General features: G+C 40.8%; 1 protein-coding gene and 1 long non-coding RNA gene across 7 annotated transcripts; one reads left to right on the top strand and one right to left on the bottom strand.

Annotated features, from left to right (window-relative positions):
- Nucleotides 1-65,834: 65,834 nt before the first annotated feature.
- On the bottom strand, nt 65,835-126,313 carry LOC148019902 (uncharacterized). Of its 5 annotated transcripts, none has more exons than XM_087700093.1 (14): nt 125,876-126,313; nt 124,523-124,668; nt 122,338-122,506; nt 116,151-116,214; nt 115,944-116,024; nt 86,684-86,800; nt 85,979-86,368; nt 73,207-73,302; nt 72,719-73,113; nt 72,181-72,280; nt 72,036-72,099; nt 71,449-71,531; nt 71,117-71,242; nt 65,836-66,301 (listed from the first exon to the last, which is right to left on the bottom strand). In XM_087700093.1, exons 4-14 carry the CDS (start codon nt 116,190-116,192, stop codon nt 65,969-65,971), a joined length of 1,827 nt encoding a protein of 608 aa, XP_087556219.1. In that variant the 5' UTR covers nt 116,193-116,214; nt 122,338-122,506; nt 124,523-124,668; nt 125,876-126,313; the 3' UTR covers nt 65,836-65,968. The 5 variants fall into 5 exon arrangements, with proteins under 5 accessions (XP_087556216.1, XP_087556219.1, XP_087556217.1 ...); XM_087700092.1 differs by having other exon boundaries at nt 65,837-66,301; nt 122,334-122,506; XM_087700090.1 differs by lacking the exons at nt 124,523-124,668; nt 125,876-126,313 and adding an exon at nt 123,412-123,546 and having other exon boundaries at nt 65,835-66,301; nt 122,334-122,506.
- Nucleotides 71,922-129,092, top strand: LOC148019901 (uncharacterized). 2 transcript variants are annotated; one of them, XR_015694886.1, is made up of 4 exons: nt 71,922-72,308; nt 72,658-73,425; nt 86,038-86,294; nt 127,067-129,092. It is a non-coding gene; the product is annotated as an uncharacterized LOC148019901 (long non-coding RNA). The 2 variants fall into 2 exon arrangements; XR_015694887.1 differs by lacking the exon at nt 72,658-73,425.
- The last annotated feature ends 15,087 nt before the right edge of the window (nt 129,093-144,179 follow it).

Below are 144,179 nucleotides of genomic sequence, written 5' to 3'. Positions count from 1 at the left end.
ACATAAAATCGATCTACATTAGAATCATAGTTATGAGAGGAAAAAATAGAGTCAAGTCCTTTCTATTTCTTTCTACAAATCAAGGGGAGAGATCTTAAGAGATTGCTAAGAATAGGATAACAAGAGTAGTATCATCCCATGATATCAAGCCACCATTTAAGTATTGAAATCTGACTAGTGCTATTAAGAATCACAATTGAGGATATTAAAACCCGATAGTACTATTAAGAATCACAGTTGAGGGTATGATGAGAAAAGGACTTCCAAGAGCTAATATCAAGTAAAAAGTTGTATCCTTCATATTCTCTGAAGCATCTTGCACACATGAAATCCTCTTAGTCCTAAAGTGCAATGATGCACAATATCACTAATACTTTTATCTATTACTTGATTAATCATTTTTATATTTTAATAGACTAAACTTTGAATAGTAAACAATAAAAAAGGGAGGAGGTTTACTAATACTTACAAGATTGTTTGAATTAATGTTTATGTCTCCCAAAAATCAAAGTACTTACTTTCTTCTAATTTTAATATGTTACCCTTGTCTTTTCCATAAGTGCTTGCTAAAAAGTTGATATTATAACATTGTATAATGAAGATATTATATTTTCAAGCGCCAAGATCAAGGTGAATCTTTTCACTTTCTATTCTATTAGCTTGAGGTTTACCTGTAGTATATCTCTCCCTACCAATTTGTATCAATATCATGAGTCTCTTTTAACCATTTTCTTATAAATCAAATTAAAGAGATAGAAGGAAAAGCTTAGATTTGTTTGAAACAAAATCTTACCAAATGGATGACTTAGGGAACAAAGTGAAGATGCGGCTTGGATGTCCCAACCCAATTGGGTTTGTTGAAAACTAACGAGCTGATCTCATTTCAGATCCATGGAGGCCCATATCTATGTAGCTAAGTTGGCAAATAAGTAGCGCTAGTTCTCTATGCAAAGACTTTTTTGATTGTTGATCACCTTCTCAAGAGTTTGTAAAAGGAGACAAAGAGAGACCAATGCAAACTAGTGGTAAGGACCGGATATGATTTTGGTGAGAAAATGACAGAGTATAATCTACTTTAAGAACTAAGAAACAAAGAGAAAATGAGAGAACAATGGTTCAAATGAATGTAGATGAAAAAATAAGTGTCATTTTGGTAGGAAATGTGATAATAGAATATTTAACCATTCAAAAAGAAAGAATAATGGCCGAAAGGTGACCCCTAACATGAGTTAACATCCTTAGGGCACATAATGATGGACCTCTTAAATGAATAATATATTCTCTCATTGATCATGTATGAATGGCCAAATTTGGAGGGTTCATTATTTTAAAACCTCAACTAATTAGCAACTTAATCATTTTTCCATTTTTGAAACATTTTTTACCCTAAGGAGACTTGCTAGAGGTGGGATTTATTCAGCCTAGCACCCTATGTATCTTCAATCTTGTTGGTCAAGAAGAAGGATGGTTCCTTCAAAATATGTTCTAATTTATAAGGACTTTAACAAGATCATTGTTAAGAACAAGTATTCAATCCTTAAAGTTGATGACTTACTTGGTAAGCTTAAGGAGGCAAAGTATTGTACTAGGATAGATTTGAGAGTAGATTGTTATCAAATTTGCATGAGAGATAGTGATAAAATAAAGATAGCATTTAGGATTGATTAAGGGCTCTATCATTTCCTTGTTCTACCATTAGGGTTAGCAAATGCTCCATCCACCTTTCAAAGCCTTGTTAACAAAATATTGTAGCCAGAAATCTTGTCCTTCTTCATTCCTTTGAGCTTCCATGGAACTTGTAGCAAGAGATCTTTACTTTTCCCTTTGATCTTCATATATTATCAATATTGGACTATTGAGGAGCCTTCTAGTTATCATAAGGATCACATTGACTTATGAATCGTGCATGGGATGAGAGCACTCCTTTAGAGAAATGGATTATCACATTGACTTGTGGATCATGCATGGAATGAGAGCACTCCTTCAATGCATTTTGTGCTGATTTTTAGCCTCTTGAATTGCAACAAATAGCAAACCACATGGAAAGTATTAAGCTCTTAAGTGCTTTCTAATCCCTATTCTACTCTTGGACAAGTTCACAAGGCAAGAATAGACCATTCTTTCTCTTGTCCAGCAACTTTCTTCTCAAAAAACCTTAATATACAATAGGGACAACTCCAAAACATATATTAATAGGGATTGGAATAAGGGACTTCAATGAGTTCTAAAATTTGAGGAAGAGGCTCGATGGTAGCTTAATAAGGGTTGATAGTTGAGGAAGGCAAGGGACTAATTTTGATGGTGTAGCAAGAGAAAAATAAATGAAGGGTATCTATGAGTAGAGTGGGAATATGGGAGGAATAGGTTGGGAGAAGAGGTTGAGGTAGGGTTTTGATCAAGTGTGCTTCCACAAATTTCTATCCTCCAACTCTCTCTCTCTCTCTCTCTCTCTCTCTCTCTCTCTCTCTCTCTCTCTCTCTCTCTCTCTCTCTCTCTCTCTCTCTCTCTCTCTCTCTCTCTCTCTCTCTCTCTCTCTCTCTCTCTCATATGGTGGCATCTCATTGTTGCTCTTCTAGCATGGTCGCATTTTCTTTCATATTAAGGATGACGGCGAGTAAGGGCACAAGATGAAGGTGACACTAACAAAACAAATGGAGAAAAATAACAATTAGTAAAATCTAGTAAGCATATAAAAATTATAAAGCTTTTGGTTATTTTAACTTTAGCATTGTTATTCCTCTAAGGTTGCTTTAAGGCCCCTCTTGACATAGACCCCCCTACACTCTCATACATACTTGCTCTAGGACTTGTTTTGACCACAAGGGAGTGCATTCGTATGTTGAAGGGTACTAAGTTATGATTGAGCATTAGATAAATATATTAGTGCTATGTAAGGTGTTGGTTTCAACCATTAGTGTCTATTTTTCAACCTTGATATATTACATCCTCTCCCCCTTAGAGGAATTGAGATTTCCTCATCTTGAGAAAAACTGGCAATGTTGTTTTACATAAGGTTTCCTCATAAAACCAAATGACATCCTCTTTGGGATAATCCTTCCATTGGTGGACAAGGTACTTTCTAAGGGTTATATTCCTAAGGATCATCTCTTTTACATTGATGGAGATTAAGAATTCTTTGGCTCGAAATTCCAATTTGTTGATCGTTAATCTTCTTCTGAATAGGATGACCAAGATTTCCCATGGAGAATTGCTTGGTTAGATGTAGCCTTCATCCAATAACCACTTAAGTTTCTCTTTCAACTCAATGGCATCAAGGATTGACATTTGACAAGACCTCTTTACTACTAGGCTTGCTCTTTGCACAATTTTGATTTCATGGTCAACTTCTCTCTTGGGTGGAAGTTGGCAACTAGTTCTTCTAAAAAAAATATCTACGAACGGCATGCAAAAGCACTCCTCTTTCAATTTTTTGTCTTAATCAACTTTTTTGAGTTTGATCAAGAAAGCATGCAATTCTTTTCTCAATCTTTGTGCAATGCACAAAGCCTTGGCTAACTACATCTTAGGTTTCCAACTTTACCTTGAGTTATCACATAATTCCATTTTTGCTTGTAGAATGAGACTTGGCCTTTCCCATAGTGCATGCGGGCATAATTTGGGCATCAACCAGTCCATTTCTAATAGTCTCTCATAGATGGACAAGTTCATGACTTGGAGCCTTATGCTAGTGGGTTCATCATCTAAGTTAAATTCCACATTCCTAATTTGATGCAAAGGTACCACTCCCTTTTCATTTGCTAATTCAACTAGAAATTTAGATGTTGGTGCAACTTGTAAGTTGAATATTTTTGCACATAATGGGGAAATGAAAGAATGTGTGCCTCTGTAATTAGTCAAGACCTTAAAAGAGTTACCTTGGTGATTTGCAAGCATTTGAATCATAAAGAGTTGGTGATTTGGTTCCTTGTTAAGGGTGACATAGATTGTTCCTCTTTCTATCTTAGCTTCCATTGTAGGCTCTTCTTCTTCTTCCTTTGTTGGAAATTGCATTATCTTTTCCCTTTCCTCTTCTAGTTGCACCTATGTTTTTCCCATAGAGTAGCAGTCCTTGTTGAGGGGGTTGGTTTAGCTCTTAGCATTATCCCTTAAAGTGTCCTATCTTGTTGTAGTGATAGTATCTATGTCCATTGTTAATTTGGTTTGTTGGGATGGAGATTCCTATTGCATTAAACTTAGCTTTCTTTTAGAGTTGTATGTGATACCATAGTCAAGAGTTCCCTTCAAGCACCTACATCCTAGCATTCCAATGAGATTCCCGTGGTTTTTCTCAAAACACCAACAACAAAAATGATATCTGGCTTGGTGTTACACAAGTAGATGAGGTTGCCAACCAACCTTCTATATCTCCCAATGTTTGCTAGTGTTGATGTATCCCTAATGGATAACTTCACATTGACCTCCATAGTGTAGCTATCTCCTTACACTCGGTCATGCCAAATGCTTTTAAGATCTCCCATGCATACTTCTTTTGAGAGATGAAGATTTTGCCAAAGAGACTTCAATCCCCAAACAATAGTGCAACAAGCCCAAGTCTATCATTTTAAACTCAAAGCTCAAAGCCTTTTAAGTCTGATGGATCATATCTTCATAGTCACTTGTAATAATAAGAAGGTCATCCACATAGAGAACAATCACTATAGTCTTTTCATCATCCATGTAAACATACAAGTTAGCATCTGAGGAACATCTTTTGAAATTCAAATCTAGAAAGAGTTTATCTATCAGTTGTTGATACCATGCTTTAGGGGCTTTTTTTAGCCCATACAATGCCTTCTTCAGCTTATAAACTTTGTTCTCATAATGGGGAGTCTCAAACCCTAGTGGCTGAGCCACATACACCTCCTCCTTAAGTTCACCATTCAAGAATGCTTATTTGACATCCATTTGGTAAACAACCCTTCTAATAGTTTGAGCAAATGATTCTTGATAATCAAATCCTTCAGCCTATGAAAATCCTTGTGCAACTAATCTAGTTGTGTACTTTTCTGAGTTACTATCAACTTTCTATTTTACCTTTCAAACCCAATTGGTGCCAATAATCTTCCTCTTTTCTGGTTGATCCACTAGCTCTCAAGTTTCATTCTTCATTATGTTGTCATACTCAACTTGCATAACTGCTCTCCATGCTGGATTGTGGCAAGAGTTCCTCTATTCTTAGTGACCTCATTGGTCCATCTATCTTTTCCTCAGTTGTGGTAGGCATAGGATTACTATGATTATAGAGTTGCTTCACCCATCACTGCAATGGATTTTTTAGTGGCATGATTGTAGGTTGATGAACTTTTTCTTCATTATCTGAAGATGATGCTTCCTCTTCCTTGAGGGTAGGGATAGCTCTTGGGATAGGTTCATTGTGGACTACTTCACTAGATGATAAAGTGGAAGAACTTATATTCTCCTCCTCCACTATATGTGGCTGCTCCTTGATCATCACATTAGGGCTCGCTATGATCTTTTTTGTCTCTTGGTCATACAATTTGTAAGCCTTTTTCTCATCACTATAACCCAATAATATACATTTTGTGCTTTTTAGATTTAACTTGTTTCTCTTATCCTTTGGAACATGTGCATAACATTCACATCCAAATGTTCTAAAATGTGAGACTGATGGTTTCTTACCAGAATAGGCCTCATGAGGAGTTTTGCCCTTAAGACCCTTTGTGTAACTCCAATTGAGAATGCAGACTCAAGTATTAACAACTTTTGCCCAAACTGGTTAGGCAATCCCTTGCCCTTAAGCATGCACCTTGCCATTTCCACAATGGTGCAATTTTGGCATTCAACAACGCCATTCTTCTGAGATGTATGCGGCATCATTAATTGACACTTAATCCCTTTGCTCTTGCAAAAGTCTTCAAGCTCCTTTGAGTTGAACTCACCACCACCATCTATTCTAAACTTCTTCACACTTTGCAATGTTTGATTTTCAATTAGTTTTAGCCATTCTTTAAACTTACTGAAATCTCGAGCCTTATCACAAAGGAAGTACACCCATATCTTCCTACTATAGTCATTGACAATCAACATAAAATAAGAAGATCCTCCCAAGGCTTTTGTAGACATTTTACTACACAAGTCAACATGGACCAACTCTAGAGGAGCTTTCGCTCTATTCTTGCTTTCTTATGGAAATGCCTTCTTTGTTGCTTGCCCATTATACAAGCTTCACATGGTTGTATTATTTCAATTACTGCAAATAGGTGAGCAACCATATCTTGCTTGTGTATCTCCTTTAACACTGCAAAACCAATGTGACCAAATCTTTCATGCCAAAGTTTACTTGTGCCCACACCAGTGGTGGCTATAAGAGTACTTAGCTCACACACGTTGTTCCTCCTTTCTCCTTTTGCTGACCACTTTACCAACATTGTCACTAACTTTTGCGCTTGTCGTAATGAATCTCACCTCACGACCAAGATCAATTATAGAGGAAATTGATAGTAGATTTCTCCAAATCTTTGGAACATACAATAAATTTGAAAGATTCTTTAGTTCACTATTTTTAGTAACAAAGAAAATAGTATATGTGCCCTCAACAAGGCATTTGTATCATTCCCAACCATCACATTGATGGATTCTTGCAGAGGCTTAATAGAACTATGTAGACCTTTTTTGTTGGTCATGTGACGGGAGGCATCACTATCCAATACCCATGAGTCAGTGTTAGATATTTCTTGTGCCGAGCAACACACTTCCTCAATGGTCACTGTGAATAACTCCAACTCTGCTTCAACCGTATTGGCTATCTCCTTCCCTTTGGTCTTCACATGATGCCATTTTTTCATCTGCCTTTCTTACACAAAAATCTGCAATTGCATGTCCTTTGTTCTTGTTTGCAGTAGAAGCACTCTCCTTGAAACTTTTTCTTACCACCCACTTTCTTTTTGTCACCATTGGTAGAGGAACCACCTTTGCCTTTTGCATTGGTGGAGAATGCAATATCTCCACTACTGCTACCTACTCGAGCTTTAAGCCTCAACTCCTCCTCCATTAGTAGTGCACAAAATTCCTCAAACATCAAAGCTCAGGGTCTCACCTGAGTGTTTAGGACAGTTACCAATCCATAAAACTTTGATCGACAAATCCGAAGAAATCTTCGAGCTAGCTCCTCTCACTAATCTTTTGTATCCCAATGCCAGCCATTTGGTTACATAGATTCTTGATTCAAGTGATGAATACTTCATCTATCTCTCCTTCAGTAAACTTATCTTGATCTGAGTGATCAATGCTTTAGCTATCTCTCCTTCAATAAACTTCTCTACTACTAGTTGATTCTTCAAGTTTTGAATCCTTGTTTGATATCATGTTTCTACTCGCTCCTCAATATGTTCCAAGTCTCTGATGCATGCTGAATCAAGGTCAAAACACTATCAAAAAAAAATTATAACTAAGGCACACAATGCATTTGGGTTCCTTTATTTCCAATCTCATAGAAGATTTGCATTTGGAGGAATCATAACATTTGAATTTGATGGGTTGGAGGCTCGAGGGGTTCACTATATATATCCTCTCTATATCACATGCATTCATGGCCTATTTATAAATATGAAGATTGGTGGATGAATCCTCCGTGTTTGAATTGCTAGTACAATAGAACCACCACCTGATATGCCAGCACTACTACTTGATGCAGCAAACGATATTTCTCCTCTTCCTTGTTGAAGCCCTTGCCTCTCACATATTCTTCACTCCTCAGAGCCCCCTAGACTCTGATACCATGTAGAAATTACATAGCGCAATGGACAGAATCTGAGCAAGGAATAGAGAACACACAACAAATATGAGAAGAATAGAGACTGCTTTAATTTCAAATGAGCTGATAGAAAGATGGCTCTATCCACCCGTGCACTTCCATATGAAGCTTAGATGGCGATCCAAACAAATGATAGGTGAAAAGCTTAAGGGTACTAGGAAGAACTTTGACCGACTGGGAGATAGATTAACAATGGCTATAGAGAGGTCTTCCTTTTATGGCCTCGAAAAGAATTCTAGTCAACATGTCTAACCATAATATGAACCTTTCCTAGTCAGCCAAGGAATATTTTCTTTACCATCAAGTCAAGGGTGCTACCCTGGAACCCCTATCGGGGGGCCGTTGGCCTGAGAAAATAGTCTGGTATGCATGTCTGACCATAATATGAACCTTTCCTAGTCGACCAGGGAATACTCCCTTTACTGTCAAGTCGAGGGTACTACCCTCGAACCCCCTTTAGGGGGGCCATTGGCCCCCCTAAGACTCCCCAACCCCACAAGCCACTTTTGTAGCCCCCAGGCCCCAAAATAGGGACCCTTGATAACTCCCATGCTCCACAACTCGATGCATTGTGCCTTGAGTTGCTACCAACATAACTACTCTATCTAACCCAAAGGCTAGATCCACAAAGGTCACCTTTTTGCCATCCAATCACATATACTTCATCTGATATATAAGTCAGAACCCACCCAATGTCCATGCTCACACATGGCTTCTCCTCATAATGGGGGCCTTACAACTTAGAGCACCATGGATCATTGGTGGCACCTTATGAGGGTGGGGCATTGAGCATATCTAGCAACTTGTTGAGCAATGTCCATTGGTGGTGCATACTTCTTGAGGCTCACAAACTGAGAAGTCTCCAAACTCATCCCTAGTGGGAAAAGATCAAAGAATTCATTTATCTTTAGTGTACAGTAGAAAGGTGGAAGGTATCTTCATCGCACAAAGAACTTCTTTCATTTGATACTATGTGGTGGCCAATTCTAAGATTCCATTATCTTCGCACCACTATTTCCACCATAGCTGTGCTTCTCCTATCAATTTGGCTATCATGGCTTGGTTGGGGATGCTAGTCCTGGTGGTGAGGAAATAGTCATCCATCTACCTAAATGTGTCTACCCTTGCCTTCAAACTTGGATGGACTTTACTTATTTGAGAACGAATTTATTTTCCTAATTTTTGGTATTAGGGATAGGTGTGGCAACCTAATTATATTTCAAGAAACTAGTTCAATATGAGTTATTAAGATTTTATCGCAAGACTTAAAGACACATTAGTATTTGTAAGTTTGAAAGAAAGAGAATGCATTTTTTATTTAATTTATATAATCAAACTTATTACATCAAGATAGAGATCTTTCCAAGGCCTAGCCATGGTATTTTTTTATTTCAACCATTTTATATTTTGGGGGGTTGAGCAAATATGGAAAATCCTATATTAGGAAGGAAGGTTTGGATAACCTTCTTTACAATAGTTATGGCAATGAGAGCAGCCTAAAATAGCAACTCTTGTGGATAGGATTACTTGGATCACTTTTTCATAAATATAGCAGCTTTGGTGAATCAATTGTCCTCCTATGTGAAGAGTAAGGTTTAATCTAGATTCTTCAAGGATAAATATTTGCTTTAAGTTTGTCTTCATGTAGGCAAGAGTACGATCAATGTTGATAAAATATTACATGCTATTTTACGACCAATGTCTTTCATAGTACAATGGAGATGGGTTGTACATTCATTTTAGGATCCTATCCAATCAAAATTTGAGGAATGCATTGTTGAGGTAAAAATAGCCTAAAATACCAAGTAGCATTGCCAAGCTTTATCAATTTGATAAAATTTCATGATTCATTAGTAGAAAAGGCATTGCACATGAAAATTTCAAATTAATGATAACTCCTACCAATGCTTTTTCAAATAATTTGCTAAGTTTCTAACTACAATTTTCACTCTAATACCATGTGTAATGTTGGTAGGTGAATTCTTGGCTAGCCTCTATTAGCCTCAAACCCAATAGCATAGAACAAAATCGAGGATCCCTTATTAACAAACTGCCCAAGTAGACACCACAGCAAGCAAATCAAGTTTCTTCATTTTCACCTACTTTTCATCCCAAACTCTACCAAATTTTTTATCAATTTAGATTTCTCAAAATTATAGTATCTATAGAATTACAAGATTATAAAGACTGCATATTTTGTAGGATTGTGGGAACTATGGAATTGTGAAAATTGCAAGATTGTAGGAACTACACAGTAGCAAGTTTTGCAGAACTATAGGTAGCAAACTATCTATATTTACATAAGGAACTATATTGTAAGAAGCTGGGAATAGCAAATAAGTGTTAATAATGTTGATATTATGCCATGTCACACTGACATTGGTATAAAAGGAGAGAAGATGTAATTTTTCACATCTTTTTTGACACATTAATACAATTACAGACTTTCTCTCCCTTCTTGCTCACAGCTTCTATGGCTTCCCCTTCTTTCCTGTCTTTCTCTCTCTAAATCTAGTATTTCTCTCTCCTCGTCACTCTTATTCTCTCTCTTCTTGGAGTCTTTCTCTCTCTTCTGCAGTCTTCTCTCTCCTCTTTCTCTCTCCCTGGTTCTCTCTCTGACAAGTGGTATCAGAGCTTGAGTCTTTGATCCATTATTTTCTTCCATTTTCAGTCCCATTTTTCTATTTCAAAATCAATTTTAGACAAAAATGGTACAAGACAGTGACTAGTGGAGTGCTGCAGGACATCTACAGTTAGTAAGAGACTACATCTGGAGATATCCAAGGTCAAATATGGTGGATAAAGGCTTAAATGGCTGGACGTCATCAAATTTCATGCAAAAATGGAGGTAACTAGGGTAAAGGATGGTTAACCGGGCTTAGTTAGAGACTAAACTACAGTTAGTTTTCAAAAGAGGTCTTCCTTTCCTCTTTCTTCAAGCTCTGCCCAAGCTTCCATGGAGTTTGCTAGCTGAGATCTCTTCTTTTCTCACACTGATCCTTGCTCTCCATCAACCATGGCCTGCATAATGGCACTCTAGACATCAAATGCAACAGGTGGAGCACTATTTTATGGCCTGTAGGAACTGCCACGTGGATTGGACAGCAGCCCGAAATTTGCGTTGATTTTTCCAGCCCTGTTCTTCATCTCTCCTCAGTCAATCTTCAGCTATGGTGCTTCTAAATGATCCTTGGCAGTGATTTCTTCAACTTCCTGGTGTGTTTACTCCAAAATAGGGCTATATTCCTCATCCTTTCACTCTCTTGAAACCCTACATGAACAGTCCATGGGCAGCCATGAAAGCTTCAGCCCAAGCTTTCATTTCTTAACAATTTCTTGAAGATTCTTCATCCTTTTAGCCCATGGAATCATCTCACCAAGGATTCTTCAACAAATTGCAAGGATAAAGCACGGAATGGTTAAAGATTGAAGACCAAGAGCTTCTATGGAGCAAAAATTTGGGAGAAACGGGTTTAATGCTTCAATTTCAAGCATTTGAGGCTCCAAGATTGTTCTTAAGCACTGGATAAGCAAGGCTTATGGATTATTTTACCAACATTGGACAACCGGGGGCTCTATCAAGCATATGAGATTGATCAAGTCATCTTCAGCCATGTCAAAGGTACTCTTCTTCAATTCTTAATCTCTCTCATTAATCCAATTGCTGAGCTTAATCCATTTGATTGAGTGATTAAAGAATTGAACATTATTCATCAAATTCTCAGCCAACCTTTGCTTGAATCCATCTATTCATGAATGCAATGCTTGCTTTATGCATATTAGTTCCAACCAGTGAATTAGAGGCTTCAATCTGAAATTTCAGCATAATACTTGAATCCTATTGACTGAATCCATTGATTGATGAATTTGTTTACTCTAATCCGATTGATTGGCTGAATTTCTTTTGCCCAAGTTGAAATATTGTAAAAGGGTAAGTACTAGCAATCAGTGAGTCACTGAATTGCATCGGTAAGACCCTTCTCATATCCCAATTTTTCTAATCTCATTCAATTGCATCTCATGAAAGGCTGAATCAATATTTCAGAAATGCATATCATGCTGATTGCTTAGAACACTAGCCTCTGCTATGTTGATATCCCCACCGAGGAAAAAGGTGGATGCCGGGGGAGATAGTGGGACAAAAGAGAGGTGACCCTCCCCCACTATCGAAGATCCCGAAGGGGTGCAACCAACCGACCCGGGGGGAACTTTGCCCACCTCTCGGTGATTCAGAGCCCGTGTAGGGAGCCTATCATGCCGGTTTATCCCTCACACAGGTACAGCGAGTGGAGGATTGAAGATTGAAGACTTTTCAAGAACTCAAGTACCTACAGGACCAAAACAGGGTAAAAGAGGGAATTTACAGGTCACTTAAAGGGTATTTACAGGTGGTTACAGGTATATCATTCATTGCTGAAGCACAGGTGCAGGTACTACAGGGTACCCACAGGTCCTATATACCCTTTTGCAAGGTTTGGTAGCCATCAGGTCTAGACAGGGTGCAGGACTGGACAGTTCAGACTCTGAAATCTAGCTACAGAATTTTCTGTCCTATACCTGTTATAGCGTGCTATAGCTCATCTTGAAGAGGGCATTCTTAGCTTCGATTCGCACAAAAAAAATTTGAAATCGGAGTTTCCTAGCCAAAGTTATAGCCGTTTTTCTGACAGGGGATACTGCAAGACTGCACTAATATGGCAGGGCATAAAGGCAAAAATAAGGTCCAGGAGGATTATGCTCAGCAAATCAGGGATTCCATGATGGATAGCACACTTCAAGAGAACCCTGAAGAGCTTCAACAACAAGGAGAAGTCAGTTTACTCAATGATACTTTGTGTGCCCATGAACAAAGACATAGGGAACGACATGAGGCCATTTTGTTAAGAATGGAGCAGATGGTTTTATCTATTGATCAAACGAAGTCTTCCATTGATAAGTTGGTGGATTCAACTACTCAAACCCAGGCTTCCATTGATAAGTTGGTGGAATCTAATGCTCAACTTATGGCACAATTTTCTCAGTTAATGCAGTTGCAAATGGGATCAAGAGAAGCTAATGAGAGGGCTTGTTCAAACAGTGGCCTTCGAGTCCCACTTCAGCCATCTAACCAAAATGGTCATGGAAATGGGATTATTGGAAGAAGAGGCATTCCAAATAGTCAGTATGAAGTAGGAGAAGCTTCACAAATGCATGATGACTATTTGGGCAGTTTGAATGGGGCCAATACTCAAGCTTTTGGACCTCATACTCAAAATTCCAGGGGTACTTTACCAATAGGAAGATTACATAGTAATTCTCAACCACCTGTTGGAAGATTTCAGTCTCAATTTGGAGGTTCTGTACTTGGTAATCCTGATCAGCCAATTTTGGGACAACAACCCTTTCATGAAAGAGAGTTCAAGGACAAAATTGTTTTAGCCAAATTTAATGGCCAGTCATCTTCACCATCAGACTTAGAGGAATGGACCTCTAAGATGGAGTCCTACTTTGATATATACCCTAAAATTGATGATATGAAGATTCACTTTGCTTCCTTGTATCTAGAAGGATTTGCCCATACTTGGTGGAGGTATATCAAGAAAGAGAATATATTTGTAGAGAATTGGGAAGCTTTCAAGGCACTTATGGTTGAAGTTTTTGTTTCGCCTCTTGAGAAAGAGAAGTTAGCACGGAGATGGTATGGTTTGGAACAAAGGGGCCTAAGTGTAAGAGAGTATACAAACCAATTCCTCAACTTGACCATGTATATTGAAAGCATCAGTGATGAGGCTAAGCTTCACAAGTTTATCTATGGTTTGGAGCCATCTTTGTCAGCTGATGTTATGGCGCAAAATCCTACTTCACTTTTCAAGGCTATTGAGCTTGCGGAGCACTATGGAAGAAAGTATAGGAAAGAGTCTTCATTTTAGCCCAGCTATGGATAGCCAAGGACTGTTTTAAAGCAGGGACAAGTTGGTAACATTTATGGCAGCAATCATGTGCCTAATGGGAGCTTACGGGTACCAACTTATCCTCCATTTAATGCTTCTAGGCCTCAAAGTAATTTCAGGACAGCAAACAGTCCAAAGGTTGAATTCAAACAGGGGGATAACAAGCCTAAGTCTATTTTTTGCTAATACAAATCCCAAATCTATTCTCATGGATCTTTACAAGGAAAGGAAGGACAAGGGCTTATGCTTCAAGTGTGGAGAAAAGTATACACCTGATCATGCTTCAAAGTGTGTATACAAAAATGCCAAGCCAAAGCTTCAGAGTATGCTAGTTTTTGAGGACTTTGACGATGACATAAATGAAGCTAATACAGTGGCAATCAATGTTGAAAATGAAGATCTTGAGGAGGACGTTGGACAGGAGTACTTTTATGATCCAGCCGACTCTTTTCCTTTTGATCCAGGTGGAAATGTTCAGTTTGACCCTGGTGGATTTTGTGATGAGTCGCTTGCTGCCACTAATTGTTCTATCTCTATGGATGCTTGGACGGGATCTAAGAGCCCTAATACACTTCGTATGAAGGGAAGCATATGTGGAAAGCCAGTGTTCATCCTAATAGACAGTGGTAGTACTCACAGTTTTATCAATAAGTCCATCATGGACAAGTTAAATTGTGTTCCCACAGACTTACAGCAGCCCATTAAAGTACAAGTGGTTAATGGTGAAGAGGAAATCAGCACACAGATTTGCCCACAGGTTTATTTGCAGTTGGCTGAAAATTTTGAAGCCAAAGTAAACCTGATCACTTTGGAAATGGGGCCCATAGATATTGTACTTGGTTGTGATTGGTTGATGACATTAGGCAGGATCACTATGGATTTCTCATAGTTATATATGGAGTTTATTTCCAATGGATAGCTTATCCATTTACAGGGAATTCCTAGTAGATCTGATTTTCAGCTTATCACCATTCAACAACTCAAAAGAGAGTACAAGAAGCGCTCACAAATATTTGTTTTGCATTTGAACAAAGAAACACAGGATCAGCCCAATAATTCAGCAAACCATCCAACCTTGACAGCTCGTCTTGAGGAGTACAGAGATTTGTTTGAAGTACCTACTTCATTGCCTCCTAAGAGAGCTTTGGATCACCCCATTGATTTGGAGCCCAACTCAAAGACAATCAATAAGCCACCTTACAGATTATCAAAATGTGAACGAGAGGAAGTAGCCAAGCAAATCAAAGAGCTTCTTGAAATGGGATTCATCGAACCAAGTTCTTCATCTTATGCATCTCCAGTCCTGTTAGTCAAAAAGAAAGATGGATCTTTCAGAATGTGCATTGATTATAGGGATCTCAATAAGATAACAGTGAAGAACAGGTATCCTATACCCAGGATTGATGATTTGCTTGATGAGCTTAAGGGGGCTCGATTCTTCACGAAGATTGATTTGAGATCAGGGTATCATCAGATTCGCATGCGAGAGGGTGATGAAGTCAAGACTGCTTTTAGGACTGATCGTGGGCTCTATCATTTCTTGGTGATGCCATTTGGGCTTACAAACACTCCAGCTACCTTTCAAAGCCTGATGAATAAGATCTTGCAACCTTTCCTCTTTCAGTTTGTCTTGGTGTTCTTTGATGACATTTTGATCTATAGCAAGACTTTACAGGATCACTTGGCACATATGAGGAGGGTTTTTGATGTGTTGAGATATCATAGGCTTTTTGCTAAGGAGAAGAAGTGCTCTTTCATGCAGACTGAAGTGGAATACTTGGGACATATAGTCAGTGAAAAAGGAATACAGGCTGATCCCAATAAGGTGCAATGCATAAGAGATTGGCCAACGCCTACTACTACTACCTCTCTTAGAGGATTCCTTGGTCTATCTTCATTCTATCATCGATTTATAAAGCATTATGCGGCAATTGCAACTCCTTTGACTGATAGGTTGAAGAAGGAGGCTTTCTTTTGGGATGCTCTTGCAGATAGCAGCTTCAACCAGTTAAAGGAACTACTTACTTCTGCTCCTATCCTAGTATGCCCGGATTTCTCCAAAGAGTTTACTATTCAGTGTGATGCTGGTGGCCGTGGCATTGGGGCTATTTTGCTTCAGGAGCATGGAGTAATTGCATTTGAGAGCCGTAAGCTTACAGATAAGGAGATGGCCATGAATGTTTATGACCAGGAGATGTTGGCTATCCTGCATGCAATCAAGAAGTGGCACCATTACTTATATGGCAGCCGATTCAGAGTACATAGTGATCACCGGGTACTCAAGTATTTCCTTACTCAGTCAAATCTCACTTCAAAGCAACGTCGTTGGGTAGCTACATTACAGAATTATGACTTTGACATCACTCATACAAGGGGCAAAGATAACATAGTGCTGATTCTATTTCTCGTATCTGGGCCTGCAAAGTGTCAGCCATGGCAGAATTACATAATGATTGGATTGAAGAACTACAGGAGGCCTATCTTTTAGATGAGAAATTCAGCCAAATCTTTCAGAAATTACAGCAAGGTCTTATGGAAGAAAACTCGCATTACCAGCTTAAAAATGGTCTTATTTGGTGGAAAGGCAAGATCATTATTCCCTCTACTTCTTCTTTTAAGCGGAAAATTATGGAGGAGTTACACTCTTCGCCTTTAGTTGGACATTTGGGAGTTTTCAAGACTTATGACTGGATCAGCAAAAGCTTTTATTGGAAAGGACTGTGGAAAGATGTCAAGGACTTCGTTATGAAGTGTATGCCTTGTCAGCAAAATAAGGATAGCACCCATAAGCCAGGAGGTTTGTTACAGCCATTGCCTATTCCTACGGGTAAATGGACTCATATTACTATGGACTTTATCACTGGCTTACCTACTACTAAGAAGGGGAGGAATAGTATTTATGTGGTGGTTGACAGACTCACCAAAGCAGCTCATTTTATCCCAACAAAAATTCAGTTTACTGCTTCTCAAGTGGCCAACCACTTTATGGAGCATATTTTTAGACTACATGGATTATCGCAGGTGATTGTCCATGATAGGGACTCAAAGTTTATGAGTAACTTCTAGCAAGCGGTATTTACATCTATGGGCACTAAGTTGGCTCCATCAACGGCTTATCATCCCCAAACTAATGGACAGACAGAGAGAGTTAATAAATGGTTGGAGACTTATCTTCGCCATTTTTGCTATGATGTCCAAACCTCATGGGATTCTTGGTTACACCTTGTTGAATTTGCTTACAACAGTCATCTTTAATGAAAAGATCAATCCTCATGGGAAGGAGGAGTTGGAAAGAATGCAGACCCTTCTTCAGCAATGCAAGGTGAATCTAAGAAAGGCTCAAGATCAAATGAAGATGTATGCTGATGAGAAGAGGAGGCCTTTAGAGTTCCAAGAAGGAGAGCTGGTTTTGTTGAAGGTGCCCAAATCCAAGTACTCTACGTTAAAAGATGGATCCAGTAATAAGCTTGCCCACAGGTTTTATGGCCCTTACAGGATCCTTAAGCGAATTGGAGATTTGGCATACAAACTAGAGCTTCCATCTTCTACAAAGATTCATAACGTCTTCCATGTTAATCAGCTCAAGCCCTATTATGGTGATCCAGTGGATATAGTTGATGAGCTGCCAGCTATTGATGAAGATGGTCTTGTTCAGTACATCCCAGAGGCTGTTATAGGTCAGCGCGAAAAGAAGCTTCGATCACGTTCTATTGTGGAATATTTTATCAAATGGAGAGGTTTACCATCTGAAGAGGCTTCTTGGAGACCTGATTCTATATTGGATGAGTATCCATACTTGAGGGAGACATTGGTGGGCTGAAGCCTATTGCTTATGGAGCTAGTAATGATGCAGACTTGTTCAGGACAGCACGCTGTTTTAGAACAGTTTTTATCGTACCTAATTTTCAGAATTAAGCTATCTATATGGGCTTAAAGTACTTTCAAGAGCTTCGTTTTGATATATGGTACATCTCATTTGGACACTTCTATCAAAAGTTATGGCAGATTTGGTCCAGCAGGGACTGTTTATTCAGCAAGCTGTCTACTTTGTTCTGGGACTATTTGTTGAAGACTTATGGCTCCATTTGCTTCTGAAGTATTTCAAATCATATATATAGTTAGGCCTTACTTCCGTTCTTCAAATTCAGCTCTTGTAATGGTCATTTTTCATTCATTTCCCATTTGTAAAGCTGTAAAACAGAGTAGTACTCTGTTCTATCCATCTCCTTTCTAGTTGTTTCTAGGTTTGTTTTTTAGGACAAAAACTTTTGGGAAGGGATGGATTGTAAGAAGCTAGGAATAACAAATAAGTGTTAATAATGTTGATATTATGCCATGTCACACTGACATTGGTATAAAAGGAGAGAAGATGTAATTTTTCACATCTTTTTTGACACATTAATATAATTACAGACTTTCTCTCCCTTCTTGCTCATAGCTTCTATGGCTTCCCCTTCTTTCCTATCTTTCTCTCTCTAAATCTAGTCTTTCTCTCTCCTCATCACTCTTCTTCTCTCTCTTCCTGCAGTATTTCTCTCTCTTCTGCAGTCTTCTCTCTCCTCTTTCTCTCTCCCTGGTTCTCTCTTTGACATATATGTTTTCTAGCAAGTTATTCTCTGATAAAGATGCTACAAATCAATAGACAAAAAAGCATTGGAGCTAGCCACAAGAGAAAACCTTCCAACTTTCAAAGAAACCTAGTGTTTTCAACTGTCACTACTGCAAACTCCTCATATTTTCCATAAGCTTGAGATCTATATTTAAGATATGATAGTAACATGCAATCTTTGGGGGGGTAACAGACCTACAACCCCCCGGATGGTCTGCAAGGCTTTTCCATTTTTATGGGAGGCTTGCAATTTGACTCGAAAGGTATGCCTGTCTTGTAGAAGCCCTTAACAATGATGTGGAGAAGCATGGAGATGGTGTTGGCACTGATAAGCTTGATGGAGACATAGACATGGACTTGAGGATGTTAGTGTTGCCAATGAAGATGTCAAGCAGGTCATTTATAGCTACAAGGGCTACAATGCATCCTAAAAGGGCTTGATTGGCACAAAATCCTACATGGGGTGGGTTTCATGCAAGCATTGCCTTCTTCATTCATGTATCCTTCCTCCTTCACTTTACTAAAACCTTCCACGATCACAAGCTATGCTACACCATTACAACCCTGGCCAATGTGATCTTGGCATATTACCAAATTGAAAAGAGCTACTTTGCAATTTAGACAATGTTATTTCCATGAACCTCTAAGCTCCTTCCTTTAGTCTTGTACATCATGCAAAGGGAGTTCTCATCCCAAACTCCAATTTTGATTGCTCTCTCTACCTGCATACATGATCCCTAGGTCATGAAGATCCTTTTGGGCTTGTAATAGCAAAAAAAGAATACATTAGTGAACTGAATGTGGACAATATGTTAGTGAATAGAATGCGTGTATGGATGTTGGATGCCATCATCCATGGCGAGTAGTCATGGTCATTCTCTTGTATTACTAGCCTCACCTTCCTAGTTTTTTTCTTTGGTTCCTTTTCCATTGTCTTTATCTACTTCTTTAGTGGTGAGTGAGATGGGCTGAAGTTTGGGATCATCATAGTAGTGCACTTCCTTCACCTATAAGTGGTTTGTTAGGGTCCTTGAATTAGAGTTTGAGACAATGTGGAGATTTCGCATTGCCTCACCTCAATCTTTCATAGGTCCAATGATAGTCTAAGTCTAGTATATATTTTAGGAGCAAATGTAGCCATATATATGGATTTGTGTATGTTAATATGGAGTTTTTGAATGTGGAGCATCAAGTCACAAGCTTCAATTTTTTGATTGAGGCTCCATCTCATCTCCTTAGGCTCAATTTCAAAATTGAACAAGGGTCTTGAGCTCAATTTTGATTTTGAGCATCTAGCTCAATTTTGAAATTGAGCCTCTAGAATGGAGCAAGAGATATGATTTCCACCTCAAGCTCAATTTTGAGATTGAGCCTCTAGAATTGAGCCAAAGGTACAAGTTTCCCACCTCAAGCTCAATTTTGAGATTGAGCCTCTGGAATTGCGCTAGAGATATGATTCCAAAAAACTTGAGCCTCTAGAATTGAGATAAAGACACAAGTTTTTTGGAATCATATCTCTAGCTCAATTCTAGAGGCTCGATTTGAAAATTGAGCCTAAGGCTCCTTCGAGGTTCAAGTTCAATATTGAGCATGATGATGAGCCACAAACTCAATTCAAAATTGAGCTCAAGGCCAATTATAAGCTCAATTTTTAAAGTTGAGTGTGAGGAGAGAACAAAATTTCTCTTTAGGTTTAATTATAAGAGTAAGCCTCTAAGATCCCTTTATCCCTTCTTTTCTCATGATCAATTTCAAAATTAGGCCTTTAAGTCACCTCAGGCTCAATTTTGAAACTGAGCCTTCTACTCTTTCATCTAGCTAACTCAAAATGGACTCTATAAGATGCCTTTAAATCCTTTGTTATTAAACTTGATTTTGACATCTAGCCTTTATGAGGACTCTATATCCTCTCTCCTTAGGCTCAATTTTAAAGTTGAATCTCTAAGAGAACTTGCACTAAACTTTGATATTGATCCTTCCATACCTTCATCCTTAGGGTCTAATTTTGAATCAAGTTCTTCAACTTTTAATTAAATCTTGAGTTTGGTAGTTCAATGAGTGAGTGTTATACTACTATAAGACATGCATTATACATATGAAATTTAGGCTACATTGAAAGGGTGCTTATGAAAATGGCACTTGAATAAGTGCCAAATTTTCTAAATGGGTCTTAAGTAGCAAAACCATGTGGTAAACATGCAAGCTATTATGTAAACTCCATCCACTAATATGACTTTTGTGACAAGCAAGCATTGAAAAGCCAAATAAATAGATTTGACATTTCTTGTTGAGTCAGTCCACACTCTAACATGTCCAAGATTGAGCATTTTCACATGGTAATGTGCCTACCTAACCCAAAATTGATGACATGTTTTAATATTCCATCAAGAGACGTGTCTAGATTCTACCATCTGGAACTCCCATGCACGTAGAATAAGCTTTGCCTAATTCCTATGAGGATTGATATGCAAGTTTCTAATTAAATTCTAGGTCTCCTATCAATTTTGTAGCACATTTGAAAGGTAGTTTCTTATGCCAACATCTAAGTGAAAATAGACTAGTGTTGCAATTAGTTCATTGAGAGTGAGAAATGAGGGGGAGGTAGATGTGTCACCCCTTTACCCCAATAGGATAAAGTCTCACTCGGCCCCCTAAAGCAATACTAAGTTGGGTTTCTTTTATGACACTCTAGGACAATCAATTTTTTAACCCTTCCTAATATCCTAAACTAATGTTCTTTTGGGAAAGTGCTTGTTTAATTGAGACCATCTTACTATAGGATGTCCACCTACTTCTCTTGAAGGCATAGTCTGAGTTTTCTAATTAATTCCTACTACAATTATGTTAACTATATTTAAAAAATGAGTTAGCCCATTAGAACACATTCCTTCATATTATGTTAACACATATACAAAAACAAGTAAAAACAATATTTTGAGAGAACATGATATTTATTCTAGAATTTTCTATAATCATAGAATTTTTTTTCAATTTTAGTTCAAAAATTGAACTCTTGATATATGCAAACATTAATCTACCCACAGTTAGAGTTGGGCCTTTTGGGAGGCTTACCCTAGGCTTATAGGTGGTTAACATAATCCTTATAGTAGCTGGCTCCCTTAGCTCCTTTGCCTACTAGTTAACTATATCCATATAAAAGGACCTTTCATGTCCAGTGCCAGTGCTAGCATCTGAAGCAAACATTGGCTCTTGGTGAGGGAGCCTGATGTGACTGACTTGGGGAGGTCAAGTACATCCCTCAAATCCTCATGTGTAGACATAGTATCTTCTATAAGAATAGATAATTAAATCAAACGGATTTTTCAATGCATCAAGTAATCTTTCCAATGAAAATCCATGGTTGAATTCACTTAGATAACTAACCCTCTAGCATAGCATTATTGTCCCCCCGCCCCTCCTCCTCCTCCTCTACTTAATCTACTAGGTTCTCTTTGTGCTAATAGTGGGCTATTGATGGCCATTGGGAAGAAGAATATTTATGCCTAGCATAATTTTTTGCATCACATATTCTTGCTTATATAACAAGCCTAAAGAAAGGCTTGAATGTTAAGAGCAGTTTCAATATTCTCTTTCACTATGAACTCCAAATAGATATCAAGTGAGTGCTGCTATTATCTATTAAGGGGCCCGTGCACAAGTAGATGTTACTCTACACATGGCACTTTGGGATGGGAAAACTTGCTAGATGGACTATTTGAAGGAGCCAAAACCTTTGAAAATATCTAGATAGAATTGTTTTAAATGCACGTTTATTATCATCATTTGGTAGCTTGGTAGATTGGGTAGTGGTTGCATGTTTAGTAGGTCAAGCACTCGATTTCTTATAGCTCATTTTACTCATTTTCCTTTTACTTACTAAAATCTCACATATTTCAACTTGGTTATTTAAACATTTTAAAGTTTTCATTTTATAAAATATGGAAAATGATGGTTTCATTTTCAATTTTCCTAGATCATTTTCATTTTGTTAAAGTTTATATGTGTTAGCAAAACAAAGTAAGCATATTTATGGCTCAAACATAGTAAATAGAATGTAGTTAAGATGATTTGTTATTAATAAACATATTAAATATTATAATGAAAGTAATACATTTAATATTACATTTATGAAACATGTATTATATATAGATAGTATAATGTAACTTACATCACATATTTGGTCTTGAAATCTACTCATTACATCTTATTGTTTTCAATAACACATTGGTGTGATAATTTTGGAACAAAAACATCTCCACTCACTTGATCTTTTGTTGAGCACATACATGTTCAAAAAAATAAATTCCCAAGGATGTTAAACAAGTGTGTGTATAAAAAGACTTTGGTAAGGATGAAAAAAGGTAAGGAATAGACATCTTGATAAGGAAAAAAGGTCACGAACAATAAATTGATCTTGATACTCTGCTTTGGAAAGCTCCAACACCAAACATTGAGCTACCACATCTAGTCGTCTCATTACCAGTACACATAACATTAATATAGTAGAAAACTTAGAGCCATGAGGCATGATCCATACAAAACCAATTCCTTCAATACCTCTCCACCATCAAAAAGGTTGGTATAAAGAATGATCATATTCATACATACCTCCCTACACTAAACAACAACAACACATATTGGATATATATTTAGATCCCTCTATGTTGCTTCTTTGCTTGTAAATTTGTTGCTATAGTGACTTTTGATGCTAATTCATCATCTTGATCATCTTCTTCTTCTTGGATTCTCCTTCTACTTGTGCTTCTTCTGATTGCCCCTTCTCATTGGCATATTGAAGAAAGACATTCTTGTTGACCTAATAGAAGGGATGGTTACTCAACCATAAATCTACCACATATTTGACTATGTCTATTTGCCATTATTACTAGCGTCCCATTGCAATAAGCCTCAACTTTGTTTATAGAACATGGGGTAAAAACTGTCATTCCTATTATGTCACCTTATTAAGCCTATCTCAATCCCGATCAAAGCAAGCTTAAGAAAAAACATTAAAATCATCATCTTCTTATTGATAGAGCTATTCAAGCCCTAACCTCAAAACCGAATACCATTTTTGAGGTTGCTTTTTGGTTTCAAAATCCAGAAATGGTCACATCAACAAGTTTCAATCCATATTTTTCAAATAATAATGTTCTTGTTTCTTAATATAGCATTCCTTTAATAAGAAAATATTTTCTTCTTCTAAACTTTTTCAAATTTAGGTGTATTTGACATGAATGCACCTTTTTCCATTGTGGTTTATTTGAAAACACCGTTGAGCTCATATTTCAAATTCAAAGCCATTTCCCTGCTAAAAACTCAAAAAAGGTTCATGTGACTTGGGCTAATTTCTAGGATTTTATGAAAAAAAAGAACCCCCTAATGTGAACATCTTGTATCTTTTCTTGAAGGCTACTAGATCTCTCATTTTTTTTAAATAGAACCATATGTTCTCCCTATAATGACCTCTCTTTTTCTCATCATCTATTGGATTTTTCACCTTATCATGGAAGATTGAATACTGCCACCATAAAACCAAGGGTTATTATTCTCTTGTTTCTCTTTTCCTCTCACTTTTTCACTCTCTTATTCCCATGGTTTCCTAGACACGTGATACTCGAAAAACATCTACCTTGCAACTTGGTGGTTTGTGTTGTGCTTCATGCTCAACATGTTGGGATCGTTGGACACACTCATCTTTCTTCAAGAACTTCAATGCATGAAAATCAATTACTACCTCTCACATAGCCTCTCACAAAAGAATGCAAGCATTCATTTGTAGTGAGTGGTATGGCCTTCCTTCAATCCCATTAAGGATGCACTTTGCACACTTCATGATCCAAATGAGTGCTCCTTCGTCTCTCAAACCTCTATGACCTTCACATGCAAAAAAGAAGCATGGGAACGGCAAGAGAGAGTGCTTAGAGAGAAAATGATAAGAGCTTCACCCTCTTGGTCCCTTACCCTCACTCCCTTACTTTCAATCTCTCATTCTCACCCTCACTTGCTCATCTCACAATGAAATTAAGAAGGCAAGGGCAAAAAGTTTGCACAGACATGAATAGCTTGTTCTATTCATTCTCATTGTTTTAATATGCATTTTTAGGGTTAGGGTTTCCCCATCCCTCTTGGGCATCCAATCCACTTTTGGGCCTCACAATCAGTCATCTCTCATTGCGTACTTTTCCTATGGTAAGAATGAATTAGAATCTTTGAGGTTTTTCCTTAGGAGTCTATGCTATTATAAATTGCAAGGAATCACACTTGGCTTGCAAATTTACATGATAAATTAATAGAATTGTTGCAACCTTTTGGAAATTTGAATATGCAAGTGCTCTCCATGCACATCATGTTGTGGCTAATAATCTGAAATTAGGCTTCTTCTTTGTGCTTGCTCACACACTGCATACTTCTTATCTCTTGCAATTAACATTATCCCCTCTTAGACAAGTACTAGTCCCATGGCACTTTATGTTGTAAATGGCATGCTTTAGCTTGCACCAAAGACATCGATGTTAGGGACACCATGTGTTGTCCTTGGAGGAGTCCTTTAGACTATTGATGGCATAGAAGCTTCTTATTGTAAGGTAAGTTATGGTTAGAGTGGTGGTAGGTGTCCAGGTTGCTGAACTTGTTGTATTATTTGGGATTCTATGGTGATTAGTCTCCTGGCAAGTTTCTATGGTGAATTGAAGGTCCAAAGTATTGGGTCAAGGATGGAAGAACTTGAAGAGAAGCTGATGGCACATTACTCCTGGGGATCTTCAGTACCAGTAATTATAGAACCTCTCATGCAGGTGCTCCTTAGGGGAAAATTCTACCCTTCTTATCTTCCACAAGATATATTTTGTTGGTTTAGGAGACATGTCAAACCCCAAGAAATCTTGAAGTGTTTTCCCACACTTGAGGACCCAAATCGTGTATAGGTTGTGGTGCAAATATTATGTGAGTGAACCTAAATACTTAGGTATTACTTGGTTAGAATATAGCCATTCTAGTTCCTCGAAGCAGTGTTGCTAATGAAGAGAAGGGAAAAGAGTTGTGGAGCTGACTAAAATTACACTTGAAGAAGACTCTATAAACATCATTAGCTTGATAGATAAGATGTATCATAGGTGAATGGCCTAATATTAAGAGCCTTTAGTAGTTTTTGTTGCTTCCAGTGAGATTGAAGAGAATGATGTCTTCTTTCGATGCTCTTCCACTTTGCTTTGTTGGGGGTATTGATGTGATATAAAGAAGGAAATGTGCAAGTGACCCAAGGTAACATGTCTAACCATAGGCAAGGGATGCTACCTAGGTATGTCCTACCCTTGATGTGCCCTAAGTAAGTGTAGGGAAAATGAACAAATGGGCTAGGGAATTAGGGATGGAAAACTGCGACTGTCGACCACTAAGGCCACTGAGTGTACCTAATTTGAGAACCCCTAGGTACAGTATAGTAACCATGTATGCATTTTTTATTTTGATTTTCTTTTCATTTTTTTCTCTTTTTTTGGTGAATAATACAATAATGATGTACAATAAGGCCTTCATCCTTTGCATAAAAGATAGCAAATTTTTTAGGACTTGGAATGCTGAGAATGATTACTCTTTGGGCAAGTAGATTTGTTCAATTTTTAAGCCTCGCTTTAAAGTTGTGAAGAACATGTAGGCAATGAAGATTCCAAAGTTGAGAGATGGTTGAAATTCTTGAGTAACCATCGCTTTTTATGTTGGGATAGTAGAGAACTTGAGGTAGCAAGTGAGATTTGCATGAAATCAACTCATTGGTGTCATATTTCTTCTTGCATTTCCTTGGAGTTTGTTGAGGATCCTACATATCCATGGCTTGAGTATTTTTTGTGTCCATGAGCTCTTCCATAGCTTGCTAACTTGCTACTCCTTTGCTGTAGCTTTAAGCATATTATTCACCACCTATTTGTCTACATTCACTTGATAAAAATTGAGAACATATGTGGCTAAGTTCAATGAGGACTTAATTTTTTTTTAGAATTGTTGTTTAACATCACCTACCAATTTGTGTTGTTAGCAGTTAGTTGGTTCCAGTTGCTCCCTCATTGCACAAAAAATATTGTAATGCTTATGAGTGTTGTAGGGATACTAAAGTGTGGTGAACATGGATTTTTTCCATATGGCTTGTATTTGCTCTAAAATGGTCATGAGATGACTTTTGAGTTCAACCACATTAAGGCTTTCACAGTGTACCAAACTTGCTTGAATGAGCTACCATCCTTTGCTTTCTCCTCTACTACTACTAATTACTCAATGGTTTGGGGTCACAATGCATTACAAAATGTGGGGACCAAACAACGTTCCTCAGCCTCCTTATCTAGGATGAGTCTTAAAAGGTCATCCAAGTGATCACCATAGGGCTCACTCAGGTGTCCATGCTATTCCCAAGATAGTGGACATGCTAAGAATTCCTCAAATTTTTTCGAGAGGATTCTGACATCAGACTTGGCATAAATGCAAGCAAGGAACATGATTTTATCACTCAATTCCTTAAGGTAGGCAATCATTGTTTGATTTTAATTTTGGGAAATTTTTCCTATAATGTCCTTTAATTTTCTCAACTACAAGTTAGGTTTCAACTGAGTTGGAGGCTTTGGTCAAGTTGAGCTTGACTTGATTTGCACCTGAACAGAGCCGTTAGGATTGACGGCCAGTACCTTGTATGGGCCCATCCACCGTTGTTGGAGCTTGCCAGGAAACTTGCCAAATCTTGAATCATAGGCCAGGACAAGATCACCTTCTTTTAACTCCTTGTGCTTGATGAAGCTGTCATGATAGGCCTTGCGTCGCACTTGAGTAGTTTCCATGCACTGTAGGGCCCTCCGCCGTATCTCATCCAAGCATTCCAAGTGCAGGAGACGGCGTTGAAGTGACTCACTATCTCCCAAGCATTCTTTAACTGCCACTCGCAAAGAGGGCAATTCCAGCTCAACAGGGAAGATAGCTTCTGTACCATACACTAGCTAGAAAGGGGTTTTGTAACTACCTTATGAGAGGTTCTGTATGCCCAGAGGGCCTCTGTAAGTCGATCATCCCAGTCGCGGTGATGTGAAGCAATCGTTCTTGTCAGAATCGAGCAAAGGATGCGATTGGTGATGTCAACTTGGCCGTTGGATCTAGGGTAATAGGGAATGGACTTGCAATGGCAAAGTTTCGTCAGCTCCTCCATGATTTTGTTAAGGAAATGAGTACCTCTGTCACTTACCAGCTCGAGGGGACTGCCAAAACGGGTGATAATATTCTTGTACATGAACAAGGCGACGCTGTTACCATCATCCCGCTTCAGGGCTTTAGCTTCACACCACTTCGTGACATAATTTGTACATACTAAGATGTATCTGTTCTGCTTCTGTCTGGTGGGTGGATCAATGGGACCCACGAAATCAATCCCCCACTTCTGCTGTGCTAGCACTCTTTCCCGTAGTATTATGAGTATTTCCTTGGTAGAGTTGGTGGATTTAAGAAGTGAGACTATTGTCTTTCCACTGATAGGAAGTAGTACCTACCGAATCAATGGGTTGGAATTACTAGCAATTGAGGGCACTTATGGTTGTAGATCCTAGGTGTGTTTGGAAGGGCTTGTGGGGTTAAGGGCTTCATGTGTGTCTGTGGTCCCTTGTGGACATGATTTTAAGGACAGTGATTTGTTCCCTTTAAAACCACTGTTAAGGATTACTTTAGGAGGCATAGATTCTTAGCCTAGATTTGTAGGATTATTGCTTTTTTTTGCTCTAGATATGTGAGGGAGTGTTGTGGGCAAGTCACTTTTCCTTTCATCCTTAGATGAAGGAGTGGGTTGCACTAGGGCAAAATTGGGAGATAGATTAGATTTTGTATCACACAACCATAGATTAAACCACCTGAAAAAGTCAAGATTGTATTGAAGCAAAGCATAGTTGTCTAGAAGTGTGGAGTCTTGGGTAAGGCAAAATACATATGCATAGATATCAGATATACCATTCCACCTACTCCTAGCTTGCTAGTAGCCACATGTAAATATTCTTCTACAAGAATGTTATTGTACAAGGGATGTTTTTGTATGGTGACTAAAAGCTTGACATCATGGATAGTTGATAGCACTCATAGGGATGTAAGAGTGACATATGTGAGGTCATGCAAGGAGGTCCAAAGAGCTTTACTTTGCTCAGATATTTCTATTTTTTGGTAGCCAATTTTAGCTACTAGATTGTGGTTAGAATGCCATTTATGCTCAAAAGGCATCTTGTCCTTTCTCTTTCTGGTGCCTCTAGATTTTCCTTGTTTGTCTCATAAAGGGCAATGTAGAAAGAGTGAATTAAATGCAACTCTCTAGCTATGGCTTTTGGCATACTTTTCATGAGTTCTTTGGCAATGGTCTTGTAGTGAGAGAAAATATATTGCTACTCATCGCATGTCAATAGCTTTTCTAAGAGCTGTTTGTGCTCATCTGTTAGTTTTCCAATGTTGATATAAATATATGCTTATGTGAGTGATGCCAACTTCATATCTAGTTGGACTAAACACTTCATTGTCGGCTCATTGGTTTATTGCACTATCTTGTCAATCATCTCCTCAAGAGTTTTCTTCATGTGCCTAGGCATGAGGTGTGTTGGGAGTTCTTGATGTGATGAACACATTTTTTAAAACATCACTTCTGAGAGTGGACTTGTTCCTTTGTGGATATGGCCTTTGTCTCATAGCTAAAGGTTGTGATTGTTGAGATCCTCATTCGGAAGTACTAGCAAAAGAGTCAGAAAATTGGCTACTTTTATCAGTCAAGATTGACTGCTTGGTCAAATCATTATCATGGTTAGATGTGGCAATATCCTTGGCTCTTTGTGGGTTTATTTACATAGATTGAGCAACTACACGAGGCTGTTGCTATTGGGCTTTTTGTTTATGCTTAGGTGAAGAGTTCTTATGAAACTTGGGACTCCTAAGTGGGTTTACTGGTGCCTCTAGTGGTTTGTCATTGCTTCTTGATGGTGCAATTTTTTCCTCATTTGAGCATTTATGTACAGTTAGATCAGTACCATGAGGTGGTCACTTTAATCCCTCTTTTGTAGTTGATGTCCCATGAGTTATTACCATCTTCTCCTTGGATTTGACAATTTCATCAAACGATTGTACTTCAATCAAGTTAGTCTGATATTTCTCTTTTTGATAGGTGAAGTTCAGCTTCTTGGTTTCTATCTTAGTTGGTTCAAACTCTCGAGTGATTTTTACTCTAAACTATGATCCATGTTTAGGTTATTTCCTTTGTTTCCTTGCTTTGGGTGAATTTTAGGCTCTAATTGATTGAGGTGGTGATATAATAATAAGTATATTTTCTCTCATGACTGCATCTACCCCATTTGCTACCATCATGGTATCATCAAAAGTCATAAGTGTGTATGCCAATACACCAATCATGTCAACCATTTGAGCATCTAGCTTGTTGAATAGAATTTATTCTCTAATTTTGATTATTACAGTAGACATACCCTCAAAGAATGTTTGCTAAAATAGCAATTGCATTTGCTTGTAATACATCAACAAATTTTCCTTGCATATTTTCTCATGAAGATGCTACTATGGCACTTATCAAGAGAGATATTGTGCCAACATTATACAAGGATTACCTTGCTGCCTTTAATGTCAATGGGAGTGCTCTCAATGCACTAGCTACCTTAGCTCTAACATATATGTCATTAGCATGGCATATGAGTTCAAGTAAGAACTCAACATTGCTCTACTGCACTTGGACTTGAGTAGTTGGATGCTACCCAATTCTTGAACCTTGATACAAAGATGAATTATAAGCAGTTTGTTCTACTGAAACATCACAAAACCTCCTCCCATCATATGCAAATTGTGCATGCTATTATTGTTCCTCTACTATTGTATTCACTACTATTGAATTGAGATGCTACTACCACCTCTAATATCAAACACCAATTTTACCAATAGCAACTATTACTATTGTTGCTTCCAACCCTGCTCCTATTGTTACAATTGAAGATAGTGTTGCATATACAACTATAGACTATTGATGAAATCCTAGCCCCCACATTTGTAGAATGCAACTTTATGCATTAGAGTGGGTATTGTAGCTATTGATGGTATGTAGAGTATATCACTATGCTAAGCCAAACAAAACTGGTAAAGCTGGTCTTAAGGCATAACATATTTGTCTACCGTGTCACTACAAATTCTTGGAAGTCTCTCTACAAGTTCTCTTTCCAATAACCCAATTCCACAAGATTCACTTGCTAATAAAACAATGACTCCAACTATCATAGCCATAGTTGGTGCCATAAATGTAAACACTACTAGTCATTGTTGTCCTATCAATGCTGCAAATGTTTTTTTACCATCTGTTGCTCTGCTGAGCCTAGTTGCAATGGAGCAAGACATGAGATTAGATATCTTTTTTTGCTCTTGATTTAGAACTAGCATATAAGGTACCAGCTTAAAATCTTTCAAAGAGGAGAGATTAGATCTACATAGAGTTCTTACAAAGGTCTTCAATAGACATTGATTTTGGAGCCTAAATGAATCCATTCAATGGTAGAGTCCTAAATTCCAATTGTTGTTGCATCCACCATATATAGTCTTTATGTGGGACATTTAAAAATAACTTCCTTAATTAAGCCTTTTAGAAAACAGGGTTCGTTTGCGTAACTTATGGCACTGACACAAAAACAATCTAGGCAAGTTCTTTGGAAGTAAACTTTATAATACCATCTTGACTGAAATACAAGTCTCGTCCAAAAAGGACAGATTTCACAATCCGTGGGGATGCGTCTTATTTTCTCCAAGTTTATGCCCTCGCACTAGTAATAGGGCCTCAAGAATCCATCTCAAGTCACATAGATTGTTTGAGTAGGACCCGGAGGCAGGGAATTTATACCCAAAGCCCCCCTGGCAACCAAGTGTCCTCCTACATTCAAACTAACCCATGGAGAGACCTCTCATGGCGGGTTCGGTCCACATTCCCATCACGGTTATTCGAAACCCCCTTGGCTAGGGTTGGCGGCTAGCTGGGGGTAGCTTGGCGTGCCCTCCTTGAATTCAACCTGAGTCATTAATCAAATTTTCTTTTGTGAGCTTGAGTCATACATTCCTTTTGCAGACATTGAGTCTAGATTTACAGGCACAAACAATTAATGAAGGCGAATGCTCAGGATATCTGCTAAGGTGGAGTCCTCATCTTTGACACTAGCATCACCCTTCTTGTCTTTCCTGCCTAGGCATCATTTTCCATTATTTTCCAAGGGATAGAGAATGCCCTCTTTCTAACCTCACTACTAAGTATTAGGGTAGAGCAGTTACACTATAGTTTTAGGTGACGGCTCCCCTAGGTTACTATCCTTTGGTCCCTATCTTAAGATCTTGGTCTAGGGTTTTGTTTGGTCAATTGGTAATCATCTTTTCCATCTTAGAACTCTATCAGGTTGTTCTAAGTTCACCCTAGGGTCTCCTCCTTTCAAGATAACAGGAACTAACACAATATTAGTGAGTTTGAGAATCTCCCAATTTTCTTTTTTTAATACTAAAAAGGTGGCACCCAGATAACATGCCCATAAGTTTCTCAAAATGATATGATATGACCTATCATTGGAAAGTTCTTGAAAAATGGAATCTATTAAGCTATAGAGTGCTCGATTTGGAGTTATAGTGTTCAAGTTATGACAAATCCAAAGATTTGACCACGTGTCCCAAACTTATGGGAAATTCCCATATTCCCCAATATGGTGTTAACTTGTATTTACTCCTCTTGCAAGTCAAGCGTATTTATTCCTCTTGCAATTCAAGCGTAAACCAAGTCTATTTACCATTCCGCAATAGTTACAAGCATCGAATGTAGCTTGGTGAATAGTCATTCTCCTTGTGGGTACTACATTCGAGCTTCCTTGTGTTAGCTTTGGGATGTTTCATATTCTGGAAATTATATACCTAAGCATGTTTTGGGTTCATCACGATTGGCTATTGGGGTAGAGACCAAAGAGCATGTTGACTCCAAGTCAAGATATGGTCATAAGGACAAATCGATTTATTTGCAACTAAGATCCTAGCTGGGTCCAGCTAAATCTTGGCTTCGCTTATTGGCCAGGACTTCACTTACCAAACCATTCCTTTCAAATAATCTCAACATTTCACATGCGCATCTTAGTCTACCTTTTAGATGCATATCCCATTATGTGGTGCAATCGAGGCTATCCATGATGCCATGCAAGTCCTAATGCAAGTCTTCCCTGAGCTGTCGATGTGATGCGAGGTCCCTATTCATTAAAAAATCCCTTCTTGTACATTTATGCAACTCAAAAGGCATGACCTAATTACTCAAATGCGAGTGTACATGCATTCATTGTAAGTGCAAGTTAATTCTCTAGGATGGTCTATGGAGTACAATTGACCTATACAGAATATTTATGTACCTCGACAATCTATGATGCACCTGCGGAAGTTAGATCCTAATACTTGACTTGTTTCTGCTATAACCATAGATACTCAATCTATTTCCAACACTCATGATTATTAAACCCTTTTCGGCTACCTTTCAAAATATGCAAATTATCCGATGCGAGGTATGACTTTTTTCCTAATGACGCCTATGCTTAAATATTCGATTTCAGTTTTCTAGACATGGTAGCAGTACCTCATTTTGGAGAGTTGAGTTAGCATTTCTGCCTGATAAACCATTTGTGTTGATAGTGGCATCTTTGCCCGATCCTTCTCCCATAGTCGCAGCTTTTCAAGTTACTTGGGAGAGCTTACACTTTGGGGCCATTTTGGAGTTGGAAGCGACCTTCACTTCCTTCGAAGGACTCCTTGGTGCCAGAGTTTCCTGCGCTCGCCTTGACTCTCATGTCTCTGGAGGTAGTCGATGGAGCAACTACGGGACTTGCAGTGAGGAGAAGTAGTACTCGGGCCTTTGCCCAAGAAGGGAGTTATCCTTGAACCACTTCTCTCCCTCTCTTACTCTTCTTTACTCTAGATTTCCCTTCCTTCTCCTCTCTCTCTCATTCTCTCCTTCACTGTCTCTCCCTCTCCTTCTCTTTCTCAAAACTTTGGTGACAAAGGGGGAAAAAGAGGAATAATGGGTCTCCTCATAGAAAAAGGGGAGGAAAATGAATTATAATGGAGGGATGGTGATGGTTAAGGAGAACGAAAGAAAAGGATTATCTCTTCCATTAAGGAGGGAGGGAAGGGATTTTTATAGGGAGGAGGAAGGAAGGGTGTTATGGGGTTATCAGCATAGGGTCCCCCCTCCCTTTGTCATCATCACAACGGCCAGACTGGCCCTCCCGCCATGCAAAGTATGCCTCCTGGAAGGATAAGGGGACATTAATGGGGGTTGGAGGTGGCACACGTGTGCCCCTCCCCCATCACAATTATCGTTTTCATGATCCTCGACCCCCTCTGCTCGCCACATCCCATCTTTTCCCATCGTGATATCCTCCTTCCCCGTCAGGTGCCAGACGTCCCTATCTTCATCACTGCTTTTTCCCAGTCCAACTCCCCCTCCCGCCGCCAATCGACGGTATTGATAGGGGGGAGACGTTAAAAAAATTACGTTGTTAATTTGTTTAAAAAGGGAAAAAGGGGGGGGGAAGATTGACGGCAATGGCGGCGAAAAGAAAAAAGGGGGGCGACGTTATATGGCGACGGCCTGTTACAAAATCTATGTGTTTAAATAGAACTTACCTACTCACATTGTTATGATAACACCAATGTCCCATGCTTCAATTGCCATAGCTTTCTAGAGTTAATGGTTATAAATTCATTGGCATGACGCTTAATTGTTGCATGAGGTCCTATTTCCACCACATCCTTAAACCACTTAACATCCATAACGTATATAAAGAATGTTTGATAATCAAGCTTGTAGATATCTTTGACTGTGCCAAACTAATCATCCATATTTCCATCAACTCTATCAAAGCTAGCAATAACCCCACAATCTTGGGAGTTTCACTTATCATCAATCCTACGAGTCTAAAAATGCTCTCCCTCACACCACATAGCATTTAACAAGAGTGACTAATTAGATAAGTACCATGATGTTGCTAGATTAGTAATTACTACCAATTAGACATTGAACATACTCAGCTTTGGCCACATATTGTACATAAACATTTTAATTACTTTTGGCAAGCATCCTCTAGCATACTCCCACTCGGTTATTGTGATGATTACACCATTATCTCTCTCTTCTTTCTCCATCTCGTCATGCAACCAATCTACATCTAGGTCCATTGGCAATGCTTTTAAATGCAAAGGATAAGGCATAGCACGTCTGTTGAGTGTGCAAAAGATCATCCTCTCCCTGTCTCTTTTTGCCTTTGAATCCTCATACATTTCCACTCATCCATGCATCGCATCGCTATTTTACTTGAGCATTCAAAAATGTTGTGGGATAAATTTTCTTTGAGGCAATAAACCTATTAAAAAAGCACGCCAACAATTTATTAGCATAAGCAAATGAAGCATTTTTCTCATTTTATAAGCATGAAAATTTCCTATTAGTATGTGGTTGCCTTACCTCACAAGTCCCCCCCCAACTTGTACATAGTTTCTTGTACTCTCTTTGAAGTGCAATGCAAGATGGAGGTAGGAATTATAAACTACTAATATCATCTACATGTGATCACTTTGATAAAAGAAACAATAGTTCAAACATATGTGTATGATAGCAAGCTTTCACTTACTTGTAGCATCTTGTGCTAATCCGAGACTTCAAACCAAATAACTACTCCACACCTCTTCTTTTGGTCCTTGATTTTTTATGGATTTTGAATTATGTTTAGTGGTTTTGGAAGTGTTTCGGATGTGGTTGATTATGTTTTGAAAGTTCATGTTGGTTTATAATGAAGATATGATGTCATGTTAATGTCTGATTGTGCATGTTTGAGTCTGTCGACCTTTTGTATTGCTATGTTTTTCTTCTGTATGAAGGGTTGCATTAATGATTGATGAATTTTGAGAGTGTTTGGAAGCTTAATGATTGGTTTTTGATGGGTTTGAGTGATTTAAGTGAGCTAAAGGCTTTCTCATGCCTTCTATTGACCCTCTGTTGAGCGTATGTAGATCATATGTTCCTATTTTGTTTTGTTCTATATGCCTTTGTAAGTATGATGATGGATGAATGTGAAGCTTGGGAAAGTTTTCCAATCTTGAGAAGGGATGAATATAGGCCCCCCTTAAGTGTTGCATGTAACCCATGGGGGTATGAAACTTTATTATGGGTTGTTTCATAATCTTTTCCTTCTTCTTTGTCAATATCCATGGAGCATGTGGGAGAATGGTCTTTCCATTTGCTATCTCTTATGGCCAAGCACCTCTTTGCCTTCTAATACTACATAGATCCTCTCTTACATACTCAGAATCTTACATCCCAATCAAGTGTCTCCATATGGTAAGACCCACATTCTTGAATGTAGGCATAGGATCCAAAAGGTGGTTGACCTCTAGGTGGGTCCAATAAGGTAGTCATAAGAATATAGAGTACCTAATAAAGACGATACATAATGTATATTTAATAGACCTTGCATAAAGCTTAGGGTTGTAAAAACTTAAGCTTAAAGTCTTACTAGCTTATCCCATGTGGAGGTGGATGTTCGGTGCAGTTCCATAAATCCTTACAATCTTTGATAAACCATGATTGCGATGGAATCCCATTCAAAGGTGCCTCATAGTTAGGATGATCAATAGGGAGAAATATATGGTGGTTCTTATAAATAACCTTATCTAGAGAAACTAGTCATGAAGAGACCAATAATGGACCGGAAATGGGACATGCATGGTAGGCAAAGGTAAAGAGACATGAATCACATGCTCATAGAAATTAAACATAAGCCCTAGAAAACATAATAATATGATATATAGAAATTGGTTTAGGAGTTTCACACCTAGATATTGACCATACCCTACGAAGTCATCTCAAGGGGTCGCTCAAGAATATATGTGTATATCACATGGGTTCAGAACATGGGATTTTTTAAATACTCTTTTCATACATTTTTAAATACATAAGGGTATCATATAAAAGGGTTATTTATATATTGAATAGAAAAGGGTTATGCTTTATTTTAAAAAAAATCACAAATAAGGGTGTTTATATATAGTATTTGAATGCACATGATATAGAGGATATATATATAGTGAACCCCCTGAGGAAGTTATGCATGGTCCACATTAGGATGGCTCTCAGTGTGAAGTCTTGCATAAACAGGGATTGAGATACGTCATGTATCTCAATACCTCTCCAAAGTGTCTCTAACTCTCCTATCAAGGGCTCTAGCTATACATCCATATTCTTGACTTCATAGCTCCCTAGAATTAATAGAGACAACATAACATGGCCTTTTTTTTATTGCCATTGGAGGTGGAAGATTGTAACTCACTAATTCTACCAGTCATACACTATAAGATGTGCTTTTAATCCCAAATGGGTCTACACCATCCATTCCCCAACCCAGACCTCAAGTTTCTAGGTTCATGCATTATCCTCACAAATCATTTACTTTTGAATACACAAAATAAAGTACTTACTTGAGTGGTACATTCAAACTTTAATTGCTCCACCTGAAGGTTTAGCAATTCAAGAGATGTACCCAAAATTGAGCCTTCATACAATGGAGTTTGTATCGAAGTATATGTATGATCATGCTCCATGCCATTATCTATCTCATTTCTCTCATGAGAGAAGAAGTTATGAACCATATCATCCAATACATCCTCCTCTACCATTTCATGAGGCAAGGGTGGAGGCTCATCATCCTCAAAGTCATCAATCTTTATGTATTGAGATGCCTCTATTTCCTCTTGTTAGTGCTTTGCCTATTTGTGTCTTGCATATGGTAGTATGTATGGGTACAAGCGGGCATCATGCATTCAACAAGTAGAACATCTAGGTCACTATCAACATATCTCTTCAATTAAAGTAAGAGATTATTTAACCCTTCACTAAGCAAGTTACTACCGATTGTTTTTGAGAATCCCATTATCCATACATGCTAATATGATTCATTGTGATTCTACATGCTCAATGCATATATCCTTGACAATGGTCACACATACATTTGAACTTTTTCTCCAACCATGCTGTAATTATGCAAATTCAAGGTTTTGTCATCTATATCACTAGATGATGAGGAATCTTGAGTATGTGGAGGGGAACTATTGCTCAAGGATGTGGACATTTTTCCTAGTTGAACCTATGCCCTCCAAAACATGGGTATTGTTATGATTGTACCTCTGTTATGCATTGAAAAACACTTTTAAATTTGTCTAAAACCTCCCTATGGAGTGCATCAAAACATAACTTACTACTACTAAAACATAAAGGTAGAGGTGGTGATTTTTTAAAACCCTTACACCATGACAGACAACCAAACTCATTTCTGGTACACTATTTGGTAGAGAAAAATGGAAGAAGAAACAAGGGCTAATATTCCATGAGGGAGAGAAGCCTTATCTTTCTCAAAGTGCATATATGAGGATCCCTTGCTCTTTTTCTCCACTCCTCTTGCTTGATAGATAGACTAGCTAAGCTATGACCTTCTTCTCTTTAACAATGATTCATGGAAACTTTGTTATTCAATGGTTACCTTGTTCCTTTTCCTCCTCCATTGTTGCATATTGATTCAAGGTTTGTTGAGAAAGGAGATAATAGTCATACATGAGATATGTAGCTTAGAATATCATGGTTTGTGATCTTGGTCGAATAGGAGGTTTGGGGTTTCCACCATAGCTCACATGGCTAAGAAAATATGATTGTATACATGGGCTACCTGCAACATTTCCACACAAGAAGCACTCTATTAAATGGTCATTCTCTTAGTTTTGTTTGCATGAAGATAAATATCAAAATAAATGAGACTGCTCATGTGTTTTTTGAAGTGCTTTTAAATGTTTTCACTTAGTAGACATGCATCAATAAATGCAAAAACTAAACGTGTATAGTAGAGAAGAAATGATAGCCTATTGGTGAAACCGACATAGCATCATAGTGCTTAACAAACCATTCTTGCAGGTAAAAAGTATTAACAATAAATAATATCGATCATGCGTTCCTATATGAATTCTTTTACTCATTTTTTCTTCTTTTTTTTAAAATTGTGCACGCGTTTGCTTATATAGCATCTTCATCTTTAAGCACACATCAAGTGAGTTCTATCCTTTAATGTTTTCTCTTCCATTCACTTTATATATATATATATATATATATATTAGTATTTGTAGATATTCTTATACATAATTGCATATTCTTTTGTTCATTCTTATGATATAGATATCATCAAATTCATTATCTTAGAATTCAAATCAAGAAGAGATGTTGGTAGAAATTAGGGCTTGCTTTGAGCATCCCCCCCACATCGAAGGAGGTGTTTGACTATATGTCAAACCTTAGGTCATACAGATCATAGAGTGCCACATAGCCTAAAGGATCTATATATCGATCTTCTTGATCATAGCCATCCACGGGGACAATGCATTCTTCTTCTCAACCATCTCAATTGCACAAGTAGTAACTCAGTCTCCATCAACCTCAAGCATCCACATTGCAATGGTACCACAAAGTCATGTGGCAAGTCATCATGTCAAAGGATCACGTAGAGTGGAGGGGATGGAGGATATATAAGGGAGGGCAAATATACCTTTAGAGCTAGTAGAGCCCCCTAACAAAGATATGTTGTGGTATGACATAGATGAGCAAATGGCCTCAAGATGGATGCACATGGAAAGGAGATATTTTTACCTTTATGGTATATTACATGCGACATATAAAGATTGTTTATTATTCTTCAAGTAACAAAAGGTGAGATTGTTAATAGAAACAATAAATGATATGTAGAAAAGATTCCAAATCTAGATGACAAAAGATTTACTGGTAAGTGTGCTAGAAGTAGGGTGCCAATTATTATCAATAATAAATGTTCGTTATTGATAAGGTATGCATATACCAACAAGTGTAGGATAGATCAAGGGCTTCCTCCAATGGGACATAGTATTGCTCATAGGGGAGAGTGGAAGGAACCAAAGAGGTAGGCAATGTAAGGTTTTACTAGTTAGCAACATAAAGAGGTACCTCGCATCCAAATGGAATAGTAGGGGTCTTCACATTTTGGCTCAGAGGACAAGATTCATGGGAGGAAAATTTCATTATTATAAACAATCCCACACATTAAGCTTTTATCTTTCTAAAAATACATATATTTTAGCACATGTCTCCATTTTTTTATAGATAGAAATTGTTATTTGACTTTTGACAAAGTTAGAGACAACATTTTAATTGACAATATAATATGCAAGATACATGGGATCACATATTTAGAGAGGGAGTAATCAATAAGTAGCAATATTGTCATACCAAGGGAACTCCCATACAACAAGAGGTATTTATAATTTGTTTTCATTCTATTATATCATTGTAATTTCAAACATCGCAATCATTTTCTTATTATTTACTTTTGATATTTGTTATAGGCACAAAGAATCAAGAAGGAGAAGGAGAAGGAAGATCAAGTGCTTCAAATGCTTTGGATGAGGATTATGAATCCAACGAGAGTGGATTGAAGGAGGGTTCGCATATGCAAACGTAGCCTCTTAGATAGTAGTTCTATAATAATGTGATGCAAGCCAAAAACTTGGCTATCACATTTTATGTACTTAATGTACTTGTGATGCAACAAATAACATTCTTTGGAAGCTTTCAATCATTTTGTTGTATGATTCAATGTAATTTTTTGGCTTCCAAATCTTTTGTACACCCTTGTATTTTATGATTATTATGCAACAAGGACCACCATTAAACATTCTCAATTCTTCTTATAGGCTTGCATACACATGTCCTCTTTCTTACTCGTACTTTATTTTCAATCACTTCAAATTGTATAAGTAATGTTTACTTTATAGTTCGGAGAAGGGGAGGAGGGGGAAGGAGGGACCAAGGAGCTACTGTTTCCCAAACTATTATAAGTTTTAGAACTCTAGAATAGTACTAGAATCAGTAGCTCACTAGTTTTTCTTTTCAAAATCCACTGAATGCATTTATTTCTACATGAAAATTGCATACAAACCATGTTTAATTACACATAAATTTGCCACAAAAATTGTAGATATAATGTGATTATAAATATGTCAATTATCATGCTTCTTATCATTATTATACACGTGTTCGAACATATGTTTTCTGATATGCTCTTAAGCAATTGGTTAAACGTGCATGTAAGTGATTTTTGTTAGAAGATAGGCATAGGAATCCACTATAAGCAAGTGAGTATGAGGGCAGAAGGGTGTGAATAGCCTTAGGGGTAGGGGAAACCCTAACCTTAGCTTGGCAAAGGCTATATAAACAGCCTATGGGTCACTATCAAGTGTGAGATAGAGTGTACCCAAGTTGTACCTTGAGCAACTTATTAAACAAGAATTTGTTCTTGTACTTTGAGCCTCTTTCTCCCTCTTGTGCACACATTCCAATGCTGCAACTTTGTTTTCTAACATGGTATCAGAGCCTCCTCTGATCCCCTCAGCTTTCTATACCCTCAGCCTCACTAACTGCACATGATTGTCCATCATCTTCATCTTTTACCTCTTGCCTCCATAGCCAAACCAAACTAAGAGTGGAGTTTTGAGCCCGGAATGTGCCTAAAATTTACCAAAATTTTTAGAATTTAGGGGAAAAATATTCGACATCGAAGGTAGTGGCTGCAACTAGGACAATTTTAAGCACCAAGTGAAAGACGGCTTTTAAAAGGCGCCCGAGTGACACGTGGATTTTTGATAATTTTTCCGACTGCCGTACGGGATGTCGGGAGCTGCCAGTCAGTGCGGGATGCCGAGACGGACGTGCAGGATTTTTCAGAGGTCGAAACAGAGCCCCGACGCGGAAGAGGCCAAAAATTGGCCAAATTTGAAAAGGTGGACATTGAGAGATGAAAGGGGGGTGCCCTTTGGGACCTTCCCGCCACACCGCCTCCCTCATTTTTCCTCATCACGTGGCGGCAGCATGTCGTGAACAGCAACGGCGTGCAAAAATCGCCATCCCCCCCCCCCCCCCCCCCCCCCCCAAATTGATTTCAAGGATGCAAGTACCCCATGGATCATCAGACATTGCCCGGCAACTTCTCCTTCTTCCCTGATCCTATCGCCAGTCTTCGTGCGAGATATGGCTGACTACATGAAGAGATCAGAATCTAGTCTTTCTCTCTCCTCCCTCTTTCTCCTCTCTATGGGCTGTTCATGTGCACTGTCTTGAAGAAGGAATCAGGAGGGAGATTGAAGGAAACGGTGATGGAGATTGATGAAGATGTTGAAGATTGATGTGCAGCATTGGATTGAGAGCAATGGAGGCTCCGTCCGCTGGTCATGCAGTCATTTAATGCATCTCGGGTTTCGTAAAAACACGGTATGACCATTTTTATGAAGAAAATGAAGGCTTTTTGGTATTTTATGATGGTAATGATGTTCTTATTGGATGAAAATTGGTTTGAGTGCTGGTTGCATCATGATTAATTGTTGTTTATTAGAAAATTTTGATTTTGCAATGATTTACATGCGCTATTTAATTCCGTAGAACCCGAAATGCGGTTTTTAAGCGGTAAAATGGTAGTTTTATCGTTTTGGGTGGGTGAAATGTGTTCCTATGGGGGGAAAATGAAAAATAAATTGAATGGTAGTATGGTGAAGTGGTTGGAACAAGAAAAATCAGAAAATAGCATATTTTATTGCCAAATAAATCAAGAAAATAGAAAAAATAAGGGAAAAAATAGAAATATGCTTCACAAAAATAAGAAAAAATATAATGATTGTTTGTGGATATATGGTAGTGGCAAAGCATGAGGTTTAGCCTCAGTTTGCCCTATCTCCTTGTCAAAGTTTGTGATTTATTGCTTTTCATACATTAAAACATGACAAAATGAACCTCTACACCTATGCAACGAAAGCAATACCTAAACGTAGGGGGTTGGGATGTTTGAATGGTGCGATTTGCGTGTTGATTGTTGCTAATTTTCTGATGCATATCATGACATAGAGTTTGTTGTATTTTAATTAAGAGGATAGTAGCACGGGTGTTGTCTCGGTGCTATCCTTACATCGCCGCAACGAGTTAGTGAATGAGCATTGGAAAGCCTGGTTATGCACCACACGTTTTTTATTGAAAATTATGTTTGAGCACTTTAGGATCATCCACTTTTACATGTGCATGTCAACCATGGTATCAGAATACAAAGGACTGGATACATAGCACCTGCTTTTGATGATGATGACCCACGCTTGAGTGTGGAAATGCAACCTAAGCTGTAGGATAGATGTTCCTTTCTTAGGGAATTATTTGGTAAGGACACATGGTATCTCCTGGAATACTTTCAAAATGAAAGAGTGGAGTTTATTCATTTGTTCTATATGTTGAGCAGCACATCAAGGGGCCAATCCCCGCGATGTAGGAGAGCTATAGTGGGGCCACGATGATTCCACCGAGAGGTTGCCTCCCATGTATGTGATTATCGTGGCATTTATTGCCAATGTGTATGGGTTCTCCCTCTGTGGAGTTTATAGAAAGGGAAACGTTGGACTACAAAACTATAAACGCATAGATTAGGCTTTAGGACAGTTCGTGCTTTAGCAGCAGATAGACACTCCTGGCCCGCGAGGCCGTGTGGGTGGGTTTTTCTGTCATGAGCATGAAGTCCGGCTAGTGCCATAGCCAGTGCCGGCCCATTTGAGGTCCCATCAGTGGTGCGTCTGTCAGGAGATGCCAACAAGTGGTGGTTCTCGAATCTAGGGTTTTTAGGGACCAAAAAAGTTGATTTATGTCCTTTGACAAGGACCGTCAAGCCGAAATACAAAAAGCAGAACGTGCTGAGAGGGCTAGACGGCGATTGGAGATTGTAAGTCGCTATTCTCCTCAAAGAAGCAGCCCGATACGCATAAAAGGCAGTGGTCTTAGTAACCCAACTGCTACACATAGTCCTTTAGGTGCAAGAGGAAGTGCAAGTTCTGCCTCTCTTCCACCAAGTGGGGTGTGATTCCATCAATCCAAACTTCTATATTTTTAATGGGTTAGCCGAAGAAAATGTGGAGTTTCACATTTGTGAATTCCAAAGATTAATGTTTAATTACCGCATCCAAGATGAGGGACATCTTATGATGGTCTTTAACATAACATTAAAAGAAAGGGCTGTAATATGGTATCATAGCATAGAGACTGGAACCATAACCACAATCGACCAATTTTATACAGCTTTTCGAGGAGAATATGCCTCTGAAAGAGGTGGCCAATACTGGTTGTGTGTTTTGAATATAACACGCCAAGATCCCCATGAGAATGTGAAAGCCTATGCCAAGAAGCTTAAGGAAGTATTTCGTAAGTTACAAACTTACATTCCTATTTCGTCGGCTGCCCAATTGCAATACTTCTTGCATAGATTAGATTTCAATATTCAGGTACAATTGAGCATTGTGGCTTTGGCTGATATAGACACCGCCATCACGTGGGCAGAAGGAATAGAGTCACGACTACAAACAGCCTACTCCTCTCGAATAAATCTTAATGCAGGTCTAGTACATGGAGTCAATTTACCATTGATAAATGGAAGTCAAGGGATGCCTATGAATAACCCTAATGGGAGAGGAAGAATGGTTCAAAATGTACCTTTGCTGCCAGCTCCTCCCAGTGTGACTATGCCTATGGCTAGCCAGTTGGCTCCACCAAATGTTGGAGACCAAGCTTCGAACCCTAATGTTGTTCCTGTGAGTCAACAACCAATACCCAATCAAATTGTTAGGCCAATGGAATGACGAATAGACGATCAAGGCTATGAGTCGATTGCCTCTAATGTCCTTGGCAAAGTTAAGGATATGTTGAAGCACTACACCAACATGATTTTTGAACAATATTGGCAAATAGCTGTTGATGTCAATTTCCTGAAGAAGCAGCAGAATCTGATAGGGAGTCGACGCCCTGAAGAGGGTGGTCCCTTAAGATTCAACTGTAAGTGGTGTGGCGGACAACATTTCCCTAGAAACTGTCCAAATGTTAAATGTGATATTTGTGGGAAGTCGGTCCACTTAGCCGCTACCTGTTGGAGTAATATTAGTTCTCTCCAACAAGGGAGTAAACAGCCAGGTCCAGTTAATCATAGAGCGCAAGGTAGTAACCTCCAGCAAAATGATGGACCAAGACAAATATTGCAAAGGGGAAAGACCACTATAGAGGAGTTGCCACAAGGAAATGGAGTCAACCTTATCGAGGCTGTACGCGTCAATGGCGCTGAAACCTCTAACCTACGAGCCGTAACAAGAGGCCAAAAGGCTAAAGAGGGTGATAAAGATAATGCAAAACCAGTCGAGAAAAACCCTAAGCAAGGGGATAAGGGGACGCAAGTCCTGAATCCTGGCGTGGAAGGTGGACTTCTAAGGCCTGTTAACAAACAAGTTGATTCTAAGAAGGATGAAGAAGTGCCAAGAAAGAAGGCAAGAGCTAAAGGAGAAGCACCAAAGCTGGTCCCGAGACCAAAAGAAAGGATGGTTTGGCGAGAAAAGAGAACTTTGGCTACCTATCATGATTTTGATCTAGCAAGTTCTCTTTGCGAAGTCAAACCAAATGTAAACCTCTTACAGTTGATTAAATTATCTCCAGGAGTACGCAAGGAATTCAAGAAGATCCTGCGTATTGGGTATATTGTAGAACTTTGGGCATAGCACGAGTAGGGGAAGATTGGTTTGATCATGCTGAAAAGAATTGCCCTAGGGTTCCAACATACGTGGATGGAATATTAGTGGAGCATGCTATCCTAGACACTGGGTCCTCCGTCAATATCATGAGTTCAGAGTTGATGGAGAGGTTGGGTCTAGGCATCCAAAAAGATGGCTCGACCCTTCTTAGAATGGGTGATGATAGTCTAAGGCAACCAAAAGGTTGTGTTACTAAAGTCCATGTTACAGTAGCAAGTGTAGAATGCTTCTTGGACTTTAGGGTGATAAGATTTATAGGACGTCCGAGCTATCGAGTCTTTCTAGGTAGGCCTTGGATCTTACGAACAGATTGTCAAGTCGATATACCCGCTGGTCGAGTGGTTCTAGGTAGAGGTGCTAATCAAGTAATAGTCGATACTTACCTTGAGTCTCCTCAGAGTGAGAGAGCTCCTTTATCCTCTACTGAATTAGAAATAGCAGATGATCCATCTGGTAGTGAGACATCATCCAGCGATGAATCTAAAGAGGGGTCCACTACAGAGGACATTTATCAGATAACTCTAAATGAGCCGATAGAGCCGCAAGATAGGATAAGAGATGCGGATGTGATTGAGTTGGACCTTGGTACACCGAATGATTCGCGGCCAATTAAATTAGGTTCCATGCTCAGTTCAGCAGAAAGAGAGGACTATGTGTCCTTGATTCAAGAATTCCGCGACATCTTTGCTTGGAGTTATGATGAGATGAGAGGCATTCCTCCCAGCCTGGCTGTTCATACTATTCCTATAAAAGAAGGCAGTCGTCCTATGCGTCAGAGAGTAAGGCGTATGCCTTTCGAATTGAGGGATAGGCTGTTTGAGGAGTTACAGAAGTTATGGAAAGCTGGTTTAATCTTCCCTGTACAGCACACAGAATGGTGTTCACCATTGTCATCAGGAAGAAGAAAAACAACCAGATCCGACTATGTGTAGATTTTAGAGAGCTGAATAAGCAGACGGTTAAGGATTACTACCCGTTGCCATTTATTGACCAGATTTTGGATCAATTAGCGTGTAGGAAAATATATTCGTTCATGGATTGCTTTGCATGATACAACCAGATGGCAATTGCAGAAGAGGACAAGTTGAAAACAACTTTCATTACTGTCTTTGGTACTTTTGCGTACCATGTGATGGCCTTTGGTTTGTGCAATGCACCTGGATCATGGCAACGAACAGCAAATAAGACCTTTGGTGACATCTCCCTAGATGAGTTGAAAGTATTTATCGATGAGCTGGGGGCAGCCACTGTAAGGGAAAGGATGTTGATTATCTTAAGAAAGTACTTTGAGCGCTGCAGACAATTTTGTATCACTCTTAACCCACGGAAGTGTGTCTTTGGAGTGCCTTATGGGCTATTGCTAAGCCATGTGGTCAGTTCAGTAGGGATCGCAACTGACCCTGAAAAGATCAAGGCTATAGTCGCTATGAGTCCACCACGCACTCCAAAAGAGGTACATAGCTTTCTGTCATCAATAGGGTACTATCGGAGGTTTATAAATGCCTTGGCAGAAAGGAAGTTGCCATTAACGAACTTATTATCCTTCAGCTGTTTATTTGTATGGAGCGACCCTTGTAAGGTAGCTTTCGAGGATGTGAAACAGGAGCTAGTAAAAGCACCAGTTTTAAAAGCACCTAAAAGAGGCGAGGTATTTTACATATTTTCAGCAGCCACCATGCATAGTATCAGCTGTTGTTTAGCCCAAATCTGGGAGGAAAAATGGTATCATCCGATAGCTTTTGCTAGTCGAAAATTGGGCATATCAAAAATTAACTACAGCTACATGGAGAAGTTGTGCCTTACGATGGTCTTTGCGACTAAAAAATTTAGGCACTACATCCTCTATGAGAAGGTAGTTTTCTATACGAAAGCGGAAGGGCTTAGATTGCTTATGAACAAGCTGCAGCCGCCTGATCATCTAGCAAAGTGGTTAATCACTTTACAGGAGTTCGATTATGAGATTAAGAGTAAGCCACCGAGGTTGCAGGGGATTGTGGAATGCCTTGTGGATTTCGGGGAGCCGAAAGAGACTTTGACTGAAGAAAGTGATATTGAAGAAATGTTTAAAATTGATACAACTTCTATCCCATCTTGATATGCTACTATCATGCATTATCTATCAACAGGAGAGACTGAAATTGGATTATCAAAATCAAAAAAGAGAAAAATCAGACAGCAGGCTTTGAAGTTTTCCTTGATCGCAGGAACACTATATCGGTAGGGTGTTGATGATATCTACCGCCGATGTGTGATGCCTGACGAGGTTCCTTTCATCTTGGAAGAGTGCCATGACTCTGCATGTGGAGGGCACTTCGCTGGACGGTTGACGGCACAGAAAGCTTTAAGAGCTAGATATTGGTGGCCGTCCATCTTCCAAGATTCCCTTGAGTACGTTAAGAGATGTGATACCTGTCAAAGACATGACAGCAGAGAGAATAGGAAACGCCCACTTATGCCTATCATGGCTATCCTTCCATTTGAGAAGTGGGGCATTGACTTTGTGGGTCCTATCACCCCATCGTCTACTACTCAAAAGAGGTACATTATAGTAGCAACTGATTATTTTACAAAATGGTCAGAAGCGCAGGCGACGAGGCAGAACAATGCAAAAGAGACTGCAAGTTTCCTTTTAGAGCAGATTATCTGCCGTTTCGGTCCACCGAAGGAACTAGTGTCGGACCGTGGAACCCACTTTTTGAATAAAGTGATCAAAATCCTGACTGAAGCTTGGAAAATCAAGCACAACAAAACAACCCCCTATAATCCGCAAGCCAACGGGCAAGTCGAAAGTACTAATAAGCAGCTTGTGGGTATCTTGTCTAAAATAGTCTCGGAGAAGAAACGAGACTGGGACAGGAACTTGTATGTGGCAGTATAGGCATACAATATAACATTCAAGCGAGCTATCGGCCATACTCCATTTAAATTAGTTTATGGGGAAGAGTGTGTGTTACCCCTCGAAATCGAGTTGCCAACCATACGGTTTGCAATTAACCACTCTTTGGGAGATGAGGATGCACTCTTTGAATGGTTCACGACCATAGCTCACCTGGATAAACAGAAATTGCAGAGCTTATTACACCAGGAGGTAGCTAAACGTCAAATGAAGCAGTTGCACGACCTTAAAGCAAAGAAGTATACCTTTAAAAAAGGGCAATTAGTTCTGTACTACAATGCGCGTAGGGAGCTGTTTCCAGGGAAGCTGGAACCTAGATGGGATGGCCCCTACAAGATTGTTAGGATAGGAAAAAATAGGTCTACGGCTCTACTAGCTGATTTGCAAGGAGTAGAATTTGAAAATAAGGTTAATCTTAATAAGATTAAACCTTATTATTTCTAAGTATGCTAACACGGAAAAATGCATTGCAGGTCCAGGTTGGGGCTGATTGGAGACCTGCAAAAGGAGCTTAAGCTGGTTGATGGGGCGGTTAATCCCTTATTTGGAGCACCCATATCTAGAGCAGAGATACCATCAGGGGAAACTTATTTGGTGGAGCAAAGGATACAAAGTGATTGAGCAAGAAGACGGAACCTTTGTGTGGGAGATCAAAGTCTTTTGCCATCACTGCTTACGAGTGTTGCAAGCATGCCTATTGAGTTTAATGAAGAAGGTGGGATGGAGCCGTCAGTTCATCCTCTAAAGATGCTAAATTTTGACTATCATAATTACGAATAGAGGAGTTCGTGATGGCAGGCTGTGTAAACCCATTGTGGACGTATACATTATATTTTGATGGAGCATCCAGGGGCCCTAATAAAAAAGGGAGTGTTGGAGTAGTAATCTGAGATTCCCGACGTAGAGTTACGATGAAGTTAGCTGCTTATCTCGGGGTAGGATTCACTAACAACTTGGCGGAGTATAAAGCCTTGATTATGGGACTGTATATTGCCAAAAAAGGTGGTATTCAGCGGTTGTTAGTAAAAGGGGATTCCTAGTTGATCTTGAATCAGCTAGATGAGACATACACAGTGCGGAATCCCATCCTTTGTATGTATCATCGAACTACCATGACCCTCCTTAAGGAGTTTGAGAGAGTGTCTCTTCAGTTGATTCCACGTTACTGGAATCAGTTTGCGGGTTCATTGGCAAACCTTGCTTATGAAGAAGACCTTTTCTTCAACTGTGGTCCTAGTTTGGATATTGCTATCAATAATGAGACAGGACCCAATCGTTTGTGGGGAATGTTATCAGAGAATGCAATATATGGCAGGCAATGGTTGATATGGATGATGCAAAGAGTAGCCGAGACCCATCTACCGTTGTTATCCTAGACCCATAGGCTGATTAGACAACATGTTATGCGTACGTCTCTTGCTATATATGCAGGAGGGATGGGTCATAATCTTATGCATTTAGCTTAGGGCTGTGAGCCCTATTTTTCCTCCTTGGAAAGGAGCACTTTATTGTATATCTGGACTATTTCGGGAAGAGATGTGTAGGTGCTATTCTGTTTGATCTCGTTAGGCCAAGAGGGCCAGTTTTGCGAGGTTTTCAATGTTTGATCTCGTTAGGCCAAGAGGGCCAGTTTTGCGAGGTTTTCAATGTTTGATCTCGTTAGGCCAAGAGGGCCAGTTTTGCCAAGAGGGCCGATCAGTTTTTGTAGGGAAATGCTTTATTTCATTAGGCCAAGAGGGCCAGTTGTCTGTTTATACATGTGCGGTTAATGGTTTCTTGTTTTAGTCCTGTGCTAGACAGGTTCAAAGAAGAGCTTGGAAGGAGCCTATGTCGTGCAGAGACTTCTCGTGGCCCTATCCAGGTGATATCTCTCCTTTATGAGTACCGTGTTTTCATGCTATATGTGTCTGTGTACTTGTAGGGGATTTTCTTTTCTTGTTGGGGACCGGCGTCCAACGCATGAAGTCCCAGGTTTAGGGTAGGTATGTCTAAGGGAGGTTTGAGTAGTCGTTGCCTCCTGTAAAGACATTGCCATGCATCGAAAGGGCCTGTTTTAGAAGGCAGTTCTAGTGACCCTGTTCTGCTAGCCTGCTAGGCAGCCGTTCTAGGATTTCTTGCTTAGTTGTGAGGCAGTTAGAGAAGCTTGCCAAAGAAAAATGATGATGATAGAGAGACAAAAAACCCAAATATCTAAAAGAAAAATATATACAAAGGTGTGTAAAAAGGGGTTCTAACCCCTATAAAAATAGAAAAGAAAAGAAAGAAAAATTTATAAGCAGTTGCTCATCGCCTTGCGAAGGCCTGGTAGGTTCCTGGGGACGAGCAGACCCGGGGCCGATGCCTTGTCTTCCTAGGGGTGGCGTCGCGCTGGAAAAGAAGAAAGTAAGGAAGGTTGGAGCAAAAATAAAAGTGAGCGTCAGAAAAGGATTAAGTGTCGCTCGCGAGGGCTTGGTAGGTTCTTGGGTACCGAGATAGGACCCGAGGCCGATGCCCTACTCTCCTTGGGTCACTACACTCAGCTCCCTCATTTTTACATGCCCAAGTATGGAAAAATAAAAACCTAAAAGAAGAAATGTGCTAAAAGACAATACTTCTTGATCAGGCTATAGGGGTCTTCGCCTAGTAGGAGCTTTCGGGGTGTGTTTTCCTTAGTTAGGTCGGTAGTTCAAATCACCACTTAGGGTGACCTCTTTGATAGTTCTTTTTAGTTTGGCCGTGTTGGAGCAGTCGGTTAGTGACTAGCTTCGGACCTTCGATCTGATTATGCTAGGCCTACTCCTCGTGGATTTCATGCCTTGGTTTTGTCAGGGGGTAGGGCGAGCATTGTGCTGTGGTTTAGTATGTATCTATTTTGTATCAGCTTGATGCTTCCTTTGGTTGTTTTGTGCAGATCTGTTGTGGGATTCGACGGGTTGAGTCTCCCTATCCCATGGTCACCAATGAGAGCAGAGTTTTGAGTCTGGAATGTGCCTAAAATTTGCCAAAAAAATTGAAATTTAGGAGAAAAATATTCGACATCGAAGGCGGCGGCTACAACTAGGACGGATTTAAGCACCAAGTGAAAGACCGCTTTTAAAAGGTGCCTGAGCGACACTTGTGGATTTTTGATAATTTTTTCGACTGCCATACGGATGCCAGGAGCTGCCAGTCAGTGCGGGATGCCGAGGTGGACGGGTAGTATTTTTCAAAGGTCGAAACGGAGCCCAGACGCGGAAGAGGCCAAAAATTGGCCAAATTTGAAAATGTGGACATTGAGAGATTAAAGGGGGGTGCCCTTTGGGACCTTAACCCCCCCCCCCCCCCCTCCCTCCATCATTTTTCCTCATCACGTGGGCAGCAGCATGTCGTGAACAGCAACGACGCGCAAAAATCGCCATCCCCCCTCCCAAATCGATTTCGGGGCTGCAAGTACCCCATGGATCAGACATTGCTCGGTAACTTCTCCTTCTTCCCTGATCCTATCGCCGGTCTTCGCGCGAGATATGGATGACTACAGGAAGAGATCAGAATCTAGTCTTTCTCTCTCCTCCCTCTCTCTCCTCTCTATGGGTTGTTCATGTGCACTATCTTGAAGGAGGAATCGGGAGGGAGATTGAAGGAAACGGTGATGGAGATTGATGGAGATGCTGAAGATTGATGTGCAGCATTGGATTGAGAGCAATGGAGGCTCCGTCCACTGGTCACGCAGTCATTTAATGCGTCTCAGGTTTAGTAAAAACACGGTATGACCATTTTTATGAAGAAAATGAAGGCTTTTGGGTATTTTATGATGGTAATGATGTTCTTATTGGATGAAAATTGGTTTGAGTGCTGGTTGCATCATGATTAATTGTTGTTTATCAGAAAATTTTGATTTTGCAATGATTTACATGCGCTATTTAATTCCGTAGAACCCGAAATGCGGTTTTTAAGCGGTAAAATGGTAGTTTTGTCGTTTTGGGTGGGTGAAATGTGTTCCTATGGGGGGAAAATGAAAAATAAATTGAATGGTAGTATGGTGAAGTAGTTGGAACAAGAAAAATAAGAAAATAGCATATTTTATTGCCAAATAAATCAAGAAAATGGAAAAAATAAGGGAAAAAATAGAAATATGATTCACAAAAATAAGAAAAAATATAATGATTGTTTGTGGATATATGGTAGTGGCAAAGCATGAGGTTTAGCCTCAGTTTGCCCTATCTCCTTGTCAAAGTTTGTGATTTATTGCTTTTCATACATCAAAACATGACAAAATGAACCTCTACACCTATGCAACGAAAGCAATACCTAAACGTAGGGGGTTGGGATGTTTGAATGGTGCGATTTGCGTGTTGATTGTTGCTAATTTTCTAATGCATATCATGACATAGAGTTTGTTGTATTTTAATTAAGAGGATAGTAACACGGGTGTTGTCTCGGTGCTATCCTTACATCGCCGCAACGAGTTAGTGAATGAGCATTGGAAAGCCTGGTTATGCACCACACGTTTTTTATTGAAAATTATGTTTGAGCACTTTAGGATCATCCACTTTTACATGTGCATGTCAACCATGGTATCAGAATACAAAGGACTGGATACATAGCACCTGTTTTTGATGACGATGACCCACGCTTGAGTGTGGAAATGCAACCTAAGCTGTAGGATAGATGTTCCTTTCTTAGGGAATTATTTGGTAAGGACACATGGTATCTCCTGGAATACTTTCAAAATGAAAGAGTGGAGTTTGTTCATTTGTTCTATATGTTGAGCAGCGCATCAAGGGGCCAATCCCTGCGATGTAGGAGAGCTGCAGTGAGGCCGCAGTGATTCCACTGAGAGGTTGCCTCCCATGTATGTGATTGTCGTGGAATTTATTGCCAATATGTATGGGTTCTCCCTCTGTGGAGTTTATAGAAAGGGAAACGTTGGACTACAAAACTATAAACGCATAGATTAGGCTTTAGGATAGTTCGTCCTTTAACAGCAGATAGACGCTCTTGGCCCGCGAGGCCGTGTGGGTGGGTTTGTCTGTCATGAGCATGAGGTCTGGCTAGTGCCATAGCCAGTGCCGGCCCATTTGAGGTCCCATCACAAACCCACCTCTGATGGAGGACTTGGGGAGGACAAAGCAGGCCATATCAGCCCCTACTTTCTTTTGGAGATCTCTTTTCCACATCAGGGCGCAACTCCTTGTCAAGTCTGCCCCCAACATTGTCCATGGCTGAGCCCGACATTGTGTGTTTTCCAGATCTGGCGCAGTTTTCACAGGCGACTGGTTCGAGCTGAAGTTCGTCTGGTACAGGATGCAATAATGCCGGCTACCTTAGGGCTATTGTAGCCCCTATAGAGGACTATACTTACCTAAGAGGGTTTGTACTAATTCATCTCCTACAGCCTGCAATGATCAAAACCCTAACTGTGGGTCTCTGGCAGCCATAGCCAGGAGCTTCAAGCTTCATCCTTTTTCAATGTTTGGTCATCAACAATGATTTTAATCACTGAGTCAACTCTTACAGAGTATGTTATTAATCTGGGAATCTCATTTCAGAAGTTCCTCTACTCGAAGAGTCAACATCAAGCTCATTAAGATTGACATTTACCATCTCTAGCAACATGAGCTACAAATGAGTGCTTGTAAGCACTAAGGCACTTTGTTTAAATCATCATTGCTACTAATACCTGCACAATCTGAATGCTTTTATCAAGAAATGAAAACAACTAAGTGCTCTGCTTAAAATTGTAAGGCTATGTGTACAATTATAAACACATAGACCATCATACACTAGAAGTATATTGCATATCTTGAGTGACTTTGTTTCAAGTACACTGGTCAATGAAATCAAAAGGATGAGTGTCATTGTACTCTCCTCGGAATTATCAGCAACAAGCATTGAGATCATAGACCAACCTTGTCCAACACAAGCTTCATCCACTAAGCCATACCACAAGGAGGGGCCTGAAGTCCAGTCTAGGTTTACTTTATTAAAACCTAAAAAGACTATTAAACCTCAGAAGAAGATTGCACATAAGAAAGGACCACCACAATCATACCGTGAAATATTACATCTATATGATTTTCAGCATTTCTCCTCATTGCAACTTTGATTTCAATTGTTTGATTTGCTTCCGCATTCAGTGGAAAATTTGTAAGGGACTAGACACTGCCCTTGTCCTAACAAGTGATAAGACCTTCCTAATGGCCACAACATATGCTGATGTCCATCCTCAAATTCGAAAGTTTGATGGCAAAGATTTCCACCCATGGCAGGTACTTATAAAGTACAAAATGATGGAGAGAGGGTATTGGCCTCTCATTCAAGGCACTAGAGTTGTAAACTCTGCAAATCTGATTGATATAGAGGATGACCAACGTGCCCAAGCATTCATAATGCTACACTTAGATGAGTCCTTGATTCATCATGTTGATCAACTAAACACTGCTAAAGAAAAATCGGATGAGCTTGAAAAGCTCTATGGAGCTACTGGTAAAAATACTAAAATCTTCCTTAAAATTGAATTCTTTAGCTTGGAATAGAGATCAGGAGAAGATTTGGGAAAATTCATCTCTCACATGAAGGGACCTATGGCACAGCTTCTGTACAAGCTCCAATACATGAAGAAGATTCTATTATTATTCTCCTAAAAGCTGTAAAACAAGTGTTTCCTACTCTTATAACCACTCTCACCAACATTCCAGATCCTACATTGGCAAGTACCATTCAATCTTGTTTGGATGAAGAAAAGAGGAACCACAAAGAAAGCAACAACAGTCAGGCATCTTCAACTTCCCAAGTATTGGTACATACAGCTCTCACTAGATGTTCTTTCTGTAAGAAAAAAGGACATCTTGTAAACAACTGTTGGAAGAAGTATCCCGAGAAAATGAAATGTAACAAATGCAAGAAGATAGGGCATATCACTAGTAAATGCCCCAACACTCCTGATGTACCCAAAGAATTTGTGGCCAACTATGCCTCTAATCCATCTGAAGATCGACTGTTTTGACTCTTTAAATCATCTACCTAAAACACTCTTGTAAGCCTGATTTATAAAGGCATCCCAAAAAGGGGGGGGGGACATCTTACATGCCTTGTAATCCAATGCCACCCTGGCATTGAGGGGGGTGTTAGAAGATAGGCATAGGAACCCACTATAAGCAAGTGAGTATGAGGGCAGATGGGTGTGAATAGCCTTAGGGGTAGGGGAAACCCTAACCCTAGCTTGGCAGAGGCTACATAAACAACCTATGGGTCACTATCAAGTGTGAGATAGAGTGTACCCAAGTTGTACCTTGAGCAACTTATTAAACAAGAATTTGTTCTTGTACTTTGAGCCTCTTTCTCCCTCTTGTGCACACATTCCAATGCTACAACTCTGTTTTGTAACAAATTTTGCAATACAAAAAATGCGTTAATGAGCCACATGTGAGCCTATTCCTTTGTAGCGAAAGAACAATACAAAAAAGAAAAAAAGATGGTAGAGTAAGGAGAGTCCATGATGCAATTTTATGCCTCTATGGATGCCATTTCCACACGCAAAATGGTCAAAGTTTTTAAGGATTTTAGGTACTAATGCAAGGCATACATCCTCCTTACAAGGATTTGGGTGATAATAATGTGGTCTTAGAGAGCACATAATAGCCAAAATGAAAGGAGACAAGAAATGAAGACCTTAGGTTGAAGGGATAAAATTTTATGAATACTATAAATTGTATTTTTATAGGATGGATGATGAGGTGATTTGGTTGTACTTAAATATGTGCCTCCAACTGTTTTGAACCAAAGGTGATGAAATGGGGCATACAAGAAAAATGAATCTTTTCTTCGAAATGTATATTATGTTTACGATGAATGTCATTCTTGCAATAAATATTATACCCTCCATAGTATAGGCCTCATTTATGGTGGGTATCCTTTAGACAACTTGTAGTGGCTATATTAGGCTTATGGCACAAGCTATGTTAGAAAACCAAGATAGGTACTAATTTTTTTTTTGCATGTCATGATACAAAAAAATTCATGTATTAGAATGTGAAATAGAGTAGTTTTTACCATCACAAAGACTGCATGTCTTTTACAAAATCCCATCTTTAGCAATTTGGCACTTGCTTGTTATCTTATGGTGCGTAGCTCATGGACACTCATCTCAAGAGTGATTGCAAAAATATTTGCATTAGGGTGTAGCACATGAATTAAGAAATTCATAGAGGCTATTATGTACTTAACAAGTTATTCCAAATGAAGGTTAATAAAGCATAGCCTTACAACTCCATTAGGAGATTGTTTACATGGAATCATTATAAAATTTGAATTATTGACATCATTATCAAATATGTGGTGCAATAGATGGGTCCCACATTCAATTTCATCTGCTTCCTGATGAATATGAAAACCCTTTGCATTATGTTTGTAGATACAATTTTCCAAGTGTCTTACTACAAGGCAATAATTGATGCTAGGAACACATTTCAGAGTGTCATATGCAATGCCCCCTCGGAGTTGTGCATGACCCAATACATTTTAAGGAGTTTGCATTTGTATAATAAGTTGGTTAGGAAGGAGGTTTTGCAAAACAAGTGATCTGCATTCAAGGTGAGGATGTTGGACATTACATTGTTGTGGACTCCACTTATAATGCAATATCATTCATATTAAAAGCATTTAGAGAAAAATGAGGGTTAAAAAGGAAAATAAATATTTACCCATGTGTGCAAGAAAAGGGTTGTCATAGAAAATACATTTGGTATATTGAAAACTAGGTGGTGTATTATTATGGAGGTCACTGCCCACTCCTTGGCACCTTACATTGCTATTGCATATTTGCCTATTGCATAACTTTGTAACCAAATATGGAGAGGTGGAACAAGTGAATTGTATGGACCCACATCCAAATAATAGGGAGGTAATGAATGGACATAGAGATCAAAGGAACTCAATTGCAAGGAGCATTATTTAGTGACTTCACCATTAGATTCTCTAGTGTCGTAAAATGAGCAATGAGATTGTGGAGAAAAGTGAAGAAGAAGAGAAAGAGGAACACAATGGTGCTAGTGAGGGAGGAGAAATGGAAGAAGTGTAAAATATGCCATGTTATTTGAGATGTTCTTTTGTACTGTGCAAATGTGTGGCATCGTGGCATGTACAACTTCCTTTAAGGTATGTAAAAAAACTAAAAGAAGAGTTAGTTCATTATGTTGTTTGCATGCATTTTCATTGTGTGATATGTGATTCTCCTTTTTCTCTTTTGGCTATTTGGTCATGTATATCATATTGTGTGATGGCCTATCTAGGCTATATTCTTGTGTATCTGCTTGTATGTATGAATATTTGCTTGTTTTTTATGTTAATTAGCATATTTGTAGCCTAGGTAGGCAAGGCCATACTAATAGACCTTGTGTGAGGATTCGGGTCAAATCCCCAATATATGGGGGGGGAGGGGGGCGGGGGGGAGGGGTTTTGGGTGGACAGGAAGGGGAAGTCACTCATAGATGCATATCATGTGGATTCAACATAAGATATTTGTCAAATGTCATTTTTGCATAATTTTTATATATACAAAAAGCTATTACATAAAGTGACTATTTACATATCAAATTAAAAAGTGTGTGTTGTATATAGGAAAAAATCACAAATAAGGTATTTATAAATAGGTTAAGTGTTTGCAAATGGATCTTTACTCTTTTAAAAAGTTTCAAAGGTTTGAGATTACAAAGGTGTGCATCAAGTTTATCTTTATTGGAGAAATTGATTTCAACTCATTGTAATTCAAAATCATGCAATAATGTTTGCTCCAAAGATTATTGTGTAAAAAAATGAGCCTTCTAATACATGATAAATGCAAGCCAAAGAAGAAACAAATTTTGCCAATGAACAATCCATGTTTCCTTCAAAAGCCAAAACCCACATACCGTTGTTATAACAGCTTCTCCAAGTTCGTGTTCTTTTTGTAGATAGTGACTATTTTATAATTGGCCCATATTAAAGTCAAGAAACTATTTTATCACTAGCCCCGTTCAACTATTGGCTCCTTTATCCCACATCATATCATTAATTTAAATATTTCATGGAGATGTGTGTGTGTGTGTGTGTGTGTGTGTGTGTGTGTGTGTGTGTGTGTGTGTGTGTGTGTGTGTGTGTGTGTGTGTGTGTGTGTGTGTGTGTGTGTGTGTGTGTGTGTGTGTGTGTGTGTGTGTGTGTGTGTGTGTGTGTGTGTGTGTGTGTGTGTGTGTGTGTGTGTGTGTGTGTGTGTGTGTGTGTGTGTGTGTGTGTGTGTGTGTGTGTGTGTGTGTGTGTGTGTGTGTGTGTGTGTGTGTGTGTGTGTGTGTGTGTGTGTGTGTGTGTGTGTGTGTGTGTGTGTGTGTGTGTGTGTGTGTGTGTGTGTGTGTGTGTGTGTGTGTGTGTGTGTGTGTGTGTGTGTGTGTGTGTGTGTGTGTGTGTGTGGCAGGAAGAAGTATAAGTACGTGATGGTGGGAACTTCCATTCCAACCACATGTTACTTCAACATATGCAAAGCTCACCCACATCTCTACCAATGATGGTGGTGTAGATGTCTCCTAGGGCTACCCCCAATACATCCAATCATTTTTCCACTACCCTAGGCTTGAGCTCCCCTATCCCATCACATGACATCCTTGCTCTTACCCTCATTCCCATGACATCCACTTCCTCTGCTCATTTGACATTTCCCATCCCACACTTTGCAAGCCCCGTGCCCCAAACTCTTTCATTTTGGGCAAATCAACCCAAGATATGGAGTCCAAGGCATTCACACACATCCTAAAGTCCCAACAATTTCAAATGTCACCTCCTTGCCCACAACTCAATGATGAAGGTGGCGCCAAGAAGTTAACATGCATAGAGGCCATTCAAGAAAGGTAGCAAGCCATTGAGAGGAAGCCAAGGACAAGTGAAGTGCTAAATATTGTGCTACTAAGAGGATCATCTACTCACCCAAAAGAAGCAAAAGGAGTGCATTCCATCACACAGTAAGAAAACCAAACTCCTATAGAAGAAGAAGAAACTTACTCTATATTTATCTCTAATGAAGTTATAAATAATGTTTTCTTATATTACAATGCATGAGCACTCATAGGATTATACCACAACTCAAGATTGCCCACCACTGAAATCCTTGAGACATGGAACATAGAGCATTGAGCACCCTTAGGGATTAGAGTGTAATCAATATATTATCTTCCAAATAACTATTTCATCTTTCTTTTTGAAATAAGAAGCATGGCCGTAAATGTGTTGGCGTATAAGTAGTGGATGTTAAGGAACTTGCCACTTACACTCTTCAAATAATATGAGAATTTTAATCCACATGGACCTAAACCTACGCATTTTCCTGTGTGGGTCAAGTTCCTTGATGTTCCAAACCCGTTCTACCATTTTCTTGGCACCATAGCTTCCCCACTAGGGAGAAGGTTTTAGGACAAAGACCACACACTAGTTTTCAACCCACATTGGCACCCTCAATTACTAATAGAAATAGACACTATTGAATTTCTCAAAGAACACTACGAATTAAATGTGTCAAGCAATCCCCTTGCAACATTTACAAAAAATTACCAAATGCATGCTTCAAATGCATGAAGCAATGACACTTTCTAGAGGGCTATCTAAAATTGGGATTTCCTAAGAAGAAATAAGACCTAACATCTAATGGTGCTGAGAGCAATGAACAAGGCTTCCAAAAGGTTCAAAATAATAAGTAAAAGGAGAAGGGAAATTTGCAACCTGTACAAACAAGGGCCTAGCAAACATAGGTAAAAACACAAACTGGTATGCCACTCTTCTTATCAACCTTGATAGCCCATTTCACCATTTAAAAGACAAGGACAAAATGCCTATTGATGCTAGTGAATCATAGGATACCCAATGAAGTAGAATTTGTTAATGCTACACAATTTTTTCAAGATACACAAATGAGTGAGGAAGCATTGGAAAAGGAGATCAATGAATATGATCTCAATCAACCTCTGGAAAACAAAATACTAAGATGGAAGGCATGGATAGATCGTAGGCAGAGGACGAATCCTTGCATATCAAGAATCAACCTGCTTCCTCTAAAGTAACTAATGGCAAAAGTGTTTCAACCCTCCCATTGCATTAGGAGAGTGTCGCAAGTGGTAATAAACATCAATTGTAAAAAACTTGGTCTAAGTGTGGAAAGCCCCATTGCAATAAGCAAGGGCTCAAGAAGTGAGAACAAAAATTCCAAATCTAGCAAGAAATGATGTTTTAAAATTATTTTATATGCTTATAGGAAATAAAGGTGGCATGCCAATCCCCCAACAAAAACTTAGTCACCATCTCTAAAGAGCATGAATGGTGCATCGCAAATCATGTAGGGAGAGGGGTAGATCTGCCATTGGGGTCAACAAGAAATGCTATAGCATAATCAAAGTGTGTGTTAGGGACCTCAACCACCATTGGGTAGCATTATTGATCCATGATGAGGACAAGATTTCCGTAGTTTTTGTCTATGCACTAGTTACAACTACAATCTAGTCCAAAATATAATAGTCATGTAAGGCATAGAGAAAGAGGCATGGCTCAACCTAAAGGTTATCATGGGCTTGTAGATGCCACCCCCTATACTTCACATAGTCCAATAACCAAAAGCCCCCCAATCCAAGGAAGGTGAGATTAGGTGGATGCTACGTTTCAATGGGCATCCTCTCAAATTATCTCAATTTGTAGCAAAAATTGTTAAACACTATTGTACTCTCTAATCACAAGCCAATGTTAACTAGCCTCTCCCATGATTAACAGCCCATCATCAAATTTGGATGGTTTCATGTTCATCCCTCTCTATTTCAGCTTGAGTCTATATTAATGAATATATCAAATAGATATGGAACATGTATTTCCCCATGTTAGGGAGTCCTACCAAAGCATAGCTTATGGCCACTAAACAATCATAGACTTTTTAAAGCAAGGCCAAATGTACCATCACTCATGTCAAACAATAAAGGAGGGTCAAAGCCGATGAAGAAGTAGGTGTCCTAGAGATGAAGATAGAGTAGGGAGAAGACTACCTCCAAGATGAGCTAATTAAAGCCAAAGCTTCTCTTAGAAGAGAGGAGATAATAAAATCAAAGAGTCCTTAAATCTACTTTAGGGATTAGTGGTCCATTAGAGAGGATAAGATATCCAAAGAGATGTTTTAGACTCTCAAATAGAAATAGAAAAAAGGCAACTTGTCAATGGTAAGGAAAAAGGATGGCTCACTAGCTACATCCCTTGAAGAAAATCTGTCTAGCCACAAGTACTTCTTTGACATATTTAGCAAGATCACCCCCCCAAGCAAAATACAACAAGGCAAAAGACTTTATGTGTAGAAAGAAGGTGGTCCCCACAAAAATAGCCCACCTTTTGGACTTTGACATTATTGAATTAGAACTAGCAGACATGGTTGACTTGTTGGCAAAGGGCAAGTCTCTTGGATTGGATGAACTACCAAACCAGTTCTTCTAGTATTACAAAGATACTCTTCTCCTCCATCTGATCTCAATTTGGAAAGTGGCCGTGCATTATGGTGCCATCCCTATTATAATTAATGAAGAGGTAGTAAAACTAATACATAAAAAATACAACATTGGGAATTGAAGGCCGATATGTCTTATGTGAGTGCTTACAAAATCTTCTCCAAAAAAATAGCTACTCATCTCACTATTCATCTTGAGAAGTGAATCTATAGAGAACAAAAAGGCTTTGTAAAAATGGAGATATATCTTGGATGCAATTATAAGCTTATGGGAAGGACTATAGTTTGCATAGAAATCAAATCAAGATTATGCATTTTTGAAGATAGGTCTCAATAAAGCATGGGATAAGCAATCATAAGCTTATGGGAAGAACTAGAGTTTGCATAGAAAGCAAATCAAGATTATGTATTTCTCAAGGTAGATTTTGATAAAGCATACAATAGACTTGAGTGGGACTTTATCCTACAATCCCTTTTGGACATGGGGCTAGGAAGACAATTTATCAAATTTGTATTGATCTTGTCTATCAATGCCTCCACTTGAATAATGGTAAATAGAAAATTAATTAACACCTTCTCCCCTAGGTGGTCTATATGTCAAGGTTTCCCTCTAGGTTCCCTCCTTTTAGTTATTGTTGCATATGGGCTAGGTTGTCTAATTGAAGATCAAGTTCAAAAGTCAACATAAAAGGCCTTAGGCTCCCCCACAGAAAAGATCTAGAATTGAACCTATTTGCTAATGATACCAATGCAACCTTGACTATCTAAAGATTTTTATCTAGCCTCAAAATCATAGGTCAATCATCAAAAGACAAGGATTAAAGCTTTCCTCCATACCCCTCTTGCATGGATAAGTGAAGTTGTCCAAGAAAGCAAGATTTTTAGGCTCTTGGGGATTGATTAAAACAAAAATGGCAAAGGGTAATGGATAGGGTGTAAATGACATTTTAAAAATGGAATGGAATACAATAGGGCTTTGCATTCCAAATCGCCATATTAAACCACATCATTGTCTCAACTTGCATATACTTCATGGCTTGCTAGCATCCACCTAAAGCTCATAGTTGGAAAAAATCTTCAATTTTTTTTGGGGGGTGGGGGGGGGCACTCAAACAAATACAAACTCTCAACAATAGCTTGGACAACATGCACTCTACCAAAAAATTTCGGGGGTTGGGGGTGATGAATATCAATACTCCTTTAGATAAATTGACCTAAAAAGGGATAGTAAGATGCATGGAACCTAGAAGAGGATTGGTCCATTCTCTTCTTGAACCTCCTCAAAACTTTTGGTTTGAAGTCATATCTTAGACTCAAGAACCTACCTCTCCACACATGGTTATCTTCTCTAAAGAAAATTTCAGGCCCCAAGGAGGCCTTGCTTTAGTTAGACAAATCTGGGAAGACTGGTAGAAACACAAACCTCTACTTCTATAAAAATCCACAACTAGAGGGCTAAGATTGTTCTCGTTAAACTTTATTAGGATCACTCTCCTTATGGAGCTAGTTAAGGAGGAAGATTATCCCATGGCAACCAAGGTCAAGTATATGAACATGAGGAGATTTATGGAATTTCATAAAGAAAAGATTGTTAGAGGATGAGGAATTGCAACAACAATTTAGGGTTTAATCAAATAGGGTTGCTAATGATTAATAGAGAGATGAAGGCATGCTATCAATCTAATCCTTTCCATATTCAATTGAACATGTAGGTAAGATTAAGAGATTTTGGTTTGCATAGTAAGCTGAAACTTTGACCTCTCTCTAACCTCCAAAGGGACAAAGGATCAATTGTAAGGAAACTAAACAAGAGGTGGATCCGCTTATGGAGCCAAGGGAAATGAAATTACAGGTTCCAACAAAGATGGTCCCCTGTAATCCATCCAAGACTTTGTGCTTAGTATGGTTGATCCTCCACAAGGCTATCTAAACCAATGCTTGGGCAAGGCAAATGGGAGTCAGCAATGAATACTACACTAGATGTCATAAGACTCCCAAAACTATTCCCTCTCTTTTCATTACTTTCCCTAGAAAGAAAGAGAAGTTGGAATTGCCACAGTTAGTCATCTTCCCCCTCCACCCATATAGGTTGTCATGGAAGGAAATTTTAATGGGAGAGGCTAATTGGCTTCCACCCATACTTTGAACATGCATTAGAGGACTCCACTTTTGGAGAAATGATTATGTATTCAAGAGCAATAGTACTCTCAATACTACTAAGCTAAAATCAAATTTATGTTTTAGGTTTTTAAGAGGTTGATCTCATTGTTGCAAAGGAGTCATCCAAGGAAGCAACTAGACAAACTAATTTCAACAACAAAGAAAGAGAAGAGAGTGGATGCCATTTTAAGAAGAGGTCGCTACCATATTGGTCATAATGCACCACTCTACAAATAGAGGGTTCCCATCTCTACTCCCACCGAACCATATAGGGGTCTCCCCCCCAAGTAGTATCTTCCTATATCCAGGTTCTATGTTTGCTAATCAAGCACAAAGCCTCCCCTTGTGTAAATCATCCCATCTATATCTAGGCTCTATGTTTGCTAATCAAGCACAAAGCCTCCCGTTATGTAAATCATACCCTCTATATCACCTCCTCGATCCTACTAGGATGATATACTTAGAAGACATATTGAAATCCCACCCTCTAGAGTGGTGTTAAGAAATCCCCATTGTGGGAGTATATGGGACGTGCCCCTAACACTCTAATATATTACACATTTTTCATGGTACAAATAATGTGTTCATAAAAACTGAGAGAGAGAGAGAGAGAGAGAGAGAGAGAGAGAGAGAGAGAGAGAGAGAGAGAGAGAGAGAGAGAGAGAGAGAGAGAGAGAGAGAGAGAGAGGAGAGGGGGAGGGGGAGAGGGAGGGAGGGAGGGAGGGAGGGAGACAAGAAAAAGGTTATATACATGTATGTGTGTGTGTGCATGAGGGGAGGAGAGAGAGAGAGAGAGAGAGAGAGAGAGAGAGAGAGAGAGAGAGAGAGAGAGAGAGAGAGAGAGAGAGAGAGAGGTAGGGTTATGTGGGTGAACTTTTCTTCCCTTGTTAGGTTGCTTTGCAACACTATAGCTTCATAGTGGAAAGTTGCTACTCCTAGCATTCCTTGGACATGAAGCATGAAAATTAGATGCTTAAAGCTAAGGAGTATTGGAAATCATATGATGGGAATTCAATTGAAGATACTTTTTAGTAGAAATACCAAAAGTGTGAAAGGCTATTTCCTATACCTAGGTTTATTTCAAGTTGTTGAAGATATGCATGATAAGGCTATCTACACAAGGTAAGTTAATAAACTACAACATGTCTTATTTTGTGACATTGTTATTACATGATTATTTTCCATTCAAATTGGGAATCCAAGAGAACTAGGATGCTCTAGATAAAAGTACAAGATGGTTGTCCCGCCACGAAAAATTGTCAATTCACCTCAAAGGCTACATGATAAGCTAGTATACAACTGTACAATTACATGATTAGTTAGTATAGAACTAAGTGCTCCTTAGGATCAAGAGGAGAACAAATTTAACTTATTGAAATATACTTAGAGGTCTAGATGCAAAACATTTTTGGAAGCTAGGATTTAGATTGTTTAAGCCAATCTCATCATGTCATGAAATATTTGATCTTAGTGCAAATACTACATTTGAAAACATCATGCTCAAATAGCACTTTAATAAGGTGATCCTAAGTCAAATAAGTAATATGATAACCTTAAGCATTATAACCAAAAGGTACACTTACAGTTATAGTATCTTTTCTAATCACTAGGTAGGAATAGGTTGAGTGGGTTATAGGGTAAATACCTAAGAGGTCCAATTAAAGTTCCTTGTTAGACATCTTTTGGTTAAGAACAAAAGGCCCTTCTTACAATGACTAACATTTTTCTGTTGTGCAACAACATTTTTTGGGGAGCTAAAATATTAAATGATTGGAAATTTATGAAAGGCAATGACTTTACATGTCCTAGATGAGGGTTGATTGGGTGCTCTACAAATTTACTTAAGGTGAGGTAAGGGGATTTATCATGTTTAGAGAGAGAGAGAGAGAGAGAGAGAGAGAGAGAGAGAGAGAGGTATGGATGGGATGAACATGTATTGATTGATGCTTTGAATCGATGAAAATCGCTTATCCAACATCCAATCATCACATTGAAGAGTTGGATGGTTGGACTTTGGGGATATCCAGCAAAGAAGATCTTCAATATAGTACCTATGTGGCAAGCACATTTTCCTCAAATAGAGAGCATACTCATGAGAAGCAAGAAGTTATGAGATGAAAAAGGCCCTCCATCTTTTGCATGCAAAAATTTATCATACAACTTTTTATCTTGAAATTTCAATCTTTCTCATTTTGTTATCTACTAAAAAAGGATAATAAGTAAATTGGGGATATTATGATGTGTAGACAAGTCCAAGTTCAAATAATTGAATAAAAGTTCAACATTTGTCCATATATAAGGATCATGTTATAAACAATTCAATTGTATTGATTTATTGTGAACTCACATTTGAAAATGAAGTAAGGACCACAAATCGAGTCCCTAAAATTTCAAGCCTTGACAAAGGGTTTGGATAGCTTGTATAGGGATGTTACATGAATGTATTGGAGAATCGAAGGGCTGAAGGGGACATGAAAATATAACGAAACCTAAAGTCGTATGGTGACCATTCAATGCACTTGTTAACCTTGCCATTTGCTTGAAGGATCAGCCTAGTAAATGATGTAGCTGCCTTCTCTTCCATATTTTCACAAATCCAAGTTACTAATTCAGAGGACCTCAAGTTGGCTTCCTTTGCATATGTGTCCAAAATCCATGGTAGTTGGATTTTGCTTCTTCCAATAAGGGTCACATTAGTGTCTAAGAACTCCTGCTTGGCAACTTCTAGTTCTTGATGTATGGCTTTCTTTGTATACACTCGCACCTACAAAATATATTATCCAAAAAGAGTCAAGGCATGTTTTGAATGCGTTATTTCTAGAGAAAGCCACATTTTTGTGGTCACTCATTTGTTTAAAAACTATCATTTCTCATTACATGTTCTTGCCATTTTGTGGCTACTTATTTGTTAAGGAACTATCATTTCTCATTACACATGTCAACACCTAAAATAATGCAAGCAACACTATGGTTGTAGTACATAGTATTGATGGCATTTATCTTCATGGGAAGAACTTTATTTTGACAAAGAGACTTTGTGATAAGGATCATGTTTAAAGCTCAAGAGGCCTTTACTTGGTAAGTGACTTCACAAAACCTGCTATAACCTTATTAAGTGAACATAAAAATAGCATTAAGAAATACAATACATTACATGGTCAAGAAGAGTAGGACCATTGCAACAAATTTATTTTGAATACCATCAATTTACTTGTACATTTAAGGGAATAACTAATCTTCAACAAAAAGCAAGACTTTCATTTGATTGTCCATCTAAAACTTTATGATAAGTTTGCTCATTGGTGAGTCAATAATCTAACCTCTTAGAACATTACCACAATCCTTGTCTCCCATAAGGGAATTCTACGTAGGTTATAAACTTTGTGCAAGTTCTATTGCAAAAATAAATTTATACAACATAGGTATTCATAAACCCTTTTAAGGTATTCTTTAGGTTTTATAGTAACATAAAAAAACCATTGGGTTCATGCTATCTAGAAAATCATTCACTATAGACTACCATTTAGAGATGCAAGTGTTGTATTTTAACAACTTTAGAAAATGTGGTGTACTCATTACCACATGTCTAAATATAAACAAGTACATGTTCTATGCATGCTAAGAGTTGTGCAAATGGTGTATTTATGGTAAATTTAACAAGAAAAAGAACATGATCATTGACATGTGCTCTTTCTAGAGTTATTGTTGTTTAACTATTTATCATGTTTCTTTGTTCAACAACTTTTGAAATTATCTCTAGATCATATAAAGTAAATGGATTGTAATATCTATACTTCTTACTAGCCATTTAATAAGAGTACTCTACCATATGTAAATGTATGAATCTTCTAAAACACTTTTGTATCCTTATGTTCCAATTCCCAAACAACCTTATATTTGTTGTAGGAACACACACAAAGGATTGAGAGTAAGGTTATTGTTGTCAACATCTCTTTAAAAGCTTAAGCTATTAGTCAACTATGAAACATGAGTGGACCTTCAAACCTGCTATCATATGTATATTGATGTCCTTGATAAATTGGCCAAATCTTCTTCACATTTAAACTACCAGAGCATATTATCTTGACCATCAAAATGATTGGAATGTGGTCTAAACTAACATCAATATAAGAGTCCCCCACATCAGCATACCTTGGTGCTTTGAAACACAAGCAAAAGAGGGAGACCATCACTATAAAAGAAGATGAGGAAGGCAATAGACATGATGAAGATGCTACTATTTTTTAGGTATTTAGGAGACATTTGTCATCCATTTTTGGCTAGCCTTTTAACCCACCTTTGATTGGGAGAGGAGAATGGAGATGTTCCTCCAACATGTGGAATCTTTTGTTAATAGTGATATTGCTTTATCCTCATCAAGGTGGCCCTTCACTAAAGATGAGTTGCTCTTTGTGGTTAAGTTGATGAAGAAGGGGTGCGCACTTGGACCAGACGGGTTCCACCAAATAGAGTTCTATCTTGGGTTGTGGGATGTATGTGCAAAGGATCTTTGTAAGATGTTGAACCGGTTTAGAGCATATGGTTGCTTAACAAAGATAGCTAATGAAGGGTTTATTAAATTGATGCCTAAATCATATGAGAGGATGAGATTTGGCCATTGAAGGCCTCTTACTATGCTTAATGTCCTGTATAAGGTCATGTCAAAGGCCTTGGCATACAGAATCAAGTATGTTCTTAGTCGGTCTATGCACAGGAGACAATATGGATTCATTCATGGTTGGCATATTCAAGATGCTATCCTTAGTATCATATTTGGCATTGATCATGCACTTTCCCTCAAGAAGGGCTTCCTACTCCTTAACATGGGTTTGGAAAAAGTCTATGATAGAGTGTGCTGGGAGTTTGTGTTGGTAGTGATTGAGAGAACTAGGTTTGGGAGTTAGTTCTATCATCAGGTCTGTGCCCTGTTTTCTTAATGCCTATGCCATGGTATCTATTAATGGATATGCCTTTAGCAACTTTGCTTTGCATAGAAATATTTGGCAGGGTTGCCCTATTTCATCTCTACTATTTGTAATGGTAACTCACCCCCTCCTATGCTGCATAGATCAGACAGTAAGGGCATAGAAAATCTATCCATTAGTCCTACATGATGGTAGCTACTTTTGCATGCATATGCTTGTGCTGACAACAACTATAATATTGTGCAAGATGATCCAATATTTTTGGGTACACTCCTTGACATTTATGATAGATTCTCTTATTTGTCAAGTTCTAAAATTAGTAATAAATAATTGAGATATTATTCTTATCCTGGAAGGAAAGTCCACAGTGGGTCAAATAGTTGGGGTTCCATGAAATTCCAAAGAGGCAACCTATTAGGTATCTCGGTGTGCCAATTAGTGTTGGCCTAACTCTAAAGGGTTGTCTTGAATGGTTCTACACCGAAATGCAAGACAAAATAAGGCCTAAGCTCCCTTTCACAGCTAGGCTCACTAGTCGATTAGTACTTTTGAAAATGGTTTTATCTCCAATGATGATCTTCACAGCTTCTATCTTCCCATTTGCTAAGGAAAATTGGGACAAATTTGAGGCCCTATTCAAGAAGGTGCTATGGTCTCATGGTGAGGCGGCCAAAGGATGGCCTGCAATTCCATAGGATCAGGTAATTGTCTTAGTTGGACAAGGTGGTTTGGGATTGGAACTCCTTAAAGAGAGAATCGTGAGATTCTCAGTCTCATTGTTAAAGAGTATAATTGAGGCATAGCCTTGGTCCATTTTGATTATAAATTGGATTTCAAGATCTAAAATCTATGATAAGGTCTGGTCAAATGCTAAATGGGTTGATATATTGTTTTCTAGTGCCCAAGTTACTGTGCAGGTCTCCAATGCTACCAATCAGATTATATCGGCATGGCGATCAATAATTTGTTTATTTAAACGGAGAGGAGGGGACAATGGAAAAGAAGATGCTTCTCTGTCCATGAATATTTGGCTATCGCCATTTGTGTATGGCATTGATTTTATTCCAGCTCATTAGAATCCTCAATTGAGCTTTATAATTCAATGTAAGGGGTTCGAATGCTGGTGTCCTAGGAACAATATTGCTTTTGGGCAGTATAAAGTGATGTATGCATCCCTTGCTAACCTTTGTAATAGCATACTTGTAGATGCTATTCATATGCTTAAGAAAATGTCTATGATTGATAATGCTCTCAAGCTAGTTGTCAAGCTCTTAAAAGGGTTGAAAGCTTAGAGCCATTCCTAGATGGGACGATGTAAATACTTCACTTTCTAATATCATCAACCTTGCATTGTTTTAAAAAAAGCTATGAAACATAGTAATGTATAATCCATTGTCAACATTTCTATACAATGTCAATCTATTACATTGAAAAGTATAACATTCTAAACATCACAAGAATGACACGAGAGTATGATACAATTTAGGTAGGTCATTTCTTATCTTTATAGGACACAGATTAGCCAATCCACATGGTTATTCATGCAAGAGTAGTGTAAGGTTTTCATTTTGGTTTCATTGTCAAGATAATGTAAGGAATTTGCCTCATTGTCCCCTCTTAACTTTCATTAGTAATGTCTTTCCTATTATAAGTATTTCTAAAAGATGAGATTTCAAATTTTATTACTTCATCATAAATGCTGCCTTACATCTTCTTGTCACTTTATAGACTTAGTGCTTGGCTCAAGCATGATCTTAAAGCCTCATGAGTAAAGCCTAGCCACATCAATGCGATGCTATAAATACTTACTCTTTTGATAACATAATATTCACATTACAAAAAACAAAGTATGATCTATCTCTGTCACCTTAAGAGCCATTTGTTTTGTGCTCTATAGTGGGTTTTTAAATATTAAGTATTGTACGATAATTTTAAAGCTAAGTGAAATAGGTTATGCTATTCTTCTTAATGTAAAACACACTATTTTTGACATTCATACTTGAATATTCAGTTTCGAGTGCATATTCAATCTAAAACCTACAAACATCCCTAAAAAAACAATTGAAAACTTTAGGGATGTGCTTTAGATCTAGCCCATTAAGTATGATAGAGTAGTTAAATGCCCATAGCCTAAGCATATCTTTATGGTAGAATTGCTGGATTTAACAATTTTAAAAGCGTTTTAAGTGTGCAATAGTATAAATGGCTTAAACTTCATTTCATCCTTATAAAGAGTGCAATAACACAACTCTAAGTACCATTTCTTCACTTTAATGTTATGTATATGGTTATTATGATTGCATTCAAGGGCCCATAAAGAATACAATGTACTCATGAAAGGCAATGAAATAGTAAGTCTTGACACTACAATTTCCTTGTTAAAGAAGTTCCAAGTCCTAAACACTACTTTGTAAGTCAAAGGGATAGAAATGGACTTGAAATATGGCACTCCACATGGATTTATAGTAGCTAGCATTGTAATGCAAGTGTAGAAATGCATCAAATTCTCTTAAATATTGGCCTTCAAATGCCAAAGTACCAATGAGAACTCTCATTTTTTGAGCCACACCCTTAAAAGAGATCAAAAGTGTTTATGAAAAGAAGCTAATGCAATAAAAAGGAACACATAAGTAATAGAGGGATGAATTGCTTACCATGGGATCCGATCGACCTCCACAACACAAAGCAAAGCATAACAAAGGTTCTGGGTGATCAATGGCATACTTTTGGCGGTCATCGCTCTTTAGTTTTGATGTTGGAGAGAGGATTACTTGGAGCCACTACATAAGCAAATGACATATCTACTTGAGACATACTACCTCATCTATCAATAGAAAACACATGCTTGCTATGCCCATATACGCAAAAACACAAGCACACACTTGGGATACATGCGTATGTATTGCACAAGTACACGTTCACACATATAATACAAAAGGGCATAATCACACATGCACATACAAAAGCATTGAACATGTAAGCACACCTTTGCTGGGCGGCTACAACGACACTTGAGAATGGTTTGTTGGATGGTTTGTGCATTCACAGAATGCCCACCAACCTTATATGCTGCCTGTATCAATATACATACATCTCGTGAGATCTACATGAAAAAAGATACAATGTTCGAAGCAATGAAACATTGCATGTAGTTCCTTTTTTAAAACCATTTACTTTTTGTTGTGAGATTTTCTATCGACAAAAGATATTACTGACAATGTAGTTCCAATGGAGTTCATGTTGTGGAGCATTGATGCATGCTAGTTTTTCTTTTTCTCTTGTGCTAATCTCAATAGTTTTGTAATGCACTTTTTTGCCTAATGGCTATATATTTTAATGGGATTTTGCCTAAATACCATCTTGAAGGATGGCAGGTGCTTCGGAGATGCTAGTTTTTCTTTTTATCTTGTGCTAATCTCAATAGTTTTGTAATGCATTTTTTGCCCAATAGCTATATATTTTAACAGGATTCTGCCTGAATACCATCTCGAAGGATGGCAGGTGCTTCGGAGATGACTTTTAAGGGAACCTTTGAAACATGCGGGAGATGACATGAGGAAAGGACTTCAACACTTGCCTTTTGCAGCAAAGCTACGCGTTTGAGATGGTTCCGCGGGATCCCATACGCAAGATATGCCTGCAAACAAGTGCTTCAAAGCTTTGTGATGCCGCACATGGCGCAAGAAACAGGTTTTGTCACGGAGGCTCAGTGCCTTACATGCATCATAAGGGCGTTGTGAACGTTGATCCAGAATGCTAGCTTCTCTTCGTGTGTCATCCCGCTCGGGTCCACCTTCTCCAGCTGCTGCACCATAGACCTTCAACAACACGGCATTATCCAAGATGGTAAGCAACTTGTCTGCATTGGACAATAAGCACCAGAGAGAGAGAAAGAGAGATCTGTTTGCGCTTGATAATGTATCGGAAACGGTTTCAATGAGTTCGTATGACCAGATAATCCATCAAACTGTTAGATCTCTATACGATAAGACAATGCGGCAGTGACGGTTGAGATAATGCAGCAATAATTGTTCCAAGCATTTGTTTCAACCAATGTTTTCTGACATGTTTGGTTTAGCAAGACCTTATACCCATGGCACTCAACTGGATTCTTAAAAATCCATGTCTTACTTTGTATTTAGTGATTTGTGCTCCTTTGGCTCAGTTTCATCACTTTCTGTGAACAAATATGCAGCAAGTCTGCTGCTTCCTTTGCTTCAAAACAAATGGAAGAATGAATTCATGACTTCACTTACCGAAATGTACGGAGCATTCGAGCAGCATATGTCAATCTATCATTGTCAACACTTATCCACTCAACTGTAAAGGACGAGTGCCATGCTCCCTCAACATCTTGGTTTCTCAGCGAGAAAGGAACTTCCCAAGAGCCATCACTCTTCCATTGTAAAGTGCATCCTTCGTTTGAAAATCTGTGTGTGGTAAAAGTACTTGCTGATGAGGATGAAGAGGAAGAGGACATGATGCCCTCAATGTGAGGGAGTGGTGGTTCGGCAAGTCTGCAATAGATAGCAGCCATACAACAAACTAGGTCTTCTGATAACTTGTTGGGTGTCGGCATGATCAAATCTACAACTAAAGGACTTTGACTTCTAAAAACTTTTTCCCCATAAAGGTCATGGCAAGGTGTTCCCTGCAGCAAAAGGACACGCAATTATTTGCTGGGATCATAAAAGTGAATTCCTTATGGAGATGAAGTTAGATCTGGGAAAGGAAACAGGCCTACTTCAAGAACAGCATGAAGATCAACCTCTCTTGATATGTCAAAGCTGATGTCACGTTGTGCTCCTTGAGCAGCTCGAATATTGCGCATTGGAGTTTCCTGTACATCAGAACCATTAGTAATCAAAAGAAATATTGCTGTTGATATTGAGAAGTTGGAACACACCAATTCAAAATAATACAATGATGCATTTGATCCCTGATTTGTCATTTTGGCACAGAGGTAAACATTGCCATCTATAGAAACTTCAAAAGTAAAAAATAATTTGTTTTTTGGGCTTGCTTTCACATGGATTGTAGTAGTTTTTTAAGAAGATGCGAGGATTTCATGTGAAAAACCTTCACAATGCCTAGTAAGTACTTTGTTAATTTATGCCCAAGTAATGTTAAAGCTCATGCATGCTTACACATACTTTTGATGTGCTATATCAACATGTCTACCTATTATGCAATACATTTTTTGAATTTGTTGCTAATCTATAGACTAGCAATCATCTCAAGTCATGGTGCAACCTAGTCATAGAACTAGACTTGAGCTAGGGTGGCTGTGAGTTTTTATGGTTTCCTTAGAATTTATTGCGGTCAATCTTGTAGTATCCATCCTAGATGTCCAAGGATGTAACAATTCATTCCTGTCCAATAGCCAGTGGCTCTTGAGGGAACGGGCTGAGGGGGGTGGCGATGCGTATCGTCCATCGGAGACGAATCTCGAGTGGAGTAACCACTAGTCAGAGCAGAGGTTGATGAAAAAAAGTGCTGAAAACACAAAAACGACCTGATATAGATGATGGAAGCTAATCATTGACAACAGTGGGAAGTTGGGCGATAGTTGTAGACCACTTCGCAAAACAATCACTAGGGGGTGAACAACTAGTCGAAGAGGGTTGATTGTTGGACTGCAAGACAAGGATGGTAGAGTGAGAAACCTACACAAAAGGATAGGTTGAATGATGGGCAGCTTGTCTATTTATAGATGTTGATGGACTCTCCCAAATTAGGTTTTACACAAAAACTTTCTTGAACTGCTCTCCATTTTAGGCTTTTTCATTAATTAAGCATGTTTTGGGGGGTTTTTAAGAGGCTAATCAGCATGTAATGCATTTTTTAGCTCAACATTTCCTCTCAGGCCCAAAGTAGGGCGAGAGAGGAGGACCAACCGAGTTTTATCCCAAGGCATCTCACCCCAAAGCAGCCAGGGCATCGAACAAAGGGTGTACAGTGGTTGCCTAGTGGTCTACCAAGACTATAGAGGTGATGGTTATCTTACTGAGGGAGTCCAAGTAGTTACCCTCTAGAGAGGATAGGGCTTCGGACAAAGGATACTCGTTGGCTTCCCAATGGCCTAGCAAGTCCTGCAAAGGTGAATGGAACCACAATGAATCTCTTTTTCTTTTTCTGGTCAAGTGATTTGATTAGAGATGGTTTGCGGTCGATTAAGTAACTGTGCTTATATAGATTCAACACACCACAAAACAAACAAGCTAAGTGAACCACTTGAGGGTGTCAATAACGAGGAAAAGAGTAATGGAGTAGTGGTGCCATTTTGGCCTCTCCACTAACCACATGTCCAAACCAAGGTTTGAAAGCCCTGTAGCATCCTATCATGCATAGTATGCTACATGGTGAGAATGCTCATGCAGCAGGTGCCACTTGGATAGTGTCCCTCATGGGGAGATTGTTCACTTGCCCAAGCAGCCTTTATAAAGATGATGAAATCATGCAATGCAAAGGAGAAGGTACAACAGGGGGGAAGATCGATGTCGATGACAAATGCCGAATCTTGTAGAATACAATGAAAGGGTAAGAACTCCCTCTAAAACCTTGGATGTCGATGTCGAAGCAGGAAGAGAAGCCTAATGCCAACCCTCGTGTGGTCATGAGAACCATGATGAGGGATGAAGATGAAGATGATGATGAAGCACCATGACTGGAAGAGCAAGGTAGAAGTCATTGCCATGATAGCATCAAGAGATACACTGGACAATCCACCTTGGGAGGTTGTCAAGCACATGACAGACATGTTAGAGCTCCTAATGTCTCAGTTTTTTGACTCAGATTGAGGCTTACAAGCATGAGATGACAGTGCATGACAAACATCAGTGCATGGAAACATGATCGCTAACACCCCCTTAGATCTTATATGTGGCTGAAGGCCGAAGAAGATGCAGATTTGAGGGTGACAAGAAGTGTGCCAATGTTAATGAAGTGTGTTGATGTAGACCGTCAATGAAGAAGCTCCTTTTATGATCATGGAAATTCCTCTCTAAAACACTTGGGCCCAAGGAATCCATTGCTGTATTATTGATATCGTCTCCCTTTGAAAGGTATGGGGGGTACAAGGGAAACAACGAAGGAGAGAGTGGGGGATGGGAAGGAACCTGTGGAATAGATGGTGCACAAGCGGGAACGGGTGTAGCAGTCAACAACTACCTTGGAGGACCTTGCATAAGAGAAGGGGAATGGAGCTTGTAGAGTTTGCTCTTCTACCGACCCATCGCTAAAATAGCTGCGGAAGAAGAAATCTCAATAAACACGGCTTGCTTGGTGAAGACAACCTAGGTACTGTCATGAGGATATGTATTTTTGAAACCTCACTTAACATGGATTAACTTTTAATCACATGATTAAGTAAATGTTGCAATGTGAGGTGCAATTGGGGTTAGAGTAAATTTATGAGCCTGGGACCTGAGGAAATCATGGGATGTCAAAGGCAAAAGTTGCTATAAGTTATACCACATAGGTACTTGGTGGTATCTGGTGCCAATTGTTGGCCTAGGTTATTCATTTGGCCATAAGTGTCAGTTGGTGACACTAGAGAAGTGACACTTAATGGTACCTAACACCAATCTGATGGTCAAAGATGGCACAGAGACACTCAAGAATGAAAGTTGCTTGGCCAATTTAATTATTTGCCAATCAGATTATTTTTTAGGGCACTGAAATAATTATTAGATTAATTTTTAATATTTAAAGACTGAAAATTAATATTTAATTATGACTAATGCTGAAAAGACCATTTGGGAAGGCTGCCACTTGTCAAAAATGGCCATGCAAGACTAAAAAAACGTCTTTAGAGACTGGAGAGAGGCATTTTTAGTGGATTCAGCTTGCAAGAGAGAGGGGGCAGATGTTGCTGGTCTGATTTGCAGCCATTGAAGGACCTTCTAAGGCAGCCAAGGGCAGAAGAAGGCCAATCAACAGCAGGTGACAGCATCTACAGGCTGTTGAAACAGGGCAACAGTAGTAAATGACTGATTTTCTTCAACTCTTTGCATCTACAAGCTCTTATGGTAGGGCAGTAGCTGCATTTTTCAGTCATTCTTCGCGACAAAACTCTGAATTTTCTCTCTCATCTCCTAGCCATTTCACAGCCTTGCTCCAAAGATCTCAGCATTTGGACCCTTGGAGGTTGAGAAAACCCTAATTTACAGCAGAAATTAGGGTTTAGCAGCAGCCTTGGGAAGCGTGCCAAAAATTGGGAGCTCCAAGACTTGGATTCAATAGGGTTGAAGGTGAATTTCAGCTAAACTTAGGTGGAGGACTAGCCAGCCATTGAATTTGGGGCATTTCCATTGTCTATGAAGTGGGTGAAGGCCAATTAAGTGCTCGAATCAAGGGGCAAATCAGATTGAAGACTTGCTTGTCACTTTGGACAGCAAGGGGAGTTTGGACTGCAAAGGGGATCGGGAGAATCCCATTGTAAATCAACTTTTTCTTCAATAAAGCTAAAGAAATTCCGAAAGGAGTGCCAATTTTGGGGCCAATTGGATGTGCATTGTCCAAGATCAGTAGGTAAATTTGTATTTTTAGATTTGCATTTATTATTTGCTGCTGTAGTTAAGTTGTAATTAGGGATTTACCACACATCCACAGAAGGAAGGCTGGTTATAGGTACCAAGTTGAGTAAGGCCATAAATTGAGAGAAGTGGAAAGCCCAAGTTTGGAATATGTAGGACTTTTAAAATGGAGCTAGAGGAATGGTTTGGCAATAATAGCAAAGTGCCATCACCACTAACAGGCACCAAATAATTGTCACCAACATTGACTAAATCCTTAGATGGACGAATATCCTATAGCATATCACCTCATGGAGTCATATGACTCGAAGCGCCACTATCAATGAGCCAAGGGCTCTCTAAAGATGAGTTAACCATTGAAGAAGACGACTCCAACACATGGATATGAAGGAGCACGGAGTCATGGGTAATAGTTGTTGTAGAGGTAGAGGAAGGCGTGGATGACATGGTTCCATCCTTTGCTCTTGGACGAAGGTGAGGGTACTTCTTTAAATACTTCTCTTTGGAATGTGTCCCCTTTCCACAATGTGGGTATCAAGGCTTCTCTGAATTTGAGTTAGAGCTTGAGGAATGCTCGTTTCTCCTTCTTGGGCTTGGCCTTTGGGTTCTTCTTCTCCTCCTTCCCCCTTCCCGTACGGGCAAGTAAAAGCTTTTGTGGAGTTGGATCCATTGGCTACCTCTTTTAGATGCTCATCATGCTCCAAGACAAGTGGGGCAAGCTCCCCTCCATAGAAGTCTCATGGGTCCTTAATGTAAGAAGGTTAGTGTAGAAGATATCATATTTTGGAGAGGGCAATTGAGTCAAAAGAATCATGGTCATATCCGCCCAAGAGGTGATCTTGTTGAGGGAAGAAAGCTCATTCCTCACTCTCTCTAATTTATTGATGTGATCCTTCATGGAAGGAGAGTCATCAATAGCGAGCATTCATAATTTCTTCTCAAGAATAATTTGGTGGGCAAATGTCTTCTAATGGTGCAAAGAAGCAAGCTTTGTCCACACTTCCACTACTTGCCGCAACTTGTGTACATACATTATGATAGAATCTTATAAGCTCGTAAAGAGGAAAGTTTGAGCTCTAAAATTGAGATGATTCCATAAGGTTACATGATCCATTGTCGATCCCACTTTGGGATCCTCCACGGGACAGGGAATAGGGTTGGTAACAAACTCCCAAAGATCGAAGGTGTCAAGAAGAGAGACAACAAGAGATGACAAAAGAAATCTGCATTGACTGAAAAGAATGCTGAATACAAAGGAAGGGATTGATTAGTCTTGCACGTAGCTTGAGGCGTCAGTGAGGGCATCGGATCAGACTGAAATGATGATAGCAGCACCGATGGTGATGGTGGCGGAGATGGTGATGGAGACGGAGAATATCCAGCCTATTGTCCACACTAGAGATGGAGAAGACTGCAGCCACCTGATGGAGCACGTGTGAAGTAGAGGAATGAATGATCTACCAACTAGTGGGCACAACTATAAATAGCCTAAAATGCTGAAAATTGGTTAACCAACAATAAATAGGGCCATAAATGCTGTCCAACCTGCATAAAAATACTGATGTGGCATCAAACTGTTGATGATTGCTGATGTGGTAGTAATAAATGCTGGGATTGTGAAGATATGCTAGGGTTTGCACTGAGGAAACACAACATGTACATCCAAGATTGAAACACAAAGACTTAGACAGAGACAAGCAAAACTCAAACCCTGAACGCAAAACTCAAAAACTCAAAACTCAAACACAGAAACAAACATAGAGAGAAGAAACTCTAAAGCGAATGAATGTTGTAAATGAATGTAAGGGTGTACAAAATGCCCAAGGGCAAAGCAATGTAGTGTTGGAGAATGACATTCATTGGAGATGGATCCCAAGTGTAGTAACCATCAGTCGGAGATGAGAGAGTGCTGAATAATGAAGGGCAGCAAGCTGCTCACCAAAACACAATAGTCCGAGGGTGAAATCTAGTTAACATAGCAGTGTACCACCAGAGGAAGGCTGAAAACCGATCACTCGAGGCAAAGAACTGTTAGGCCACAACAAGAGAGGTGTTTGCTGATGTAGACAGCCTGTTGGACAGCAAAAGCGCAGGTATTGCAACATCGCCTGGTAGGAGAGATGGTAGCAGCTTGTTGCCTATCTCCAGGTGTTGAAAATCAAGCTGATCAGGTGCTATGAAAATGTAGTAGATGGAGAGCTCCAAAGAGTAGGGCGATGATTGAAAACAGCTTGCCTAGAGCTAGATAGTGATGGGCTGCAGTAGGTGATGGCTGGATAGTAGATGGTAGCCGTTACAATAGGAGTGGTAGTGCTAGGAGATGGAGGTGTGTAATGGGGGTAGGGTGGATAAGGGGGATAAGGTGGGGGAGTAGAGTATATTGAGGAAGGAATCCCAGAGTGCCCATCATGCATACAAGAAGTGAGCCACAGTGGCTCCAAAGGTGGGCGAGGGTGGATTGGGTATGGGCATGGTAACCACTTGTGGAGCCCAAGGTGGAGGGATAGAGACATGGAGAGCACATGATGGAAATCCATGCGTAGGAGTGATCTAAGAGATGTGTGACGACAGTCCATAAGCAGAGGATGGATATCCTTACATTTGAAAGGTTGTGTGGGGGTTTGTGAGTATCTAGGGATAGTGAGGGGGATGCCCATCACAGTTGTTCCAGAATGAAAGAATGTGGTATAGTGGGGTGGGGGTAGGTGGAAGATATAGTGTAAAAGGTGGCATTCCCTCTAACAATGCACCAAGACCAAGAGGTGGAGTGATTGGAGGATAGGTAGATGGTGGGATGGTGAATGAGAAGGTATTAGGAGCGGAGATGGAAGATCCAACCCCTAGTGTGCTTTGAGCGGAAGTGAAATGCAATCCAAGATTTTGGAATGAAGATGTGAGTAGATTAGAATGTGGAGAAGATAGTGGTGGAATGAGAGGGAGTTGAAAGGTGTGGTTTATGTACTCAAATAAAACAGATGGTAGAGATATACTTGATGAAGGTTATTTGTTTCGAGAGCCTCATCTATTAAAGTTAACATATTGAAAATCATTCGGATCTTGCATAACAAAAGAAGAAACAGAAGAGGTTTTGGCTCATACAATGACTCAAGAGGGTTATATAAACCTGACACAAGGCCTGGCTGTGATGAAGGAGATGGATCGCCAGACATAGCGAATGTTGTGGTCCCTCCAAGATCATAGGGAGATGGCCAGTCTCACCAATCGGTCCAAATGGAATAGTAGCACTCATTGGAGGAGTGTAAACCGAATTGTATGTGATGCGCAAGTACTCCTCAAACTCTTCATTTGTAAGATGACCAAAATGAGAAGAAAAAGATGGTGAAGGTGAAGGTGTGCCTACCTCCTCCTTGAGACCATAATACCTTCTCAGAGCCTCCATTGATGGAGAAGCCTAATAGGGCATCATAGAATTCGAAAAAGAAGGTACCTAAGACATTGAGTTAGAATTGAGTCACTTGTGAGTCTCAGACAAAGACTAGCCTCCACAATCATTGCAGGATGCTCTTTAGAAGAGCACGGGCTCTGATACCATATGAAGATATGCTAGGGTTTGCATTGAGGAAACACAGCATGTACGACCAATACTAAAACACAAAGACTCAAAGATAGATACAAGCCCTAAATGCAAAATGCAAAACACAAAAACTCAAAACTCAAACATTGAGAGAAGAAACTTTAAAGTGAGTGAATGCTGTAAATGAATGTAAAAGAGTGTATAGAATGCCCAAGGGCAGAGCAATGCAATGTCAGAAAGTGCAATGTCCACAATTACCCAATTGCAATAATGTTTCCTCATAGTCCACCAATACATGTGGAAGGTCTATGTAAGTGTTAGTATGTGTGCATGTTAATGTGAGGTGGTGCACCTATGTGACCCACATGGGTGTGCTTATGTGCATGTGCACTAGGTTACGTGTGGTGTGAAGGTATCTTGGTGTGTTGCCTCGTGTGTGAAAGTGCCTATGTGTGGATGCGCAACACAGGTGTGGTGCAATGTGTGCATGTGTCGCACAAGTGTTACATGAGGTTGATATCCCCTGTTGACATAGCCCACTATTGTCACTGTTAGACAAATCAAATTTGGGTGTGAGGATGGAGAGAGGCACCTAGTGCAACATATGTGTAACACTTGAAGTACACTGATGTGAGGGTGTAGCTGTGACATACACACTGAGTGCCACACAAAAGTGTGTCACATAGGTGAGTATGCCACATGGAGTGAAATGACTAGAAGTTTCACTATCAACCAGCCAAGGCCTCTCAGAAGATGAGGCGACCACTGAAGAAGATTCCTCCAAGTCAACAATATGAAGGAACACTGACTCATGGGTAATTGTTGGAGTAGAGGTAGAAGGCTGGGATGCGTTAGCTCCATCCTTTGCTCCCGAACAAAGGTGAGGGTACTTCTTCCAATATTTCTCCTCTAGATGTGTCCTGTTCCCACAATATGGGCATTTAGGCTTCTTCAAATCGGAGTCGGAACTTGAAAAACTCAGGAGAGTCATCAACAACGAGCATATGCGATTGCTTCTCAAAAGTAATCAGGTGGGTAAATGTCTTCTGATGGTACAAGGAAGTAAGCTTTGTCCACACTTCTGTTGCTTTCCACAACATGCACACATGTACTAGGGCAGAATCCTGTAAGCTCGTAAAGAGAAAAGATTGAGCTCTAGAGTTGAGCCGATCCCATAAGGCCACACGATCCATTGATGATCCAATGGTGGGATCCTGCACTAGACGGGGAATAGGGTGGGTAACAAACTCCCAAAGATCGAAGGTATCAAGGATATACTTCATCTTACATGACCAAAGTGAGTAGTTGGAACCATCAAGCCAGTCTTCTTTGGGCAAAGAAGGGAGTATGGGCACCTATATCGAGGGTGCCATGAAGGGCATATGAAGGCTAGCAGAATGGGCCTTCTGTGAAACATGGAGAGAATGGGGAGGAGGCTAGGTGACTCATTGCATGGACTAGCACGAAAATCTCTCCATCTCTCAAAGGAAAGAATAGAGATCTCATCCTTTGAGTCAACAAAAAACTGGTGATAAGATATCTTCGATCAGCAAAACACTGACAAAAAATCTGCGTTATGGCAATAGACAGCCCCGAAATAGGAGAAAACAGCTACAGGATCACAAGGAAGTTGATGTAGAGGGTCCGCTTGGGGGAGATAGACAGTTGCTTGCACAAGGACTATATGCGTTTGCTAAGGAGAGCTATTGCCTAACCAAGGAAGACTGTGTTTGTAGTAGAAGACTTGCTTGGCCGAGGAAGCTTGTCGCCTCTAGCAGGAGAGGAAGTGGGCAGCAAAACAGATACCTTGCACAAGAAAAGCGAACACCTCCAAGCAGAAAGCTACGTTTTCAGCAAAATGTTGATGTGGCAAGGCCGCCTAACAATCTGGGGTGGTCTCCTCCGTGAGAAGTCTGTCTCTCTCTTAGACAATGATACCATGCTTTGATACCATGTGAGAGTGCGCAACGAAAGAAGGAACTCGAACACAGAGGAAGAGAGAGAGAGACAATGTGCAAAAGAAGAAGAAAAGAAACCTGCACTGAACAAGGAACAAATGTTGAATCCAAGAGGAGGACTGATCAATCCCTGCACGCAATCCATAGCGTTAAGGAGGGCACTAGATCAAGCTTATGATGATGGCAGCACCGAAGCCGGAGGAAGATGATGGAGTCAGAGTGTGCACCTACCAAGGGAAGAGAGAAGATGATGATATATCTGACTACCAAGTGGGAAATGGTTATAGATAGCCAAATATTCGAGAAAAATTGGCCGACTTGAAATCTAGGGCCAAAAATATGGTCGACCAGCATTTGATGCTAGTAAGAATGTTAAAAACACTCAAAAAAATCTCGAAAAGGGTGGACAATGTCTGGCACGTGAGGCAGGCTGAAGAATCTAGAAATTGCTCGAAAAATGCACATAAAATCCTGACTGGAGGAGAAAATGCACTGAAATGCAATAAATTGAGTGCTCTAGAATGAGCTACCTCCTCCGTCTAATTAAGTGTTAGATAGATCAGAGCTCCTCAAGTCCTCATCTAACTCAAACTAAGGCTCACATGCAGGAGATGACAAGGCACGACAAGCATGATTGCTAATAGTAACCACCGGTTGGAGATGAGAGAGTGCTGAATAATGAGAGAGGTGTTTGCTGATGTAGATGGTTTGTTGGACAGCAAAAATACAAGTACTACAGCAGTCGCCTGGTAGGAGAGATGGTAGCAACTTGTCGCCTGGTATTAGATGCTGAAAACGCAGGCTCATCAAGTGCTATGATGATGCAGCAAATGAAGACGTCCAAACGGCAAGGCGATGGTTGAAAATAGGACGCCTAGGGTTGGGTAATGATGGGATACATTCAGTGATTACTGGATAGCAGATGATAGGTGATTGATGGCTGAAATCTACAAGGAGGAGGCTTGGATGAGGAAGCGAAGAAAAGCAACCATTGTGGAAGAAGAAGCTTCTTCCTCAATGAGCTTGGACAAAAGGGAATTGTTGCCGTGTTGGGCAACGATGGGCTAGAGGTGGCAGAGGCAAGTGGCAAGCTGGGTAGGCAGCTGGGAAGTGCTAAGTTGGTGAGGGGAGCAGGCAGAGCAGCAAGTGGGGTGGTGAGGGAGCAAGTTTGGTGGTAGGGAACAACAGGAATGATGCTGGCTGTGTTAGTCTGCCACCATTCATGTCAGAGGCTGTGTCGCTGTGTAATGTCAGCATTTGCTTCTTATAATCAATCCACTTTCATCCTTGAGCAATATCCTCAACGACAAAAGTTAGGGAAGCAGCTCTTGAGCGAGCATAAGTTAGTCTTGTATTTAAGAGCCAAATATTGTTTGAGTGAAATGTATAGAGTTGTCCCAACGACTTACATTGAAAAAAATATCAACTTGGTGTTATCGATTATGGTCATCACTTGGTTGTGAGCCCTACACAAAGCTAGTGAGGGACATTAGGAGCTCTTTCTAGTTTTAGTCATTTAGGTAAATTTGGTCTACTTTCCCATTTTGTGGTCATTGTCATTCTAGACCACCTATGTTATTTGGGCCCTACATATCTTTTATGCCATTGCTTAAGGTTATTGTTGTTGAGCTAAAATATGCTTTACAACTGATTAGCATTTTTAAACAACCCCAAAACTGCTTAATTAATGAAAAACACAAATTTGGTGTGCGGTTTGAGAGAGTTTCAGTGGTCCCCAAAACCCTAATTTTTGGGGCAACCGCCAACATTTATAAATAGGCAGGTTGCCCACCATTCAGCCTCATCATTTTGTGTAGATTTCAGCTATCAGCCACCTACCATCTATTGTTTGCCATCATTGACTTCAGCTAATCACTATCTAGCCCTAGGTGGCCTGTTTTCAGCTCCCCCTGCTGTTTGGAGGTCTCCATTTGCTGCGTCATCATAGCACCTAATCAGCTTGTGTTTTCAGCATCTAGTGCTAGGTGACAGGCTGTTGCAATCTCTCCTGCTAGGCGACTGCTGCAGTACCTGCGTTTTTGTTGTCCAGCAGGCTGGGCTACATCAGCACACGCGTCTCTTGCTGTTGTCTGTCAGTTCTTTGCCTTCGATGACCACTTTTCAGCCTTCTCTGGAGTACGGTACTGCGTTTACCGTATTTCAGCCTCCAACTGCTGTGTTTTGGTGACCAGTTTGCTGCCCTTCATTATTCAACACTCACTCATCTCTGACTAGTGGGTCATAGCAATTGCTATGACTTTGGTGACTAGTCTGCTGCCCTTCATCATTCAGCACTCTCTTGGGTCACAGCAATTGCTATGCCCTTGGGCATTCTGTACACTAACTATTACATTCATTTACAGCATTCATTCACTTCAGAGTTTCTTCTCCCTGTGTTTGTCTTTGTGTTTGAGTTTTGAGTTTTGCGTTTTGCGTTTTACATTTAGCGTTTGAGTTTTGCTTGTCTCTGTCTAAGCCTTTGTGTTTCAATCTTGGTCGTACATGTTGTGTTTCCTTAGTGCAAACCGTAGCATATCTTCACAATTGTCCGTTTTTAGGTCATGAGCCTTTATTACAACAGCCTGCCAGCTAGGGCAAGATTACTTTTTCTAGTCACTCCCTAAACTTCAGTCTTCTCATTTTCAGCACCCTCACTGCAGTCATTCAGAGACATGTCGAGGGGCTTTGGCTGTTACTTGTATCAGCCTTCTCCATCATAGTGCTGGTTCTTTTCATTGTCTTCATCTTGCTCTTCAGTTTTCTGTCTTCTGTTCACATGTTCTTGCTTCTGGTCACATTCTGACATGGTATCATTCTGATAGATCAACTATATAGCTTGCTGGTCTGATTCTGTAATCAGGGTCTAGGAGAGAGTAGATGAGAGAAAATGTGGTGCATTGACAAGCTGAGTTGTCTGTGTTGGATGAGCTACAAGCTGTTATTCTTCAGCTAGGCTCCACATTTGAGTACCAATAGGCTGAATCACACCTTGTGGTCTTGTTCTTGAAACTCCCTAAGCTAAGGAATCATTCTCATGAAGAGCCAACTTGTCTACATTACAAAAAGAAGTGCTACACTGCCAATGAAATGCTACAGTTGTTTGAGCAGGAGGAATACTTAGTTTGTCAGGATTAGTGAACACAATAGTTTGATCAATTTCCAGTTTCTTGCTTGTGGAGGCTCAACAAAGTTGGGCATTTCACAGAATACTTATTTTTCTCTATGGAATGATAAGATTGGTACTACTACTCATCTATACTTGCTATTCTTGGAGGTGAAATCTAATGTCCATACTGTTACATGAGTTCCTTATTTATTTGTGATATGAAATAATACACCTTTGTTAGTTTTAGGTTGGGTCGTTAGTAGTGCAAATGATAACTAGCCTTGTAGATAACCTCAAGGTTTGCAAACACATGTTTTTGGCACACTAACTGTTCCAACTGATAGTTATGAACAGAATTTAATTGACGGTGGAACACTTACTTGAGGCAATGAAATGGGTTGAGAATATGAAGAGAATGATTTTGACTCCTTTTTGATAGATGTACAGGCACTCATACTTTGTCTGGCATTGGATTCAGAGAGGAAGATGTTCTTGTGAGAGCCGTCTTGCCAATATTCACTCAAGGATTGACTATGGAAACCTTGTTTGTCGGACATAATCAACTTGCCCAGGGAGTTTGATATTCGTAGCTGCTGCTTTTGACCATCTATTGTTTTTGAAGAACTGGATGTGCTACGTTCTGCTGAGTTGTGTGAAATCCATCTCCAATTCTGCTCAAATGTATTGCGGTAAAGGGTAAGCAAGTGTTGCTCTAATTGTGCCACCTCCAGTTCAAGCATAGCAATGTCTCGTATCAAGTCCTGTGTGGGCTGCATAATTGACGTGTTCAAGTGTTCAGTGAACTTGAAGAAAGGGTTTACAAATGTAGATACATCACTTGTAACACAGTTTGCTAAACTTGTACCCTGTGGACATGTGGCCTGTTTAGTACAGTCACACTTTCTATGGGATGTGATGAAGTAGTGCAAGGTGCAAAATTGTATTGTGTTATTGTTCATACAATGAGAATTTGGACATGTGTCCATCATCCGTATGATGATGCAAGTTTGGTAGATTTTTTTGTGTTTGTAGAGGCTTTTGAGAGCAAAAATCTCTCTACCATCTGATTAGTTGCACGTGATTACCCTAGGTGTGAGGCTGTCTGACGTAGGAGTTGTAGCAGATGAAGCTTGCCCAAGGGCTTGGTTGAGAATCCTATTTACAGCTTGTTCATGTTGAAGCCTTGATTGCAATTCCGCTACCTGCACAGTCAGAAAACAATTTGATTTTAAAAGCTCAAAACAACATTTTTTCTCTTTATGTATTTGATCACTTAAAAGTTTCAAGCTGTTCTGAGAGGCCAATTTGTACCCTGAATTCATCTATTCCAACATTGCCACTGTATTAAACACCACAACACTGGATAGGAATGACATGTTCTCAGGCTGAGATGCAATATGCACATAGCATGTCATACAAGATGCCTGTTTCGTAGTATATGCACTGGGATAAGTTTTCTAGATTTTGTCAACTTATCTTTATGCATGGAGGGAAGTCTGTTATTAAGTTCTTTGCATGAAGTCGGAAGCTTTTGCATCAAGTGCTTACATGTGTCTGAACTATCACATTTATTGTGTGTAACCTAAAGGCAAGTCTGCAGTAACACAGGCCAAAGTGAAAGATGTGACCGCAAAATTCTCTAAGGCCAACCTTATTCTGAAAAGCATGATCTCATATTAATCAAAGGCCATGCTGTAGAGTGTTCAGGGCACAGCTACATGTTTCTCAGTAGCCAAGCTGCATACAAGCCACAGTATAAAGAGAGTGTGTGTGTGAGAGAGAGAGAGTTTGAATTTTACGAAAAAAAAAGAGAGAGAGTTTGAATTAATGAATTGAAATATTTACAAAGGGCCTTTTGGCCAACCATGTAGACTCAAAGATAGGTAGGAGACAACACATGGAGCCAAAAGGCCACAAAGGACACATGGCTACAAGAATAGAAGGGGATTATGAAGGATGCACAACCAAGATGGTGCAGATGATCTCTCTCTCTCTCTCATTGTAGCACTCATAGGTCTCTCAGTAGCCAATTTGTGTAGAAGTCATAAGCTGCAGTACAAAGTGGCAAGAACTACCCAAAAACCTTTGTGTGTGTGTGTGTGTGTGTGAAGTTTGAATTAATGAATTGAAATATCTACAAAGGGCCTTCTGGCCAACCAAGCAAACTTAAAGATAGATAGAAAACAACACATGGAGCTAGCAATCCACAAAAGATGCATGGCTATAAGAATAGAAGAAGGGGATTATGAAGGATGCACAATTGAGGTGGTGTAGATGATATCCATCCTCTTTTTTTTTTGGTAATAGGTAATTGTATTAATTATGAAAAAATACAAGCACAAGATTGCAAGATTGCAAGATGTAGGATGGTTCTAGTCCATTGTGCATAAAAGATACAAAGTCATGGCAAAGGAAGAGCGGAGATTGTCATATGCCGAGGGACTAAATCATCTCTAACCAAGATATCATCATGCTGTAGAAGGTCAAGTTGCCAGTGGAGAAGACCCTTAAGCTTCGCACATCATGTTGAATGCGCGAGGCGGCATGAAAAATGAACGCATTGTGAGTGACCGCGATATGCTAGCAACCACAAAATTTGAAAAGTGAAATAGAATCTTCGTGTGAGGTTGAGACAGACCAAGGTATTTAGCTTTTCCAAAAGCCCAGCCAAGCGGGATGTATCCTTGTGCCCACCACCGCAAGACAGATGTCCGAGAGAAGGGCCCAAATCTTTTGAGCAAAAGGGCAAGAAATGAAGCTGTGATGGGAAAACTCCACTAGACTGGTATAGGAGAAACAATTCCCATTAGATATACCTTTGTGGTGAAGGGCCGACGCAAGAGGGAGGCCCCCTACCAACATTTTTCAAATAGATACCTTGCATTTGAATGGTGTCTTATTGATTTATCCCTTCATTATTGTTAATTTTCACCAAGATTTAGATCTGTGCAATCCCCAAAGAGAATTGGCTTTGGTGGCGATCCATGCACGGTCTCTGATCATGAGATGATAGATCTGATTAACTGAATAGGACTGAAGGGTCAAACACTCTCCAAGATCCTAGTCTTGCCATATGGGCAATTGGAATCTGGAATAGGAAGGTTTGTCAGTTCTGCAACAGATTAGAGACTCTACCTTAGATATCACTATAGCCACGCGGTACCTAAAAGGCTCTTCTGATGGTGCGAAAGGACATCAGGGTGCCTCGGTGTCGGAGGGGTTTTAGTTGAAAGGTTGTATCCACTGGGGATCAGAGAGAAAAGGAAGTAGAGAATAAGAGATAAGAGAAGAAAAAGAATAGGCAGGAGGTATACAAGATAAAGACAAAGCTCAATGATTCAAAGCACTATATATTGATAGAACTTGAGAAGATAAACAAAATCCTTGTATGGGAGTACTCGGAAGCAATCTCCGAGCATTAGATCTCTTGGAGCTCCTTGGTAGACTAAAAACGCGCACCAAACACTAGCTTCTTCTTTGCTACTCAGACGAAACCCCAGGATGCCCGGTCAGTATTCTCCTAGATCACTCTTTCGTCTTCTTCTCGTTCAGAGTGCTATTTGTTGCCTCAAAACTGCGATTGCATACTGCCGAATTCGGGAGGCCTTCTTTTTGCATGAGATTTTCAAAACTGATTGAAAAGCAACTTGCTTTTTTGCATGACACCCTATTCTAGAAGTTTACTATACCTTGTGAGGATATTTACAAGAAATAATATAGAAAATATCATTGTCCAAAAATCTTGTATTTTGGAACTATCCACACTATGATACTAATACCAATGAATAATATGACATTGACTCTAGATTAATAAGAAAACTGGATGATGATGCACTCCAGGGTTTTTCACACTGTATCTGCTTAGCGGCACGACATCGGGGCAATAGAGTGGCATCAACTACCGAGGTCAATCCAAGGTGTGCCACGAGATTGAATTTAGTTCTCTCCTCCAATTTGCCTTCCCATAAAAGAATTGGAGAGACCACTAGAATTTCCATTTCAATTAACCGTCCTTTGCTAGATGCCAACAGGCCTCGGAAAGGACAATTTTCCATGAAGGCACCAAATGATTAAGAAGACTGGAGGTACACGTAGAAAAGTGAGCCATAGCATTAAGCATGTGCCACTAGGAAATCTGAATCCTTGTATTGCCATGCCAAAGGCCCGTTCTTCAAGGAAAGCACGAATAATAAGAGTCTAGGGTTGTTGACCAATACACAGGGCCTGAAACAATGACCAAAGGAGGGTTGTCATACGGGTTCCCACATCCAAAACAGCCCTGCCTCCCATGGATTTCGGGGTGCAAACATGCTCCATGATATTCAAGATATACTTGTTTGCACAAAAGCCTTATTCTAGAGCTTGAAATGAAAGTGGTGGGCAAGATCCTTCAAGGCAACATTGTTCTAGGGCAGCAATGACAAGAAGTAGGTGAGCATAGGAAGCATAATGGTTTGGGCTACTTTGAGACGCACATGGAATGGCCAAGCTTGAGATTTCCAATAGACAAACTTGGCTTTCAATTCCTACGATATCCATTTCAGCAAGACTTTCAGCTGCACATCAATCCTCAAGGGGTAACCAAGATGTCTTACAATGTCACTGTGCTATACCAACTTACCTTGCCATTCTAAATCTGGCAGATTGGAGGCTGTGCAATCAATAAGGGAAGATTTGGCAGCAAGCCATGCATGACCAAACAAATCCCATACATCCAAGGCCGACCGACGATTAGAAGCATCAGCTTTCAACATCATGAAAGTATCATAAGCTAGTGCCTAACCAACAAACTGTCTCTACAAAGGTAGAGAAAGACCAACTAATTGCCATGTATCCACAAGACGCGATAGCATGGAAAGAATAGGATGGATAGCAAGTGCAAAGAAGAGTGGGTTGAGAGGACAATCCTGTCGGATCGATCCCGCAAGGAAAAAAGACTTAGTTCAGTGACTCCACCATTTAGCATTGACATGGGAGGTGGCACCCATACTGATGGTGTACATCAACCTTGCCATGTGAGGTCCAAAACCCATTATTTACATGAAATTTGTAACAAATGAGCATTCTAAGAAGTCAAAGGCCTTTTCCAAGTCTAGTTGCACCAGAACAACCTCTTGTTGTTTGTGCCGTGCATAGTTTGTGTCCATCTGTGCATTGAGGATATTATGAATAATATTTCTTCCCCTAATAAACTCATATCGGTGAGGATGAACAAGGTTAGGCAAGTGCCTATGGAGACGGTTTGCCAACACCGCAAAAATCTTATACATAGACCCCATCAATGAAATGGTTATGCTGCCCGATGCCCAAATTTGTGGGCACATGGCAGCTAAAGGTTTTGCCAAAAGGGATGCGTAGATGCCAAAGAATTCATTGGTGATGCCATCCTAGCCGGGGCTCTTATCATTTGGCAAATGCAATAAGATGTCCATAACTTTGCCCTCACGAATATCAGCTTCCAAAAAATCTTGCATGTCATGGGGAACCTGATTTCTGACCAAAGGGCACATGGGCTTGCATTGTTAACCTGCATGATTTAGTCATGTTAGTTTGTCATCTCTTGATTGTGAGCTCCTATCAGAGTTTGATAGAGACATGGAAGCTTTGGTAGTTTAGTGTGCATTTTTCCCATTTTAGGCACATTTCTTGTGCATTTCCCTAGTCTGTCAGGAGGTTCTCCCCTTTGATTAGTGCCAGACTGCTCCACGACTGCTGGATATTTTTGTCATCATTTTTTCTCATTTTTTCCAGCAGTCGGGCTGCATTTATTGCAGCCATTTTTGGGTATTTGCTGTAGTCGGCTAGAGGCCTTGCATATCCAAGGCCTCCTGCAGTAGTCAGCCAGGTTTGGAGGATGTTGGCTATTTATAGCCACCTCACTGATGACTTTCTCACTTCTGCAGGTTGTCTACAGCACACTCCTCTCCGACACTCTTTGGTGTTGCCTTCATCATCTCAGCCTGATCTGGTGCCCTTAGTGACACTCTAGGCTGTATGCAGGGATTGATCAGTCCTCATCATTGTATTCAGCTTTCTTCTTTAGTTAGTGCAATATTTCTTCCTTCATCTCTCTCTCTCTTTTTTTTTTCGTAAAAGGTAATTGTATTAATTACGAGAAAAAGGTACAAGATTACATGATTACATGATTACAAGAGGCACGAGGGCCCTAGGCCAACGTGTGGGAAATCCCCGTCCTAATGCACTAAAAAGGTTACACCAATCATGGCAACGACCCAGAGGCAATTGCCATATGCCAGGGATGCAAATCCTCCCGAGGAAGCAAGTCGGAGTGCCGGATGAGATCTAACTGCCAATGCAAGAGCCCTTTAAGCCTGGCAATATGTCTCGGTACATTAGAGGCCGAATCAAAGAGAAAAGCATTGCGCGTGGTCCATATGTGCCAGCATCCCCAGTATCTGAAAAAGTGAAATAAGATCTTCATATGTAACTGTGGCGGTGTGGGGTACTTTGGGCGCACAAAAACCCAATCGAAAGGAGTTAGTGAGGACCCCACCACTGCGCGCCAGATTTGCGACAAGAGTGACCAGATATTCTTGGCGAGCGGGCAAGAAAGAAAACGATGTCGGGCCGATTCCGCAGTAGTGGTGCAGAAGAAACAATTGCCATTCGAGATTCGACGCTTGGAAAGGGCCGAGGCAAGAGGAAGACCACCAATCATTACCCGCCAAAGAAAGACCTTGCATTTGAAAGGTGCCTTATTCAGCCAGCCCTCCATCAGCGTTGCCTGCCACCATGACAGCGATTTCCGCAGTCCCCAAACAGTATTAGCTTTCACACCCAGCCATTGGTGATCTTGAATGAGAAGATGATACACCTGATTAGTAGAGGCCTTTTCCAGACTCAACCGGCCTGCAAGGTCCCAGTCCTGCCAAGGACGATCCACAGCCAAGGCAGGAAAGGGTTGCCTGCCCTGAAGCTTCGACAAAAGCTTTCCCCATAAACCACGGTATCCGCGCGGGATCCTGAAAAGTCTCCTAGCAGTCCGAAACGATGCGAGGACATTGCGAGTGGCAAGGGTAGCATCCGCAATCGAAGTCACACCTAAACGGGCCATGCGGTTGAATCTCGGTTTGAGCTGATGTTTGTCTTCCCATGAAAGTAATCTCGATACTGCCAACAATTCCAGTTGAAAGGAGTTAGTGTGCAAGCGGTCCCCCACTGGATGCCAACGGGCCTTTTGGAGCACCGCTTTCCAAGAGCCGACCAAGTGCAGTAACAAAGAGGAAGAGGGACTGGAAAATCGAGAGTCAACATTAAGGACATGCCACCAGGAGGCCCGAAGTCGTGTGTTACCATGGCGTAGCCCGCTGTCCTCAAGAAAATAACGGGCTATGATGGTCCACGGGTGATGATCCACACACATGGCACGAAAAAGAGACCAACGAAGAGCCAGCATATGAGTTTCTGCATCCAAAATCGCTCCACCACCCATGCGTTTCGGGGTACATGTATGTGACCATGAAATCCATGAAATGCCTGCCTGCAATGAATCCTTCTTCCATAGCATGAAACGAATGGGATGAGTGAGAGCCTTCAAAGTAGTAGGCATCCACAGCAGCAATGGCAGGAAATACGTTAGCATTGGTAGCATAATTGTCTGAGCCACTTTGAGGCGGACATGGAATGGCCACGCTTGCGACTTCCAATACATAAACTTCGCCGCCAGTTTTTGTGAAATCCACTCCAGTAGGTCCTTTGGCCGTACATCCACCCCCAATGGATATCCAAGATGCCTGACAATGGAGCCACGGGAAACCACCTGGCCCTGCCAGCCCTAATGATTGTAAATCAGGCTCCGTGCAACTGAGAATGGCTGACTTAAAGGCATTGATGCGAAGACCAGAGGCCTGACCAAAGAGCATCCAAACATCTAATGCCTTTCGAATGTTGTCCCTGTCCGCCCGCAAAATCATAAAGGTGTCATCAGCCAAAGATTGGCTAATGAAGTGCTGCCCCAAAGGAAGAGACAATCCTGCCAGCTGAGCAGAAGCCGCCATTGAAGATAGCATTGAAAGGACCGGGTGAGTTGCCAGGGCAAAGAAGAGAGGACTCAAAGGGCAACCCTGTCTGACCGAGCGTGCAAGGACAAATGGCTCTGTAACCCCACCATTGAGCATGACTCTTGAAGAAGCCGCAGCACTAATGGTGTAGATCAATCGGGACATCCGAGTACCAAAGCCCATAGCAGACATGAGATCAGCAATGAAAGACCAGTCCACATAGTCAAACGCCTTTTCCAAGTCCAATTGAATCAATACCACTTCCTGACTGGAGTGCCGCGCATAGTCAATAGCCATTTGCACATTTAAGATATTATGCAGAATGTTGCGGCCCTTAATGAAACCATATTGGAGAGGATGCACAATAGCTGGAAGGTGCTTGTGAAGCCGATTCACCAGCACTTTGGAGAAGATTTTATACATTGAGCCCATCAAAGAAATTGGTCTCCAGTGTTGCAGCATGGACGGCGAAGGGACCTTTGGAATTAGTTTGATAAGGCCTTCTTTCCATGAGGAAGGCATGACCCCTGTGTCCCAAACCTGCTGAAATATGACCGCCAATGGTTTCACCAACTGCGTGGCCGAGTTCTCAAAGAATTCATTAGTGAGACCATCCCAACCAGGACTTTTATCCTTAGACAGGTGCAACAAAACATCCATAACCTCCTCCTCGCAAATATCCGCCTCCAAAGTGGCTTGCATATCAAGTGGAACCTGCTGGCGGACCAGATGATAGAAGACCGAGCGGGCATGCGTAACCTGGCTAGAAGGCGAGGGAGAAGAACCAAGAAGTTCCATAAAATAATTTCTGCACATATTGACAATGGTCTGCGGATCAGTGACCATGCGACCTTCCGAATCCTGGAGTCTAGTCATATTTTCGCGAGCCGGAGAAGCATGCAAGGCACGAAAGAACTTATGAGACTGGCATGCGCTATCTTGCAATGTGTCAGTCAAGTTATGTAGCTTGGCCTGCTGATAAGATTTCAACTGAAACACTTGAATAAGATGGGCCAAACGCCTCTCCAGTGACAACAGAAAATCATCATCTGGGGAATCCACGAGCAAGGAACGGACCAAAGCCAGTAAGTCCTCTGCTGCATGTTGACGTCGCCGACAAAGAGAGGCATGATGAATCCCATACTGCCGAGCAACCCGCTGCACATTAGAGAGCAGTCGTGCAAATGAAGCCAAGCCCTCAGAGGCGAAGTCCAATAAGAACCTCTCAATTAATTGCTGCATATAGCCCTGAAAAATTGGATGCTTCAAATAAGAGAAGTTGAAACGTAAAGGGAGCCTATCCAGCAACTGCATAAAAGGTGCAATAGGTTGTGCCCGCATCTCAAGCTGGAGGGGGAAATGGTCCGACAACGCATATTGTTGCAAGACCTTCATTTCCAGCATCTCGGGAAGAAAATCATCCCCCTGCATGATATACATTCGGTCCAACCGCGACCAAGTAGTTGCATATTGGGCGGAATGAAAAGTAAACCCTGAAAAAGAAGGGTGAAGCCACGACCAAAGATCTTGCTTAAGTACGCGCAAAGCAAAGGAATTCCACACGCGGCTTTTCGGCGTATCCATTACCGAATGCCCTGAAGTGGACTGAGAAGAGTCAACACACATATTGAAATCTCCCATAAAAAACTCCCTTCGGCCAAGTGACATGGAGCCCTGCAAAGTCGACCAAAGATCCCGTCGGGATGCGGGATCATTCGGAGCATAGAGGCCCAGCAACCATAAAATCTCTCCTTCAAATAAGACTTCGATTACCAGAAAGCGGCCCTGCACATCATTTTTAACAAGAACAGGCTGGTATTTCTCATGGACAATCATCAGCACGCCCGAATAGTGCGTGGCATGTGTCCCTGCATAAAACAGACGGAATCCATGACAATCCACAACTTTTCCTGCTTCACCGTGACTTTTGTGCTCAACTGCACACAATACATCCCACTGGTTCTCATGCAAGTCAGTCCACATGGTATGTTGCTTATGGCGAGAGCAAATGCCTCGCACATTCCACGTGGCTATCTTCATATATCTTCAAAAAAAGGAAAGTCAGGAACGAGGCGCCTGTTGCCTCGATTTCACCTTTTCCGCGAGAGCATCCAGGACACCCTCATCCAGAAAATCAGCCAATACTGCAAACGAATTCTGGCGACCTGCTTTAGAGGTAGAAGGAAAATCCACTGCCTTGGGAGTGGGGCGGGGAAAACGCCGATCCCAGGGTGTAATCACATTACCTTTTGTATCAAACGCCAGCTTAGTAGGTGGGCCCTTGGGACCGTCTGTATAGACTTTCCTTGTAGACTGATTACGGGAGGCAGACGGGGCCATAGTACGCGCAGCCTGCTGTGAAGTGAACATTTCTTTCCTGCGCATATACGTGCGCACGGAATCCCGCGAAGCATTAGGCCCAGGATCCGCCAGGCCTGCATCCAACTTTTTACCTTTTTTTTGACGTGCCTCAATCCAATTGGTGCTACGTGAATCCAAACCCAGGACCTGTTGTTTGCCTTTATCCACGACATTAGGTGGCTGAAGGGCCTCCTGTGTCGGGGCATCAAGCACCATGTCATCCTTAGGCAGCACAACCTGCGCATCCTTGGAAGACGGTTGCCTTTCAGGGCATTCGGCCATAAAATGCCCCAATTTACCACATGAAAAGCAGTGTCCTGCAAAGTTGCCCCATTTCAAGCGAAAATGCAAAGGATGCATGCCAGAACAATTGAGGCGAAGCCACGCAGGCCTTTTCCTGGCCGTGTCCCATAACATGCATAAATGGTTTCGATTCATAGCCTTGAGGCTTGGGGGAACCAACACCGTTCCCACAATTGCCATCGCATCCTTCAACAATGGCCAATAGACCGCCGGACAATTTTCCACTTCCACCCACACCGGGCATTCTCGTTGAAGCAGACGCTGGAAGTCGGCCATAGGGCGCCATGGTACAACATGGACCAAGCGGCGATCAAAGAATAATGGCAACTTGGACAGTAGCTCAGCCCGATGTGTTTCTGATTTCAACAGCACCTCATAAAAGCCGCGAGGTCCAAGGAAGATCTCCTCAACACACTCCCCTTGCAATAAATGGTGCATCCACTGGCGAATATGGGAAAGCATTGGGATCCTGCTAGTAAAGAAAAGTATAACGGCACGGTCATAAAACACCGAGAAGGACCGCAAGACTGATTTCGGGTCCACCGTGGCTTCCAGCACATCATCAGTTCCCGCATCAGAAAAAGTTTCATTATTATGCTGGACATAATCGCCAAGCAGAGTATTGGCAAAGTCCAGCAAATGCTCCCAGTCAATCTCCTGCGAATCCACAGGATCAGAGGCAACCTGCGCATAGGAACGTTCCTGAGGACCCATTGGCTCGTCAGAAGTATGCTTGGAGCGTTTGCCCGCAGGCAGCAGTTCAGAACCCGGAGGCATCTCCTCCGTGCACGGCACCATATCCTCCGGCTCCTCTGTATCAGAATCCGGGCCAAGGGCTGCCACCGTCCGGTCTAGAAAATCCATATCCAGGCCAGCCATACTGCTGTCTTCTCTCTGAAGAAGTCGTGAGGCGGCAGTCGTCAGATGGGTCTCCAGACGGCGCGCAGGTCTAGGCGATCCGCTCTCTCTCGCTCTCGGCTTCCTTATCTCTGCACGCGGACGTAAAGCAGGGGACCACAAGCGAACAAGCGTGCACTCGTTCAGGCGTCTCTCTCTCTCTCTCTCTGTGTACAGATCAGTGGGCACTCTGGTCGAGGCGTTGCTTCTCTGACGACTGTCGAGATTAGGGTTGACAATAGCTGTGCGCCTCTGCAGAGAAGAACAAACGCGAGCACGCGGACCCGCGGACAGCACAATCGTCGAACCAAAATGGGTGTCTGTAGGCGTGGCAGCGTGACGGGACAGTAGACAGGCACAACAGAAGCCGGGACGATCCAACACGGCGCGCAGGACCAGGACGCGAAGAACAAGGCCTGACGGAACTGCAGGGCGACGGCGGCAGGGACCCCGACCCCGGGAGTGACGAAACGGTGCAGGCGGCAGGTCACGACAGGGCGCAGGTGACGAAACGGTGCAGGCGGCAGGTCAAGACAGGGCGCAGGTAACGTCACGACAGGGCGCAGGTGACGAAACGGTGCAGGCGCAGGCGGCAGGTCACGACAGGGCGCAGGTGACGAAACGGTGCAGGCGCAGGCGGCAGGTCACGTCACGACAGGGCGCAGTCGGCAGGTCGCGACAGGGCGCCATCGACTCCCATCTCTCTCTCTCTCTCTCTCTCTCTCTGTCTGTCTGTGTGCTCTTGTTTCTTCTTCTGTCGTGCACTCTCACATGCGCAACTTGCGAAGAAGATATTTGTCGCGAACTCAAAAGGGTTGCGAAGTATTCCCTACACATACTTACAATTGATCTGGGATTTGTGACCATTTGACCTTCTTCATCTTGCAATCTCACCACATTTTCCCTTGCTGGGGATGTATGCAAGGCCTGAAAGAATTTGTGAGATTGGCAAGAATTGTCTTGAAGACCATTAGTCAAATTCCTTAGCTTAGCTTGTTGGTAAGACCGCAATTGAAAGCCTTGAATATGTTTGCCCTATCGAGCTGCCAATGAGATTAAAAAATCATCATGCAGTACATCGAGCAACAACAGGCGGACCAAGGCCAACATGTTTTTTGTAGCATGCAAACGTGGCCTATTAAGCGAAGCATGATAGATGCTATATTGTCTTGTCACCTTTTGGACATTTGAAATAAGTCTATCGAAGGAGTCCAATCCTTGTAGTGGAAAATCACATGAAAACCTTTCGATCAGCCAGGTCATGTAGCCCTTGAAAACCGCATGGCTTAAAAAGGAAAAATTGAATCTTAGGGGCAGCCTACCCAAGAGACTGGCAAAAGCATCCACCGGCTACCTAATCATGTCAAGCTGCAAAGGAAAATGGTTGGATAATACTTAGTGCTGCAAGACTCGCATCTTAAATTTTTTAAATAAAAAGTAGTCTTTATGCATGGCATAAATGTGGTCTAATTGAGACCACGTGGCAGTGTATTGAGGTGAGTGAGAGGTAAATCCCGAGGCCGATGGAGAAAGCCAAGATGAAAGATCCTACTTTAGGACATTCATGGAAAAGGCTTGCCATGCCCTACTTTCTGGGTTATCCATTAGAGATTGTTCTAAAGTGGATTGGGATGGGTCAACACACATGTTAAAATTGCCCATAAGCAAACTTGATCTTCATAGGCCCAGAGAATTCCGAAGACGGATCCATAGGGCTTGACGATACAATGAGTCATTGGGTACATAAAGGCCGACCAGCCATAAGGCTTGCCTTTAAACACAATCTCAATCACTAGGAAGTGTTCGTGAACATCATTCTTAATAAGAATTGGTTGGAATTTCTTATGTACAACCATGAGGACACCCGAATAGTATTTAGGCTTGCAACTAGCATAAAAAAGAGGGAATCCATGACTAGTCAAAACTTGACCAGCAGCATCATGGCTTTTGTGCTCAACAACACACAAAGTATCCTAGTTGTTCTCATGCAAAATACACGTCATGTTGTTTGCTGTGGGAACAAATCCCATGGACATTCTAAGTGGCAATCCACATTTGTAAAATTAAGGAATTCATGGGCGAGGCTGCTCATGCCTCACTTGCATCTTCTCCGCTAAAGTGTCCAAAACTCCATCTAAAAGTTCTGCCGAAACTGCAAAAGCATTTCAACCTTCTTATCCTTTGTACATTGGACATCAACCCATCTTGAATTATGCGGGTTCGGGGAAAGCATAGGTTGCTTTTGTTGGATCACATCCTTTTGCAAAGGCCATTTCCCATTGAGTGGTGCCTCCATCACTTCAGTATCCCTACTATGAGGAATAGCAACATCTTTTTTGTTTGGACACTCTGATATGAAATGACCAAGCTTGCTACAAGTGAAACAATGATCTGCAAAGGTGCCCTGGTTGAGCTTAAACCATAGTGGATGTAGGCTAGTGCAATTAAGGCGTAGCCAAATGGGGGTCTTTTCCTCAAGGTGTCCCATAGCATGCAGAGACGTTCTTGTTGCTTGCTCTCATATTTGACGGCACCAAGGTAGAATTGCCACCAAGGGCCAATAAATCGCATGGCAGCTTTCTACCTCAACCCACACTAGACATTCCTGTTTGAGAAGATTTTGACAATCTGCCATCGGTCTCCATGGTACCACATGCACCAATTGTCTATCAAAAAAAGAAAATCATCTCTATTTGTGGCGGATGTGAGCATGACCTCATAGAAACCCCTGGGCCCCACAAAAACCTCATCAACACAATCACACCTGAGAATGGAAGCCAACCATCGCAAAATCCAGGGGATCATCGAGATCCTGCCTGTGAAGAAAAGTATGACTCCATGTTTATAAAATGCACAGAAAGATTGGAGCACTTTTCGCGTATCAACATGTGCATCCACAATGTCCTGTTCATCACAATTCGGAAGATTACTGTGATTGTGTTGAATGTATTCTCTGAGCAAAGAGTTAGCAAACTCTAGAAGATGTTCCCAAACTAGTTTTGGAGAATCATCGGAAGCATTGGTAGCTTGCACATATGAATGTGGCAGGGATTCCAATGGTGTCAAGCTATCAATAATTTGTTGAGATATCACTTCCTCAGTTTACACACTTCATTTAGGATTTTGCACAGACAACCCCAAAAAGGGCAATGTCCACATTTTGGCCACTTTTTTAGTGGGTGCCCACACAGTGGTGTGCCACCCTAGACAGCTTATGCTTGTAAATAGGCAGCCACTTCATTCATCACTACCTCTCTCTGTTCAATCATTCTTGACCACCTTCTTCGGTCACCACCACCACTTACCTTCTCTCACCAACCCCTTCCACTGCTCTCACACCCCTTCAGTAGGACATTGTGGTTCGTGGCTCATGGCTGCCTTCACCCTTGCTCTTTTGCTTCAGGCGCCCTGTTCCATCATCAGGCCTTAGGTTTGGAGCATCTTTCAACACCCTTTTCCATCAGGCTCCACCTTCACCTACGTTTTTCAGTTTGGAGGTCTTCTTCTTGGCTAGCATTATCATCTCCAGCTTGTCGTCAACATCCTAGCCTATAGCGGCAGTCTACATCATCAAGCGTTAGTGATTTCATCACTTGTCTATCACAAGGGTTGCTGGGACCTACGTTTTTGTATCCTAGCTCCTCTTGTATCACTTCACGTCACTTGTCTATCGCAAGGGCTACTGGGACGTGCATTTTTGCAGCCTAGCTCCTCCTCCATCACTTGGCATCACTCCTTTGTCACAAAGACTGCTGGGACGTGCGTTTTTGTAGCCTAGCTCATCCTCCATCATCTGATGTCATTATTATTCACATGGCATCAACATTTGGGCTGCTCTCTCTATGTTTGACAGCTCCGACACTTTGGGATTTGCATTTTGCTGCCCAGGTCACTCCCCGGCATCAGAGGACAGCGGTTTACTCCCTCAACATCTGTCCTTCACCTTCCAGTGTTTACTTCGATAGCCCATTGCCTAGAGGATTGTGTTTCACTCCCTTTACTATGCATATTCCCACAGGTGTTGCCACTTGATTGAGACAGGATAGTGCAATTACCTTTTGAGCTTTGACTCTGTTGTATCAACTTTTCTTCTCATAGCATGATTCAGTGCATCATCACCGCGTTTTTCTTGTGTTTTTAAGTTTCTCTTCTCTCCTAGTGTTTGCCGTACAGACTCTATGTTATTCCCTGCAAACCATATTGTCTCTCTGCATCGTTGCTTATTTTGACGTGGTATCAGAGCATACCTGTTATTTTTGACACAGTTATCATAGGAGCATCCTCATTATGCTTATTGTTTTGCTGCAGCTTGTGCATCAAAGCTTGAAGCCACTTCCTCAGTCATCTCTATTGAGCTAAAAATGCATTAGCTTCACTTAAACAACCCCAAAATATAATTAAGGAAGAAATCTTGTTTATTTAAAAAGAAATGCGTTTCTAGAGAGTGTTTGTATCCCATAAGCACAAATCCACTTAGGAGAGCCCAAACTTTCTATAAATAGATATATTGCCCTCCATTCAGCCCTATTCTTATTTTTGTAGATTTCAGGTGTTTTCAGCTTGCTACCCACACCCCATTCGTAGAGCCCTAATCTCGTTTTTGCAGGTTTTAGGTGTTTTTAGCTTACTGCCCACATCCCATTTGCAGAGGACATCGCAATCCAAGCTGTCCATTGCAGTCTTCACTTATTTGGTACTTGTTTCCGGCCCTCCATCATGAGTTTGCTGCTGTTTCCAGGCAAGCGATTGCTGCTCTTTGTCATCCAATTGTCATACAGCCCACCACGTCAGCATACTGTTGCGTTTGCAGGCCCTAGCTGCCGCCTTGTAGATTTTCTCTCTTCTCCAACTGTTGCTATCATCTTCTTAGCCTGTTGCTGTTGTTTTCTCTCTCCTCCCAGCTGCGTCCACTGTTCTCTCTTCTCACTTACGTTGCCTTTCTCTCTCCTCACTTGCGTTTTTAGTCTTTCTCTCTTTTGCACTACTGTTTGCATCAGATCTAGCCTTCCTTGGTTCCAGTTGCTGGTGTTCGACATCTGGATGCTGTCTTGCTACGATTCGGGATCCGTTTGGAGTATGACACACTCTCCAGCTCATTTATCTTGCTTTGATCCTTCAGATACAGGAGTTCGAGTGTGTGCTTTGTCGTACGGTATTATTTGTGTTTTTGTGTTAGGGTATTTTTTCACATGGTATTAGAGCCAAGTTCTTTGAGAGAAACCTAGGCCTTGATCTGAAAGCTCTATAAAAGAAGCATAAACAATAGAAGGTCAGATGACTTCGAACACTGCTTCCGCACCACTTATCACATCCAAGCTAAATCTATCGTGAGTCGGAGTGGGCCTTATAGCTTGCTTCACAAGCTCTCGACATGGTTGGATAGACATTGGACTACCATGACAAGACTCGTTTTAACGAGTCAAACTTTACAACTTGGTCGAACTTGACGAGACATGTGCGTGACTCATAGAACTTATGGGATTTTGTGCAAGGGTTGGAACCCCAACTCGATCCCGCACTTGTTCCATATGAGGTTGTTCGCTCGTGGAAGGCTAGGAATACCTCCACTATTGTCGAGCTGATGCAGGGCTTATTGCTTGAGCTTTATTCTCAACTTTAGCATTTTGACTTAGTATCAGAGAGATGGGCACATTTGATTGACCGCTATGCGGCTCGGGATAGGACCTGTCAAATAAATCTTGACCGTGAGCTTCAGAACTTCAAAATCTTTGATCGGGATGACTTGAAAGTCAAGTTGGTTGAGTATCGACGTCTCCTTTTCGAATTCTTCACTACAAGGACTGCTAAGTCCTCTGACGATCAAGTCACATTGTTTCTTAACAAGCTATTGCGTAAATACTTGAATTTTATGTAGGAAGTGGTTTCTTTGCCCAATTTATCGATATTCTATGAATTTGAGTATTAGCTATTGCGTTATGCACGGTTGTTCGATTAGTTTCGTATGAAGAATCCCTTAGAGCGGGCTCTTGTTGCTCATTCCTAGAAGGGGCAGCAAGGGAAGAGTAAATAAAATCAAACTTCAAATCAAAATAAAAAACAAGCAGGGGAATCACAAGGAAACTCCCAGTCTCAACTCAAACCCGGGTGGTAAAATGTACCTAAGAAGAATATATATTGTCAACACTGTCAAAAGACTGGTGATTTTGACGATGAGTGTCGATCAAAGGCAAGAGGCTCAACATTAAAACCCAAGTCACAGACCCCTGTCCCTTGGTCGGGCAACCCTCCTTAGGGGAGGCTAGGGTGATGGCAAGGGGTAGTGAAAAGGCTAGACTTACACTGCCACCGGTTAGACATCTCAGTCGACAACGCTCTCAACTCTAGAGGCTTGTCTGATTGGTATGCAGAGGCCCACATCGTCTCCGTAGAGACATCCGATGCGAGTCTCATCCACATCTGTGAGTTGCCTCCCGACGAGGTTACTGCAGAGTCCCACTCGTCACAACCGAGCACATTAGCACTTGTTTGGATTATGGATAATGGAGCTGTTGAGCTAAAACATGCATTACTTGCTGATTAGCCTCTTAAACAACCCCAAAACACACTAAAACATGCTCTTTTAGAGTAAAACTCTAAAACGAGGAGTGGTTCGAGAGAGTTTAGTGGAAACCCTAATTTTTGGGGCGCCCTTCCACATCTATAAATAGATAGGCTGCCCCCATTCAGCCTTATTCAGTTTGTGCAGGTTTCACACTCTCCAGTGCAGATTTCAGCCATTAGTCTACCTCCACGTGGCTGTCCAGCCCTCGCGACTGCTGTCACCTCTCCCTCTAGCCTCGTAGTGCCCTGGTGCCCTCTTCCAATTGTCGCCCACTGTCAGGTGCCATCTACTAGGCTGCGTTTGGCCTCCAACTGCCATCGCCAGCATCTCCAAGATTAGGTGATATCCTACAGCCTGCATTCGCATCCTTCTGGAGCCTCCTGGTGTCATCTCCCTACTCTGCAGTTGTCACCTCTGTCTCTGGCAGCCCCTGGTATCAGCGTTTTGGAGTTTTCTCTCTCTTCACTCTCTGACTGGTGGTCACAGACTTGGGATCCGTCTCCGGTGGACGTCACACTCCGACATTGCTTTGCCCTTGGGTACATTGTACACTTACATTCATTTACAATATTCATTCACTTTAGAGTAGTGTTATCTCTCTCCCTTCTTTTGTTTGTGTTTGAGTTTTTGTGTTTGAGTTTTGAGTTTTGCGTTTAGGGTTTGAGTTTTGCCCTCTGTGTTTGTGTCTGTTTCTTTGTGTTTCTGTCGTGGTCGTACACTCTGTGTGTCAGTGTAAACCCTAGCAGTTTTCTTCATATGGTATCAGAGCCGGTGCTCTTGTAAAGAGTATCTTGCAGATATTGTGGAGAGCTAGTCTTTGTGCGAGGCACACAATACGACTCGTAACTGAAACAGTCCCAGACACCTTCTTCTCGAGTTCTTATGATGTCTTATCAAGCTTCTCCATCATTGGAGGCCTTGAGACGGCATTATGGACTCGGTGAGGAGGATGACACTCCATCTTCACCAGATTTCACTAATATGACATGACAGAGGAGGACTATCGCAACAAGTACGGTGATGTTTACACCTCTCCTACTGGTTTTGCTACCACATCCGGACCGGTTGGTGAGGCTGGCTACCTCTCCGATCGTGGAGGACATACGGCATTCAGAACGTCTGGCGATCCATCTTCATCATCTCAACCAGGTCCAATGTCAGGTTTGTACAATTCTTTTGTATTGCATGAATCAAAACCCTTGCATGTTTATTCTTTTGAGGTACAGGATCCGGATGGCTTTGCGTATGTGAACTTAGAGGGGGCTCACGAAGCAGACGAAATTCAGGTACATCTACAGCTTTTGTTTCATTTGAGCATATCACACACACTTCTCACTTCCCTCCCATCCCACCCTCTTCTATATCACACCTTGATCATATCTCATCATCTTTCCAAAACCTTGGATTACACCACATCTGCATCACATACCCTAGGGGTTGGATCTTCCATCTCCGCTCCTAGCACCTTTTCCTTCTCCACCCCAATTTCTATCTCTTTGCACCATGGTACTTTGTTAGGGGGAATGCCACCCTTTAATACAGTGCCTCTCACCTTTCAGCAAATGAGCATACCCATAACTCCACTGTGATGGACATCCCCCTCACTATCCCCAGCTTCACATCTCCCATGACCACTCATACGTAGGGGTTTCCATCCTCAGCTTATGGTGCGTCTTCACACTCTCCTTGGGTTACACCTACGCATGGATTCTCCTCTTCTGCTTCCCGTGTTCCCGTCCCACCTCCTTGGGTTCCTCATGTGGCTACCATGCCCATGCCTAGTCAACCTATCCCTACCTATGGATCCACCTTATACACTACCTGCATGCCTGGTGGGCACATTGGGGCCCATTTCCAAGTGTACTCCACTCCCCCATCCTACCCCCACTATACTTTTTCACACTATCCATCTCCGAGCACTACCCCTCCTGTTGCAACAACCAAGAATGCCTTCACAGATAAGACACTTTTTAACAGGTCAATTTTTCACCACTTGTTCTAATTTCATGCAACAAGCGCTTGAGTCTTAGGGTCTTTGGGACCTCGTCATTGGTCTAGAGCCTATGCCGGACCCTCGACTAGCTCACCCTGATTACATCCGTCAATGGAGAGTCCACAACGCCACAGCCAATGTTGAGCTGATGCACGGATTGGTTCCTGAGTTTCACTCTCAGTTGCAGTACTTCCCACTCGTGTCAAAGCGTTGGAGTCACCTTCTCGACCACTATGCGGTTGGTGATTGTTCTCGACGCATCAATCTCGACTTTGAGCTTCAAGAGTTCTCTATTAAGGAAGGGGATGATCTGAAAGTCAAGCTGGTTGAATATAGGCGGTCACTTGCCGAGTTCGCCACTACTGGCTCTCCAAAGTTAGATGACGATCAAGTTACATTCTTCTCGAATAAGTTGCCCAAAAAATACTTCAATTTTATTCAACACATCATCTTCCAAGCTCGATTACCAACCTTCTACGAGTTTGAGTGTCAGTTTTTGCGTTACGCAAGGCTGTATGATCAAGTCCACAAGAAATCCTCATCATAGCCTTATTGAGAGCAGAGGGGGTTTAGTTGCCTCTTCTTCGAGAGGCAAAACCACCAGTGGCAAGAACTCGCAAGATGCGAAGGCAAGCCAATCCAAGGGTGACTCCTCTTCCTCAGATGGAACCAAAAAATTTAGACCTATCTAGCAGTAACTCCCTAAGAAAAATTGGTTTTACACACATTGCCAGAGAGCCGGCCGTGTGGACGAGGAATGTCACTCCAAGGCCTAAGGTCTTTCACCTAAAAAGCCTCTGCAGACCATTGCGATTGCACAGTCCGGTGGAGCTACGCTTTCCACTCTTGCTTCATCTGCTCCTTCAGTACCCGCTGTTGCTGCTGGACGCGTGGCTCGAGTACAACCTTAGCAGCCCATCTCTTTCACTACCCCTGAGGGACTGGCTGATTGGTATGAAGGTTCCGATCTCGTTGCACTTCATGCATCTATCTCACCTTCCTCCCCACCTCGTCAAGCATTTCCTTGGCAACGCCCTACTATTGGATGTATGCGATGGTGGCCACCTTCTTAGACTAGCATGTCTCTAGGTCCTTTCAGATACCCTAGGTCAGTCTAGCATTCATTTTTCGCACTCTTAGAGTTGGGCCCATAGGATTCATTGTCCTTAGCTTTTCCATTCTTTTGACTTCCGTTGCATTTATCACACACATGCACATTCATTGCATTTATTTTGAGTTAGATTTTCTTTCTGTTATGTTTTGCTTTGGAGCATTTCACCACTAACCTCTGTGTTTGCAGATTCTCATCTCTTTTGTAGGGTTTTGTCTTTCAGTGTAGGGCTAACTTGCAAATTGCTTTGGTTCTACCTGGGCTAGAGACGTGGGGATGCGCACCGTTTCTTTCATGGTTTCATCATCCTCGGAGTGCTTGCTCTTCTTCCAGCATGGCGGTTTCCCCTCCTGAGGCGGATTGTGCAGCATCTCTCTTGATGCTATCCTGGCGGTGACTTCTACCTTGCTCTTCTATCGGGGTGCTTCATCCACTTCATCCACTTTCTCTTCTTTCATTCCTTATGGTTCTCGACACCATATGAAGACCGACATCAGGCTCCTCTTCCTTCTTCGGCATCTACATCCAGGTTGAGAGGGGGTTCCTACTCTTCTCGGTATTCTACAGGCTTCGGCACTTTGTCCTCGACATCGGCTTCTTTTCCCTGTTGTACCTTACTTTTTGCATTGCATGATTTCATTATCTTTGTACTAGGGCGCTTGGGCAAGTGAACAATTTTCCCGTGAGGGACACTGTCTAAGTGGCACTTGCTGCATGAGCATTCTTCAGCATGTAGCATACTTTGCATCTCATTGTGCAGAGCACCACTTGAGCGGATCCTAAGTTGTTTCCACCGACGACTGTTGTTACCACACCACCATCCTTCATCACCTAGATACCTCATCATCTATTTTTCCTCGTCATCGATACTCTGAGTGGATGGGTTAGCTTGTTCTGTTTTGTGATGTGTTGGGTGTACCCTCCCTACTTCCGTCTTCTGGGTCACTATTACTCAATCGGCCGCATCCCATAAAATTTAGCTCACTTATTAAACAAAAAAAGTTTCATGTAGTTTCATTCGCCTTTGTAGGGCTTGGTAGGCCACTGGGCAGCCGACATGCACCCTTTGTCTGATGCCCTGTCCTCTCTGGGGTGACTACTTAGATTCCCTTGGTAAGATAACCATCGCCTCGTAGTCCTGGTAGGCCATTTGGCTACTAACGTGCATCCTTTGTTTGATGCCCTGGCTGCTTTGGGGTGGGACGCCTTAGGAAAAATAAACATCACAGTGGTTGGCCTAACCTTTCGGCTCAGTTTTGGGCTTGAGAGGGGGTATTGAGCTAAAACATGCATTACTTGCTGATTAGCCTCTTAAATAGCCCCAAAACACACTAAAAAATGCTATTTTAGAGTAAAATCCTAAAACAGGGAGTGATTCGAGAGAGTTCAATGGAAACCCTAAAACAGGGAGCGGTTTGAGAGAGTTCAGTTGGAAACCCTAATTTTTGGGCCGCCCTTCCACATCTATAAATAGACAGGCTGCCCCCATTTAGCCTTATTCCGTCTGTGCAGGTTTCACACTCTCCAGTGCAGATTTCAGCCATTAGTCTACCTCCACGTGGCTGTCGAGCCCTCGCGACTGCTGTCACCTCTCCCTCTAGCCTCATAGTGCCCTGGCGCCCTCTTCCAATTGTCGCCTACTGTCAGGTGCCATCTGCTAGGCTGTGTTTGGCCTCCAACTGCCATCGCCAGCATCTCCAAGATCAGGTGATATCCTACAGCCTGCGTTCGCATCCTTCTGGAGCCGCCTGGTGTCATCTCCCCACTCTGCAGTTGTTGCCTCTATCTCTGGCAGCCCCTGGTGTCAGCGTTTTGGAGTTTCCTCTCTGTTCACTCTCTGACTAGTGGTCACAGACTTGGGATCCGTCTCCGGTGGACATCACACTCTGACATTGCTCTGCCCTTGAGCACATTGTATACTCTTACATTCATTTATAACATTCATTCACTTCAGAGTTTTATTCTCTCTCCCCCTTCTTCTGTTTGTGTTTGAGTTTCTGTGTTTGAGTTTTGAGTTTTGGATTTTGCGTTTAGGGTTTGAGTTTTTCCCTTTGTGTCTGTGTTTGTCTCTTTGTGTTTCTGTCGTGGTTGTACACTCTATGTGTTCTCAGTGCAAACCGTAGCAGTTTTCTTCACAGGAGCTACATATCACATGACTCCTATAGAGGACATATTCTATACTCGAGCTTTTGTAGCTAGGCGGTCCACGTAGGAAACAACTCCTCGGCAGGCTGAAGGTTGCGTTAGTTTTTCTATTGACAAGGGTCCGGATCTGGCTTCGTTGGACAATGTATACCATGTCCCTCAGCTTCCTTGGAGTGAACTTGTTATCTGTTCAGTAGTGTTGCTGGTTGGGGCGAGCAGTTTTCTTTGCAGCAACCACAGTCGAGGTCCTTGACTCTCAGACTGGTTTAGTGATTACTCGTAGTGAGGCACAACCTAATTGCCTATACCACATGACCCATTTTCTTACCAAACCGACAGTCGAGGGATCCGTGTTCCATAGCTTCCAGGGATTAGCCGCATCTCAGGAGCCTATGAACAATGAGTGTCTTTGGCATTTCTGTCTAGGGTATCTTGGCTATGACTCTCTTTATGAGTTGTCTTGCTGTGAGATGGTTGAGGGTCTTCCTCGCTTGAAGCTAGCTCGAGATGTTTGTAAAGCATGTCAGCTTGGGAAGCAACACCGTACCCCATTCCCTCAGCAGTCTACACATAGAGCTAACCTCTTAGATTGATTCATGTTGATCTTTATGGGCCAACATCCACTGTCGCCTTGAATGACGTGTTGTACTTCTTTTGATAGTGGATGATCATTCAAGATGCATGTGGGTGTACTTTCTCAAGCATAAGTCCGATGCTTTTATATATTTCTCTACTTGGGTGCTATTGGTTCATAACCAGACGGGTTGTTGTGTTGGTTGTGTGCGGAGTGATAGCGGTGGTGAGTTTATCTCCCATGAGTTTTTCGAGTTTCTATAGTAGCATGGCGGCATCTCTTGCTAGCTCGCCTCTACTAACTCCCCCTCTCAGAATGGAGTCGTAGAGTATAGGAACCGGACAATCATGGAAATGGCACGCAAGAAACTTCTTTGGTTAATTCATACTAGGCTAGACTTAGCTTACTCAGTTAGTATTCTTAGTCAATATTTCATAGCATCTAGGATGCCACATTGGATTGTGTCTTCATGTGTTGTGTTATTTACGGTGTATTTATTCTTATGGCCTCACTTATGGTTCTGGTTTATGTTTGCAAGGGTACATTGATTTTGATTGGGCAAGAGATCTTGACACCCGGCGTTCCCACGACGGCTACCTTTTCACCTTGGGCACGACTCCCATTTCTTTGTCTAGCCGTAGGCAAGAGATTGTGGCGGCTTTCATGGCCGAGGCTGAGTATAGGATTCTCTTTGATGGCACCACCGAGGTCATCTACCTGAGAAGCTTACTGGCAGTGCTTTACTTTCCTTGTGACTCTCCCACCGTTGTCTATTGCGACAACCAGAGTGCCATTGCCCTTGCGGGCAATCCAATCATCACACCATGGATGCAGCATGTGAGAGCCCACTTCCACTTTTCCAGAGAGCAAGTTGAGCTAGGCACTATCTGCCTAGAGTTTGTGCCTTTATCAGACAAATTTGCATACATTTTGACTAAAGTAGTCAATCGACCGATTCTTTAGTACCTTCTACCGAGGATCAGCTTGGGTACATCCACCCCTACTTCAGATTGACGGGGAGAGGATGCTTCTCTCTTGCTTTCCCTTCCAGTTTGAGAGGGGGCAACTACTTCTCTTAATAATGACAGTGATGATGCTTACAGTTTTTAGATATTGATTCATTCTTTTATATTGTACTTTTGGATATTTGTAACTTCATCCGCACTATTAGGATAACCTGATTGTAAAAGGGCACTTGGGCAAGTGAACAATTCCCTTGCGAGGGCGTTGTCCAAGTAGCACCGTTGCATTGCATTTTGCGGGAGCATGATATCTTGCATCTCCCTTTGCATTACCCCATGCATTGGTATTCTGTTCATGTAAACATGCATCGGTGCGCATTTATTCCTTTTTGGTCTTTTGGAGTGGTGGACTCTGGATCCATCATATTTGTGGCATTGCACATGTCATTTTCCAAGGCAGTTCTCCCTAGCTTGCTTGCTTTGATTGTCTTGCTTGCTTCACATCTTTGCTATGTTTGTGTCACCCACACCTTAGCCATTTTCCTTTTCACTGACACTCAATAATGGTAGGGATAGTGTGCTTGTTTTGTGAAGGTCTTGGGTTTGACCATTCCTTATCATTCTCCCATTTGGGGCACGGATACTCAATAGGACGAACCCTAATTTGAAACCCTTACTTAATGTTAAATCTATCAAAACTACAAAGCCCTTTAAAAAAAGTCCATAGCTGATTCCATCCGCCTTTGCAAGACTTGGTAGGTCATTGGGTAGCCAACGTGCACCCTTTGTCTGATGCCCTGGCCTTACTGGGATAATCATTTGGGCTTCCTTGGTAAGATAACCATCGTCTCTGTAGTCTTAGTAGGCCATTGGGCAGTCGACATGCACCCTTTGTCGGATGCTCTAACTGCTTTGGGGTGGGATGCCTTGGGATAAAGGATTAAAAAAAAAACCAAAAAAAAGGGGGGACTTGGTTGGCCTACTTCTCATGGCATTGTTGTTGGGCCTGAGAGGGGCGCTGAGCTAAAAATGTATCAACTTCACTTAAACAGCCCCAAAGCATGCCTAATTAAGGAAGAAATATTGTTTATTTAAAAAGAAACGCATTCTTAGAGAGTGTATGTATCCCATAAGCACAAACCCACTTGGGAGGGCCTAAATTTTCTATAAATAGGTATACTGCCCTCCATTCAGCCCTAATCTCGTTTTTACAGGTTTCAGGTGTTTTCAGCTTGCTGCCCACACCCCATTCGCAGAGCACATTGTAGTCCAAGCTGTCCATTGCAGTCTTCACTCATCTTGCGCCTGTTTCAAGCCCTCCGTTATCAGTTTGTTGTTGTTTCCAGCCAGGCAATTGTTGCTGTCCGTCATCCAGCCGTCGTACAGCCTGCCATGTCAGCATATTGTTGCGTTTGCAAGCCCTAGCTGCCACCTTGTAGATTTTCTCTCTCCTCTAGCTGTTGCCATCATCTCCTCAGCTTGTCATTGCTGTTTTCTCTCTCCTTCCAGCTGCATTCATTGTTTTCTCTCTCCTCACCTACGTTTTTAGTCTTTCTCTCTCCTCACTTGTGTTTTTAGTCTTTCTCTCTCCTGTACTACCGTTTGTATCAGATCCAGCCTTCCTTAGCTGTGTTTGTTGATGTTCGACATCTAGAGGTTGCCTTACTATGGTTCGAGATCTGTTTGGAGTATGACACACTCTCTAGCTCATTAACCCTACCTTGATCCTTGAGATACAGGAGTTCGAGTTTGTGCTTTGTCGTATGATGTTATTTGTGTTTTTGTGTTAGGGTATTTTCATCACAATCTCCTTCGTGCACGGTACCATCTCATCCTTGCCCTTTGAATTAGGCCCCAAAGCATCAACTACTTGTTGAGTCTCTGACAATTTGCTCTTGTCTAGACTGCATGGATAGAAGTTCCATTTTCTTGTTTTGAATGCATTAATACCAATCTGTGTTGAGCACCTGTTGACCTAATTGTTTGTTGACTATGACAGGTCTGTTTGGTCTGGGGGCCTGTATCCTGTATGCGTTTATACCCTATAGGAACTTGCATAGGTGTGTATTGAACTGAAGCACTGAAAGCTGTGCGTTGGACAAAACGAGTGTTTTGTTGGAGATTTTACTGAGCTGAGAGTGAATGCGATGGATAATACAGAGAGAGAGAGAGTAAAGAGCAGTAGAGAGGAGAGTGAGTATGACAAACTTGATGTTCGGTATAAAGACTAGTGTACCAATTTTTAGGTTTTGATAATATGTATAAGGTACAAGAAGTGTAAGGGTGCATTCGCACCCGAACATGGTAAAAAGCACGGTGAGCCTTTATTCTCAACAACCTCCCACCTAAAGGCAATGTACCTAAAAGGAGAGAAAAGAATCGACTAAGTCTATGTATGTACAAAGCTGAAATACATATATACTATCCAACCCCCATCATCTGGCAGCAATGAGCAAACCGCTCGGCTGGGAGACCCTTCGTGAGAAGGTTTGCGGGGTTATCATCTGTATGTACCTTGACAAGCTCAATGCCCTTGTTGTCAAGTACATCCTTGATAAAGTGATACTTCACATGTATGTGCTTTGTCTTTGTGTGAAAGACAGGGTTTCGTGCTAGCATGATAGCACTCTGACTGTCATAGTGGAGGATAGGAACCTCAATAATACCAAGCTCTCTCACCAGACGTGAAAGCCATAAAGCCTCTTTGCATGCCGTCGTGGTAGCCACATATTTTGCCTCTATAGTAGACAATGCAACACACTTTTGCAGCCTAGATATCCAAGAGACTGCTCCTCCTGTGAACATGAACACATATCCTGAAGTAAACTTTTTGCAGTCAGGATGGCCAGTATAGTCTGCATCCGTGAAACCGACAAGAGACGACTTTTGCTTACCAAAATAGATAACACAAATCCTTTGTGCCCTTAAGGTATCTCATGATACCCTTCATTGCTTTCCAATGCTTTTTGCCAGGATATGCCATGTATCTGCTAACCACTCCCACCACAAATGCAATGTCAGGAAGTGTAGCAACCATAGCATACATCAAGCTCCAACAACTGAAGCATAGGTTATCTTGGCTATTTCAGCCTTTCCATCATCTGATGTAGGGCTGTCATCTGCACTAAGTTTCATATATTGAGGCAATGGTGCACTAATGGCTTTCCCTCCCCTCCATATTGAAACGCTGCAAAACTTTCGTGACATACTCCTGCTGTGACAGATAAAGAAGACCCTTTGATCTGTCTTTGAGTATACGCATGCCAAGAATGTGATTTGTCTCACCAAGATCTTTCATATCAAAGCTATTGTGTAAACTCTGCTTCAAGGAGTCCAAGGCATGAACATCCTTGCCTGCAATCAGCATGTCATCCACATATAAAACCAAGAGAATAAGGTTGCCATCTGCTGCCTTCTTCGTGTATAAGCAGTGATCAAGTTGAGAACGATGAAATCCCTGAGATTTCATGAATGTATCAAATTTGTGATACCATTCTCGTGGTGCCTACTTCAGCCTATACAAACTCTTGTGGAGTTTACATACCATGTGCTATTTTCCCTTTGCAACAAAAGCGTCAGGCTACTGCATATAGATCTCCTCATGCAGATCATCATGTAAGAAGGCGGTTTTTATATCCATCTGTATGAGTTCCATGTCTTCAGATGCAACCAAACCCAAGATGGTTTGCAAAGTAGTCATTTTGACTATAGTAGAAAAGATTTCATTAAAATCAATTCCATGTTCTTGCTTGTACCCTTTAGCAACCAAGTGAGCCTTGTACTTTAGCAAAGAACCAGAAGTGACTTTCATCTTGTAAACCCATTTGCAGGGTAGCATTTTTTGTCCTTTTGGCAAATGTACCAAATCCCAAGTGCCATTCTTCATGAGGGATTCCATCTTTGATAGCATTGCTTTGTGCCATTTCTTACTATCCCGTTTGTCCATTGCTTCTTGGAAGCATGATGGTTCACCACAATTTGTTAACATGACATAATTACCCTTGTGTTGGCCCTTGGGGGTAGGTCTTGGGATCACTGACTTAAGGCATATTCTTTGAGTCATCACCCTGGAACTTTGCCTATGATCAGGTTGCCTCTCCCCCATGTTGTCACCAACCAGACGATTGAGTTGCCCCTAAACAACAAACTACAAGCTCCTCTGCAGTATTGTTTTGTGCATAAAACAACAGAAAACAATAAAACTGATTTTTGGGTGTGCATCTCTCTCGTCCGTGCCTTGTGAAGGTGTTTGTGGTATCAGAAGTAGATACAATTCATATGGGAGTAGTTGCTTCTATGGGTCCTCAAGTGTCAAAAGACTCCTTGCCTGTCATTGATAGGACCTCCATACAAGAGTACTAGATAAGAAAACCTTAGGTACCTCACCACCTGCTTGTGTGTGCTCCCCATGTTTACTTCTCCGGCTAATAGCTTCTCATGCCACCCTGTATCCATAATTGGAGTAGAGATGTAAGCATGGACTATCACGGTCCCATGAGCTTCCAATGGTTTTGTGCATGTTGCCATGTAACATGGTAGAGAGTAGGTTGCTGCTCTGATACAAATGAAACACATTAATAGACCTCCAACTTGGATACATGATGTCACAAGCCCCAACCCTAGGTTGTGTTCACACTACAAGACCCTCTAATTGTCTTATATTTTAGAACATGTCACATCTAGTAACCAAATGCTTAATGATTAATGGCTGATGCTGCAGGTGCCCATCTAGAATGTCCAAGGATGTAACAAGTCTTATCCCATTGACTATGACAAAAGATAGGAGAGCTAAGAGACTTCTATAGGAGGATAGGGTTTGGAGAGTCTACCACAGAGGGATTGAGTTGTAGGAGCACTAGAGTTAACATTATAAGACCTGCTGGAAATTCCACTGCTTTTTGAGAGAGACACATACTTATCTTTTGTAAAGCCACAACACACACACACACACACACACACACACACACACACACACACACACACACACACAAGCTCTCTAAGACTCTTAATGCCAAAATTAACAGTGGAACATTTTGTGGTGAGCTTGAGGCCCTGGCCCTATGGCATGACAAGACTCTTGACATCTGACACAAACTGAACTGACTTTTGTGTTACTCTTCTGAGATTCATCAAGGTTACTTTAGGTCTATGATCATTACACAGTAAGCAGGTTGAGCATAATCAAAAGCAGCATTCTAGGTCCAATAGCATTGTCTAGGCCAAATGATTATTTCCATATTTGTGAGATTTATTAATAATAGGGACAATGTAAAGATCAGTGCTTGAATTTGTCAGTATTAGCAGTATATAACTAGCTTGAACTTGACTATCTTGAATCTTCGTGAATCTAAAGAGCTAATAAGCCTGAAATTGCCTCTTTTGAAGCTTCACGAGTTTAAAGAATCAGTAAGCTTACATCCTTCTGCAAAGAAGCAAGGTGGGAGCTTTTGGAGCACCTCTCTGTCCTCTTGGACCCTGTTTGAGGGCATCTTGCTTCCTGCCAACATCAAGCTTGTCAACAAACATAGAAAACATGCTGTTTGCTGTTTATAATCTGGGACTTTCCATGTTTTCTTTGAGATGAATGTGTCTTGAGATAAGATGGAAAAGGAATACACAGTACCGTTTTCAAGTTATGAAAAGACTGAGCGAAGATTTGCTGCATGGGAGAACTTATCTCAGTTACACTGCATAAAACAAGTTTACTTAGTCTTTAATAACCTGCAGCTTGGATTCTACCAAGGCCTAACTTCCAACATTAGTAGCTGTTGATCTCGCAAAGACGGTGGAAATTAGTCCAGACAACCTGCTTCTCTAATTCAAGTCATATTTGCTATGCCAAAAGGACACACATAATCATTACTAATCAGTCAGAAATAATGAACAAAAGTTCTCAATAAAGGACAAAGTAGTTTGATAATCATTATCAAGTCATGGAATTTGTGTTCCTCAACACATTTGTCTCAACAATAACACGTCTAAGCTGGTTTAGTATGAACTTGTAGTTCAAGATAAAAAAGAGAGAAATTACTTTGCCCCAAACCACTGAGATTTAAAAACAGTTATTGAAATGAATAAACTTATAAGTTCAGAAGTAGATGGAGCTTTCAAAATTGATGTTAATTGGTTCAAATGCTCCAGGAACTTTGCCTCAAAAATAACAGCGAAGTGAATAAACTAACAAGTTGCCAAGTGGATTGAACTTTCAAGGTTGAAGTCTGTTGAATCCAGTGTTCCACATTAACATGGGATTACCATTTTGAAGAGAGACATTACACAACCATCAAAATGGGTTGGATTGGGGGACAAAGTAGTAGATAGCCACCTTTGGCTTTGCTATCAGTTTTCGATCCCATCATGTTTCCTAGTGGTGCTATAAACTTATGCATGAAAACAGCTACTATGGGGTGGATTCCAGCCAAAGTAGTAGCTAGCTATCCTTGCCTATGCAATCAGTTTTCAACTCCATTATGTTTCCGTAGATTTGTGCAAGAAAACAGCTACTGATAAAGCAGTAAGTCATACAAATCCTTGTCCTCCAAAGAGTTACCCTCATTCCTCAGTCCCATCTCAATGTCTTTCTTGTGTTCCTATGCATGTCTACAGCTGTTTCATGTCCCGCTGGAGTTTTCTAGCCTGTACAGTGTGATGGACTTCCACCACCAATGTCCAAGTTGTCCCCTCTGTCCACAATATCTTGGAAGGAAGGGCAGAAGAATACCTAGCTGTGAGATCTCTCAAAGTCTCTGTGGCCATACAACCCTGGAGACTTCCTCTCCAAGACTATGTGAAGGGCCAAATAACAAAGGATGCAACAGACTTTCACTACAGTGATGAGTGACTAGTCCCTTGATATGTCCCCAACACTGAAGCTCTAACATGCACCCTAGGTGGGGGGTGAATGTCAATTGCTAGAAGGCCAATGATCGAAGCTGCCCCTCTCACATCACGAGTGTGTGAAGGGCTCCAGTAGCTGCTCTCAACAAAGGGAGTATTAAGGCTATCATGCTGAGGAGTGATCACTCTCTTCATCAGCCTCACATTAAAGCTCTTGCCTCTACTGCTGGGGGGTCGTTCACTGTCAAAGGGCCCATGAACTGATTGGAGCCACCTCTCAGACATCATGAGGTTTCTCTGGAATGCTGATACCTGGCTGTGAGTCACCTGGATATGGGTAGCTGAACACAGGTGTTATATTAAAATTTAACAGAGTCAATGATGGTGGACAAACACACTGCAAGCCCATGTGGCAGGCAGCTGGATAGGCAGCAGGTGGTGTAGGTGGCAGCAATGTGACTATTGTTAGGCAACTGCCAGAGTATGCCAGGAAAGCTGATTGACATGGCACTTGGCTTGCTGTAGGTCGATTCTGCGCAGGTCTTCAGTCCTCAGCCATGCCTTTATAAGGTTCTTTCCCCACATGTCAGGGCAGAGTAGTGATGCAGGCTGGTGATGTCAGCATATAATCCTTAGGCATTTCTGCAGCAGTTTCACAGCAGCAGATAGGCACGTGCGCAGCAGCCTGCTCAGTAAGAGAGCTGAGTGTGCACGACCACATCTGGGTGTCAAATTGTTTGAGTTGCTCTCCCAAACTTCTAAGACTGGGCAGTACAGTTGCAAGTTGAGTCCAGAACAGCAGTATTCTTGTTAGGATTGTGGTGATTATCTCGTGGCTCAGTTCCACCTAATGAATGCTGTAGTGTTTCAGACTCCAAAAACTCCCATTGTATTTTATAAGGATCTTATGTTGGAGCAATACCAAAGTAGGCTGTGGCTCTCCACCAATATATTATGTTTCTCAGAACACGATGGGATTGGCAAATTTATTGGTGGTCTCCGGGCCTTGGGGGTTTGCTGATACAGGGAGGCATTTGGGGCAATGGTTCTCCACCAAGACATTATGTTTCTCAGAGCATGATGGGGTTAACACAGTTGGTGGTGGTCTTCTGGCATTGAGGGATTGCTGATATAGGGAGGGCCGAGGCATTTGGGGCAAAGGGTTAAATGGCTAGTGAAACATCCCCTTAGAACCAACCTGGCACCTGCGCATGAGATACAACAGAAGCCATACTCCTGTAGAAAGAACCATAAAGAGATGAACATTGGACTCACCCCCAGCCATGGAAAAGCCAAACACCCCCCAGCCTCGAAACTAGCAGCATAATGGGGCACACTTATGCCAAATTTTGTAGGTGCCCATCCTGGATGTCCAAGGATGTAACAGCTAGAGTTATTGATGGTTCAGTGACAAATGTTTTCAGCACACCAGATGGTGCTTTAAGTGTACAGGACCCATTGCATTCTGGGCATCCAGCTCATTGTTTGGATTGCATTTGATGGTCTCCTTGTCTGAGGGATTACTCAAACTGTCAGGCAGTTGCAGCAGAGGCTGCAATGGCTAGAGCAATTGGTAGTTCCAGAGAGGGTGGCAGATGTCTTCAGCACAGAAATGGTGCTTTGAGTCAAGAGCGCCCAGTGAGGTTTGGGCACCCAGCTCATTGTCAGTAGTTCTTTCCTAGCAAGTGAGCAGGGAAGTTCTCACCCCCTCTCATATACCCCTTCTCTCTTTTGAGATTTTATAAAAATTTGTGGACAGCTTGCAGCTAGCTGACACAGAGGCACAGCAATTGGGTACACTGAAGCAGGCAACACCACCATTGAACATGGAGAAGCACGAACTGGGGCAGTACAGCCAAGGGTAGGACAAGGGTGCAAAACAGAACATGCATTGTAACAACAGATGGAGGCAGAACAAAAGAGTTCAAGGGTGTGATGATCAAAGGGAGTAATGATGGCATCGGATTACAACAATCAAAATTACAATGATTGGTAGAGTTCAGAATCCTTGGGGCCTGCTGCCATGGCCGTTATGTATAGGGTTGCCAGAGTCTAGCCCACCTCTTGCATGTATGGAGCTTTCACCCAAGAGAGTGTGCATATGCATCTAGGATGTGGGGGGATGACATATGGCAATTTGATCTGGGACCAGAGGCATTGTGGGTTCTCTTTCAACCTTGAGCATGACTTACTGGGTGGTGGTTGGTAGGTTCTCATGGATTATGATGTCTGTTAGAACATGTATGTGTGAGTGTTCATTTCTTACAGTTATGTAGGTTGTTGATCACTCTTCAAAGGGCGTGCCTAGCCAAGAGTACAAGGTTCGTGTCTATAAGGATATCCTTGTCAAATGGTGGAATCACCTGTACATAGTGCAGTTGGGGACATAGCATAAGCAAACTAAGGCAGGCAGCAGTAGTAAGGGGAATTGGCCTGCTTGCAGGTCCATCCTGCTAGGGCTATAAAAGGGCCTTCCTGCCACTTGTTATGGTAGAGCACTAGTGCAGAGTGGCCTCATCCTCAGCACTTTCTGTGGTAAATTTGCTGCAGATCGGTGTGGGTGCACAGCAGTGCATGATAGAAGCTGAATTCTTGGGATCATATTGAAGAATGGACTAAATGCAAAGGTGGATACTCTGCATCTACAAAACTGAAACAGGACCTCGTTTGGTCAGAAATATAGGCTTGCACATCATTCTCAATTAGGATCAATCCTGGTCATTGCCAAAAACCCAATCTAGCACAGGCATAAAAAGTTCAATATCAGGCACTTCCACATAATGCATATGAACACACAAAGATGATCAATCACTTCCATGTAAAGCATATGAGCAAATGCAAACATTGGCAATTTAGAAAAGTCATCAAGCAATCACACATTATTGCACATGAATGAAAGGGATCAATTAGAGTTACTATTGTGTACTGTTGGTCCATTCTCTGGATCTGCTCCGATAGAGTACATCTCATATTCCCATACAATTTGGCCTGTCATAAATGTCACAATCCTTGGGTTATGCACCTCAGACTGCTAGTAGCCCATAGAATTCCTGTTCATTTGCTTTTTCAAGATCAAGCACAACCTCAATGAAATGGCAAATTCCATAACTCTCAGGTTATGCATTTTGACAGTCCATACAGGACCATGTACTTCTCATGTTCTCATAATTAGTAGGTAAGATCTCAATTGAATTGTTCCCATAGTTGAGGTTAACTCTTAATGAGAAATAGGAATGGAAATAGGAACAGAAATGGAAATGGCAATGGAAAAAATGTGTGAAGAGGGAAAGTGGAGGGACATTCTAAGGGAGGAAAAGCAAAAGAGTGTGGTTGTCTTAAAGGGATAGTTGGCATTCCGAATCCCAAGTTGCATGTTGGCATTCCGAATCCCAAGTTGAAGAGGAAAATGTTTTGGACTCCAAGGGGAAATTCCATGCGGTGCACCATGCTGTTTTGTATAAGAGGAAACATTCCCCCCTGAAATGCCCATGATTAGAGAGAATCACAAGGGTTCTTTTTTTTGGGGGGGGGGGTGTGTGGGTTTTGGGAGGTAGGGTGGGGGGAGGTCAGTATGCCAATGCTGACTCCTGAAAAGATGCATGCATGACAATACTGTATTGGAGAGAGAAGTCATGCAAGAGACTATCCTCGTGGGGAGTGTGAACTCCCATGTGTCAGTGCTGTGTCAGGTGTACACCACCAAGGGCCCTGCAATAGCCCATCTACGTGCTGTCGTAGAAGCCTGTGGCTGATTCCAAGCGAGAGGTCTGGCTGCTTCTATCAATCACCATTTGAGAGAACTTTTAGGCTGCTTCAAGTTGACAGTACTTCTTCTACGCGAACTCACAGCAAGGAACTGGAGTCTGGCTCACAGCTCAGCAATGTAGAGAGACTATGGTGCTAGGCATCCTTCCTGAAGGAGGGGCCATGTCATGCTGAACTGGCCATTAAGACCCCATCAAGACCCAACTGGTAAGTTGTATAGAAAGAGGCTCATTTGAGCCTTGTATCTTGGTTTTGATCTCCAAAATCAAAGAACTAGGGTGTAGCAGTCTCTAATGCACAAATTACTGATCAGATAGGTATAGTTTGGCAGCTTATTACTTGCAGGTGAAGTTTGCAGTGAAAACAGAGCACTACAGCTGTGACAGTATGATTAGGTAGGCTTCTAACACGCTGTTGTTTGTTAAATTTTTCCCATCTAGAGCGATCTTGCTTCTTTCTGGTTCTGTAATTTGCTCTTGATAGTGAAGGAAAGGGGGACTTGCCCATCTAAACTCCAACCAGCTGTCATAGCCCTACATAGATTTCTTTAACCCAGCCTTAATGAGATTTGTTGAGTCCAGTAACAAGCAAATGCGTTTGCATAGAGCAACCAAAGCTGTGACCTTGCTCAGAAGAAAGTCGATCTTGCTCATCTTAAAGGTTCCTGGCTGCCAAAATGTTGCAGGCACTCATCTGCTAAAAACTCACCATCTGAAAGTGCTGTCACATCAACCCTTGAGTAGCCAGTCCCAAAATAGAAGTTCTAGTTACAGAGGACTGTAAACTAGGTCATGTTAAGCAAATCTTTATAGTCCATTGTGGATGATGACTGTGTTATTTTGCCTCCACTGTGTAAGGTGCTCATTGGAAATTCTCAAGGTAGACGTACTCAGATGTATGTACTTGCAAAATCAGCTGTGTAGCTGACACGTTTTTTGCTTGGAGCTGTGCTATTGTCAGCCTTCAAAATGTTTTCTTACTGTTCACTTGTGTGCTTGATTCAGGATACCTTTCCTTTCTGTTTGTAAGTTATCTCAGCGCATTTGTTGACCCAAATTCTAGTAATGGATGAGGGACTGAATAAGATGAGATTCTCACTTCAAACCAAACAAGCACAGCAAATCTGAAACTCTCCATAATATTCATGGTTGTACAACAGAAATCACACAGAAAGAAACTCTTGACAGATCAGAGATATGCTCACCTACTGGATTGGGAGTGGTCCCTTGTAGGAGGTGCTTCCATGTCAGAATTAAGCATACATTGCTTGTCTGTGGCTGGAATGGTGTCTGGGCATTGATTGTCTGGAAAGACATCATCCCAGGACTTAATCAAAGCAATCCCTTTCATCAGTTTTCCTGTCCAAAAGTAAAGCACCTGCATTCCATGCAGAAGAGAGATTAGGCTTACTTAGATGAATTACAGGTGTGACTCCAATATTCTACTCCTATTTGAAAAATCGTTGATAAGCCATTTGGTTTCTTAAACAATGGATGGGCTAAATTCCAAGTATACTCATCGAGAGGGGCTTTCCGTCTGTAAGAACAGGGGTCAATACAGTCAAAGCTTCATGTCCAATGTATCGATGTCACAAGATAATCTTCACTAGCTATCAAAGAAAGAAGCCAATGTACAGGACAGCCAAAGATTAGCACATGCACTCTTATGTACTTTTTGGGCAAGGAGTTTACTGTCTGCTGATTTAAGGCCTTAATGTCTGGGAAAGAAACCGTGAACATTGGGAACTCTGCAGATTATTCACCGGATTGCCTGTTTAAGTTTGTAATCTTTGTAGCTTCTCCGTATCATCTTCTGCCTGGGAGAAAGAGGAAGCATTTGCGGAGGGATTAATTTAACCCTTTTCAACGGAGTGATTAAAGAGTGAATGCAAATTGAGAAGATCCTCAGTGGCTTGGTAAACTTGCCGACAGATTTGGACAATTCAAGTTTTTCGTTGTTCCCACCATGATCATGGAGCTCAAGTGCTCACTGAATTATAGGTAGCTGCTTGACGTTCATTGAGGTGAACGAAGCCACGTCCATTGAGTGGAAGAAATGCTACATCTCAATAAGACGGTTACGGTCATGCAGATAAGTATGGGTTTCTAATCATGAGACATGGGAAGTTGAGATGAGCACATCCTCTTCAACGGGTTGGCTAGCGTTTTTGCTGGAGACTTGTCTGGACGTGCGAATTTTTTGTTGAAGTGCTTGCTATCGCATTTTTTGCTTTATTCCTGTAGTTGGCGTAAATAGAGCCGAAGGATTGAGGAGAGACAGACCTTGTAAAGCTCGAGGAGATGGGGAGTGAAGGTTTGGATTGTCTGAGAGAGCATGACGTGTTTTTCAGCTACATATGACTACTCGTGTCGATGAACGGTGCAATTGGCAAGCGAGATACGGGAAGCAGAAAATGCGTTCTCCGTTGAGGTGGCTTTTGGTTTGTTAATGGATGGAAGGAAGCATAACATGTAAATTCGGATTCGCAGCTGAGGTTGTCTACTGTTTCAAGACCCAAGAAGGGGGGAACATTTAAGAATTGAAGGGGCGGCTTACAGAGAGAGAGACGCTTTAAAGGGGGAAATGCCGGTGCATTGTTTCCTTCGAGACCACCTTTCCGGTCCATAAAAACCCATACTTCTAATGCCATAATAAACTCATCATGCGAGGTGCTTCAAAAATGACAAAATCGAAAGGCGAATTTCACCGGTGGTAAAGGTTTATTCCAAGAGAACATACTCAGAACTGCCCAAAGAAAGCAGGTTCAGTTGAAGGACAGAATAAAATATCAGTGGAAGGCCAGAGTTGTCTACAATTCTACTAAAAACGCAACTAGTTAGTCCAATTTTAGGTTATAGAATGTGCACTATCCAATTGGCAGCTGAATGCTATGAAGCCCACTGCTCACAACAGATTGGAAGTTTTGCCTTCCACACGCCATGCTTGATTTCGCCCAATTAGCGTCAGGAGTCAGGACCAGTAAAAGGTCCAAGAGTCGATTATAAATTGGTCCTTCACCCACACATTTAACAAGATTATAAATTGGTTCTACTTGTGAGTTAGGACGCACGTTGAAATACGTGCTTAAGTTGCGTGTTAGGTGTTACACTTGCATTTCAGCTTTGCGATGGTTAGATAGCTCACCGACAGAGAGTAACTGCTTATTAACCCAACATGTACTTAAAAGTATCAACTGCTACAGAGCTTAACGTATCATAATTTGGGAGGTGTGAACAGTTTGATGGACATCGAAAAGATCTTGAACCGAGGGTTGTATTATGATTATTAATCAGTAAATAAATGTATTGCATTGAAGCTTACAATCTCGAATAGAAAGAAGGAAACGGAAGAGAGGAGATTTTTAAAAGTAAACTAATTCGATGAGAATCTTACTTTTTATCCTCCACTTCAACGTTCCACATACAGTTTGGCACTCAAAGAGACCCATGCGGCACACCTTGTTTAGCTGTTTCCACCGTCATAATGGATTCCAAACGGTTCAAACACTGAATAGGAGTCCATAAAGACTTGATTTGCCCCTGTGAGGTAAATTGCGGTATGAAATATTATTTTTACAGCATTGTAATTTGTGTGGTTGAAGAGAGAAAAGGGACATATAAATTGAGAAAAACCTTGCACGTGTGAGCTGGGTCACGATCCTCTTTGGACCATGCCCTCACCTCGACACCCATGGCCCGAAAAGGTTCCTAGCTTGAAACTGATTGTACAATGTAAACCGTCAAGTCATGGTAACTTGAAAATCCCACCCTTGATTCCCATCTAGGTTGTGCGATCCACACCCCGCTGGGAGTAGGACCTTATTGAGGGCCTAGGAAGCGCCCTTAATGGATGTGCTACTATATGATATTGCAACTTGCTAGTAGTAGAAGAATGAATGTATCCCTAGTGAAGCAACCCGCCATCATAAGATTGAGCGCTCATTGCACAATTTCAGGTAATGCGACACGGATGCTTGCTTAGGGAAGTTGCATTGTGCTTCGTTAGGGCCTTGTTGAGTGAATGCATTGCAATCTAGGGCAAAGGCAAAGGTGTATAATGGTTTGTAGTGGCAAACTCAAAATGAGAACGAAGGCTTTTAATACTAGCACACTTTAAAGGTTGCGATGATGTTACAAAATGCAGCTATTATACTAAATGTGGTAATTGTTGTTTTGACAGTTATTCCAAGGTCAAGGCACCACAAAGTTTACTGAATTGAGATTCGAACCCAGGACTGGATTCTTTACATGCTATCAATTGGAATGAAGGCTTAGGCTTAGACGTCCACTAAAATTGAAGCCCATTTTGGATAATCGGGGCAAAAAATTTAAGAGGAAGGTTCCACGGGCGAAGCCCAAGTTAAAATTAGAGAGAGAGAGAGAGAGAGCTACTAGAGACCTAGAGAGAGAGAGAGAGAGAGAGAGAGAGAGAGAGAGCTACTAGAGACCTAGAAAAGAGGACCCGTCGTTGTGGAGATGGAAGGCGATTTTCTTTAGTTTAATTTTTTAAAGTAGGAGGAAATTAGGAATCTCTCTTCTGCATCATGGACAAACAAATAAAGTTGACTTTTCTACACCCTCATGCTTTACACACACACACACACACACACATCTCTCTCTCTCTCTCTCTCTCTCTCTCTCTCTCTCTCTGTGAGTGTGTGTGTGTCTTACACAACAAAGCAGAAACAATTGTCCCAAAGAATTAGGCATTGCAGTGGGTAAATATATATAGAGAGAGAGAGCTTACACAACGATGAAGGCGTCCAATTGGCCGGATAAATGAATTGAGCTCAGCCGCTCTCCGACGAATGCATGCTTCGATCCTGCTCACAATCTCATGTTCAGCAACAGCTGCTCCAGTGACGTTGTTACTTGGGAGTGTGTATATCCTGGTAACGTTAGCGGAGAACGATGATCGACTTGTAGAAATTACAGCAATATGGGGCGGCTGGTAGACGCTGCCTCTCTCTCTCTCTCTCTCTCTCTCTCAGGTGGTAAGCAAAGAAATTATACACCTAAGTCACAGGCAGCAGGTTACGAAGCCCAGACACGGAGAGAGGGAGAGAGAGAGAGAGCCTTAAATAGATGAAGTGGGAAGAAGAGAGTGCCGTAGTCAGCTGACGCTGCTTCTGTAAGAGAGAAAGAGAGAGAGTGAGTGAGAGCAAAGGGGGTGGGGGGACCCGGGGGAGATCACCGTGTGGTGTATATACCGTGTATGTATATATGTCTCTTTGTGTAGTCTTGTGTGCCATTATTTTGTGTGTTTACGTTAAGAAATATTCCCCCAGCTTTTTTACATTTTAAAATTTAGCCGGTTAAACGTCTTCCTAGACTCCTGGGGGTAGAGGAAAAAGAAAGGGAAACTAACCGAATATTCATAGAACTTTTTGGATTTAATGGATTTCCTTTTGGTGGCATTCGTCCATTGAAGGACGTGACAAGACAAAGGTACTACCTTTCATGACAAAACCTCCAAAAGGGCTACATCATCAGCCCTCAGGCTACTCTCAGAGTCTCACTCTCAGACACACCATCAACCCTCGGGCCCCTCACACCCACACACCGTCAACCCTCGGGCCCCTCACCCCCCCCCCCCCCCCCCCCCCCCCCACCCCTCAGCATATGTACTAAAAATTTTACCACATAATTCAGCCAGTTACGCAAGCAAACCTCTCTCAGGCTCTCTCTCAGAGTCTCTCTCGATGTTTGTATCCAGTCACTGGACAACTGTTACCCTCCTCCGCCCGATAAAGCCATTGTGTCTTCTTCCTCCTATCCGTCCTTAGTTTATTTCTTCTTCGTCTTCTTCCGGCTTTTCTTCCTTAGCCTCGAAAAATGCATCTAGATAAGACAGCCCTGCTGTGAGAGAGAGAGAGAGAGAGAGAGAGAGAGAGAGAAGGAAGGGCGACCATAACCTCAATTCTTGTTAGTTGAGCAGGTTTTGATCCGTTGCAAGGTCCTTGTAAGTATTTCAGTTGCTAAGTTCATGTCAACAACAAGCACACATTTTTAGGGCCTTGCCATTTGACGAGTCATGACTCACGACACCCAAAACATCATTCAGCTGTTACTTCAGCGCCTTGTTTTGTGAGGTAATCGCCCCAACCATGCTATTTTATTCAAGGGTCATGATTCGTAAGTTTAAAGTGAAATTCGTGCATTTGCTCTATGCTTCTGTTCGATGCATCTATTGTGACGGGCTTAGGTGTGTTGGACCAATTAAGTGTAATTTATAGGAGCTATAGCTGTGCGCCAACCTTGTGAATGCACCTGGGTGTTGCCCTTACTATTCCGAACATCCCTCAAAATAATGGTAGAGGCGAGGGTATCATACAACCATTCTAACCTTTGTCTCATGAATACAAACAATTGAAAAGAAACTCGCATGGCAACTTTTTAGGTTCACCGAAAAGCTATAACTAGATTGTGAAGAATACACATGATTCTATCTTTTCCACTAGACACTTGAATTGCTTGTATACCATGTGACTTGACTAGAGGTTGCCTAACAATTGCAATTGGCTTGCATGCATGAGCGTGCCTCTGCGTGCGCAACCTAGACTCTCTCTCCATTTTGTCATTCTTTACTTTGAGAATTTATAAATATGTTGGTCATCTCCTTAGTCTTTTGAATAAGTTTTGACTACTAGTTTGATGTTTCCCAATGTTTTATACTTCATTTGAGCTCTTGCTTGTTTATTGCACCCATTTTTCATTGACTTCCCAAAATTTGCAAGCCTTTTTGTAGGCAATGTTTAAATAATCTACAATGATGAGTAGGTAGTCACATGTTCTAGTCTTTGTAGAATCAAAACCCTATTTTCTTTTTCCTAAGGTGGTCACTACTAGGTTTTGTATTTTTAGTATGTGACTCTTTATCTATGTATATAGAACTACGTGGGTTCATTATTTTACCTACACTAATTTTTCCTTTCTCTCACCTCTAATGGAGTAACTTATATCCCTTCTCTTGGACCTAATTGAACATCACTCTCTCTAGCAAAGTTTGTGCCAACATCATTGCTTGTTTCATCTACGACTAAGTGTATAACACATTTTCAATTAAGAATTTCACCCTCTCAACCCTCTTGTCCACTATTCGCCAATTTGTGAAGTTTTTTTGGTTACCTTCAATTTTGGTTTAATAATTAAAACTTTATCTAGTTCTTCATGTGGAGATACATAATAAAACAACCAATATATAGTTTTCTTCTAATATGCGCTTGCAAAACAAAACATCACCTTATGAATAACAAATGAGCTAGGTCTTCAAAGGATATATAGCCACAACTACCTTGGCCAATTGGAGACACTTATTGGTGTTTTGTTTGCCAAAAGTATACCAATTAACCTCTATTATAAAAGTTAAAACTGTAAGTGTAGAATATAGTGTCACAAATATCAACACTCTAAACTCAAAATCCTAAGTGCAAGGAGTGGGGGCATTAAGCATTAGATGTTCCAGTAATAAGTGCAAAATAGGTTCACATGCTATGCGAAAGAAACCATCATAATTTCTCGTAGATGTTATAAATACATTGTAGTATTTCTAGTAGTCACATTAAAATAATTTTATAGAATGACATACTAGCAAGTTATGCAATTGGCTAGCATTGCATGTTAGTACAACATTAACTTTTATATGGTCTTTGAGACAAATAATTGCAAATAGAAAAAAGTGCGAGTTATCAAGATGTTGTAAATCAATGGTCAATTTGTACGTTTGAGTTTGTGGAGGTCTTAGGTTTAAGCAAAAGGGGAGCTCAAGGTTGGTCTACCTACATGCATGCTACATAACATCCTTTTGAGGGCAACATAGCTCAACATCTAGACATTGACTTGATGACTCATTGAAGAGACTAAATTGTGTAAATTTGTCTATTTTCTTATCATACTGATTCTCTTTTCTCTACTCATTATAATGCAAATAGGCTTTTGGAGGTTGCTGTTTAAATTTTACTATAGTGTACAATTGTCACACATTTTGAATATTTACTTGTGCTTTTAGAGGAAACATGCAAATTCTTTCTTTTGCCTATTACAGTTCATGTACTAGAGGTTGGCCAATAAGTGCAACACACACACACACACACACACACACACACACACACACACACACACACACACACACACACACACACACACACACACACACACACACACACACACACGAGGTTGGCCAATAAGTGCAATTCACACACACACACACACACACACACACACACACACACACACACACACACACACACACACACACACACACACACACACACACACACACACACACACACACTAAAACAACCAATATATTGTTTCCTTTTGGCATATGCTTGGAAAATAAAATAATATCTAATATTTCTACCTTATGAATAACAAATAAGCCAAGTCTTCAAAGTATATATAGCCACCACTATTACATTGGCCAATTGGAGACATTGACTGATGTTTTGTCTACCAAAAATATACCAACAAACCATTATTTTAGAAGTTAAAACTAGAAGTGTACAACATAGTGTGACAAATATTAACACACCTCAAAACTCAAAATTGTAATGGCTAGGAGTGGGGGCATTAAGCATTAGATATTCCAATAATAAGCACACAGTATGTTTGCATGTTGTTTGAAATAAACCATCATAGTTTCTAGTACATGTTATTGTAGTATTTTTAGTAGTTGCATGAAAACAAATTTCATAGAATTGACTATTATATGGTTTTGAGCCAAATAATTGGAAATAGAAAAAAGCACGGGTTATTAGCTACATGGGTGCTACATGGCATGTTGTTGAGAGCAACATAGCTTGAGATCTAGACATTGACTTAATGACTCTTATTCACTAAAGAAACTAAATTGTGCAAATCTATTTATTTTCCTCTCATATTGATTCTCTTTTCTCTACTCATTACAATGCACATAGGCTTTAAGAGGTTGCCCTTCAAATTCTCCTATATTGTATGATTATCACACATTTTGAATATTTACCCATGCTTTTAGAGGAAACTCACAAATTCTTTCTTTTGCATTGTGTATCCTTCATGTACTAGATGTTGGCCAATAATTGTATTCATTTTTTACACATGTGTAGGTATGAGCACACACACATGTATGTGTTGCACTTGCACACGCACACACACGCACGTGCGTGCACACGCATGCACGCACGCACACCATATATAATTCTTTACTTTGAGAAGCTATCATATGTTGGCCATTTCTTCCTCTTTTGAATATTATTTGAATAGTTTGGAGTTTTTCTACTATCTACATACAAGGATGTATTTTTCCATACTCTATGTAGTGTGAATACCCAAACAAGGAAATCATAGGAGTTTGACACATTAATCCATGAGTAATGCAAGCATGCCTATATGCATCGGATAGCTTCATGTGTTTATCACACATAGCTTACTAATTGCAAGACATTGTATCTATTCTCCTACATCTAATATTGAATGTTCCTTGTTGGTGGGATTAGAGTAAAATTTGGTGAGAGTAAATGTACGTTACAACTAATAGGCATATGTACTCCTACTAGTAATACCTAGACATGAGAATCCCATGTTAGTGTTATCAATTGAGGTGGTGTAATTTCATCTACAAATAAGACTTTTTTCTCACAATTTAGCAATGGATGGAGTCTATGATGTGTGGTAGGCAAGAGGATTGGCCAACTTCTACCTTGAATGACCCTACCAAGTTTCTGTGCTCCCAAATTGGCCCAAATGGTAAGTTGCTTTGGGAATCTAAGAAGTCTAAGGACTTCACTGTTGAGTCTTTAGCTATCTTCATGAAGATGCAGTTGAAGTGGAGTAAGGATTGTCCTTTTGCCTCTTGCTCCACCTAGAAAAGAAGACTCCTTAACGTCTGGAAGGCCACTCCATCTTTTAGGCTCAATGTCTTTAGTTGGAGGTTCATGTTGAAATCTCTACCCCTTTGATCTTATGACTAAGCTCAAAGGTCCCTGTTAGCCTCCTTTGCCCATTATGTAAGAGAGCGGAGGAGACTAAAAGGCATCTCTTTTGGGATTGCATTCACATAGTGGGAATATGGAAGAAAGTGAAGTTGTGGCATAGAGGTGCTCACCTGTGACTTTGGCTACGTGGTGGCTTTCTTTGCTAATGTTAGGCTATTGGACAAGGCATCTTGGAGACTCATCTCATTGGTCTCTGTAGTCACTCTTAGGCTCACGTGGTATAGGAGGAATGACATTGTCATTAGTAGGAACTTCAGCAAGCCCTTAGATTGTATCAACCTGCTAAGAGCAGATCTTATACTTGTACTTAGCTTTGAGGATAGGAAACTTTGGATTTTCAAGCTCTTATGTAATCAGAAGCTTTTGAATATGGGCTAGGTCTCGACTACATTCATGTGTGCTATAACTTTATGTCGCCTAGTATAACCCACATTATATTAAAAAAAAGAATTTGTAATGGTCTTGAAGAAGACTAAGCAAAAGCAACATATCTTTGTGTGGATTTATTTGAATCAATTGGTTCTCTGTGTGGTTGCTATTCTAGGCATTCAATGGCTGCAAGGCAACATCACTATCTTTACCTTGAAAATTGTGGGCCATAACAAGTAGTGAATGGTGGTTCCTCTTGAGTAACAAGTTGCAATACAATTTGCATTGTATTTTCTGGTGTTATACACACTTGCCATCATATGAATAACTACTTGGCTTTGATTATGAGCTCTTTGGATGAGTTGGGGCTAATTGACACACATTCATATCTAATGGCTCTAGGCATAAGGCCTCTAGAGGTTTTGATGTGCCTATAAAAGACGTGCCCTTTTCTTTTCCCTAACCACTACGATGGCTTGAGGTTTCTTATTTGTGCTTATCTATCATGTGCTTTATAAATGTAGATGCTTCTACTCTAGCATGCATGAGCTCCTCTCTTTTCTTTGCATACTTCATTTAGTGGCCTTGTGGACTACACTCTTGTGGGTTAGTTGATAAATTCAAGCTCCATTTAGCATCCCTATGGACCACACTCACATGGATTTCTTGGTACACTCCAAATGCATCCTTTTACTTGTAGATTGGAACAAGGGTTGAGAGTACAAAGTGTATCGCCTTGGCAACATGATTTAGATATTTGGTATTAGGTTTGATATTGTGAAGGGGATTGCAACTATTTATGACATTTTATTTCTTTGATTCTCCATTATGGGCCCTCTCATATACCCTAGTATTCTCATGAGGGTATAGATGAAGCCATGTATTGTAAACTTGTATGTTGGAATACATAGTGCAATTTTGATTCTTGTAGTATGGTCTTGTGTGGTGTTGCTTTATTTGCACGCGCGCGCGCGCACACGCGCACGCGCGCGTGCGTCGCACACACACACACATTTAGGCTTCTTGCTTGTTATTTGTACTAATTTCTCATTGACAACAAAATTTCTGAGTCTTTTTGTGGCAATATTTGAATAACTATGATGATGAGCATATAGTCAAATGCTACATAGTTTGTAGAATCAACCTCCCTTTTATCTTTTTCCTCTAAGGTGGTTGGTATTGGGCTTTGTACTTTTAATGTGTGACAATTTTATCTATGTCTATGGAACTATATGAATTGATTAGTTTACATATATGGGGATTTTCTTGCTCTCACCTCTAATAGAGTAACTTCTATGCCTTCTCATAGGAGCTAATCAAACATGTGTTAAGAACATAATTGCCTTTCTAATTATTCATGCTATCATGAATATGCTTAGTCCTCTTGTCTCCTATCGGTTAGTTTGTGAATGTTTTTGGTTACCTCGATTTTAATGTTGATAATTAGGACTTTATTTGGTTCCTTATGTGGAGAAACACAATAAACCAATCGCATATACAATTGCTTTTTCTTCTAATGTATGCTTGCAAAACAAAAGAGTATCTAATATATCCATCTTATGAATGAATAATATCCATGCTTATGAAATACGCCTAACTACTACTACACATTGACCAATTACCAACATTTATTAGTGATATTTGTCTCTCAAACATATGCCATCAACCACTATTATATTCACTAGAATTAGATTCCAATTATAAATGCTAAAACTAGACTCCAAGGATAATCTCTACCTCAAATGCTCTATGCATGGTTATCTCTCCTCCATCCTCAAGAAATCATGTGGGATGGAAAGACAAAGGGAGAAGGTTCAACCATTACCACTTTCCCTCATGTAGCAATCTAGCCTTGAAAAATGAAGTCGTGTTTGCTCACTTGATTCTTAAGGTGCAAAGCTATGGAAGTTTTGTTTGTACCCATGGGCTAGGTCCATCTTTAGCACACTCTTACAAGTGAATAGGCATATAAGAAGAGGAGAAGTAGCATGAAGGATGAAGGGAGAAGCTCTCTTTCACACACACACACACACACACACACACACACACACACACACACACACACACACACACACACACACACACACACACACACACACACACACACACACACACACACACACACACACACACACACACACACACACACACACACACACACACACACACACACACACACTCTCTCTCTCTCTCTCTCTCTCTCTCTCTCTCTCTCTCTCTCTCTCTCTCTCTCTCTCAAAATGGTGGAAGGAGATGAAACATAGCTCTCCACGATTCACACACATAAGAATGATGCTTCCATTTAGATTTTGCACATAAAATACATTGGGTTGCATGGGTGGGTGCATGTAATCCTTTTCTCTACTCATTAGAATGCCCATAGACCTTCACAATTTTCCATTAGGAGTCTCAATTGTAGTGTACAATTGTTGAAGGTTATGAATATTTACATGTGCTTTTAGAGCAAAAACACGAGTTCTCTAGTTGACACATGGGTAATAGTTTGGACATGTGAGTAATTGCAACTTGCATGAGCATGATCTTGACAGTTAAATATATCACATTTTCATATGAAATTTTAAATTTTTCTTGAGAATATATATTTAACTCTAATTTACTACTTTTGGTAGCATCAAAGCCTAAAATAACTTCAAAAGTTGATCTTGTAAAATTTTGGCTTTTAATTAGGTCTTATATAGCTTTTGTTGGTGTTTTTATTATACTTGTTTTAGATATTTTCATTTTTGCAATTGGTAGATGTAGTCGTAGTTGGTTTTTTTTTATAATACTTGTTTGTCTTTTTATTATACTTAAGGATTGTAGATGTAGTCAAGCGGACATGGTGCGCGAAGAGCATTTGCCCCTCTTTTCTCCATTCTTGTTGGATTTTGGATTGAGTTGGAGGAAGAGGTTGAGGAGTTGGTGGAGGTCAAGGAGAGAAGAGTCATAGAGTAGTTAGTTGAAAATCATGGCCTAAGAGGTAAGAAACGAGAGAGGCATCGATTAAGCCAAGGTTGCTAAGTAAGAAGAAGTTCCTAGAGGTAGTGAAGTTGCTCCCACTAGAGCCATACCATGGTTGACGGGTTGATTCTTGCATGTATGTCAAAGGATAGATATGGGAGTCTCTCTTCACAAGCGGTTGAGGCTTTCTAAGAAACATGAGAAGGAGTGTTAGTTTATAGTTGTAATGAAGGTTGAGTTAGGATAGTTGCTAAAATGGTGTACAAAGGTTTGAAACGAGGATGTGGGGCCCCGAGGTCAAAAGAGGTAAGTATAACTAGGATGAAAAGCTTATGTAATGTCACAAACAAGTTTTGGGCACTCAAATAGATTGTTTCTAGTATTAATTTTTAAAATCCGAAGGCCTTAGTTCACAACTAGTGTTTCAAATTCATTATTTTGGCTATTGATAAGAGGATGTGGGACCCCAAGGAGGTCAAAAGAGGTAAGTATGACTAGGATGAAAAGCTTACTTAATGTTTGGTGTCATAAAAGAAAATACCTTGATACTTTTGTAATTGGGAATCATGCTAATTCCATACCTTGTAATTTACAGCCTTTGTAAATTCAGCTCTTGCCTATGTACATGTGCCCTTAACTTTGGAGATGAGGAGTTAGGATAAAGAAGGCAAGAGGCTAAGAGAAGACATCTTTTGGCTCGTTTAAAAAAAAAAAAACTTTACTATTCACTTTCTTGAAGTTAGCTTCCTTATTGTTAGATGAAGCATCAGCCATGGCTGTCATGTATTCTATGGAATTCTCATCATTAATACATGGCAAGATGTCTTGGTGCAATAGTTCTTTGTTACTATATGTCTAATTTAGTTTAGTTAGATTTCTTGTTAGATTTCTTTTCCTGGTTGAATGCTTCATTACATTGGTATGAGAGCTTTAGTTTAGACCTTGTCAGAAGTCATTTTCATACAATAGATTTAGTTACAGTGACTAGGGAGTGAAAATCGCAGTTAAAATTCAGTCACAAGAGTTAGTTCTTCCATAACCGTGGTCTGACATGGAGAACTCTTACAAATCGTGACTAAGATGGAGGTTCTTGGCATGAACCAGTGGACAATGGCGAGCTCCAACCATTTTGGCAGGTCATGACCAAGATTTGGACCAAAATTGGGGTAAGTTTGAAGAGAATGAGGGTTACATGATTTAGTGGAGCTTTAACTGTGATTACTTTTCAAGAACAGGGGTTCTTCACTTTTCCTACAAGCTTCTCTCATGGAAACCATGGAAATCTCTGATTCTACCTTCAAGCCATGAACTCTATCTTGCCATTTGACCTCACAAGCATATTTCCTGCCACTTGAGCTTTTTATGGACTACCAATTTTGAGTGTATTACTCATTTTTTTCAACGTGGTATGAGAGTATGCAGGCTGCGTGATCTGCGCCTAATCATATTCCTGCATCACGTGGTGAAATTTGGAGCTAATAAGCTCTAGCTGAGCCATACCAAGCTCCTACTTCCTTTGGCAGTTGGTCTCTTCCAAGATTTGAGGAGATTTCTTCAATCTTGAGTCTTTCCCTATCTCATGAAACCCTAATAGGGACAGTTTTGGACAGCAAGCTTATTTTCTCAGATTTCTCATCAGGATCATGGGGCTTTTGGGCAATCTCACTTCCTGAAGCCTCTACAAAAAGGATAGTACCAACATTGCATGGATTTTCACCATTGTGGAAGAATGGAGTGTATTCTTGAAGGATTCATGGAAGGGGCAACTAATGCCAATTGAAAGAAGGGAATTATTGGATTCTCTTTTAAATTTTGAAGTTCTTTGAAGCCTACTTTATACAATGAAGAGTAATCAACATCTTCAACTCAAGTGGTTTCTCTATTGAGGCCTTATTAATCAAATTTTGGTTCCAATGGTCAATGGGAGCACTCTTCATGAAGAATCTTGATCAAGAAGCTGGATATTAGCATTGGAAAGCTAAATGGGAATTTCTTGGATTAATTGAAGCTGAAATCAAGCTTTATTTGCTGAAGTCAAGTTCTATTTGGGGAGATTCCTTCATCAACAACAACACTCTTCTTCTACCAACTTAAGAGGTATTCTAATCAATTTTAATCTCTCTATAAATCCTTTTGCTAAGCTAAGTCCAATTGATGAAAGAGGGATTAAAATGATAAAGAATCCCATCCATTCTATCAAATGTATTTCATGAGGAAATCCATAGAGCTATGTTAGTGATTGATCATAGCATAATCAATCTCATTCACTGAAATAATAATTTCCAAGTGCCTCAAATTCTCATTTCATTTACCTAACCCTAATATTGAATTGTTTTCTCTTTTTGTTCATTGACATGAGTAAAATATTACCCAATGGTAAGTGGAATAAGAATTGTAAAGCAGTGAGTCACTGCTGAGGTTATCCCTTACCTATTCCCATTTCAATTTCAGCCTATTATATTCAAGTTTGGCAATCAAAAATTCTTTTCATTCCATGCATTTCATGCTGATTTTTTGAGCTTAGCATTGAACTGCCATGTATATACCCACGAGGAAAAGTGGATGTCGGGCGAGTTGGTAGGACAAAAGAGAGGTGATCCTCCCCTACTGACAAGGACCCTGAAGGGGAGCACAAACTAGCTTGAGAGGGAAATTTGCACATTCCTCAAGTCTCAGATCCCACGCATTTAAAGTTCAGGTGTGCAGGTACCACTCAAGGGAACAAGAACAGTTTTTAGCATGGTATTTTGACATTGGATCAACATTGAGGTTTTGGGATAGGGTATACAAGCAGGATCCCATTAATCTTGCAGCCTACTGTGGATTATTCATTCATTCTGGTTATAGCAGAGGGTATTTTCAGTTTTGATAGATGTATGGAGTTCCCTTACAGTTCTACATGGTTGGTAGATACATGAAAATTGAAGGTACAAGTCACTATATGATCAAAACAGAGCATTCACAGGGTGCAGGAATTTCTAGACAGCTATAGTAGTAAATTGTGTACATAATTTTCTGTATTCAACTACTTTCAACACTTGATAGTTTGTTAGAAAGGGGACTTCTCAAGCTTCAAGCAAAGCCAAGAGCTTGTTATTAGGAGCACTAGAACTCAAGATATTTGAGTTTTTCCTTTGCTGTATATACAGGATATGAAGTTACTCATGGCAAGGAACAAGAAAAAGGATCCTATTTTGGAGACCATCAATGAAGAGCTGAGAGAGTACAAACATGAACATGAACATGAAAACCCTCAAGAAGCTATATACCATAGGCATTATGAGAATGAAGAGGTTGATGTAAATTCCACTCATTCTCCTATCAATCAACCAATGAATGGAGTTGAGATGCCCCATGCTTCCATGAACTCTAATAGCCTACAACAACTCTCAAATGATATTAAAGAGATGAAATCAGGTTTTGATGGTATGAGGATGGGTATTGACAAGTTAGTGGCTATCTTTAGTGAAAAGATGTTGCCTATAGTTGGTCCTAATGTTCCAAACCCTCCTTTGGCTAAAGACCAATCCAAACCCTCTACTCCAAAGGTGGTAGGACAATTTGAGATTGGGGAATCGTCAAAGGCTAAATACTTTATATAGCCCACTTCATTTTAGCCTTAGCCCTATCAATCAAAGGCCTATTCTCAGCCATATGGGCAAGATCCACATGATAGGGTTCAAGCAAGCTCTAGGCATGAAGAGGACATCCATGGTTGTAATCCATTTCATAAACAATTCTACCCTCAACTTAATATTGGTGGGCATGAACAAGGGCATGTGAATTCAGCCCCAAACTCCTATGGACAGCAACAACACAATCCTCATACTCAAGTCCAGCCTAATAGGCTAGGCCCTTTATCCAAACATGGTTGGCCTCAACAAAACAATGGGCAGCAACCACCATTTAATACTCCTATGCATGGACAACATCAAGGGTACCATGGACAACCTTTCAATATGGGTAATACTCATTTTCAGCCTCAAGGACATTATTTTCAGCCACAAGGTCATGGTATGCAGTATGGACAGCAACCCCCATTTGCACAAGGAACTTGGAATAATGAATTCCCTAGGCAAGGCTCATTTGGTAACTCTTTTGGACAGCAACACCATAATGGACAGCAGCACCACAATGGGCAGCCACCTCAATATGAGAGAGAGTATAAAGAGAAAATTATCATCTTAAATTTCAAAGGGGAGAATCCTTCACCTACGGAGTTGGAGGAGTGGTTTGACAAATTGGAGATGTACTTTTTCCTTTATCCAAGGCTCGAAAATGCCAAAGTGAAGTTTGCAGCCCTTCATTTAGAAGGCTATGCACATAGTTGGTGGAGATATATGACAAGAATTGGGCATGATTTCTTATCGTGGGAAGCACTAAAGAATGCTATGATTGAAGTCTTTGTTTTTCCCATTGAAAAAGAGCGCTTGGAAAAGAAATGGTACACCCTTGAGCAACGTGTCTTTCGGTTAGAGAGTATTCAAATCAGTTTTTAAACCTCTCAACGTATGTTCATGGAGTCTCCGATAGTGCCAAATTGAACAAGTATATATTTGGTTTGGAGTCTACCTTATCATCCAAAGTTGGAGCCATGAAGTCTACATCTTTGCAAGTTGCCATTCAATTGGCTGAGCATTATGGGTAGAAATACAAGAGTTTCCAGCCAAAAACATGGCATTTGTTTCAGCCTACACAATTCCCAAAGACATCAGGCCATTATGGCATGCAAGGACTGATTTTTAGCATGGTGGGAAGCCAATAAATGTTCACAGCAATACCTACAGCAAGATACCAACTTTTCCCACTGTTTATGGGCCAAAGCAGGGCATCAATTTCAGATCTAATGCTGAAAATAAGTTTGATGGAAAAAGGACTGATATGAGTGCCAAAATTTTAGCCCCTATCCAAGGCAAGCATGTGTCTAATGACAAGCTCAAAGAAATGTATGCCAAGGGCCTATGTTTCAAGTGCAGGGAGAAATGGTCACCCGACCATAAGTCCAAGTGCAAGGCTAAGAATTTGAAGGTTAGTATGATTTTTGAAGATGATTCTGATGCTAAACCTATTGAGGGAAGTCTAGAACAACTTGAAGGCTCTACTACTCAAGAAGAGATGCATGAAAATGAAGAGAGTATCCTTGACGAGCTTTATGACCCAATGGATGGCTTTCCTTTTGATCCGGGTGGTCATTACATGAATGATTCTTGGACTGATTTACATTGCTCGCTATGTTCCATATCGAAAGACGGATGGAGTGGTTCAAGAGGGGACAATACCCTACGCCTCAAAGGCCAAATCAACGGAAGGACTGCTCACATACTCATTGATACGGGCAACACACATAGTTTTATTAATTCCAAATCACTCAATGGGTTGAAATTGGGTACACAGGATATGCCTTCTTCCCTAAAAATCCAAGTGGCCAATGGAAACTTTGAAAATAGTAATCAATGTTGCCCAAATATTCCTATTACTCTATCTCCATTGTGCACTATATCAGTGAGTTTGATCGCATTAGAAATGGGTCCCATTGACATTATACTTGGCTGAAATTGGTTGAAATCTTTGGGCAGATTTACTATGGATCTTAACAAGCTTGAAATGGAATTTCAATGGTGTGGACAGCAAGTAATCCTACAGGGTGTTGAGAAGAAGAAAATAGAGGTGATTAGCCCCAAGAAGATTAAAAAAGAGATAAATGCAATGGCATGCATGTTCACTATTCTTCTTTCAAAGATTGATGAGGATCAGCCCTCTCCTTCTACCAATGACATAGATCCATGTCTTTGCAAGTTGCTGAAGGATCATGATGATATTTTTCAGCCACCTTCTTCTCTTCCTCCCAAAAGAGAAGTGGATCATCCTATAGACTTGCTGCCCAACACCAAGCCTATTAACAAACCACCTTATCGCCTCTCCAAGGTGGAAAGGGAAGAGGTAGAGCGTCAAGTGAAAGAGCTATTAGAAATGGGTCTTATCAAGGCAAGCCAATCGCGTTTTGCCTCTCCGGTCCTTCTTGTAAAGAAGAAAGATGGTTCTTTTCGCATGTGTATCGACTATCGCGATCTTAACAAAGTCACTATCAAGACTATGTATCCAATACCTAAAATAGATGACCTCTTAGATGAAATGAAGGATACTAAGGTGTTCGACTTGAGATTGGGGTATCATCAAATACGCATGAAGGAAGGGGATGAGTTCAAAACAGCCTTTAGGACGGAAAGAGGCCTCTATCAATTCATGGCTATGCCTTTTGGTTTATCCAATGCTCCAGCCACATTCCAATCTCTTATGAATAAGATACTTCAGCCCTTGCTATTTCAGACAGTTTTGGTGTTCTTTGATGACATTTTAATCTATAGCAAGAGCAAAGAGGACCATTTACAACATGTAAAAGAAGTCTTCGATATATTGAGGAAGCACAAACTGTTTGCCAAGGCAACTAAGTGTTCATTTATGACAAAGAAAGTTGAATACTTGGGTCATATAGTGGGAGAAGATGGAATCAAAGTGGATCCTAAAAAGATGCAATGCATCAAAGAATGGCCTACCCCAACTAATGCTACTTCTTTAAGAGGTTTTCTTGGATTATCACCTTTTTACCATAGGTTTATGAAGAATTATGCTCATGTTGCAGCTCCTCTGACTGATCGACTAAAAAAAAGAGGCCTTCTTTTAGGACGAAATTGCCGACAAGAGCTTTAATGAGCTGAAGCAATTGCTTGTTTCAGCACCAATACTAGTTTGCGCTGATTTTTCCAAGACTTTTACCATCTACGCACATGCTAGTGGTAGAGGTTTAGGGGCTGTTTTGGTTCAAGAGCATGGTGTCATTGCATTTGAGAGCAGAAAATTCGATGCCTATGTAAATGTGCCCTTAACTTTGGAGATGAGGAGTTAGGATAAATAATGAAAGAGGCTAAGAGAAGACATCTTTTGGCTCATTCACCAAAAAAAATAAAAATTAATGTTCACTTTCTTGAAGTTAGCTTCCTTCTTGTTAGATGAAGCATCAGCCATGGCTGTCATGTATTCTATGGAATTCTCATCATTAATACATGGCAAGATGACTTGGTGCAATAGTTCTTTGTTACTATATGTCTAATTCAGTTTAGTTAGATTTCTTGTTAGATTTCTTTTCCTGGTTGAATGCTTCATTACATTTGGGCACTCAAATAAATTATTTCTAGTATCAAATTTTAATATTCCAAGGCCTTGGCTCACAACTATTGTTTTGAATTTATTATTTTGGCTATTGATAACTCCAAATTTATGAAGGCATATGGATTAGCTCATACTTCAATAATACATATGAACTAGCTAACTACCCTTAAGTATTACATATAGTAATAACCAAGAATTTAAGTTTAATGTTTAAAAAGTGTAACAATAACTTGTAAAAAATGGTACCACCATGACTAGAGTAATTGACAATTTACTATTGTGTTTTTACATTTTTATTTGCCATGATTTTTCACAATTAATAAAAAAACCTTTTTTTTTGCAATTGAACACTAGGATTACCCATTGATTGAGATGGTAATGCTCAATTTAAGAAGAAAAACATATGATAGCAGAATATAAGAAGGTGGGGGTGTTAGTTTCTTGGGGCACCCCCTTCACTACACAACCCCCTCCCCCCAAAAAAAAGTGAATGCCTCCTCTCATTGTGTGAGTGTGTGCAAGAGGGAGACTGAGACTCTCTTAGCCCCCCTCCTATGCCCATGAGGAGATGTTGTTGAAGAGAGTACCTGACAAATTGATACCCCTATGCCCATACTCTACCTGAAAGATCATAACCTCACATCTAAACCTTCTCTTTACTCAACTCCCTAGCTACAACTCTACTTAAGCAATGAATTTCCTCTTATTGTGCCACTAATGCAAGTTTGCACCAATCGATTAAAGAGGTCTTATGGCTCCTTGTTATCGTTTGACATTATTATTGCAAGTGTTGTAAGTAAGAATAATGTAGTAACCCTAACATGGAGGTTGCTAGCCATGCTCTCATAAATTGAATAATCCATGTGTGACAAAATGAGACCATTGAGGCCTAGCTTAAAATGGTCATTGAGTGAAGTTTTTAAAAATAAAGGATTAAACATTGTCTAGTAAAGAGACGATTTTATCAAAAGCAAGGAAAGTGCATCGCTGCCATTTTGTAGCATGGTTACATGCAATTGAAATTATTTTCCTCTTATGTATAGATTTCCTTTCCTATGATGGTGGAGCTAGGAAGGGGGCACTAGTAAGATTGAAGGATACCCAAGGTGCTCCCTCACATCTTTGACGACAAGGGTCATTGGTGGAGTATATTGCAATCATCGGTGGTAGTGAATTATGTTAAAAGCCCCACCTTGGTAAGTTGCCACCAATGGTCCATGGTGCTCCAAGTTATAAGGCCCCCACTATGAGGAGAAGAAATGTGTGGTTTTGATTGGTTGGGTCCCAACTTCTTTTTCAAATGAGGTATATGTGATTAGATAGCAAAAAAGGTGCCCTTTGCAAATGTAGCCTTTGGGTTAGATAGAGTAATTATATTGGTAGCAACTTGAGGCACAATGCATTGAGTTGTGGGGTGTGAGAGTTATCATAGACCCCTATTTTGGGGTCCAAGGACCACTAAAGCAACCCTTGGTTGGGGGGTCTTAGGAGGGCCAATAGCCCCCTTGAGACAGGGGTCCAGGGGTAGTGTCCGTGGCCCAATGGTAAGTGGAATATTCTGTGGCCGACTAGGGAAGGTTCATAATATGGCTAGACATAGCAGTCCAAATATCTTCCCATGCTATAAAAGGAAGACCCCTCCCAAGCCATCTTGAATCTATCTTTCACCCAATCAAAATTCTTCTAGCTAGCCTTAAGCTCCTTGCCTATCATTTATCTAGATTGCCATCTAAGCTTCAAAGTGGAAGCACACCGTTGGATATATAGCTATCTTTATATTAATTTTTATGGAATTAAATAAGTTTTTGTTCATCTCATATCTGATGTGTATTCTTTACTTCTTACTTAGATTTTGTTTACTACATCATGTAATTTTTATATGGTATCAAGGCCCAAGGGGCTCTAAGGAGTGAAGAGTATACGAGAGACAAAGGCTTCAATAGCGAAGATGAGCAATGTTATTTGGTGCATTAGATAGTGGTACCTTTGTACTAGCAATTCAAACACTAAGGATTTATTCACCAACCTTCAATAATGAAGGAAAGCTAGATGGTAGACTACACTTTGGGAAAGTTTAAAATTACAACTATCCTTGATTCTTATGAGCTTGTGAAGATGGTGTTGGGGACTAATCCAAAGCAGCAATCTACCCTCAACCTATCAAATTTGAGTGTTATGATTTCTCCAAATGTATATCTATGTGCTTGGAAACGAGGGAATATAGATATGTTGTGTATCTTAGTTACATGCTATTCTGATAGTATTTTGACCTTGATTTAGCATAAAACCAAGGCATCAGAGGCTTCAAATATATTGAGGAGTTAGTATAAAATACAAAACCAAATAAGGATTTACAACTTGGAGAATCAACTAGTAGTAGAAAAGCTTGCTAAAGAAGAGACATAGGAAGCATTCATCACTTGGATCAAGACTTTGCATGACCAGATGGCTGGCGCTGGGATAAAAAAGATTAGTGAGGAGATAGCTCGGAGGTCTTTTCAGATTTGTCCACCAAAGTTTGAAAGATTGTTAGCTTTCCTAGACACTTAGGGAAGACCCCAAGCTTTGATGTTTGAGGAA

Source organism: Lygodium microphyllum, chromosome 19 (assembly GCF_053477565.2).
Source record: "Lygodium microphyllum isolate KBCC chromosome 19, Lygodium_microphyllum_v1.1.10, whole genome shotgun sequence".
Classification (NCBI taxonomy): Eukaryota; Viridiplantae; Streptophyta; class Polypodiopsida; order Schizaeales; family Lygodiaceae; genus Lygodium; species Lygodium microphyllum.
Note: the sequence above shows the minus strand (reverse complement) of the source record. Positions and strands in the feature narration are given on the sequence as shown.

Bases quoted from the DNA above. Each gene is read 5' to 3' on its own strand.
- LOC148019902 (XM_087700090.1), bottom strand. From the start codon at position 123,465: ATGCTCTCTCAGACAATCCAAACCTTCACTCCCCATCTCCTCGAGCTT. The intron at 73,303-85,978 runs GTAAGTGTTCCA...TCTGATGTACAG, and splicing joins AACCCATTTCATTGCCTCAA to GAAACTCCAATGCGCAATAT. The intron at 66,302-71,116 runs GTAAGCAATTCA...TATATTTTGTAG, and splicing joins GAGGTCGATCGGATCCCATG to GTGCGAGTGTATACAAAGAA.